The following is a 122008-nucleotide window of genomic DNA, read 5'->3' as shown; positions in this document are numbered from 1 at the left end:
TCATTCAAATAGTAATATATCATATTCTTGACCTTCAACAGATGCACGGCCTTTGGCAGGAAAAAAACTCAATTGGGAGAGTAAAAGCCTCCCAACTTGAAGTTGTGGGCACAAAGACATTTTATGCCACCAGGGGAAAGACAGACACACAAAAGCCAAAGATAAATATGCTGCTGAAATGAACATGAAGGCAGTAAGTTCAAAGACCTATCACTGTCATTTATACCATACACTAGTACCAACCAACAATGGAATGTACCTCAATAAAATGTAAGATGGGGCTTTAAATGGGTGTACTAACTCTGTAGCTCAGTTGGTAGAGCTGGCGCTTGCAACGCCAGGGTTGTGGGTTCGTTTCCCACGGGGGGCCAGTATGAAAATGTATGCACTCACTAACTGTAAAGTCGCTCTGGATAAGAGTGTCTGCTAAATGACTAAAATGTAAAATGTGGTCATTAAAGATCCCATGGCACTTATTGCAAGATTATGTAATGATGAGTAATGTGTATATAAAACTGTATTCCTATCATGTAATACTGTGTTTAAAATTACCATGTATGTAAAGTTTATGAATAATGTATATGGAAGAAAATATCTGTACAATTTAAATACAATTAGAAAAGGAAAACAAGGTTACTTTTGTCCTCCAAAGAGGGGGGTGGATGGGCCAATAAAATAAATACAAATAAAGAATATGTACAGTGCCTTTAGAAAGTATTCAATCCCTTTATTATGGCAAGCCTAAATAAGTTCAGGAGTAAAAATGTGCCTAAGAAGTCACATAATAAGTTGCATGGACTCATGCTGGATGCAATAATAGTGTTTAATATGATTTTTGAATGACTACCTCATCTCTGTACCCCACACATACAATTATATGTAAGGTCCCTCAGTCAAGCAGTGAATTTCAAACACAGATTCAACCACAAAGACCAGGGAGGTTTTCCAAAGCCTCGCAAAGGGCACCTGATAGTAGATGGGTAAAAATAATTTTAAAAAACACAACAAAATGTGGAATAAGTCAAGGGGTATTAATACTTTCTGAAGGCACTGTAAGTGGGGTTAGGGTGGTGAGTTTCCCCTTACACTGTAAAGAGCTTTGGGTGTCTAAAAAAGTGCCATGTAAGTCCAATTAATCATTGTTATTACATGTTTTGCCATCTTCCATAACTTGAAGACCATGCCTTTGTACAGAGATGGAAACTGGTACAAAATACAAAAAAGGTGTACTGTTAAGTTAAATAAATGACTATAGTAAGTTCCTAGGTGGCAAATAAAGTAACAGGGTTGAAGTTGGTCTTAAATCAACCGATTTAAAATAAAAACAATTCTGTGAACATTTCTTTGAAACTGTGTACGTTTTACTTGTGGATTACTTGTGGATGTTGAAAAAATAAAATCAAGATGTGTCAATTTGTTTGTCTACATGCCATTTAAAAACAATGCAGATATTGTAGTAAACCTATTTTGGGTTAAGACAAGTAACTGAGTAAGGGCAAACATGATGATAAGCTTTCAAGCTGAGTTTGAAAAATACATCCGATTAGCACTTTGCATTTAGAACGGTTGGTTTTATTATAGCTAATAAATAAACAAATCATTGATGGATAACTAGATAAAATGGTGCCGCGTTCACGTGCTAGTCGGAAATAGGAAACTCTGAAATTTCCGACTTGCAGATTCGTTGAACGTGGCACGTGTATAACTACAACCAGTTAGCATGTCGGAAATGGCAGTTTCCTAGTTCCGAATACTATTTGAACGCGGCATAAATGCATGTCTCGTCTTGCCCATGCAAACCGGTCAGCATACGTGAAATCACACTCCCTCATCTGATTGGTCTTTTCCCACGAACCGTAAACCGCCATACGCGTCATCACACTCCCTCATCTGATTGGTCAAGTAGGCGGACCTTCTGACTTTGGCTGTGGTAACTAGTGACGACTACAATATTCGTACCGCGCATACAAATATATTGTAGTAGTCCTCGCGTTCTTTTGTAAAAACAATTATAAATAGACCAGAGAGAATTGAAGAGAGGTTTCGCGGCCGTACTAGAATCTTGATGTGAGGGTTTCACGTAATTTTCTTCAGAAGACGCCATTTTTGAGAGCTGCTGTTTGGATCGCATGTTAGCACACTCCCTCCCTCTCCCCACTCACTCAATTTCTCTCCCTCTCCAGTGCGCACACTCAAACGCAGTCTGTCTGCTACTCCAACTCTTGCTAAAAGCCAATTTATGCTTGATCCGAAATGTGGTCGGAGGCTTCGTATGGAGGGTGTTACGCAATTGCAGATCCACCAGAGGAATGCAGAGGCCAAATCAAGCTCTGTACCACATCGCCGTGCGTGTATAGCTCCGCAGTGACATGATTGGTTGACGGTAGGTGGGGGCGGGAATTGCAGTATAAACACTAACTCACTTCCATGACAAATTCCTTCACAATAGCTCTGCTCGGCACAGGTATGAAAAGCCTGATGTCTGCGGAGGCTGCATCGCAGTAAATGCTATACGGCCACCTCAGATGCAGATTGACCATGTAAAGCCTGTAGTCATATACACAGAGGACATTCTCAGACAGAATATAGTGTAGCACAGGCCAATTCTCAACCAGGGAGAAAAAGGGTACATTTGGGAGCAATGCAAGATACACTTCGGTTGAAAGAGTGCAGATATATGCAGGGATGGGCAGATTACTTAAATGTAATCTGTTACTGATTATAGTTAAGAAAAATAAAGTAATCAGTAACGTAAACCTTTGGATTAGTCAAAATGAGTTACGTAATCCGATGACTTTCACTTCTAACACCCAGGCATATTTTAAGACGTTTTTGAAAACATGCAACTCTATGGAGTCTAGATGACTGTCTGATTGACCAGTGGGCTAGGTGTAATTTTTTAAAATTAAAATGTTTTGATTAAGGAATGTGTATAAATATAGACTTTGGTTCAGAGCGGTCTGTCATGCACCAATACAGATACAAACAACCGAGATAAAACAAACATTAGCCAACATGTTGACCTAAATACAGTACCAGCTGCTAGTTTATACATAATATCTTTCTCACAGGTAACCTCTTAACAAGTTTTCATCCCATTCCCTTAATTTCTCTATCTATAACATCCTTCAGCCTTGCCCCCCTATGAACTCCCCCCAAATAAAAAAAGTCCTAAAAACTAGAACTGGGTCAATTACATCCCAATTTCAATCAGTACAGGGATTGAAACGCTCTCCTATTATATGGACATTTACCATGTCTACTTCAACAACTCACAGGAATTGAAATGGAAATGTTCACAGCTGTGCTCACTTATAACAGTCCAGAACTCCAATTGAAGCTTGTAATACACACCCACACTTCCTTTTAAAAATGTCCTTCCCTTTTCACTCAGTGTCCTCAGTATTCGCAGTAATCTCAGTATTGTTAGCTGGGTCAGGAGGTTCTGATGGCGCCCCCCTGTGGAAAAATGAGAGAGAGAGGTTGTGACATGAATGAAAGATGCACAGACACACACACACACACACACAGTGGACAGACATGCATACTACACATAGTACACAAAGGTGGAATACATTCACGCACAGTACACATTCTTAAACTATGGTGGAACATACATACACACCAGTGGAGGCTGCTGAGGGGAGGATGGCTCATAATAATGTCTGGAACGGAGTAAATGGAATGGCATCAAACACATAGAAACCATGTGTTTGATACCATTCCACTAATTCTGCTCCAGCCATTACCATGAGCCCGTCCCCCCCAATTAAGGTGCCACCAACCTCCTGTGATACACACACACACACAGGCCTACCCAGAGTAAGGTGGCGGGGGCGCGTCATGCTGCCCACTGCGGGTCAGGGCTTCGCCGTAGGAGGGCAGTCCTGGGGCGATGATCCCAGCGAGAGGCACTGTCTCTGGAGCAGGCTGGCCATCCACATCCATCCTCACTGGAGCACTGAAACCGATTACATAAAAGTAATACTAGGTTAGGCTACACACAAGTAATGTTGGCCACACACAGACAAGACAAAATATGGGAAGATTCAGGGTCCATTGCTTATTTCTGAAATAGTGTTGCTGCTATATAGGGCTACCCGGGATTACATAGGTCTATTTTATCATATGAAATTTGCTGACAGATAGGGCAACCAGGCAATATATGCCTTAGGTTAGGTAGGCTATACAGTCCTGGTCAAAAGTTTTGAGAATGACACAAGTATTGGTCTTCACAAAGTTCGCTGCTTCAGTATTATGAGATATTTTTGTCAGATGTTACTATGGTATACTGAAGTATAATTACAAGCATTCCATAAGTGTCAAAGGCTTTTATTGACAATTACATTACGTTTATGCAAAGAGTCAATATTTGCAGTGTTGACCCTTCTTTTTCAAGACCTCTGCAATCCGCCTGGGATGCTGTCAATTAACTTCTGGGCCACATCCTGACGAATGGCAGCCCATTCTTGCATAATCAATGCTTGGAGTTTGTCAGAATTTGGGGGGTTTTGTTTGCCCACCCGCCTCTTGAGGATCGACCACAAATTCTCAATGGGATTAAGGTCTGGGGAGTTTCCTGTCCATGGACCCAACATTTTGATGTTTTGTTCCCCGAGCCACTTAGTTATCACTTTTGCCATATGGCAAGGTGCTCCATCATGCTGGAAAAGGCATTGGTCGTCACCAAACTGTTCTTGGATGGTTGGGAGAAGTTTCTCTCGGAGGATGTGTTGGTACCATTCTTTATTCATGGCTGTGTTCTTAGGCAAAATTGTGAGTGAGCCCACTCCCTTGGCTGAGAAGCAAACCCACACATGAATGGTCTCAGGATGCTTTACTGTTGGCATGACACAGGACTGATGGTAGCGCTCACCTTGTCTCAGGACAAGGTGTTTTCCGGATGCCCCAAACAATCGGAAAGGGGATTCATCAGAGAAAATGACTTTACCCCAGTCCTCAGCAGTCCAATCCCTGTACCTTTTGCAGAATATCAGTCTGTCCCTGATGTTTTTCCTGGAGGGAAGTGGCTTCTTTGCTGCCCTTCTTGACACCAGGCCATCCTCCAAAAGTATTCGCCTCACTGTGCGTGCAGATGCACTCACACCTGCCTGCTGCCATTCCTGAGCAAGCTCTGCACTGGTGGTGCCCCGATCCTGCAGCTGAATCAACTTTAGGAGACGGTCCTGGCGCTTGCTGGATTTCTTGGGCGCCCTGACGCCTTCTTCACAACAATTGAACCTCTCCCCTTGAAGTTCTTGATGATCCGATAAATGGTTGATTTAGGTGCAATCTTACTAGCAGCAATATCCTTGCCTGTGAAGGCCTTTTTGTGCAAAGCAATGATGACGGCATGTGTTTCCTTGCAGGTAACCATGGTTAAGAGGAAGAACAATTATTTCAAACACCACCCTCTTTTTAAAGCTTCCAGTCTGTTATTCTAACTCAATCAGCATGACAGAGTGATCTCCAGCCTTGTCCTCGTCAACACTCTCACCTGTGTTAATGAGAGAATCACTGACATGATGTCAGCTGGTCCTTTTGTGGCAGGGCTGAAATACAGTGGACATTTTTTGGGGTTAAGTTCATTTTCATGGCAAAGAGGGACTTTGCAATTAATTGCAATTCATCTGATCTCTCTTCATGACATTCTGGAGTATATGCAAATTGCCATCATAAAAACTGAGGCAGCAGACTTTGTGAAAATTAGTATTTGTGTCATTCTCAAAACTTTTGACCACGACTGTACTGTACATACTTACACTCTAAGATCGACACACTAACATACATAGACACAACACACACACTCAATCTTACCTGCCTGCCGTCCTACCAGCCTTGTTCTTGTAACAGTAGCAGTCCAGCGGCTATGACAGCAGACACTAGAGTAGCCAAGATCCCTGCCACTAGACCCGACACATCCACTCTGGGCACTGTGTCTAAAGAACCAACACAATGAATACATTTGCAATGTACATTATATTAATGCTAGCATTTTACATTTAAGTCATTTAGCAGATGCTCTTATCCAGAGCGACTTACAGTTAGTGAGTGCATACATACTTTTTTTATTTTTCATACTGGCCCCCCGTGGGAATCGAACCCACAACCCTGGCATTGCAAACGCCATGCTCTACCAACTGAGCTACATCCCTGCCGGCCATTCCCTCCCCTACCCTGGACCAATTGTGCGCCGCCCCATGGGTCTCCCGGTCGCGGCCAGCTACGACAGAGCCTGGATAGGAACCAGGATCTCTAGTGGCACAGCTAGCACTGCGTAGCAGTGCCTTAGACCACTGCGCCACTCAGGAGGTAATCATCATCCATAGAGAAACATGAGGACAGTAGTGAGAATGTAAATGTCAACATAGACTTAGTATAGTTTTACTAAAAGCCCCCCCAAAAAGGTCTTACAGTGACTGCTGGTATATGTGTCCCAAAATACATTCTGTGGAAAATATAAATGTAATTCCAAGTAAATTCCTAGTCAATTAATTGAACAAGGTTACAGTATTCTTAATGTGTGTAAATAATACATAATTTCCAACAGACTTTCATGAAAGGTACCACCACATTCACTGCCCCCTTCCCTCAAACACCTCCCTGGCCTCCTCGTAGGTGCACATCTCCTCCATGCACTCCCTCTCAAGGCTATCTGGCGTCACCAGCTCCAGGTCCCAGCTCTTCCAGAGCAGTGAGCGAGACAGGTATGAGGACGCAGACTGTTGTCCCAGGAACACTGGACCCAGAAAGAGAGAGAGAGGATATTCATGTGCATGATATTGAGGTTCATATAATCGCATTGGAGTCAGAGATAGAGACAGAGCCTCTTTCTCATACACACACTAGCAATCACTGATCACAAGTCTGACCTCGACAGACAAAAGAGAAAAGTCAGTGTTGAATGGATAACCTCACAATCAGATAGAAATAGAAACAGTTAAGCAAAATAACAATTGCCTAACACAGTGGTTCCCAAACCTTTTCACTCGGGCCCCCCTTCCATCATTGGGGAACACCCCTACACTGTCCATGACACAAACTGGTCACAACCCTCTTGTTGGAGGAGAGAATTTTGCAGGTTTCAAACATATTTCCTGCAATTCTATAAATGTTGCCATGGGGTGGTGATTTTTTTTTACATTTTAAAGCAACTTTTCTGCAATTCTACACATTTTGCCATGTGGTGGAGAAAACCTTTTGCCGTTTTAAAGCTAATTTCCTGCGATTCTACACATTTTGCCATGTCTTATATGTGTTTATGTGATAACTGAGTGTCTCAAACATTACAACAAAATCAATGGGCTAAAAAACATTTCTGACAAGTTATAAATAGCTCTCTAAAGGTCTGCAATGACTGACATGACAAGAGGACTGCTGATTCACTATCCAATCACGAAATTGCACATTGTGCATTCTACTATTACAACTTTCAAGAGTAAGTTGAAAGCCCAACTGAGTTTCTTAATGCCTCACAGTTTGGGAACCACTGGCCTAATATGACCCTACATGAAATAGGGTGAAAGAGGAGGGGGTAAACTTGCCTCCAAAACAGGTTGAACTGAATGCACATTTGGACAGACACATTCTCTCCCTCTCAGTGCTAGTGTGCACACTTGAGTGTTAAGGACAAACAGACGCAGTGGCATGTATTCATGGATGCCAAAGAAAGCAAGGCTTCCCCCCAAAAATTGACAAAATAAATAAATAACATTAAATAATTTATCTTTAGTCTTTCTGTGTTTCATAATTTTCCTTCAATTTGCAAGAAGAGGCTGAATGTATGTCATCGGAGAAAGCATCCGAGACAGTGCTCCTTTATCTCTGTATGTGATGCCCATCTAACTGATGCTGTCTGGTCAGAAAGGGTATGACATTATTGCCGCCCCTAGCATGCAAGGGAAGCCAGTGAACCTTTGGCCTCCCTTGAAAAAAAAAAAAGTATAAAATAATAGCAAATCAGCGTTGAGCTAAATTGAGTGAGCTCAACAGTGAATGGTCTAAATTGTTTTTGGTATCTTTTAGTTGTCACTGTATTAGACTAAGCATAAGTGATTTGATGATGTTGAAATGGTGCTGGAATAGTGGATGTAGCTCCTGTTTTCTTTGCGACTTGCGGTATCTGTCCGTGGTTCTAAATCAATAGTTGTTTAGTAGTCAAAAAATGTCGGAAACATTAACTTGCTTGATGATGCTGTAGGTCATGTAACTGTTTGTTACATGTAATATGCTTTGTGGACTTCATCAGACAGAGGTTGCTCTCTGGGTTTGTGATGAAACAAAGGAGTGGTTGAATTTATTCTCCCACTGTGTCTTCTTATTGTCTCGGCCTTAGGCCTATATATCACGGTGGCAAGGCATATGAACTAACAGGTTATAGAGCAAACAACACAAGTATCACAACACATAGGTTGTAATATGGCTTTTTTTTCTGGCTTGGCTTCCCCAGTGATTTTACCCACGCACTGCTACTGAACAGATGTATGTTTACCTTCATTGTGGTTGTAGACAACTCTGGCCCAAGCCAGGGGGAGCAGCAACAGCATGCCAATACATATCTCTCTCAAGCAGGAGAGACAACTGCAACAAAATGTATTTATTCATTATCGCTCTAAATAAATATGCCATACTCAACACATTATTCAGTGATTTTTTTTCATGTAAAAAGGGGCACCCACATACACACACACACACATAAACAAACAGAAAAAGGTGATCCTGAAAATCAGCCATTTTGTTTGACTATGTCGCCCTCTAGAGGCGGAGGTTAAAAAGAAACAAAAGCTACTTTAGAATGTTTCGACATGTAACAAAATTGAATCACATAGGAACAAATACCTACATTGTAACGTATCGTAGGCCTACTTATCGTAGGTAGGCCTACTCTCTTATAAATAATAAGGAAAATAAAGAAATACCATTTAATTTTTCTATCTAATCAAAATGTTTGTTCGGTTGTATTGGGCAAACAATTGCTATCAAGTTTACTTAGCCTAGTAACTGCCATGATAAAACTATAATTTTCTTTAAATTAAAACGTTACACATGTGTTATGTTTACTACTGTAACGACATTCAATACTATGCTATAGCCACAGGGAGGGGGGCTAAGGTGAGGAATGTGTGACCCCTGGGCTCTGTCATTGAAACAGGAGCCTTATCATCCATTCATAGGTATGATGGTAAACGAGATAACCCTTTGGGCAGTGGATTTGGTATTGTGCTGCCCTCGTGTGGCGGTCCCCCAACCCCATGTAGAATATTTTTTAAAGGTATTTTTTTATTGTATATATATATATATATATATATATATATTATTTTTTTTTTGCTTTTATTGAAGCGATACAGTGTTGGAAAGACGGGGAAGATAGGGGAGGGCGAATCAAGGGGAGTGGCTGTAACCACTGGACCACACAAGCTACCATAAATAATATTTATGAGATGAACACCAGATAAGCGCATGTTTGAGTACATTGAATTTTCACAATCCCAATTCAAACAGTCCTTTTTATTAATCTGTACATTTACATGCTTATTTTTTTCTCTCATTGCATTCATCAGGAGTTTTTAAAAATCATATTTGACCTCGGCCAAACTGCTTTCCTGTCACCAAGCGTTCACCAATGCTGTTGAAGAGAAATAGTAAAGTAGAAAAAAAAGTTGGGTGTGTCCAGACAAACTAGCTGCCCTATTCCATTCGGACACATTCTGAGCAAAAACTCCAAGATTTGAGAAATAATGTATAGAAAGTGTAACGTGTACAACAAGTATTTGGTTTATTTCAGTACAAAATACACTTGGCAAATACTGGCAGATTACAGGGTGCAAGATAGATATCGTTTGAGATTCATTGGTATAAGAAGACAAACAGCTTTTTGCTGTTAAAAATAATGACATATAACAGACTTAACTACAATTATTTTTCGTGGCTTATTACACTGCAGTAATAAGAAGCAATCCCCGGAGACGAGGCCATAGCCCAAACTATTTAATAAAATTCCACATTGCATTCTGTCTCTGTTGTTCATTCAGTTAAGCCTGTACTCTATTGATCTTTACATAACACCAAGATTATAAATATACTGCATTTGTTCTCATTGTTGGACCCACAATTATTTTGGTCGACAGGAATGATGCCTTGTCTTCAGCTTATCAACAGATCTTCATTAGCTTTGACTCATTCATTTAATACAAATACAGTCAATGCATTATTTTAGAATTTGGTGAAAAACAATGGGGGACAAATGTGGATCCTACATCATCAACCGGGTTCTATATCACAAAGAAAATAAAATAGGCAGCTTTGAGAACCAATCATCAATAACTCAAATTATTTATCAAAACATCTAAAATATTATTAGGGTCAAGGTTTCGAGTCCGATTCAACTCACAAATATGGAGCAGATTCAGAATCTTTCAGAAAGTTAGATGGCTATCCTGCTTTGTTTGAAATATCGCCTAGGGGATAAGTAGGCGAACTGTTAGTCATATGTTAATTACATCGATATGAAGGTTTACAGGACCAGTGCTACATATCCTCTCTAAACAAACAAGTTATTTCATGCCAGACAAATGTAGTTTACGGAAGTTCAATCAGGAATGCTTGTCTGAATGCTCGGTTAACTTCATTAAGTAAGCATAACATAATTTACTTAGCTTCCTATTATGCGGGCATAGTGGGAATGAATACAAACGTATTATCATCAGCATAGCGTCTTCTCGTCTTTCCTATTAGCCACGTGCGGATTGTCATTCCCCCATCTACCTATAAGCACCGCACAATAATGCACATTCCTCATACTTGCTGTTCAACCTATGGGCTCGCTCTTGCAATTATCACCATCATCTCTCTCAACCAATGGGCGTAAATCTTGGGATGTATTTATATGTCAACTTACCCATGTTCTCAAACTTCCTGTTTTACATCAACAGTTGTCGACAACCATCCACCTCCCCACAACCACCAGCTATAATAACCGGCAGGGGGTTTGTTTTCCGATGCCAGCTGCCCAGTAAAGGGCTACCCGTCATCAGCATCTGGCTCTGAGAAGCAATCCCCGGAGACGAGGCCATACCACAAACTATTTAATAAAATTCCACATTGCATTCTGTCTCTGTTGTTCATTCAGTTAAGCCTGTACTCTATTGATCTTTACATAACATCAAGATTATAAATATACTGCATTTGTTCGCATTGTTGGACCCACAATTATTTTGGTCGACAGGAATGATGCCTTGTCTTCAGCTTATCAACAGATCTTCATTAGCTTTGACTCATTCATTTAATACAATTCAAAAACGAACTCCTTGATGCACATGGTTGGTACAGGTGTGACATTAAAACAGTTGCAAACAGCATTACAATAAAAATGACTTAAAAAGCAGGCCTACACCTGTATGCATAGACAAAAGTACCTGGACACGCCTAAACATCCACCCCGTCATTTTAAAATAAACAATAGCACTTTAGTGTCAAACTACTTTTGCCTACCAGTCCATAAGATGAAGTTGTGCAAAAAATATGATATATTCTGTGGTCATGGACACTACACTGAAAAAGTACCAGTGTTTCAAATACATAGGGCGGCAGGTAGCTTAGTGGTTAAGAGCGTTGTGCCAGTAACCGAAAGGTCGCTGGTTCTAATCCCCGAGCCGACTAGGTGAAAAACCTGTCGATGTGCCCTTGAGCAAGGCACTTAACCCTAATTGCTCCTGTAAGTCGCTCTGGATAAGAGCGTCTGCTAAATGACCAATTTTTTATTTTTTTATTTATCCTTTCACTCTCATTCTGCTTCTTCTTTATCTCACTCTTTTCCATTCTGTCTTTCAAAAATGGAATTCATCTATTCCATTGAACTGGGCTCCCTTCCTTTTCTGTTGTAGGTATGAATGGCAGCGCCCTCTAGTTTCTAAATGATCCGTTCCTTTCAGCAATGTCAAACCAGTGACTTCCATCAGGTTGACCCAACGTAGGAAGCTAACCAAAACACAGTATCTGTGAGATCTCCCTCCTTACCATCCCTCTTCTTTCTCTCTTTAGTCTGTGGACTCATCTCTCGCTCTCTTCTCATCTAGCGCAACGCATCTCCCTATACATCCTAGCTCAATAATGAAATAACAAAACCGCAAATACAAAAAAAGTATATAAAAAAAAGTTTGAAGATGCTAATTTCTAAGTGTGAATGAAACCATAAAAAAAAAGTACACTCCACCACTTTGCCCACCATTGACGTAAGCAACCTCTCCCACACACACACATCCCTGCCCCATTCCCCAAACCTCACCATACATTTTTTTGCATTTCCAAGTATATATCTCTTCCCTCCCTTGCCCAATCTTCCCATTTCCCTCCAGGTAAGTCAGACAAGACTTGCATCAGTGGTGAGGTGAGGGGGTTTTGGTCTCTGTGACAACAGTGCTATGCCAGTGGAGGGAGCAGTTAAAGGAGGGTGCAGGGGCAGCCACCGCTCTTCCGTTTTCCTGTGTGGTTTGCAGGTAGAGGGGGACTCTCAGTCTCCTGAAACTTTCTGTGTTTTTTTAAAAAGAGAATGAAAGAGAGAGAGACAGAGAGGGAGTGGGAGAGAGTGAGGGAAAAAGCATTGGATACTTCGACTCAGCAGTAGGCTGTAATGGACACCACAATGTCTGTCCCTCAATAATAATAATAATAATAATAATGCCATTTAGCAGACGCTTTTATCCAAAGCGACTTACAGTCATGTGTGCATACATTTTTACGTATGGGTGGTCCCGGGGATCGAACCCACTACCCTGGCGTTACAAGCGCCATGCTCTCAACTCTGCCTCTGGTCACCAACTCTTCTAATCATCTAGCTATAAACATGATGACTTATTATAAAGTACCTTACAGCTTTCTGCAATATAATTATATATTTAAAACAGCCTACCTTGCAGCTAGCTGTTAATGTTATGACGTTACCTTATAGCTCGCACCACCTCCAGGAAGGCTTCGTCTACGTTGTAGCGGTTCTTAGCAGAGGCCTCCATGTAATGGATCCTGTTCTCTCTGGCAAAGCCCTGGGCCTCCTCTCTGGAGATCTACAGACAGGACAGAGAGAGGTACATACACTCAGGTTAAAAGCACCCGCCAGGCCAGCAGCGGTTTCATTTCCTTATTCCGGTAAACTGAGTAAGAATAAGAAGGTGGTATTAGATCTAGCCAAAAAAACACTTGTAGCCACTCGCCACCTGTTGGCAACTCAAACGTCTTTTCGAGGCCTGAGATTTTGAACCAGTAGGATCTAAATTGGCATTATTATAGCTAGCAGAATATCTCCTTTAACATGACAATGAGAGTGACAGTGAAGGCCAGTACCACTCTCGACTGGTCCAGGTCAGCCTTGTTGCCCACCAGCACCATGGGGAAGTCATCCCGGTCCTTCACTCTCAGTATCTGGGTGTGGAACTTGTGGATCTCATTGTAACTGAAAAAAGGAAAGGAAAGTGGCCGAAATGAGAACACATTAGGAACTGATCATAAGTCCTTTATGTCCTTAAAAAGGTGCAATCCATTAGTTACATTTACTGTTAAAAAAGCAGCTTTGTGGAGGATTGTCAGGAGAGGCTCTTTGCGAGTGTATATGCCCCCTAAAGCAAAGAAGAGTCATATTCATTGGCATAAATCCAACTACTTTTTTGTTGTTTCTTGTTTTATTGAATACTCTTATTTAAAATGTACAAAGACAACAACAGCACAGTGACAACCAACATTCAAACTTGACAACAAACAATAGAAGTGGGAGGGGTAGCCTGGGTCCTACCAGGACACAAAGGACACCCATCGAGCCCTGCCAAAGCAAGCCAGGCATCCTGTGTGACCTGGCAGGAGTCAAGTCTGCGGGGGAGGTACAGATCATAAATAAATACGGACAATTGTTATACTAGGCTATGCTCTATGGTTTACATATGTTCTTAGAATGTTGTGTTTATACTTAGACTCGTCGCCGCATGGGGACAGGACTTCTGCAGTGCACCTTTAAGATGCATTACACAGCGCATAAGAGGGCAAAGGTTTGTTGCAATTCATAGGAGCTTCACAACCAATCTAAACTAACATCACACTGTTTAGGTGCACTTGCACCCATCCACCTTTCAAGTCATAGAGAACTACTACAGCAGCTCTTTATGCTGCCTGTATTTGACACCATGTCATGAATGCGACTCTTATGAGAGGTGAACGCCTATAACAAGTCTCACTTCCCCTAGTTACTGTAGCATCACTCTGTGATTAGGGTTGCATAGCCTCAATCAGAAAACACTGTATAGACTAAGTGTAATACTGACCATGGCTTGAACGCCTCAACACTTGACCATGAGTGTACTGCGCTTGCGTCGCAAATAGCTGCTGAAACTTCATTTGACCAGTCCTGATTATCGGTCTATAGCAGGGATCATCAACTAGATTCAGCTGCGGGCCAATTTTTTATTGAGCGGATGGTCGGGGGGGCCGGAACATAATAATCAATAAAAAAAGTTAGACTGCAAATTGACCACAAGAAGCCTAAACAGATATAATGTTATACTAAAATAATCATTTCAAACCTTGATTACATTTGGGAACATTGCCCTGCGCAGGGTGCCGTCTTTCGGATGGGACGTTAAACGGGTGTCCTGACTCTGCGGTTATTCAAAATCCCATGCCGCTTATTGTAAGAGTAGTGGTGTTCACCCCTGTGTCCTGGCAAAATGTTCTACCTGGCCACATTCCATCATGTCCACCTAATCATCCCCCTCATTCCTAATTGGCAGATATCACTCCTCACCTCTCCACCTGATGTGTAGAGAGTTCTGGCACAAAAATGGTTGCCGTGCATCACTGAGGTGGTTGAGGTGAGTTTCCCCCTACTATATAAAGCGCATTGAGTACCTCAGTTGGTAGAAAAGTGCTTTATAAATCCAATCAATTATTATTTATTATTTGTTTACGGTCACGTCTCTCTATTATGCGTTGGAATACTTGGGAACAGATTTCCTAAATTAAATACACTTGGAGCTGATTTCATGGTATTTTTAGTCTTATGTCCAACAATGAAAATGCAAATGTATTTATTTAATTTTTGCTCAGAAAACTTGGGGGGGGGGGGGGCAAATAAAACCACCCACAGGCCAAATTCGGGACGCCAGTTGGGGAACCCTGGTCTATAGGTTACTTTGCATAATTTTGTTACATTAAATTGCAGCATGTGTATTCATTAGTCGTCAAACATTTTATTTATCACACATGCACAGCATACAGAGAGCCTAGTTTAAGGAGTGGAATAGCCTACCAGACAGCACAAGAGTAGCTCCTCAAAAAGCCTGCAGGCTACTGGAGTGAAACCTGCTTTTGTAAGCCCAGTCATTGCGCAACAAATAACAATTCTAAATGCAACTGCGTGTTAAAAAGGAGCTATTTTATTTCTCAATCTCAACTCGTAAAGCACGTCTCCCATTCGCCATAAGCTCTTAATGAAAAATGTCTGGTCCTTGTATGCATGCATAGTATCAGAGAGGAAGAGGCGAAGCGCCAAAATCTGTCAAATACTGTCCAATGCGTTTCTTTGGGCTTATTTTGGGCCTAGGCTTGTCACCTGCCCTCCCGCCTTGGGACGACTCCCATTGTTAGAGCAAAAACATAAGCGTCTCAACATTATATACAGATCTCTGATAGTATTTTCTGTTGGTCACGTAAATTGACTGTTTGGAATTTTTTTTACAGTTCGTTGACCGTTTAATGAGGGTCAGTTAGTCGGCAACAAAATTCACCGAAATGTGCATCCCTAATCACAAAACAGTGAAGTTGCCTTCCTGAAACCTTGAGTACTGTAGCCCTGACAAATGCTTTAGCTCTGAGGACTTCAGAGTATGTTGTGTAGTTGGGAACACTGGTTTGAATCTACAGTTTGCCTGTGACTCGAGTTCGACTGTGTACATGCATCCACCCAAACAGAGAGACAGACACACACACGATTCTTACCTGCCAGTGTCATTCAGAGCAAACACCAGCAAGAAGCCTTCTCCTGAGCGCATGTACTGCTCCCTCATTGCCCCAAACTCCTCTTGACCTGCTGTGTCCAAGACTGACACACACACACACACACACACACACACAGATTCAGATGTACGTCCACAGAGATAAATATATGGATACAGTGACATACAGTGCATTCGGAAAGTATTCAGACCCCTTGACTTTTTCCACATTTTGTTACATTACAGCCTTATTCAAAAATGTATTTAATTGTTTTTGCCCCCTCATCAATCTACACACAATACCCCATAATGACAAAGCAAAAACAGGTTTTTCGTTGTCCTGTTGGAAGGTGAACCTTCGCCCCAGTCTGAGGTCCTGAGCGCTCTGGAGCAGGTTTTCATCTAGGATCTCTCTGTACTTTGCTCCGTTCATCTTTCCCTCGATCCTGACTATTCTCCCAGTCCCTGCCGCTGAAAAACATCCTCACAGCATGATGCTGCCACAACCATGCTTCACCGTAGGGATGGTGCCAGGTTTCCTCCAGACGTGACGTTTGGTATTCAGGCCAAAGCGTTCATTCTTAGTTTCATCAGATCAGAGAATCTGGTTTCTCATGGTCTGAGAGTCCTTTAGGTGCCTTTTGGCAAACTCCAAGCGGGCTGTCATGTGCCTTTTACTGAGGAGTGGCTTCCGTCTGGCCACTCTACAATAAAGGCCTGATTGGTGGAGTGCTGCAGAGATGGTTGTCCTTCTGGAAGGGTCTCCCATCTCCACAGAGGAACTCTGGAGCTCTGTCAGAGTGACCATTGGGGTTCTTGGTCACCTCCCTGACCAAGGCCCTTCTCCCCCGATTGCTCAGTTTGGCCTGGCAGCCAGCTCTAGGAAGAGTCTTGGTGGTTCCAAACTTCTTCCATTTAAGAATGATGGAGGCCACTGTGTTCTTGGGGACCTTCAATGCTGCAGACATTTTTTGGTACCATTCACCAGATCTCTGCCTCGACACAGTCCCGTCTCGGAGTTCTACGTACAATTCCTTCGACCTCATGGCTTGATTTTTGCTCTGACATGCACTGTCAACTGTGGGACCTTATATAGACAGGTGTGTGCCTTACCAAATCATGCCCAATCAATTGAATTTAACACAGGTGGACTCCAATCAAGTTGAAGAAACCTCAAGGATGATCAATGGAAACAGGATGCACCTGAGCTCAATTTCGAGTTTCATAGCAAAGGGTCTGAATACTTATGTAAATAAGGCATTTCTGTTTTTTATTTTTAATACATTTGAAAAAAATCTCTAAAACCAGTTTTTGCTTTGTCACGTTTTCCAAAAACTGTTAAATATCTGCTCCAAATTAAGATTAAAAGATGTCTGCAGAAAGAATGGGGTGTCAGTTATGACATGACACCTTGAGTTTAAAATAAAGTATTTTGGTTATTGAACTACAGTAGGTGAAGTGGATTTACATCCCTGATCTGTACTATACAGAAATGCATAATTATGGATATGAATATCATTCGCTTCATGGTGATGTATCCTGAACCATCCAGAGGTATGGGGGCCAATGGGAGTCAGAAGGGCAGGGCAACTCCAGGAATCCCGCCGACATCACAGGATTCCCCTAACACACCCCTTATTACCAGCACAGGTGAAGGGAAGGGGGCAATTACGCACAAGAAAAAGAGGAGGGGGGGGGGGGGAGAAAGGAACGGACAAAGAAATAAGGAGAAATATAGAACGAAGAGAGGATAAAAATGACAGAAGAGGACATTGAGAGACAAAGAACGGCTTAAAAGAGGAAGATTGCGTGAGTGATTCCCGTAGCCGCGAGCCAAAGCCAGGTTTGGCCACAAAATAGACTATTTAATTAGGTGATTATCAAAAGGATCTTTGGTTTGTAAGTGAAGTGCTCTGAACCGGGCATGGATTTTGTTTCCCCTTTCTTGAACCGGCCGAGTTTCATTTGGTGAACATTAAATATATCATTTAGATTTTTGCAACTTAAAAAAGCCCACTCTTCCTCTGTTTACGCCACCCCTCGCTACCGTACACAGTACACAAAAGGTAGAAATATGCAATATCCTTATTTTGCATATTTGGGTATTATCGTACACACTGGCTATTATTCTAATGAGCTCTGCCCCCAAACAAGACCAGATTTGGTTGGTCCGGACCAGACCAAATCTGAACCAATCATAGACGTCTATGTTTCTCAAGTTTGGACATTACAGTACAGCACAGTAGAGTACAGTTCAGAACAGTAGATATGTTATGTACAGTATAATATACTGTACTCTAGTGTGCTCTGCTGTACTACATTTTCTTTACTGTACTGTCCAAACTTGTGAAACATAGACGTCTATGATTGGTTCAGATTTGGTCCGGCCAGGGCGAACTGACCAAATTACTATTACTTTTTAACATCCAAGGAGGTCCGGTGTCGGTTGGTGCTCAGTGGTTGAGGATGCTTGTTACAGTAAATGGAAAGAGGGTAGTAGGTGTCAGTAAGAGTTGGGTGAGGTGACATTAACTGGAGAGAGAAAGAAGAGAAAGAGAGAGAGGGGTTGTCCAGACTGCTTTGACCACCAGACGAAAGAAAGAGAAAGAAAACAGTTATGAGCTGAACATAACAGTATGCCAGTGGAAGGGAGGACAGTAGCAGGTGACCCAACTGTGGACCCAAATGTCCCATGTGGCTCAGTTGGTAGAGCATGGCGCTTGCAACGCCAGGGTTGTGGGTTTGATTCCCACGGGAGACCAGTATGGAGAAAAAGTACAAAAATGTATCCACTCACTACTGTAAGTCGCTCTGGATAAGAGCATCTGCTAAATGACACAATTGTAAAAATCTAAATGTTTTGTGACTACTGACTTCCCATTTTAGCCAATTCAATCGCAGTAATTCCTTTACTGATTGTTCAGTAATTCCATTACAGATTTGATAACAGAATGCCACGTTTTAATCACTTAATAATTCATAAACAAACTTGATATCAGTACGAACCCTATAACTAATTAGTAGGTCTACCTTTGCTTGTTACTTCTGTGAACTTTCATTAGAAAATATCTTAAAGATATGTGGGTTATTACAAGACAAGGCAATGTTTCTTAAACTTACAGAAGGCAAATCATTTCTCTAGAACTAAATATAAGTGTTGATATTAGTTGGCAGGGGTCTTTACTTCAACATTATTGTGTTTTGATGTATTTATAATACCTTTAAAAAATTGTCTAAGACAATTTTCTGTTCGAACAGAAATCAAAGCCTTTGATTGTTCCTCATTTTTAGGATGGAAAATGGTTGAAAATGTATTTATGTCTTTATTTTTTATATAGACTTAGCTTTCATTTGACATGCTCCTATGAACTTCATGTTGGTCCTCATGGGTCCTTTTAGATGTAAATGCCCAGGGTTAACAGACTCGACAAAGGCCAACAGGCCATAGTAAGTACACTTACATATTGTTATATCCCTTGAATATGAACACAGATGGACAGAAACAATTTTGTTACGGCATAGTGAAAAGACTACACCTTGGCTTAGAGTATCAACATCTGCCAACTGCAAGTCCCAACAGAGCAGATGTGGGTGAATCATACAGACTGGCTCAAGTAGTTTACGCTTTCCCTCTATGTTTGGAGCAAAGAATGTCAGTAAACCTACAGTATGACTTACTGTCTAATCGTGTCTCTTTCCCATCCACTGTGCATATTTTGGTGTAGGAGTCTTCAATGGTGGGGTCATAATCCGATACAAAGTATGACTGCGAAAGAGATGGGAGAGCATGGGTGAAGACTGTGTTTGTTGTCTGGTAAAAGTGGTGATTATTGCTTTGGTGGTTATGAGGAAAGCGATGTTTTTAACCAAATAGCCTACACTATTTAGCCTATATGGGTTAACATGCACATATTCAATTACCACTATAACATACTCGTCATATCAGAAGATGTGACAAATTCAAGACAAACAACACACAGTTGACAATGATCAAACAGTTGGGGGATTCTCTCACCTGAATGAATTGTATTGTCAAGGCGCTTTTCCCCACACCGCCCCCGCCCACGACGACCAGTTTGAATCTCTCCTCCTCAGCAGACATGATTAGTTCGGTAAAATACTTTCAACGGTTGTTGAAAAACGAAATGATAAAACTGATTAGCTGATAGGATCTATTGATGAAGTGCAATTTAGTAATCCGCAGGGTAGATGAGTGGAAAAAATGAAAGTCCACTTCTCCAACGATTGAGCAAACTACTTTTATCAAGGTAGCTCAAAGAAAAATCCTAGAAGGTAGCGGAGTTGGGTTTTTACCTCGGTATGACGCCAATATATTTAACTTGAATTACCTACGATAGGTTATCAATATCTCAAATATAAAAATGTATAGTTAGTTTTATGATAATATTTCATAACATTGAAAAGCTTACGGTTTTAGTCTGGCCCAGTGTTGTAAACTATCCACAAAAGTAGGCTCTAACACCAATAGAGTTTCGTATCACTGCTCCTAAAATTCATAGGTCGCTACATAACCTGGTAAAATAGAAATAAAGTATTATTGTTAAAATCTAACGGTTTATCGGCCTATCTCTCATAATTGTTGTCGGGTGAAAATCCTTCCGCACCCGCCTTAAGTAAATTAGGCTATCGATGACAACTTTGTGACTCCAGAAAAAAAAACAAATGAACTTGATTATCAACTACACCGTCAAACTTCAACGCGCTTGTCTAACTTTAATTATCACTAGATTGATCCATCTACATATCTCTGCAGACGCATTATATAATAACTTTTGTGATGTCTACTGGGTTTTTCTTGGCGATGTCTTCATTTTTTCCTGGTCTTCATTAACTTATTTTTTCATCGCTCCAAGGCAACTTTTTTTTTCTCAACCAAGAAGGGTTTCTCGAAATCTCATGCGTATGTAAAAATGGGCGTGTTTTAACGACACTGTTTCCTCATTGTATAAATTCTCACGCTTCAACCTTTCAATGGTATGTATGCGTCCCTATCTCCCTCTTTTCATGAATCAGCAAAGGCTCTTTTAGAATGAGATGCATTCTACAATGTTTCTTTAATCAACACTGCACGTTTATTCATGAAGCTGAAACAATATGGTTTAACCAGATTTTAAATGAGTGAACTATATATAGTATTCACACATTATGTGTACTACATTACGTGTACTACCTTATTTGGCTATTGAGCCCAGTTGTATTTAGGTCTAGTCATTCATTTGTTTAATGGGGAATTTTACTGCAGGGTGTACATATAGCTAGAGCAGCGGAGTAGACCTATACAGCTGCTTTTGCAACGTATTGGGGGGTGAATTGATCCTTGGCACATGGAATGTTTTATAACCCCTTTATTATTATTTTTGTTTCGCGTTTAGTACTTTAGCCTATGCATTTGAGAGTATTGTATGATTACCCTCAAACGACTTTAGCCTACCTGTTGAGAATATGAGGAGATATTGGAGGGAAAACTCCTAGCATAAAGTACTTTATACTAATAGTTCTTGCCAGGTAAAGCATTCTTGTCTTCCTTTCCCTCCCTGATTTGCCCATCCCCTCAACCGGATGTGACTCATTTACATGCGCATGTTGCTCATTTTTACCACACCCACATTCACCCTCAACCCCTCCATATTAACCCAAACAATTAGTTGATTTTCAAGGGCAGACTGTCGTCTAAAAGTGAAAATAATCAAAACTTTATTTTCAAGACTGCATTCTTGTAATATTTTATGAAATAAGTTAATAACCATATCAGTTTGAATTGTGAATCAGATTTTTTCCTCATAGGCCTAAATGATTGTACATTTATGGTGAAATACATGGGAGATGAGTAGAAGAGCCAGGAGAGAACAGGAGTAAAATATGTCATCTTTAATTAACACTGTGATCCCATTAGAAACAACAGTGCCAAAATACCATCCTCAAAATATTAATTGTATAAATAACAACAATAAACTGATCACTTGATTCATGTCAATCAATAAATAAAAATAAACATAATCAAGCCATAAACTTAATCTATGTGCATTGTGTTGGAGGCATAAACTGCTCCTATATGTAATATATATAGTGCTTTTGAAGGAAGTTAACAATAAATTGGCATTTATAGGACAAACATTCACTCAGAGCTCCGTGAACATGGTATGGGCAGACAAATATTATACATGCAGTTCAGTTCTCTGTTCTTTAGTTCCTCACACGCACACAAATCAATCTCCTGGCATTTATCAGTCCTCTCTCTGTCCTCGCCAGTGGTCTCTTACTGCATCAGCACCTATAGGGCAGAACAGCCTGTCCCACTTTGATCCGGGGGCCGAGCAGCACCCCCAGCAGCATCTTCTCACCCCAGCCCAGCAGCTTGTTGACAGTCAGGTTGAGAGGAGACAGGTGGCCCTGTTCAGCATCCACTCCTTCCTCAGCCTCCACTGCAGATGCAGACAGCGTAGCTGCTGGTGACACCTGCTGGTCAACTACGATACTGTGCTGGTTCAAAACAGAACTGCTGCTCAGGCTCCCTGTTAGTGTCTCCCTCTCTGCTCTTCCCTTGCTGTGGTCCTTCCCTGTCTTTGGAGTTAAGTTAGGCCTCCCCTTCTCCACACTCTGGCCGGGCTCTCTTTTACCCTGGCTTCTTCCCTCTTTCTCTCCCTTCGCCTGGGTTCGGGAGGAGCAGCGATTGGGCCAACCGCAGGATGTGCTCCTCTCTCTCTGTTGTACATCTGTCTGTGAGGAGGAAAGGGCCACCGTCGAAGGTCGACCGTGCCTTTTTGAACCACTGGTGCCTTCTACCCCCATCTTGTGGTTGGTGTTGGAAGCGCTGGAGCGCATTGGCTTGTGGCTAATGCTGTTGCTGCTTTCTGGCTGATTCTGGTGGGGAGTAGGGGGAATTGCACCAACGGGAGACAGGGAGAGGGTGAGGCTCTTGCGCTTCTCAGAGAGAGACACAATGCCTGTTGGGATTTGTAGTGTACTGGGCTTTGGTGTTGGTGTCGCTGGTTCGTTGGGGCTTGGAGTCATTGCTCCACACAGGCTCTGGGCCTCCCTCTGGTTCTGGTTCTGGTTCTGGTTCAGGTTGAGAGTGAGCGTTCTGAGTCTGCTGGAGAGAGACAGCGTCAGTTGTGACGATACGCTCCTCTGATCTTGCTGTGGCTTCTCTGATAGACTCTGAGTTTCTATGTTCTCTATGTTACAAGTGGAATTCTCATTGTACATATTATGCACTTTAGCAACCTCTAAAAAGTCCTTAGCAACATAGCCATTGTCCTGAATATTCATGATCTGATTGGCTGACAGGGGGACAGAGGAACCGCGGCTAATGTTTTCATTGCTTGACTGCAGGCATGTGTCCAGTGATCTGATTGGCTGGATAGTGGGGTTGCCATTAGAGGCCTTCTGAGCAAGGGTTCCCTGGAAGTGTTGTAGCTGACCCAGAAAATTGAAGTTTGGGGAGATTGAAGGCCTGCGCTCTTTCACAAACCTGAAAGTGAGGAACAGACAAGATTAGATGTGGATGCTTTATATGCGCACAAACCAATCATTAAAATGCATGAATACATACACACACACACACACACAGCACCGTCAAACACACCTGTAGGCATGGTCAAGGTCCATCCCCAGGTTGTACATAATGTAGGCCACAGCCAGGGCAGGGGAGCGAGAGATTCCTGCAGCACAATGAACTAACACAGATCCACCTGATGACATAGCCCCATCTGAGAGAGAGAGAAGAGATAGATAAGTCAATTGTTTATTTGAAATCATCCATACTGTATCGCATGACATCACATCAGCCAGACTGCAAACTGTGCAAAGGACACACAGCTTATATCAACTGTCATGAATGGGCTTCCTGCAACAGTAGGCTTGTATCAATTTCCGTGGTACTGAATGGGCTGTAACAGCATTCAATATTTCTGAAACCATAGGAGCATAACTGGCATGAAACCCTGATCAATAACTGCTCATCACTTGAACTGAGTCATCTGTGTTTCTTCCAGACAGACAGTCACCAGTGTGTAATGTATCCATGATGATGCAGACTATAGCATAATGATGACATGCAGAAGTGTTCTACTACCTAACCTGCAGGATTTGCCTTGGTCAAATCTCCAATGACATATTCCCCTTATAGTGCACTAGCTCTCTGTCTTGTCGAAAATAGTGCAGTTGCACTATATGGGGAATAGAGTGCCATCCATTTGACACATAACTAACACAATCTCATCATTATTCTCACCGATAAAACGCAGTGCCTCCGGGATATGGGGCAGCAGGTCGTCAAGGAGAGAGTCGTCAATGGGGATGCGATGGTACTGGGAACGGGAAAGGAAAGTAGGCTGCGGGCTGCAGCGGCTCACGCTTAGCACGTAGGAGATCCCGCGGGCGCCGAGGCAATCCTGCAGCCGAGCAGGAGAGCACGGAGAAACGAGAGACCGAGAACAGGCAATATTAATACATTCTGGTCTTCTGGAAGAGGTGCATTTCCGGTGCATTGTGAAAATACAATGCTTTGGCCAATGACGAGAGCTAGGCTATCAATTCTAGAGACTGACCTACTGAATGAAAACATTATTACCTGGGTAACGTCAGTCTCTGCACCTAGGTAAAGATGCGGTAGGATGAGAGACAGCGGTGGCCGCTCGCGTGTCCCGTTCTCTCTCTCCCCGTAGAACACCATCTCTGTCCTTTGTGTCTGGTACCGAAACATGAGAGAAAACTGTGTTCATTTCAATATGAAGGGATTACAATTATGTATTAGGCTACAATACATAGGAATCGAAGAAAATACTGCAACTTTGCCAATCATTTTAACAGTTGCGTAAAATATATTAGCAGTATTATTGGCATGAATGTTAATTAAGAAAACATTACTTCGGTCTATTGCTGCTGCAGAATGATGTTCTCTTTACATTACGTCATGGATTTTGCAAGTTCACATACATTAGATGATCATAAGATAATATAAGACCAGACATAAATGATGCAAGCAAAATGCAATAAATATTACATTGTACTTACAGTGACGATTTTCCAAACGAAGATACTGGAAATATCGCAGAAATCAACTTGCACACCATATAACTCGATATAATCAACCGAATGGTCTCAAAGCAAATTGATGAAGAATCCAAAAGGATATGTTATGCTTAATTAATCATCAGTAGAGTATAAACCTCTCTCCCTCTCTCTCTCTCTCTCTCTTTCTCTCTCTCTCTCTCTCGACTTCCACTCCCTTCCTCGTCCTCGTCCAGTCTGCGACTGTAACATTATTTGTTGTTGTACGTCTATACCTGCGCGAGGGGAAAAGGATGAGGTAATGCTGTTTCTACAAACTAAGAATAGTACAATTGTATGTGATGTCATTTTCAACCAATCAGCGCCCCTGCTGACGCGCGCGCGCACGCGCTCCATTTGTTCGTCATCATCAATTCGCCTGAAGACCTTTGCCTTTTATTGTGATGAATCGTACCTTTTCTGACGCTATTGTTGCAGAGGCGTTTTAAAAAAACATGCAGCTGCAATTCCCGTGGCGAAAAGCATTTATTTGTGCAAAACCATATCATCTCTTCTCTTGACACTATACGTTATCTAAAACATTCCTTTACAAAAAAATATTTTAGTTTAGAAACTGCAGTAAAAGTGCAGTAACTGCAGTCGATTGTGGTATTTTGGACACATTCACTGCACAATAACTGCAGTGTACTGCAGTTGAACTGCAGCTATACTGTACTGTAACTGCAGTTACACTGCAAAACTAGTGCAGTAAAAAAGAAATTGGGATGCAGTATTTGCAGCACCCTGCAGTTATACTGCACTCTAACTGCAATCTTTTTTTGTAAGGGTTGTCTTCATTGGTCTATATTTATATATAACATCTACAGAAAATACAGAAATGCGAATGGTGTTGTGGCCTATATACAGAGACGCATTCCTGTAAAGCTCAGAGAGGAGCTCATGTTAAATACTGTTGAAGTAATATGGCTACAGGTTCACCTGCCTCACCACCACCAAGTGCTAACAGTCAGTATCTGGATAAAACACTATATATACAAAAGTATGTGGACACCCCTTCAAATTAGTGGATTCGGCTATTTCAGCCACACCCGTTATTGACAGGTGTATAAAATCGAGCACACCACCATGCAATCTCCATAAACAAACATTGGCAGTGGAATGGCCTTACTGAAGAGCTCAGTGACTTTTAACGTGGCACCGTCATAGGATGCCACCTTCCGAACAAGTCAGTTCATCAAATTTCTACACTGCTAGAGCTGCCCCGGTCCACTGTAAGTGCTGTTATTGTGAAGTGGAAACGTCTAGTAGCAACAACGTCTCAGCCGTGAAGTGGTAGGCCACACAAGCTCAAGCTCACAGAACGGGCGGATGCCAGGAGAACGCTACCTGCCCGAATGCATAGTGTCAACTGTAAAGCTAGGTGGAGGAGGAATAATGGTCTGGGGCTGTTTTTCATGGTTTGGGCTAGGCCCCTTAGTTCCAGTGAAGGAAAATCTTAACGTTACAGCATGCAATGAAATTCTACACGATTCTGTGCTTCCAACTTTGTGGCAACAGTTTGGGGAAGGCCCTTTCCTGTTTCAGCATGACAATGCCCCCGTGCAAAAAAAGCGAGGTCCATACAGAAATTGTTTGTCGAGATCGGTGTGGAAGAACTTGACTGGCCTGCACAGAGCCCTGACCTCAACCCCATCAAACATCTTTTGGATGAATTGGAACGCCAACTGCGAACCAGGCCTAATCGCCCAACATCAGTGCCCGACCTCACTAATGCTCTTGTGGCTGAATGGAAGTAAGTCCCCACGGCAATGTTCCAACATCTAGTGGAAAGCCTTCCCAGAAGAGTGGAGGCTGTTATAGCAGCAAAGGGGGGGTGGCAACTCCATATTAATGCCCATGATTTTGGAATGAGATTATTGACAATACATGTAGTGTATGTGTGAAATGCTTGAAAATGTATGTGATATCAACAGAGAGGTATATTTTCTGGGTGACCTTAATATTGACTGGCTTTCATCAAGTTGCCCACTCAAGAAAAAGCTCCAAACTTTAACCAGTGCTTGCAACCTGGTTCAGGTTATCAGTCAACCTACCAGGGTATTTACTAACAGCACAGGAACGAAATCATCAACATGTATTGATCACCTCTTTACAAATGCTGCAGAAATCTGCTTTAGAGCTGTATTCAAATCCATTGGATGTATTGATCAAAATATAGTAGCCATATCTAGGAAAACCAAAGTTCCAAAGGCTGGGCCTAATATAGTGTATAAGAGGTCCGACAATAAGTTTCGTAGTGATTGCTATGTTGATGATGTAAATAATATTTGCTTGTCTGTGGTGTGTAATGAGGAGCAAGCGGATGCTGCACTTGACACATACAGTGCCTTCGGAAAGTATTCAGACCCCTTGACTTTTTCCACATTTTGTTAGGTTACAGCCTTATTCTAAAAATGTATTACATCTATTTTTTCCCCTCATCAATCTACACACAATACCCCATAACGACCAAGCAAAAACAGGTTTTTAGAAATGTTAAATGTTAAAATGGAAATATCACATTTATGTGAGTATTAAGACCCTTTACTCAATACTTTGTTAAAGCACCTTTGGCAGCGATTACAGCCTCAAATCTTCTTGGGTATGATGCTACAAGTTTGGCACACCTGTATTTGGGAGTTTCTCCCATTCTTCTCTGCAGATCCTCTCAAGCTCTGTCAGGTTGGATGCTGAGCGTTGCTGCACAGCTATCTCTCCACAGATGTTCGATCGATTGCAAGTCCATGCTCTGGATGGGCCACTCAAGGACATTCAGAGACTTGTCCCAAAGCCACTCCTGCGTTGTCTTGGCTGTGTGCTTAGGGTCATTGTCCTGTTAGAAGGTGAACCTTCGCCTCAGTCTGAGGTCTTGAGCGCTCTGGAGCAGGTTTTCATCAAGGATATCTCTGTACTTTGCTCTGTTCATCTTTCACTCAATCCTGACTAGTCTCAGTCCCTGCCGCTGAAAAACATCCCCACAATGCTTCACCGTAGGGATGGTGCCAAGTTTCCTCCAGAGTGACGCTTGCCATTCAGGCCAAAGAGTTCAATCTTGGTTTCATCAGACCAGAAAATCTTGTTTCTTGTGGTCTGAGAGTCTTTAGGTACCTTTGGCAAACTCCAAGCGGGTTGTCATGTGCCTTTTACTGAGGAGTGGCTTCCATCTGGTCACTCTACCATAAAGGTCTGATTGGTGGAGTGCTGCAGAGATGGTTGTCCATCTGGAAGGTTCTCCCATCTCCACAGAGGAACTAGAGCTCTGTCAGAGTGACCATCAGGTTCTTGGTCACCCCCCTGACAAAGGCCCTTCTCCCCCAATTGCTCAGTTTGGCCGGGCGGCCAGCTCTAGGAAGAGTCTTGGTGGTTCCACACTTCTTCCATTTAAGAATGATGGAGGCCACTGTGTTCTTGGGGACCTTCAATGCTGCTGAAATGTTTTGGTACCCTTCCCCAGATCTGTGCCTCGACACAATCCTATCTTGGAGCTGTACGGACAATTCCTTCAACCTCATGGCTTGGTTTTTACTCTAACATGCACTGTCAACTGTGGGACCTTGTATAGACAGGTGTGTGCGTTTCCAAATCATGTCCAATCAATTGAATTTACCACACGTGGACTCCAATCAAGTTGTAGAAACATCTCAAGGAGGATCAATGGAAACAGAATGCACCTGAGCTCAATTTCGAGTCTCATAGCAAAGGGTCTGAATACTTATGTAAATAAGGTATTTCTGTTTTTTATTTTTTAATACATTTCCCCAAAAAATTAAAATCTTTTTTCACTTTGTCATTATGGGGTATTGTGTGTAGATTGTTGAGGATTTTTATTTATTTAATCCATTTTAGAATAAGGCTATAATGTAACAAAATGTGGAGAAAGTCAAAAGGTGTGTCAGAATATTTTCCGAAGGCACTGTAAATGAAATTGCTTATTCCAGTTACTAATTAGCATGCACCCATTCAGAAAATGACTGAAAACTGCTAAATCCCCGTGGATTAATGAGGAATTGAAAAATGGTATGGTTGAGAGGGATGAGGCAAAAGGAATGGCAAATAAGTCTGGCTGCACGACCGATTGGCAAATGTACAGTCGTGGTCAAAAGTTTTGAGAATGACACAAATATTAATTTTCACAAAGCCTGCTGCCTCAGTTTTTATGATGGCAATTTGCATATACTCCAGAATATTATAAAGAGTGATCAGATGAATTGCAATTAATTGCAAAGTCCCTCTTTACCATGAAAATGAACTTAATCCCCAAAAAACATTTCCACTGCATTTCAGCCCTGCCACAAAAGGACCAGCTGACATCATGTCAGTGATTCTCTCATTAACACAGGTGAGAGTGTTGACGAGGACAAGGCTGGAGATCACTCTGTCATGCTGATTGAGTTAGAATAACAGACTGGAAGCTTTAAAAGGAGGGTGGTGCTTGAAATCATTGTTCTTCCTCTGTTAACCCTGGTTACCTGCAAGGAAACACGTGCCGTCATCATTGCTTTGCACAAAAAGGCCTTCACAGGCAAGGATATTGCTGTTAGTAAGATTGCACCTAAATCAACCATTTATCGGATCATCAAGACCTTCAAGGAGAGAGGTTCAATTGTTGTGAAGAAGGCTTCAGGGCGCCCAAGAAAGTCCAGCAACGCCAGGACCGTCTCCTAAAGATGATTCAGCTGCGGGATCGGGGCACCAACAGTGCAGAGCTTGCTCAGGAATGGCAGCAGGCAGGTGTGAGTGCATCTGCACGCACAGTGAGGCGAATACTTTTGGAGGATGGCCTGGTGTCAAGAAGGGCAGCGAGGAAGCCACTTCTCTCCAGGAAAAACATCAGGGACAGACTGATATTCTGCAAAAGGTACAGGGATTGGACTGCTGAGGACTGGGGTAAAGTCATTTTCTCTGATGAGCCCACTCCCCGGAAAAGACAAGGTGAGCGCTACCATCAGTCCTGTGTCATGCCAATAGTAAAGCATCCTGAGACCATTCATGTGTGGGGTTGCTTCTCAGCCAAGGGAGTGGGCTCACTCACAATTTTGCCTAAGAACACAGCCATGAATAAAGAATGGTACCAACACATCCTCCGAGAGCAACTTCTCCCAACCATCCAAGAACAGTTTGGTGACGAACAATGCCTTTTCCAGCATGATGGAGCACCTTGCCATAAGGCAAAAGTGATAACTAAGTGGCTCTGGGAATATAACATCGACATTTTGGGTCCATGGCCAGGAAACTCCCCAGACCTTAATCCCATTGAGAACTTGTGGTCAATCCTCAAGAGGCGGGTGGACAAACAAAAATCCACAAATTCTGACAAACTCCAAGCATTGATTATGCAAGAATGGGCTGCCATCCGTCAGGATGTGGCCCAGAAGTTAATTGACAGCATGCCAGGGCGGATGGCAGAGGTCTTGAAAAAGAAGGGTCAACACTGCAAATATTCACTCTTTGCATAAACGTAATGTAATTGTTAATACAAGCCTTTGACACTTATGGAATGCTTGTAATTATACTTCAGTATACCATAGTAACATTTGACAAAAATATCTAAAGACACTGAAGCAGCAAACTTTTGAAGACCAATACTTGTGTCATTCTCAAAACCTTTGACTACGGCTGTACTGCAAATTGAGAAATCATGTGACTAAACTGAATAAAAAGAAGAAGAAACTATACTATGATACAAAGATAAATTATATAAAGAATGATAGTAAAACGCTTTGGGAACACCTTAAATGAAATATTGGGCAAAAAGGAAAACCCAGCTCCATCATTCATTGAATCAGATGGCTCATTCATCACAAAACCCACTGATATTGCCAACTACTTTAATGATTGTTTCATCGGCAAGCTTAGCAAACTTTGGCATGGCATGCCAGTAACAAATGCCGACACTATACATCGAAGTATAACTGACCATATTATGATTTCCGAAAAGTGAGTGTGGAAGAGGCAAAAAAAGTATTGTTGTCTATCAACAATGACAGGCCACCTGGGTCTGACAACTTGGATGGAAAATTACTGAGGATATTAGTGGACGATATTGCCACTCCTATTTGACATATCTTCAATCTAATACACAAAAGTGTGTGCCTTCAGACCTGGAGGGAAGCAAATGTCATTCCACTACCCAAGGATAGTGAAGCCCCCTTTACTGGTTCAAATAGCAGACCAATCTGCCCGTTACCAACCCTTAGTAAACTTTTGGAAAAAATAGTGTTTGACCAGATACAATGCTATTTTACAGTAAACAAATTGACAACAGACTTTCAGCACGCTTATAGGGAAGGACATTCAACATGCATGGCACTTACACAAATGACTGATTGGCTGAGAGAAATTGATGATACAAATATTGTGGGATCTGTTTTGTTAGACTTCAGTGTGGCTTTTGACATTATTGGTCATAGTCTGCTGCTGGAAAAACTTGTGTTATGGCTTTACACCCCCTGCTAAATTGTGGATAAAGAGTTACATGTCTAACAGAACACAGAGGGTGTTCTTTAATGGAATCCTATTCAACATAATCCAGGTAGATTCTGAAATTCCCCAGGGCAGCTGTCTAGGCCCCTTACTTTTTTCAATCTTTACTAATGACCTGCCACTGGCTCTGAGTATCAATCAATCAAACGTTTACATCAGCAGATGTCACAAAGTACTATACAGAAACACAGCCTAAAACCCCAAACAGCAAGCAATGCAGATGTAGAAGCACGTACAGTGCATTCAGAAAGTATTCAGACCCCTTGACTTTTTCCACATTTTGTTATGTTACAGCCTTATTCTAAAATGGATTACATTATTTTATTTCCTCATCAATCTACACACAATACCCCATTATGACAAAGCAAAAACAGGTTTTAGAAATCTTTCCCTAGGAAGCTCTTTGCCACATTTTCCTCCCTGCTGAATCCTCCCCCCCCCCCCCCCCCCCCCCCCCCCCTCCTCTCTCTCTGTGGATGACTTCGTCAACCACTTTGAGAAGAAGGTTGACGACATCCGATCCTCGTTTGTTAAGTCTAATGACACTGCTGGTCCTACTCACACTGCCCTACCCTATGCTTTGACTTCTTTCTCCCCTCTCTCTCCAGATAAAATCCTGCGACTTGTGACTGCAGGCCGCCCAACAACCTGCCCGCTTGACCCCATCCCCTCCTCTCTTCTCCAGACCATCTCCGGTGACCTTCTCCCCTACCTCACCTCGCTGATCAACTCATCCTTGACCGCTGGCCATGTCCCTTCCGTCTTCAAGAGAGCGAGAGTTGCACCCCTTCTCAAAAAACCAACACTCGATCCCACTGATGTCAACAACTACAGACCAGTATCCCTTCTTTCTTTTCTTTCCAAAACTATTGAGCGTGCCGTCTTTAGCCAACTCTCTTGCTATCTCTCTCAGAATGACCTTCTTGATCCAAACCAGTCAGGTTTCAGGACTGGTCATTCAACTGAGACTGCTCTTCTCTGTGTCACGGAGGCTCTCCGCACTGCTAAAGCTAACTCTCTCTCCTCTGCTCTTGTCCTTCTAGACCTGTCTGCTGCCTTTGATACTGTGAACCATCAGATCCTCCTCTCCACCCTCTCCGAGCTGGGCATCTCCGGCGCGGCTCACTCCTGGATTGCGTCCTACCTGACCGGTCGCTCCTACCAAGTGGCGTGGCGAGAAGCTGTCTCCGCACCACGTGCTCTCACCACTGGTGTCCCCCAGGGCTCAGTTCTAGGCCCTCTCCTATTCTCCCTATACACCAAGTCACTTGGCTCTGTCATATCCTCACATGGCCTCTCCTATCATTGCTACGCTGACGATACACAACTAATCTTCTCCTTTCCCCCTTCTGATAACCAGGTGGCGAATAGCATCTCTGCATGTCTGGCAGACATATCAGTATGGATGACGGATCACCACCTCAAGCTGAACCCTGGCAAGACGGAGCTGCTCTTCCTCCCGGGGAAGGACTGCCCGTTCCATGATCTCGCCATCACGGTTGACAACTCCGTTGTGTCCTCCTCCCAGAGTGCGAAGAGCCTTGGCGTGACCCTGGACAACACCCTGTCGTTCTCCGCTAACATCAAGGTGGTGACCCGATCCTGCAGGTTCATGCTCTACAACATTCGGAGAGTACGACCCTGCCTTACACAGGAAGCGGCACAGGTCCTAATCCAGGCACTTGTCATCTCCCGTCTGGATTACTGCAACTCGCTGTTGGCTGGCCTCCCTGCCTGTGCCATTAAACCCCTACAACTCATCCAGAATGCCGCAGCCCGTCTGGTGTTCAACCTTCCCAAGTTCTCTCACGTCACCCCCCTCCTCCGCACACTCCACTGGCTTCCAGTTGAAGCTCGCATCCGTTACAAGACCATGGTGCTTGCCTATGGAGCAGTGAGGGGAACGGCACCTCCGTACCTTCGGGCTCTGATCAGTCCCTACACCCAAACGAGGGCATTGCGTTCATCCACCTCTGGCCTGCTGGCTCCCCTTCCTCTGCGGAAGCATAGTTCCCGCTCAGCCCAGTCAAAACTGTTCGCTGCTCTGGCACCCCAATGGTGGAACAAGCTCCCTCACGACGCCAGGACAGCGGAGTCACTCACCACCTTCCGGAGACATTTGAAACCCCACCTCTTTAAGGAATACCTGGGATAGGATAAAGTAATCCTTCTACCCCCCCCCCAAAAAAAAAATAAGTGTAAAGTGGTTTTCCCACTGGCTATAGGGTGAATGCACCAATTTGTAAGTCGCTCTGGATAAGAGCGTCTGCTAAATGACGTAAATGTGCCCTTGAGCAAGGCACTTAACCCTAATTGCTCCTGTAAGTCGCTCTGGATAAGAGCGTCTGCTAAATGACTAAAATGTAAATGTAAAATGTATAAAAAAATTTACAAAGGTATTCAGACTCTTTGCTATGAGACTCGAAATTGAGCTCAGGTGCATCCTGTTTCCATTGATAATCCTTGAGATGTTTCTTCAACTTGATTGGAGTCCACCTGTGGTAAATTAAATTGATTGGACATGATTTGGAAAGGCACACACCTGTTTATACAGTGGCTTGCGAAAGTATTCACCCCCCCCCCCCCCCCCTTTTGCAGCAATTACAGCTGCAAGTCTCTTGGGGCAAGTTTATAAGCTTGGCACATCTAGCTACTGGGATTTTTGGCCATTCTTCAATGCAAAACTCCTCCAGCTGCTTCAAGTTGGATGGATTCCGCTGGTGTACAGCAATCTTTAAGTCATACCACAGATTCTCAATTGGATTGAGGTCTGGGCTTTGACTAGGCCATTCCAAGACATTTAAATATTTCCCCTTAAACCACTCGAGTGTTGGTTTAGCAGTATGCTTAGGGTCATTGTCCTGCTGGAAGGTGAACCTCCGTCCCAGTCTCAAATCTCTGGAAGACTGAAACAGGTTTCCCTCAAGAATTTCCCTGTTAGCGCCATCCATCATTCCTTCAATTCTGACCAGTTTCCCAGTCCCTGCCGATGAAAAACATCCCCACATCATGATGCTGCCACCACCATGCTTCACTGTGGGGATTGTGTTCTCGGGGTGATGAGAGGTGTTGGGTTTGCGCCAGACATAGCGTTTTCCTTGATGGCCAAAAAGCTCAATTTTAGTCTCATCTGACCAGAGTATCTTCTTCCATATGTTTGGGGAGTCTCCCACAAGCAATGGCTTTTTTCTGGCCACTCTTCCGTAAAGCCCAGCTCTGTGGAATGTACGGCTTAAAGTGGTCCTATGGACAGATACTCCAATCTCCGCTGTGGAGCTTTGCAGCTCCTTCAAGGTTATCTTTGGTCTCCTTGTTGCCTCTCTGATTAATGCCCTCCTTGCCTGGTCCGTGAGTTTTGGTGGGCGGCCCTCTCTTGGCAGGTTTGTTGTGGTGCCATATTCTTTAAATTTTTTAATAATGGATTTAATGGTGATCCGTGGGATGTTCAAAGTTTCAGATATTTTTTTATAACCCAACCCTGATCTGTACTTCTCCACAACTTTGTCCCTGACCTGTTTGGAGAGCTCCTTGGTCTTCATGGTGCCACTTGCTTGGTGGTGCCCCTTGCTTAGTGGTGTTGCAGACTCTGGGGCCTTTCAGAACAGGTGACAGATCATGTGACACTTAGATTGCACACAGGTGGACTTTTAACTAATTATATGACTTCTGAAGGTAATTGGTTGCACCAGATCTTATTTAGGGGCTTCGTAGCAAAAGGGGGTGAATACATATGCACGCACCACTTTTCCGTTATTTATTTTTTAGATTTTTTTGAAACAAGTTATATTTTTCATTTCACTTCACCAATTTGGACTATTTTGTGTATGTCCATTACATGAATTCCAAATAAAAATCAATTTAAATTACAGGTTGTAATGCAACAAAATGCCAAGGGGGATGAATAATTTTGCAAGGCACTGTATAAGGTCCCACAGTTGACAGTGCATGTCAGAGCAAAAACCAAGCCATGAGGTCGAAGGAATTGTCTGTAGCACTCAGAGACAGAATTGTGTCAAGGCACAGATCTGGGGAAGGGTACCAAAACATTTCTGCAGCATTGAAGGTCCCCAAGAACACAGTGGCCTCCATCATTCTTAAATGGAAGAAGTTTGGAACCTCCAAGACTCTTCCTAGAGCTGGCCGCCCGGCCAAACTGAGTAATCGTGGCCAGACGGAAGCCACTCCTCAGTAAAAGGCACATGACAGCCGGCTTGGAGTTTGCCAAAAGGCACCTAAAGACTCTCAGACCATGAGAAACAAGATTCTCTGGTCTGATGAAACTAAGATTGAACTCTTTGGCCTGAATGCCAAGCGTCACGTCTGGAGGAAACCTGGCACCATCCCTACGTTGAAGCATGGTGGTGGCAGCGTCATGCTGTGGGGATGTTTTTCAGCGGCAGGGACTGGGAGACTAGTCAGGATTGAGGGAAAGATGAACGGAGCAAAGTACAGGGAGATCCTTGATGAAAACCTGCTCCAGAGCGCTCAGGACCTCAGACTGTGGCGACGGCACACAGCCAAGACAACGCAGGAGTGGCTTCGGGACAAGTCTCTGAATGTCCTTGAGTGGCTCAGCCAGAGCCCGGTCTTGAAACCGATCGAGCATCTCTGGAGAGACCTGAAAATAGCTGTGCAGCGACGCTCCCCATCCAACCTGACAAAGCTTGAGAGGATCTGCAGAGAAGAATGGGAGAAACTCCCCAAATACAGGTGTGCCAAGCTTGTAGCGTGATACCCAAGAAGACTCAAGGCTGTAATCTCTGCCAAAGGTGCTTCAACAAAGTGCTGAGTAAAGGGCTTGAATACTTATGTAAATGTCTTTTTTCGGTTTTCTATTTTTTATAAATTTGCAAAAAATCTGTTTTTGCTTTGTCATTATGGGGTATTGTGTGTAGATTGATTAGGGAATTATTTTTAAAATAAATCCATTTTAGAATAAGGCTGTAACGTAACAAAATGTGGAAAAAGTCAAGGGGTCTGAATACTTTCCGAATGCACTGTATGTCTATGTATGCGGATGACTCAACACTATACACGTCAGCTACTACAGTGAGTGGAATCACTGCAACACTTAACAAAGAGCTGCAGTCAGTTTCAGAATGGATGGCAAGAAATAAGTTAGTCCTCAATATTTCTAAAACTGAAAGCATTGTATTTGGGACAGATCATTCACTAAACCCTAAATCTCAACTAAATCTTATAATGAATAATGTGCAAATTGAGCAAGTTGGAGAGACTAAACTGCTTGGCCAAAACATGTTGATGCAAGAGTAGCTAAGATGGGGAGAAGTCTGTCCATAATAAAGCACTGCTCTGCCTTCTTAACAACACTGTCAATAAGGCAGGTCCTACCGGCCCTAGTTTTGTCGCACCTGGACTACTGTCCAGTTGTGTGGTCAGGTGCCACACAACTGGCTCAGAACGGGGAAGCATGGCTGGCCCTGAAATGTACACAGAGAGCTAACATTAATAATATGTATGTCAATCTCTCATGGCTCAAAGTAGAGGAGAGATTGACTTCATCACTACTTGTTTTTGTAAGAAGTATTGACATGCTTAATGCACTAAGCTGTCTGTTTAAACTACAAGCACACAGCTCGGACACCCATGCATACCCCACAAGACATGTCACCAGAGGTCTCTTCACAATCCCAAAGTCCAGAACATACTATGGGAGGCGCACAGTACTACATAGAGCCATGGCTACATGGAACTCTATTCCACATCAGGTAACTGATGCAAGCAGTAGAATCAGATAAAAAAACAAAACTGATAGAAATACACCTTATGGAACAGCGGGGACATGAAGAGACACACACACACAGGCACAGACAAACACTTACACTTACACGATAAGACATGCACTCTACACACACATAGATTTTGTATTGTAGATATGTGGTACAGTAGTTGCCTGATGGCACACACTTAAATGTATTGTGAAAAGTGTTATTAAATATAATGTCATGCAATATTTTAAATTGTATATAACTGCCTTAATGGTGCTGGACCCCAGGAAGAGTAGCTGCTGCCTTGGCAGCAGCTAATGGGGATCCTAATAAATACAAATACAAATAATGTAATCATTCAATCATAGCCTTTAAGTAGTGACCCACAGCTAAAATTCACATAACATTGCACAACTCAAGATAAATGGAAAGGACATGGATAATCTATATTTAGTTAATGTTTTATTTCTGCATCAAGGCTAATCTTTGCTTTCTACGGGGCACACGTTTGCATGTTCACTCTAGCCTAGGAGACGGCCTAGTTCGTCCCATTGGTGCATCATGAAGAGTTACTCCTCTCCCTGAAGCCCTATATTCGGGTCAAATTAAGAATAAGAAATAATTAATCTAATCTTATCTCATTCCAGTTCTGCGTTTACCCGTTAACAGTTCAGGTTTATGACTGGGGTAAGATTTGCTGACCCTAAACCTGTGATTGAGGGACATTCTAACCTGGTGTTGAATTAGGAAAATAGAAATATGACTCTAGAACATGTCTGCTGTCGTTTTGATCATTGAGTGATAAAAACGCATGCAGGCGCAGCTTTCTTCGGTGGAAGCTCGTAATAGATGTGATCAGCACAACAAAGGACATCGGGAACAGGTGAATAATGGGTTTGGGTGTGGGTCACTTAGCCTCCCCCTGTGACCTGTTCATAGAGGAGGATGTAATACCAAATCAGGAGTTCCTTTCTGATTAATCAGGTCAAATCACGTCATCTCACACCAGAAGACATAAATGTAATTTATCTGTGGATTGAGGGTCGGTTTCCAAACACATCTCCATTGATCATGCTTTTTAGTCAAGGATTAATCTGGGTCCAGGAAAAAGGCTCTATTATGTAATGATGACAGTGAGGATGGAATCTGTTATAATAATAATAATAATAACTATTTTGCACTATGGCGTATTTATTGCCTTACCTCCATAACTTACTACATTCGCACACACTGTATATATTTTCTGTTGTATTTTTGACTTTATGTTTTGTTTACCCCATATGTAACTCTGTGTTGTTGTTTTTATCGCACTGCTTTGCTTTATCTTGGCCAGGTCGCAGTTGTAAATGAGTACTTGTTCTCAACTGGCTTACCTGGTTAAATAAAGGTGAAATAAAAAAATATAAATAAAATAATAATATGCCATTTAGCAGACGCTTTTATCCAAAGCGACTTACAGTCATGTGTGCATACATTTTTACGTATGGGTGGTCCCGGGGATCGAACCCACTACCCTGGCGTTACAAGCGCCATGCTCTACCAATTGAGCTACAGAGGACCACCCATACGTAAAATCTTTGCACACTTGAGCTGCGTTTACACAGGCAGCCCAATTCTGAATTTGTCAAAAGATCTGATCTGATTGGTCAAAAGATCAGAATTGGGCTGCCTGTGTAAACGCTGCCTAAATCTGTAAAGGCCCACTCTGTGATCTGTTAAGGCCTCTGTGACATACTCCAGATCCTATCACCCCTTTCATCACTGCTTCAAAGTAATCCTCAGCCATTAGGTCAGAGCTACAGACAGTGGTGTAAAGTACTTAAGGAAAAATACTTGAAAGTACTACTTAAGTAGTGTTTTAGGGTGTCTGTACTTTACTTTACTATTTCTATTTCTGACTACTTTTACTTCACTACATTCCTAAAGAAAATTATGTACTTTTTACTCCATACATTTTCCCTGACATTCAAAAGTACTCGTTACATTTTGAATGGTTAGCAGGACAGAAAAATGTCTAATTCACACATTCATCAAGAGAACATCCCTGGTCATCCCTACTGCCTCTGATCTGGTGGACTCACTAAACACACGCTTCGTTTGTAAAGTGTTGGAGCATGCCCCTAGCTATCAGTAAATTTAAAAATCAAAGAAAATGGTGTTGCCTGGTTTGCTTTATATAAGGAATTTGAAAAGATTTATACTTTTACTTTTGATACTTAAGTATATTTAAAACCAAATACTTTTACTCAAGTAGTATTTTACTGGGTGACATTCACTTTTACTTAAGTCATTTTCTATTAAGGTATCTTTAATTTTAGGCAAGTATGACAATTGGGAACTTTTTCCACCACTGGTTACAGGTTGGTAACATGCAGTGTTTGGGAAGCTACTCTGAAAATATAGTTTACCAATTACTTCACACTGGAAGTTAAGCTACACTAATGCTACCCTCAAGAAAAATATAGTTTACTTGACTAAAGTTACTTTGAATAAGTATTTCACAACATCCAAACTACTTCATGAAAAAGCATCATATGTAAATCTGATATGTCAGACTACAAATCGCAAGAACAGATCACTTTGGGGTCATATGTTAACATAATGTGGAATTTAACATATTAAACACAAACAGTTTCAAGTGAGAGTTAGGCAAATCTGATGCCGAAAAAGGAACTTATTGCCTACCTCACCCATTTTATTTTATTTTTGCAAAAACAGTAGTGTCTAGTTCCAGTAGTTAGCTACACCGCTACATGGCAAAAAAGTTAAAACACTACCTAGATTTGAATTTAATTCAACTACCACCAAGCTACTGGAAAATATAACTAAATTACGAGTTGAACTACATGTAGTTCACTACTCCCCAACACTGGTAACATGCCACACTGCCTGCTTTAGCAGGATCTTTATTCAATGAGCAAAATCACTTAACATCTCTACTCCTTAGTCAATGTGATGAGTTCTTATTGATAGGACTATGTGATACATCCAACTATGGTTCTGGAGAGCTGCCGGGTGTACAGGCTTTTGTTCCAGCCCAGCACTAACACACAACATCCGTTTTTTGTTGCGGACGTGGAACTGTGGTGAGCTTTGGAAATAACTTCCTCTTGACGAACAATGATCATCATCACCATCACACACAGACACACACAATTTCCCACTAAGAAAGACAGAGCCAGAGTATATGGCATAGTTTTACTTTCACATTATTCAGTACAGAGTAAATCTTAAATCTAACACAGGTATCTGACAGGTTTAACACCGATACACAGGGCTGCATTAGCTAGCGGATACTGCATAGACGCGCACACACACACACACACACACAATTATTCTACAGTTTCCACTACAATGATCAGACTGTCCCACCAATGCTGCATGGGTTAGATGTATAAGTGACTCCTGTTGAAACTAATATGATCATGTCTCATAAACATAATTTAGGATATTTTTATCACGTGGTACACCGACACACACTCAAACACACACGCGATGCCCACCCCTGATGACTCGATCCCGGTAGTTGTGATTGACAGTTGGTCTTTGAGTTCTCTCCTCCCTCTCGTCTCTAAGAATGGACATGTGGGCACGCGTGTCTGAAATGTGAGTTTACAGATAAGTGCTGTCCAGTGTCTTTGTGGTTGGTTGTGTTTTCAAAGATAATAATCAATCTATCTGCAGATTGCAATCTTCTCCCAATTAATACCATAAGGTAAGTACTTGTGTCGTGTGTGTGCGTGCACAAGCCTCTGCGTGTTTAGAGATCAAGTTCTGAGGTACTCATATTTTTTCAGTCAATCACGGTGTCAAGCAGCACTCTACTCTCCAATCCCATCCCTCTTTTCAGCACAAAAATATAACAAATAAAAATAATGAATACTAGGCCTCTGCTCTGCCGCTTCACTCTTCATGTCAACACGGACTGGCCCACTGCCCTCTAACTCCTCCCAACTACCACCTGAAGTCCCCATCAATGGGGCCTGCTCAATGCTTACTTACGCACGACATAAACATGTCATAAGCTGTCATAAAACATCCCATGTCATCTCTCAACCAATGATCCCTGCTTCAAGTGTCAAAAAACATTGCTAATCTGAAATAAATGTACATCAGTTTTCACGACGTCTTATAATTCCTTATCTGTTATGTCATGCTTACGATGGTGGTAAGTAGGCTTTATGATAGGTTTAAGTCAAGTGTCAACCTCGCCTCTGTCTGATTAACACTGTAAACAAGACCAGCTACCCTGCTACTCTCTCCATATCTCTCTCCTTCTAGCTGACACCTCTACCCTATTCACAGGGTACACACTGCTGGCCCTACTCTCTCACACTACCTACACACACACACACACACACACACAACAGAAGCAACACAACATTACACCATTAAAGAAACATACAAACACTTCAATAACTCCACTACTAATAAAAGGAAAGAAATGGAAAGATGAGAAGATTTAAAAAAAAGATAAAAAGGGGTAATTAATTACATTATTTCTTTTATATATATATTCCATGAACAGGTACAGAATCATTTGAGTTTATATATAAAGTATGGTTACACGCCAGAAAGATGGGGGAAGTGGGAGTGGGGTTGTGTGTGTATGTGTTTGAGGGGTATTGATGGACTGAGGTCTCTTGGAACCACCTAAGTGCACTGGCCATTTCCACTGGAATTGAGCTAGAACTGTAGACTTGGGAATGTGCTGGAATTATTTTATGGAATATTATATATCAGCGATTATACTGATAGAGGCCCTTGGGATCTATGTATAACAGGTAGGGGTCTGGGACAGCAGAGGGTGGAGAAGAGATGGGGTTGGGGTGAAGGTGGGTGTTTAGAGTGTGTAGTTTTGGACCCTTACACAGAAGAGTCCCATTTCTTTAGTGTGATTTCGTTTTACCCCTCCCTCCCACTAAATGAGGACCATATACAGATACTTTAAACAGACACTTAAGCATGTACAAATATATGCATGTATGTGCCTACATGTGAGAGTTCTGGCTGTGTATTATACATGTATGTGTGTGTGTGTGTGTATGTAGAACTGGTCCTCCCATGCAACTCCCAGGAATAGTCTAAGGTTGAAATGTTGCGGAATCGACACACAGAATCTCCCACCCTCCCCCATGAATCACACATGCACGGATACACACACCAGCTGTCATCATAAGTACAGGAGCACTCAGGGCTTAAACAGACAGGACGGAGAATAACAGGACACACACACACCAGCATGATTCTGTAACACACACACACACACAGTCATACACTTACGTTCACAGGTAAACACCGAAAAAAAACAATTTTAGCGCAGATGATAATAAAACAGTAATAATAAGAAGAATCTGAATTATAATCGTGACAATAATAATAAATGACAATAATAATAGGGCAGTCGGGTAAGTGACAACAGCTGCTTTTTTTTCTCCCTTATGTAAGTATTTTTCCTTCTTCTCGTTGATTCTTTGTTCGGGGGGGGGGGGGGGGGGGGTTGAAATGCTGGTCTCGGTGTGTTGGGTGTCTAGAGCGTGATGATGATGGTGGCCTGGGGCGCGTTGGGTGGGTTCTAGACTCAGGGTTTTAGAACTGTTCTGCCAGGAGGTCACAGACGCGCTGGGAGACGGTGTCCTTGCTGCTGCGCAGAGTCAGCCGGTACATCTGACAGAGAGAGGGGACATAGGTTTAACATGGGTAAACACACACACATACACACTAACATGCGCGCACACACACACACACACACACGTGTGCTCAAGACTACACACATCTGTGCACTCAAGACCGCACACAGACAACACACACCCCCTTAAACATGAATTAACATACATGGTGGTCAGTAAAGTTCAAACACACATAATATATTTATATACAGTGCCTTCAGAAAGCATTCATACCCCTTCACTTACTCTACATTTTGTTGTGTTACAGCCTGAATTCAAAATGGATTAAATTGTGTTTTTCCTCACCAATCTACTCACAATAACCCATAATGACGAAGTGAAAACAAGGTTTTTAGAAATGTTTGCAAATTGATTGAAAATGAAATACAGGAATATCTCATTTACATACAGTACCAGTCAAAAGTTTGGACACACCTGTGTGTAGATGGGTAAAAAACATTTATTTAATCAATTTTGAATTCATGCTGTAACAATAAAATGTGGAATAAGTCAAGGGGTACGAATACTTTCTGAAGGCACTGTATATATTGGATCATCTAAAGGTTTAACACGAGACAAGGGTAGAATGGATATACACTGATGACACATTATCAACCTGGAGTCTAACACTGCACAGAGAGAGAGAGAGAGAGAGAGAGAGAGAGAGAGAGAGAGAGAGAGAGAGAGAGAGAGAGAGAGAGAGAGAGAGAGAGAGAGAGAGAGAGAGAGAGAGAGAGAGCGAAAGAATGCAGAGATTCAAGTGTTCCATTTTGGGGTGTCAGTGAGAAAATGTGGAAAAATCAAGGTGGAGGGAAAAGTGAATGAGAAAGTGAAAAAAGGATGTGAAAGACAGAAGAGGGGGATGAGGAGAAAGAAAGAGAGAGAACAGGGACAGATGTGTGTTACCTGCTCGCCAGGCTTGATTTGCAGCAGCACACAGAAAGACACAGACAGCCGTGAGTGATGCAATGAGAGCAGCACAAAGAAGGACAGACGGACTCTGTGTGTGTGTATATATATATATATTCATGTACATTAGGGTGTGTGTACACTACCGTTCAAAAGTTTGTGGTCACTTAGAAATGTCCTTGTTTTCGAAAGAAAAGCAAATGTTTTGTCCCTTAAACTAACATAAAATTGATCAGAAATACAGTGTAGACATTGTTAATGTTTTAAATGGCTATTGTAGCTGGAAACGGCTGATATTTTATGGAATATCTACATAGGCCCATTATCAGCATTTTGCAATTATGTTAGCACAGCTGAAAACTGTTGTGCTGATTAAAGATGCAATAAAACTGGCCTTCTTGAGACTAGTTGAGTATCTGAAGCATCAGAAATTGTCGGTTCGATTACAGGCTCAAAATGGCCAGAAACAAAGAACTTTCTTCTGAAACTCGTCAGTCTATTCTTGTTCTGAGAAATGAAGGCTATTCCATGCGAGAAATTGCCAAGAAACTGAAGATCTTGTACAACGCTGTGTACTACTCCCTACACAGAACAGCGCAAACTGGCTCTAACCAAAATAGAAAAAGGAGTGTGAGGCCCCGGTGCACAACTGAGCAAGAGGACAAATACATTAGAGTGTCTATTTTGAGAAACAGACGCCTCACAGGTCCTCAACTGGCAGCTTCATTAAATAGTACCCGCAAAACACCAGTCTCCGGGATGCTGACCTTCTAGGCAGAGTTACAAAGAAAAAGCCATATCTCAGACTGGCCAATAAAAATAAAAGATTAAGATGGGCAAAAGAACACAGACACTGGACTTTTTCTTTGCAGCACTTGATGGCTGCTTTTCCTTCACTCTGCGGACCAACTCATCCCAAACCATCTCAACTGGGTTGACGTCGGGGGATTGTGGAGGCCAGGTCATCTGATGCAGCACTCCATCACTCTCCTTCTTGGTCAAATAACCCTTACACAGCCTGGAGGTGTGTTGGGTCATTGTCCTGTTGAAAAACAAGTGATTGTCCCACTAAGCCCAAACCAGATGGGATGGCGTATCGCTGCAGAATGCTGTGGTAGCCACGCTGGTTAAGTGTGCCTTGGATTCTAAATAAATCACAGACAGTGTCACCAGCAAAGCACCACCACACCATCACACCTCCTCCTCAATGCTTCACGGTGGGAACTAAACATGCGGAGATCCATCCATTCACCTACACTGTGTCTCACAAAGACACGGCGGTTGGAACCAAAAATCTCCAATTTGGACTCCAGACCAAAGGACAGATTTCCACCGGTCTAATATCCATTGCTCGTGTTTCTTGGCCCAAGCAAGTCTCTTCTTCTTATTGGTGTCCGTTAGTAGTGGTTTCTTTGCAGCAATTCAACCGTGAAGGCCTGATTCACGCAGTCTCCTCTGAACAGTTGATGTTGAGATGTGTCTGTTACTTGAACTCTGTGAAGCACTTATTTCGGCTGCAATTTCTGAGGCTGGTAACTCTAATGAACTTATCCTCTGCAGCAGAAGTAACTCTGGATCTTCCTTTCCTGTGGCGGTCCTCATGAGAGCCAGTTTCATCATAGCGCTTCATGGTTTTTGTGACTGCACTTGAAGAAACTTTCAAAGTTCTTTAAATTTTCCGGATTGACTGACCTTCATGTCTTAAAGTAATGATAGACTGTCGTTTCTCTTTGATTATTTGAGCTGTTCTTGCCATAATATGGACTTTGTCTTTTACCAAATAGGGCTATCTTCTGTATACCCCCCCACCCCCACCCACCTTGTCACAAAAAAACTGATTGGCTCAAACGCCTTAAGGAGGAAAGAAATTCCACAAATTAACTTTTAAGAAGGCACACCTGTTAATTGAAATGCATTCCAGGTGACTACCTCATGAATCTGGTTGAGAGAATGCCAATAGTGTGCAAAGCTGTCATCAAGGCAAAGGGTGGCTACTTTGAAGAATCTCAAATATAAAATATATTTTTTGGTTACTACATGATTCCGTATGTGTTATTTCATAGTTTTGATGTCTTCAAACTTTTGACAGGTACTGTACATTTGTGTGTGTGTGTGTATATGCATGTACATGTGTGTGTGTATGTGTGTGCGTGTGTGTGTGTACCTGGGCCTGCGCATTGGGTTCCAGTCTCAGCAAGCAGCCGACCTGTTGGGCCTTGGTCTGGATGACTCCGGCACACACATAGTTCTCTGGGTTAGGATCCACATTCTCCAACAGGGCTGTCCCCAGGCCCAGCAACTAGAGACGAGGGAGGGGGGGGGAGAGAGAGAGACAAAATGGGAGGGAGTAAGATGTGGTAGACATACAGCAGGCAAGGGAATTATATGAATATGCGTACAGTGTGTGTGTGTGTACCTTGGCCTTGAGCACTTCTGTGTCCATGCCATGGCTGGCCTTGAAGATCTTTTGTGCTTCTTGCTGGGGCCTGAAAAGAGAAGAAAACAGTCATAAATACACACACGCACCCTCTTACATGCTCACCCTAGACACACTCTCACACACACACACACCCCTACACACACTCTCACTCACTGGCTGAGTTGTTTCCAGCGCTGGAAGAAGTCTGCGGCGGCCATCTCTGTGGGTTGGAAGAACTTGTTGATGGTGACAGGCAGCTTGAGAGAGATGTTCTGCAGGGCTCCCCCATACCTGAGAGGAACACACACACTTTATATACTGAAGACGACAAAACAAAATGTGTGTGTATGTTTGGGATACTACTGATCTTGCATGCGTGATTGCTAGGTGTTTGTATTGTATGTTCTGTGTAATATTCTGTGTGCGTACACGCGCGTGTACCTGAACTTGATGTTGAGCAGCGGAGCGTCAATGAAGTCGGTCAGACACTCAATGTTGATGACCTGCTGCACCTGTGCTCCTCCCTCCACTAGGGGTTCCACTGTTTTGGTCTGCACATTGAGCTGTGGGAAAGCCAGTCAAGGAGAGGAACAGAGCCGGGACAAGAGACCACACCGGGGGGACTGTATATTGAATATAGCTATGCATGTTAAATACATGCAAGTATAGCCTACAACCCAAGGGACACACACAGTAGTGTTGCACGGTATACCGAAACTTCGATACTAGAACATGAAAAACGGTTCAGTACTAGAATTTGTTACTTTACTGGTTAAAGAGACAGCTTATTTTATGGAAATGTGCGCTACTTCTACGCAAATGTTGTTGATCAGTACAATAAAATAATTAAGGGAAACATATTTTATATCAACTGTAGCCCCATGAAATCAACCAAAACAAGCTCAACAACTCAATGCATGCACACACTCATATTGAATATGCATTCACCTGTATTGTGGATAGGCCTAGGCTACATCATGATTTACCCAATTTATCAATAGAGATTTACCATTCAAAAAAATTATTACCATTATGTTGATATGTAGTTAGATTGGTAAAAGCAAAGTCAAATGTATTGTATGATTGTGTAATTGATTCATTAAAGGGGAATGAAAACACTTAGTAAAACGAATCAAAGAGATCCCCTAATATTAAACATCTGCATTTAACATAGAAACATCTCTATTTTTAGGATTTTGATCTTGAACAACGTTTATTAGAGGTATGGGTAGGCCTAGGGCTGTGGCGGTCATGACATTTTGTCAGCCGGTGATTGTCAAGAAAATAACAGCCGGTCTCATGGTAATTTACCGTTAATTAACAGAAAACACATTTAGCATCCACGCATAGCCTACAAGCCACTGATGCAGACCTTTGGAACATCTACATTTTAAAAAGTCTACAAAATCCATATAATATAGCCTACACCATCACAATAAATCCATTATTTATTTTAGACAGGTCTAAAGAAACATGATATGAAGAAAATGTAGTCTATTTCAGAAGAACAGAATAGCATACTCTGAGTTGTCCTTATGTTAGGTTCTGATATGGCTATGCCATATGGCTGTGGGTTACGCTAGTTCATTTGGCAGACAAGATTTGCTTAGAATTCCATGGCATTATTTTATAGTATGAAGAATACAACTGAACATACAGTGGGGAGAACAAGTATTTGATACACTGCCGATTTTGCAGGTTTTCCTACTTACAAAGCATGTAGAGGTCTGTCATTTTTATCATAGGTACACTTCAACTGTGAGAGACGAAATCTAAAACAAAAATCCAGAAAATCACATTGTATGATTTTTAAGTAATTCATTTGCATTTTATTGCATGACATAAGTTTTGATCACCTACCAACCAGTAAGAATTCCGGCTCTCACAGACCTGTTAGTTTTTCTTTAAGAAGCCCTCCTGTTCTCCACTCATTACCTGTATTAACTGCACCTGTTTGAACTCGTTACCTGTATAAAAGACACCTGTCCACACACTCAATCAAACAGACTCCAACCTCTCCACAATGGCCAATACCAGAGAGCTGTGTAAGGACATCAGGGATACAATTGTAGACCTGCACAAGGCTGGGATGGACTACAGGACAATAGGCAAGCAGCTTGGTGAGAAGGCAACAACTGTTGGCGCAATTATTAGAAAATGGAAGAAGTTCAAGATGACGGTCAATCACCCTCGGTCTGGGGCTCCATGCAAGATCTCACCTCGTGGGGCATCAATGATCATGAGGAAGGTGAGGGATCAGCCCAGAACTACACGGAAGGACCTGGTCAATGACCTGAAGAGAGCTGGGACCACAGTCTCAAAGAAAACCATTAGTAACACTACGCCGTCATGGATTAAAATCCTGCAGCGCACGCAAGGTCCCCCTGCTCAAGCCAGCGCATGTCCAGGCCCGTCTGAAGTTTGCCAATGACCATCTGGATGATCCAGAGGAGGAATGGGAGAAGGTCATGTGGTCTGATGAGACAAAAATAGAGCTTTTTGGTCTAAACTCCACTCGCCGTGTTTGGAGGAAGAAGGATGAGTACTGTAATTGCAAACAAAGGTTTCTGTACCAAATATTAAGTTCTGCTTTTCTGATGTATCAAATATTTATGTCATGCAATAAAATGCAAATGAATTACTTAAAAATCATACAATGTGATTTCCTGGATTTTTGTTTTAGATTCCGTCTCTCACAGTTGAAGTGTACCTATGATAAAAATTACAGACCTCTACATGCTTTGTAAGTAGGAAAACCTGCAAAATCGGCAGTGTATCAAATACTTGTTCTCCCCACTGTAGCTGAATAAAATAGAAAATATATTTTCTCCAAAGGATTTGAGGGAGTGCGCACATGCAGCTATTCTGTGTTGAGCGGTTAACAAAGAAACAGGTACTCCTATATGCTTAATTTTGAGTTATTTATGTAACTTTAGTTGTGATACAAATGTATGTTTTGATTTTTAATACATTCTAAGGCTACATGATGCGACTAATGATGATTTGAAAAAGGTTGCATGAAAGGCATGAGCTCTGCTTTGTTTTTTTGCGCAGGCTGTAGACACTTCATTAGTCTCTCATTCACAATTTGACAAGCACTTGATAATGCCTTGAATTTCCCGGCTGCATCTCATTTGTGTGGCTGTAATCCCCCCTAAACAAATCCATGCCTTTTGCGACCTGTGGCCGTTGTGCCCTTGGGCTGAATATAATAATTATAATTCCGTTCTCCTGGCTGCGTTCCCGAAGCACCTCTCACTCACATGGCTCTCCTTCACGTGATCGGGTCTTTCTCACAGGCTACAAGTGAAGACCGACACATCGGGGACGCAACTGCACGCCTCCTTATCCAATTCCGAGGTGCATATTGAAGATATTGGAAGAACTGTCCACATTTACTTTTCGTCAGCCAACAAGATGAGTAGGCCTAACGAACAGCAAAAGCACTAGCGTATGTCCATCTACTATCTCCCATAGTACAAAAGTTGACCTATTCTATTTTGTGCGAGAAATAAATATTCCAAACATAGTCTGGGACAGTTGTGGGATGCGATAGATCCCAAATTAATACAACCACGAGCATCAAAAAACCTGTTTTAAGCAATGACCCTGACGCAACAGATGAGAACATTTAGCTTAAAATGTTCATAAACTATTAGGCTATTTCTTCACATTATAAGCGCAGCAATGCGCACACAGCAGTAGGCTATAAGCGTGAATGTTCCATTAGCAGGAAAACACCATTCTCAAAAGTGACCACAAATGCAATTATGCATGTAATACTTTTATTATAAAGGTGCATTTTTATGGTGGAAATGATCTTCCCCAAACATGAAACTCACGCGCTGCGTATGTATGGCAGTTAGGCTCTACACCTGTTGTAATGCAGGATTAATGTGCTTCATTTTAAGAAGTTATTTGGCCACTTTAGTTGTGATACAAACCTTATCAAAACATATAGGCCTATGGGCTAGGCTACATGAGGTGTGCGACTATGATTTGGAAAAAGACGCCAAAACAAAGCATGCACAACAGCTGGGCATCATTCACAAGTGATAATATATAATTCACAAGTGATAGGCTAATATTGTCATCCCATCACACTATTCTTGATTTAATCTTGCCTTTACATATATTAAATAATATGTGTGAAATTTGTTTTGATTTAGAATGGACCATTATCATGCACCTGTCTCGAAACAGGTGCAGCGGGAAAAAATACTTGAATAGCGAATGGAGGACGCTTTTTCCGTGGTTCATTTTCATGCCAGCCAGGTAGGCTATACTCCTGTTGTAAAGAGAAGTAATGCGCTTAATATTAGGAAAATTGAGAAATAAATATAGGTATAGCCTATACAAAGCTGATGGGATCCTCCTCTTTTTAAGAGGCCATCACTCTGTTTTCTCACGCAATTGCATAGCCTTTAGAAATGTTGCACAACATGAGCTCATGGGCTCTAATGAATGTTTGATTACATTTTGGATCACATTTGCATTGATGTCAGAGTGATTAGAGGGACAATAGAGTGCTGAGTACCAGGCAGTTAGCAAGTTAGGTAGGCTACTAATGACCATCAGCAGCATCAGAGCTTGGAGAAGCCTAATTACCGTGACTTAACAGTAACATGGAATTTGACTGCCGTCATACTCATGACCACCGGTGTGGTGGTAATACGGTCAATTTAACAGCCCTAGGTAGGCCATCTTGAATTGCCATAGTAACGACTGAAGCCTATGCGTCATTGACAGGATTTAGCAAATTGTGAGTTTTGGCATGTGAAGGGAGGCGCCTCACTTCCACTGGACCACAAAGGTTTCTCACATTCAGTGGTGTAAAGTACTTAAGTAAAAATACTTTAAAGTACTTCTTAAGTAGTTTTTTTGGGGTATCTGTACTTTACTATTTCTGACAACTTTTACTTCACTACATTCTTAAAGACAATAATTTACATTTTACACCATACATTTTTCCTGACACCCAAAAGTACTCATTACATTTTGAATGCTTAGCAGGAAAGGAAAATTGTCCAATTCACATACTTATCAAGAGAATATCACTAGTCATCCCTACTGTCTCTGATCTGGCGGACTCACTAAAGACAAATGCTTCATTTGTAAATTATGTCTGATTGTTGGAATGTGCCCCTGGCTATTCGTAAATGAAAAACAAGAAAATGGAACCATTTGCTTAATATAAAGACATTTATAATGATTTATACTTTACTTTTGATACTTAAGTATATTTAAAACCAAATTATTTGACTTTTACTCAAGTAGTATTTCACTGGGTGACATTCACTTGAGTCATTTTCTATTAAGGGATCTTTACTTTTACTCAAGTATGACAATTGGGTACTTTATCCACTATTGCTCACATTAAGGTAAGAAACTGATTTAGCTATTCTCTTGTCTTTTAATGTTAATGTTTTATTTGATAGCTGTAAAAAATAAAATGTTAATATTGACAATTTGAAGAGCATTTGTCAATATAAGTATTTTGAGCTAAAACAAACTGGCTAGTGTCATTCAATATGTAGCTAGCTAGCTAGCCAGCCAGCCAGCCAGAGAGGGCTGCTGCAGGATTGTTTTTTCCAGTAAAAATGTAGCTAGCTAGCTAGGTATGAACCCCAATCCCCATAGCTATAATTATTAGCTAGCTAGCTAACTAACTAAATAGCCAGATTTAATTCCTAAAATTAGTAGCTAAGCCTGCTGGCTGTTGATTGCAAGAATTAATGTAGCCTAAGCCTGAAGCCTAACCCTTAAAAAAAATGTGTTTCAGGTTGTGGCACTCCAGTCAGTGTGATTAATTGCGGACATGGTCACTATTAAAGTCACTGGTCATTGCGCCTTTCTTGCATGCTTTTAATTTGTTCCTATTCTAACTCTTTGTGTATTAGGCTATAGGCCTAGTGCAATGTATGTAAGAAGAAATTGAAGTTATAAGAGCCAATTATTGTCATTATATACCTTATTCTTATCATATTTTGAAATATGTGTTTAATATACTATCCAGATAAGAAAGGGTCTGACCACATTGAATTCTAGAAAAATATCACTGTTCACTAAAACAGCTATAACTCATTCAAAGTAAAAGGTATGAATTACTATTCTGATTTTCAAAGCTTGCAAAATAAGGAAGACTCATACGTTTTTCTCCATCTTCATGAGGAAGTTGTGTAAATGGCAGTTGTTTGGGGGGGAAAAAAACAGATTTTCATCAATGTCACAGGTGTTTTTCCTTGACTTACCATTTGATTGGTGTGGTGCTATTGTATGTCATAAAATTTGAAAGGGCTGTTTCTCAGGTTTAAAATTGTGTATCATGTTTTCATATATGGTTTGACACCAGCAAATTATGCTTATTAATGCACGCATAGGTCATAGTCTCAGTAAATTCAAGGAATTCCTGCCAGTGATGCAACAAAATGCCAATATGCCGATTTACAGTTACAGTTAGCTGGTGTTCTAAAGCCTATTGTTTCCATTCCCCTTTAATACATACATTACTGTCCCAGAAAAATTGACGTAAAAAAAATAAATGTAATGATATTGAACATAAAAAATGCCCAAAGACTGAACAGAGCAGTAGCAGAGTTTATCTGTCTGGATCAACTGCCATTTTGTGACTTTGGCTAATATTCCTTCTTTTTTTGCTGTGGTATCATTTTGGCATCGTTTTGATATCGAGTATCGTGATGGTATTGCGTATTGTGATACTAAACCTGGTATAAATATAGAAGTCAAAACTCTGCTATCGTGACAACACTAACACATAGTGTGCAAGATAGGGGTGTGTGTGTGTGTGTGTGTGTGTGTGGGCGTGCGTGCGTGCGTAAACAGTAAGTGAATGCATTGAAGGATATGAGACTGCAGCTCCCCTGGGCAGCTGACTGTGGTGCTAAAGCTGACAAACTGCACCGAGGTCTTATTGCCATAGAACAGATACATCCTCCCTAGAAAAACAAACAAAAACACACACACACACACACGTTAGAAGATATGTCAAGTGGACACATTTAGGTGACATTTCCAAAAGAACACATACATGTTATAATACATTACGTATTGTTATGTATACTCCCTTATTTCAGGCTATAATGCAGCATTACACACCAACTCATTCCCGTTTATAATGCATTATAATTAATAATTCTTCATACATAGAGTACAATGTGTATGGATACGGATACAGTCGGTAACTTACCCATGCCATCAGTAAAAGCACAATAGGCTACAGTTGAAGTAGGTAGTTTACACAGACCTTAGCCAAATACATTTAAACTCAGTTTTTCACAATTCCTGACATTTAATCCTAGTAAGAATTCCCTGTCTTAGCTCAGTTAGGATCACCACTTTATTTTAAGAATGTGAAATGTCAGAATAATAGTAGAGAATGATTTCTTTCAGCTTTTATTTCTTTCATCACATTCCCAGTGGGTCAGAAGTTTACATACACTCAATTAGTATTTGGTAGCATTGCCTTTCAATTGTTTAACTTCGGTCAAATGTTTCAGGTAGCCTTCCACAAGCTTCCCACAATAAGTTGGGTGAATTTTTGCCCATTCCTCCTGACAGAGCTGGTGTAACTGAGTCAGGTTTGTAGGCCTCCCTTGCTCGCACACGCTTTTTCAGTTCTGCCCACACATTTTCTATAGGATTGAGGTCAGGGTTTTGTGATGGCCACTCCAATACATTGACTTTGTTGTCCTTAAGCCATTTTGCCACAACTTTGGAAGTATGCTTGGGGTCATTGTCCATTTGGAAGACCCATTTGCGACCAAGCTTTAACTTCCTGACTGATGTCTTGAGATGTTGCTTCAATATATCCACATAATTTTCCTTCCTCATGATGCCATCTATTTTGTGAAGTGCACCAGTCCCTACTGCAGCAAAGCACCCCGTGCTTCACGGTTGGGATGGTGTTCTTCGGCTTGCAAGCTACCCCCTTTTAGCCTATCAGAAGCTTCTAAAGCCATGACATCATTTTCTGGAATTTTCCAAGCTGTTTAAAGGCACAGTCAACTTAGTGTATGTCAACTTCTGACCCACTGGAATTGTGATACAGTGAATTATAAGTGAAATAATCTGTCTAAACAATTGTTGGAAAAATTACTTGTGTCATGCACAAAGTAGATGTCCTAACCGACTTGCCAAAACTATAGTTTGTTAACAAGACATTTGCGGAGTGGTTGAAAAACTAGTTTTAATGACTCCAACCTAAGTGGATGTAAACTTCCGACTTCAACTGTATATACAGTGGGGAGAACAAGTATTTGATACACTGCCGATTTTGCAGGTTTTCCTACTTACAAAGCATGTAGAGGTCTGTAATTTTTATCATAGGTAGTACACTTCAACTGTGAGAGACGGAATCTAAAACAAAAATCCAGAAAATCACATTGTATGATTTTAAAGTAATTAATTTGCATTTTATTGCATGACATAAGTATTTGATACATCAGAAAAGCAGAACTTAATATTTGGTACAGAAACCTTTGTTTGCAATTACAGAGATCATACGTTTCCTGTAGGTCTTGACCAGGTTTGCACACACTGCAGCAGGGATTTTGGGCCACTCCTCCATACAGACTTTCTCCAGATCCTTCAGGTTTCGGGGCTGTCGCTGGGCAATACAGACTTTCAGCTCCCTCCAAATATTTCTATTGGGTTCAGGTCTGGAGACTGGCTAGGCCACTCCAGGACCTTGAGATGCTTCTTACGGAGCCACTCCTTAGTTGCCCTGGCTGTGTGTTTTTCGGGTCTTTGTCATGCTGGAAGACCCAGCCACGACCCATCTTCAATGCTCTTACTGAGGGAAGGAGGTTGTTGGCCAAGATCTCGCGATACATGGCCCCATCCATCCTCCCCTCAATACGGTGCAGTCGTTCTGTCCCCTTTGCAGAAAAGCATCCCCAAAGAATGACGTTTCCACCTCCATGTTCTTGGGGTTGTACTCATCCTTCTTCTTCCTCCAAACACGGCGAGTGGAGTTTAGTCCAAAAAGCTCTATTTATGTCTCATCAGACCACATGACCTTCTCCCATTCCTCCTCTGGATCATCCAGATGGTCATTGGCAAACTTCAGACGGGCCTGGACATGCGCTGGCTTGAGCAGGGGGACCTTGCGTGCGCTGCAGGATTTTAATCCATGACGGCGTAGTGTGTTACTAATGGTTTTCTTTGAGACTGTGGTCCCAGCTCTCTTCAGGTCATTGACCAGGTCCTGCCATGTAGTTCTGGGCGGATCCCTCACCTTCCTCATGATCATAGATGCCCCACGAGGTGAGATCTTGCATGGAGCCCCAGACCGAGGGTGATTGACCGTCATCTTGAACTTCTTCCATTTTCTAATAATTGCGCCAACAGTTGTTGCCTTCTCACCAAGCTGCTTGCCTATTGTCCTGTAGCCCATCCCAGCCTTGTGCAGGTCTACAATTTTATCTCTGATGTCCTTACACAGCTCTCCGATCTTGGCCATTGTGGAGAGGTTGGAGTCTGTTTGAGTGTGTGGACAGGTGTCTTTTATACAGGTAACGAGTTCAAACAGGTGCAGTTAATACAGGTAATGAGTGGAGAACAGGAGGGCTTCTTAAAGAAAAACTAACAGGTCTGTGAGAGCCGGAATTCTTACTGGTTGGTAGGTGATCAAATACTTATGTCATGCAATAAAATGCAAATTAATTACTTTAAAATCATACAATGTGATTTTCTGGATTTTTGTTTTAGATTCCGTCTCTCACAGTTGAAGTGTACCTATGTTAAGAATTACAGACCTCTACATGCTTTGTAAGTAGGAAAACCTGCAAAATCGGCAGTGTATCAAATACTTGTTCTCCCCACTGTATACACACACACACACACGTGCAAATACACCCATTCAGCAGCCAAGTTATGCATTATGCTCACTCACCTAGCATCTAATGCATTATAGAAACTGAAGCATACCTAACCACTGAATAAAACATTCTGTATACTAAAATGGAGATGACAAAGCTAGGATGTGAACACAAATACTAAATGACGCCATCTATTAAATTCTGTGCACGCTCAGACGTACTTACCAAAGCTATAGAACAGTACAGACATCAGTTCAATAAGGTTACAGCATATAGGCTAATGTATTTCACATGGGACTTACCTGCAAGAAAATGTTTAATACTTCAAGAGAAGAATCCTAACTTGAGACCCACACAATCTCCCAGAACTCACATCAATGTGACAAATGTGACTTAGGATTCAAGCATCTCCCCGCATTGTCTAGTAGCCCAAACTCACCCAGGTTCTGGCGGTACTCAGACTTGATCCCGATCTGAAGCAGCTGGTTCTCAAACAACACACCGTTGTTCTTACACACAAATCTGACAGGAGAGAGAGAGGGAGAAAGTTAGTGCGGGAGGGAGGGAGAATGAAAGTGTTAGGATTTATCATAATTTATCATTAACTGTTTATAACATCTCAAAACATGCGGTGGTACATACATCACCTATAAGTTACTGTAACTCTTCAGTTATGCCATCCTATCCCAATATCAATTCACTTTGCAAGCAAACATATAGATGTATCTTACCACACGTGAATGACCTAACATAACAGATGTCATTGACATCTACACAGTTTATGTTTTGTGTCAATCCAGTAGGTTGTTAGATACCTTTGCTCAAGAGTGATAGCACCAAAAACAAGCTAGCCCCGCCGGAAAGAGAGAGATCGGGAGAGAGAAAGATGGAAAGGGAGAGAGGAGGAGGAGCGAGAGAAAGCTCTTACTTGTTGAGAAGCTCGTCTGACTCGGGCAGAGGAGGGGCAGGATCCTCAGAGGCCGCAGAAGGGGGAGCAGAGCTGAGAGAAGGAAGGAGGGATGAAGCAAGGATGGATAAGAAGAGGTGGATGACAGCACCAACAGAAAAGGCAGGGGGGGTGTGAGAGAATGTAAAATGTGTTTGAAGGGGACCAAATGAATTACAGATATTAAAAGGGAGAGAGAGAGAGGGAGGGAGAGAGAGAGGATGAGTGTGTTGAGGAAGACCCAAAGCAGTGATGCATGACAAACAAAATGGAGGAAGGAGAACAAGAGAAAAAGCAGAGGTGGGTTAGTATGAGCACTTAGATCCAATTCACCAAAACTGACAGCATTAACATTAACAAAAATAATGAGAAATATTTTGCTGGTAAAAAAAAAAAAAGTGTGGTACATGTACAGTGAGGGAAAAAAGTATTTGATCCCCTGCTGATTTTGTACGTATGCCCACTGACAAAGATATGATCAGTCTATAATTTCAATGGTAGGTTTATTTGAACAGTGAGAGACAGAAAAACAACAAAAAAATCCAGAAAAACACATGTAAAAAATGTTATAAATTGATTTGCATTTTAATGAGGGAAATAGGTATTTGACCCCCTCTCAATCAGAAAGATTTCTGGCTCCCAGGTGTCTTTTATACAGGTAACGAGCTGAGATTAGGAGCACACTCTTAAAGGGAGTGCTCATAATCTCAGCTTGTTACCTGTATAAAAGACACCTGTCCACAGAAGCAATCAATCAATCAGATTCCAAACTCTCCACCATGGCCAAGACCAAAGCGCTCTCCAAGGATGTCAGGGACAAGATTGTAGACCTACACAAGGCTGGAATGGGCTACAAGACCATCGCCAAGCAGCTTGGTGAGAAGGTGACAACAGTTGGTGCGATTATTCGCAAATGGAAGAAACACAAAAGAACTGTCAATCTCCCTCGGCCTGGGGCTCCATGCAAGATCTCACCTCGTGGAGTTGCAATGATCATGAGCACGGTGAGGAATCAGCCCAGAACTACACGGGAGGATCTTGTCAATTATCTGAAGGCAGCTGGGACCATAGTCACCCAGAAAACAATTGGTAACACACTACGCCGTGAAGGACTGAAATCCTGCAGCGCCCGCAAGGTCCGCACATATACATGCCCGTCTGAAGTTTGCCAATGAACATCTGAATGATTCAGAGGAGAACTGGGTGAAAGTGTTGTGGTCAGATGAGACCAAAATCTCTTTGGCATCAACTCAACTCGCCGTGTTTGGAGGAGGAGGAATGCTGCCTATGACCCCAAGAACACCATCCCCACCGTCAAACATGGAGGTGGAAACATTATGCTTTGGGGGTGTTTTTCTGCTAAGGGGACAGGATAACTTCACCGCATCAAAGGGACGCTGGACAGGGCCATGTACCGTCAAATCTTGGGTGAGAACCTCCTTCCCTCAGCCAGGGCATTGAAAATGGGTCGTGGATGGGTATTCCAGCATGACAATGACCCAAAACACACGGCCAAGGCAACAAAGGAGTGGCTCAAGAAGAAGCACATTAAGGTCCTGGAGTGGCCTATCCAGTCTCCAGACCTTAATCCCATAGAAAATCTGTGGAGGGAGCTGAAGGTTCGAGTTGCCAAACGTCAGCCTCGAAACCTTAATGACTTGGAGAAGATCTGCAAAGAGGAGTGGGACAAAATCCCTCCTGAGATGTGTGCAAACCTGGTGGCCAACTACAAGAAACGTCTGACCTCTGTGATTGCCAACAAGGGTTTTGCAGAGGGGTCAAATACTTATTTACCTCATTAAAATGCAAATCAATTTATAACATTTTTGACATGCGTTTTTTCTGGATTTTTTTTTTGTTATTCTGTCTCTCACTGTCCAAATAAACCTACCATTAAAATTATAGACTGATCATATCTTTGTCAGTGGGCAAACGTACAAAATCAGCAGGGGATCAAATACTTTTTTCCCTCACTGTATATATGAAGAAATATACAGCATAGGTAGGCTACAATTCCATATTCCAACAACCCACATGCAATAGAGGGTGTGTGTCCATGTGACTAGTCTAACGTTGAGATGTCCATGCAGCCTCCCTAAATGGCTTTAGTTTAGATAAGAACAACAGTGTTCGTGTGTGTTTGGGTGCAACATGACAGTCAGCCATCTTATTACTGGCCCCTTACTCCGAGTCACCAGGACCCTCCACCAATGGGGAGTCAGAGGCCTCGGGAGCGTGAAGAGCGCTGCCAATGTCCAATCACAATCAAGGACAAGAGACACACAAGCACGCACATTGCCAGACAAGCACGCACACACACACACCAAAAACACAGAGAAAGGGAAATAGAAAAGGGGAAGGAGAGAAAGTAAGAAAAGAGAAAGACAGTCACATAGACAGCAAGATAAAAAGAGAACAGACAAGATTACACATAGAAGACGCAGAGGAAACAAGAAGACTGACTGATAGAAAAACAGATGACCAGCACATATCACAGACAGCAAGCGTCATAAGAATTAAAACAACAACGCTAATTTTCAAGAGCTAGCTTCATATTCTACCACAGTGCATCTGGACAACTAAGACACAACAACCACACCACAAACAACATCAAGTTGCTACTAGACACTGATCTTAGGTCAGTTTTGAATTTCTAAGGGTAGGCTTGGAGGGCGGGGGGGTAATTTAGGCTGATCCCAGATCTGTGTCTATGGGAGTCTTCTAGTCACAGGGTCAACATTCACCTCAGGAAGCCGTCGTCGTTCACACCGGCAGAGGAGGCAGCAGGCCCCGCCTCTGAAAACACATCAACCAATAGGCTGCCTGCACTGGGAGCGGCCCCACTAACGGGAGCGGCCGAACGAAGGCCAAGCAGATCCGCTGAAGGGGAGGGGGTGGACTGGAAGACAGAGAAAGATGGACAGAGAACAGAGGGTGGGAGAGAACAGAGAGAGAGAGAACAGAGGGAGCGAGAGAGAAAACAATTGTATAATAATAGCAGCGTTTTGAGAATATTAAACTAAATCCAATACACAGACAGTGATTGTGTTTTTTCCAAAGCGTTCACCATCTCTTTCAACTGCCACCGGTTTTCGAATACAAGTGATTTATGTCATTGTGCTGTGTCTTGAAATTGTTACAAACTAATTTCCCCTTCGTAGAACAACAAAGATGACAAGGGCGGGAGGGTCTACTAAGCTATCTATTAAGATGGTCATACCAAGGATCATTTAGCTATTGGATTTTGAATTTTAGGTCCCCTTTAGGTATACATAAAAATAAAAAAACATTGAATTTGGCCTTACTGCTATTAGCCCATAGAAACGCATTGAATAACAGATTCATACATGGAAAAAAAAAATATCAAAAGGAAGTTTGTTTTAAAATGTCTGTCCTATATCTGAGAGATACACTACGCGACCAAAAGTATGTGGACACCTGCTTGTCGAATATCTCATTCCAAAATCATGGGCATTAATATGGAGTTGGCCCCCCCCTTTGCTGCTATAACAGCCTCCACTCTTCTGGGAAGGCTTTCCACTAGATGTTGGAACATTGCTGCGAGGACTTAGTGAGGTCGGGCACTGATGTTGGGCGATTAGGCCTGGCTCGCAGTCGGTGTTCCAATTCATCTCAAAGGTGTTCGATGGGGTTGAGCTCAGGGCTCTGTGCAGGCCAGTCAAGTTCTTCCACAACGATCTCGACAAACCATTACTGTATGGACCTCGCTTTGTGCACGGGGGCATTATCATGCTGAAACTGGAAAGGGCCTTCCCCAAACTATTTCCACCAAGTTGGAAGAATCATCTAGAATGTCATTGTATGCTGTAGCGTTAAGAATTCTCTTCACTGGAACTAAGGGGCCTAGCCCGAACCATGAAAAACAGCCCCAGACCATTATTCCTCCTCCACAAAACTTTACAGTTTCCACCGCTCCAGAGTCCAATGGAGCCGATCTTTACACCACTCCAGCCGACACTTGGCATTGCGCATGGTGATCTTAGGTTTGTTTGTGTGCGGCTGCTCGGCCATGGAAACCCATTTCATGAAGCTCCCGACGAACAGTTCTTGTGCTGATGTTGCTTCCAGAGGCAGTTTGGAACCTGGTAGTGAGTGTTGCAACCGAGGACAGACGCGTTACGTGCTTCAGCACTCAGCGGTCCCGTTCTGTGAGCTTGTGTGGCCTACCACTTCGCGGCTGAGCCATTGTTGCTCCTAGACTTCAGAATAACAGCAGCTACCGGGGCACCTCTAGCAGGGAAGAAATTGGACGAACTGACTTGTTGGAACGGTGGCATCTTATGACGGTGCCACGTTGAAAGTCACTGAGCACTTCTGTAAGGCCATTCTACTGCCAATGTTCGTCTATGGAGATTGCACGGCTGTGATTTTATACACGTCAGCAACGGGTGTGGCTGAAATAGCCGAATCCACTAATTTGAAGGGGTGTCCACATACTTTTGTATAAATAGTGTATAAGAAAGATCAGGAAATTATTTAACCAATTTATTTTGCCACTAAACTACTTCCATATTTACTTCCATTCATTTTTTAAACTGGTAACGGGCTACCTTCAGACGAGTCTTGTGAGGCTTGTGGGCATCCTAGAGCAAAACAACCAACATGTATGTGTTCGTGAGAGTCTCATATTAGTGTGCAGTCCCAAACTGTTTGGGCACTACAGACAGAAGTTGGCAGATCGGCAATACCGACATCAGAGCAAAACGGAGAACACCATCGTGTTCTTGAGTCTCATCTTTCCATAGAGTGGTTCAGACGCTACAGAGGTTTTCGTGAGAAGACCGATTTTCTGGATGTCTCATGGTCTGACAAACACCGCAGTAACTTGGCCACCTTTGACTGCAGAAGGCCGCCATTGACGGATGCAATGGATTGAGACACACCCCATGCAAAAACATTTGTTTATGCTAATTCGATTTCCACAGGTGTGCGGACATCGACTCTGGGGGTTAATGCACTTCTTTTGTAGGTAATAGGTGCCATTTGGTATGCAGATACAGTATATTGAATTGGATGCTCACAGCGTTAGAGGCTGCGATGGCAGCGTCGCCCCCCCTGTCCCCTCCACCATTGAGCTCTCCTCTCTCCTTGCCGTCCTCCAGCTCTACCGACACAGCACCTGGACCCTTCTTCTTCTTCAGCTTGGCCAAGATGGACGACTCCCTCTCTGGGAAGGGAGGCATCTCCTCCAGCACAGTGGCCTGAAGAGGCGGAAGGAGGGAGAGGAAGAGGGGAAGGAGGGAGAGAAAGGGAGAGAGAGGGGGAAGGAGAGCCAGAAAGACACCATTCTTTGACCAGGCAAGTCAATAAACAAGGCTCATGGTAGCTGTTGTTATGTGGTTACTGTTATGGCAATGTGACTAAACCAGTCACTGGGGTTACAGTTATGACTATTTACAAATCCTGTCAGGCCTGTGACCGTATAGCAACGTCCATGACAATGGTTTAGGTTCACATTTGAAACACTGAACCGCAGCTGAACACTGCAAGGTTATGTTGTTGCTGCTCTGTGGCCTGCAATCAAATCAAAATGTATTCTACAGTGCCTTCAGAAAAGTATTCATAACCCTTGACTTTTTCCACATTTTGTTGTGTTACAGCAACATTTTTACAAAATGTATTAGAAGTGAAAAGCTGAAATATCTTGAGTCAAGTATTCATACCCTTTGTTATGGCAAGCCTAAATAAGTTCAGGAGTAAAAATGTGCTTAACAAGTCACATAATATGTTGCATGGACAATAATTGTGTTTAACATGATTTTTGAATGACTACCTCATCTCTGTACCCCACACATGCAATTATCTGTAAGGTCCCTCTGTCAAGCAGTGAATTTCAAACACAAATTCAACCACAAAGACCAGGGAGGTTTTCCAATTCCTCGCAAAGAAGGGCAGCTATTGGTAGATGGGTAAAAAATAAAAAGCAGACATTAAATACATGCATTCTGTTTGCAACAAGGCACTAAAATAATACTGCAAAAAATGCACTTTTTACACTGAATACAAAGTGTTATGTTTGGGGCAAATCCAATACAACACATTACTGAGTTCCACTCTCCATATTTTCAAGCATAGTGGTGGCTGCATCATGTTATGGGTATGCTTGTAATCGTTAAGGACTGCAGAGTTTTTCAGGATAAAAATAATGGAATGGAGCTAAGCACAGGCAAAATTCAAGAGAAAAACTTGTTTCAGTCTGATTTCCACCAGACACTGGGGGAGATGAATTCACCTTTCAGCAGGACAATAACTTAAAACACAAGGCCAAATCTACTCTAGAGTTGCTTATCAAGAAGACAGTGAATGTTCCTGAGTGGCTGAGTTACAGTTTTGACTTAAATCGGCTTGAAAATCTATGACAATACTTTAAAATGGCTGTCTAGCAATGATCAACAACCAATTTGACAGAGCTTGAAGAATTTTGAAAAGAATAATGGGCAAATATTGTACAATCCAGGAGTGCAAATATCTTAGAGACATACCCAGAAAGGCTCACAGCTGTAATCGCTGCCAAAGGTGATTCTAACATGTATTGACTCAGGGGTGTGAATACTTATGTAAATGAGATATTTCTGTATTTCATTTTCAATACATTTGCAAAGATTTCTAAAAACATGTTTTTACTTTGTCATTATGGGGTATTGTGTGTAAATGGGTGAGATTATTATTTAATTCAGGCTGTAACAACAAAATGTGGAATAAGTGAAGGGGTATGAATACTTTACGAAGGCACTGTAAGTGCATTTAAAATGGCAACATACTTTGCAGTAAAAAAAAGAAGAAAAGAAAGAAAACAAGAGGCAATGAAAGATCAGTAAAATAACAAAAACAAGTGCAGAGCTGTGGTAGCCTGACGCCTCACACTAAATTCTTCCTCTGCTCTGTTGTTCGCCACAGAGAGTCTGAAACTGCTACCGTAGAAGTCGTTTGTATGGCTTTAAAATGAGGGGCGTTGTACAAAACAAATTCATCAGCGATTGGATAGTCTAAGAAATCTAACCAATCAGATTATCAAAGTTGATAACGTCATCTTGTAGACCGGCTCTGGCCCAACCCATCAGTTTCTGGGACCAATCAGAACGGTAAAAATGGGTTCACATTCTAGAAATTGTTGGGGAGAGGGGCAAATCCAGATTCATTGTGGAAAAGAAACGTCAGTTGGTCAGAGCGATGTGGAAGGGTAGCCAGGTAAGAGCTGTGTGTGTAGTGGTAACACCCCGTGGCACAGTCACATATACGACTCTCCACTGGAGACCAGGGTTCGATCCCTGTGCCCACCCTTCCAACCAGTCTCAATAAAGTGTCAGAACACCTACAAATATATGTATTTTTTTTTACAGATCAAAAACCCAAGTCCTCACCAGGACATCGGTGCTGGCGATGGAGGAGAGCTTGAGGTACTCCACGGCCCTCTGCTGCAGCTCCACGTCAGAGTTCCTGATCTGGCTGTCGGAGCGAAGCACCTCCTGGATGGTGGCCTTGGTCTCTGGGAACAGGTTGATGAACTTGATGTAGGCGGAGAGCAGCAGGGCACGTGTGGGCACCGAACACAGGTGGAACTTAGAGTGGAGCAGGTTGAACTGGACCAGAGGGCTGGAGACAGGGATGAGAAAGAGGAGAGAGAGGGAGGAGAGTGAGAGTGAGAGATGAGAGAGAATAGAGAGAGAGAAAGAGGAGCGGTATGGAGATAAAATAATAGCGGGAAGAGAGGAGAGAGGATGTGAATGGAGAAGAAGATGGAGAGAAGGATGACAAAAAGGTAGAACCATAAAAAGAAAAGAGAGAAAGAGGGGGAGGAAAAACCTGATTAATACATCCGAAAACAAGGAGCCGCATATTTGTGTGCGTCTCAGGTTGATGATGTCACTGGTGTGGGAGAGGCCACCACTCACCTGGAGCGGGGGTCCCCGGCGATGAGGTTTCCAAACTCTCCCAGGATGTACCCCCCCACCTTCACCATGTTCTCATGACAGGCTGGGGCCTGCAGCGCCTGGAGAGGGGGCGGAGGGGGACAGTTAAAAACATAAGTTATTTGAACAGATTTTATGATAGCCAAATGCTATGGGTCTTCAGGGACGTGTTCATTAGGCACCAAACAGAAACAAATTACTCAAACAGGGAGGACTTTATAAAAAAACACAGGTTTTTGATTCCCTTTGCAATAGTTTTAAAAACGTTTTCACCCTAATGTACTCAACCAGGGAATATGATTGAGGAATTTCCAAGCTGAGACAAAAAGAGCACCATTGGATCCAGACGTTTCCGGCTTGGGGAACCCCTACCTCAAAGACAGTCTTGGCGGCGTAGCCCTGCACGTCGTCGCGGTTGATGACAATCTGGATGACGCGGTACCACACCTCCTCGCTCACGTAGTCCCCAGCAATGCGGATGAGGTTAAGGATGGTGTCCACATACCATGAGTAGTCCACCGCATACTTCTCTGCCAGGATGGCCACCTTCAACACCTGGGAGAGAGGGAGCAGAGAGTTAACACCAGGGGTTCCCAAACTTTTTTGGCCCACGACCCTATTTTGATATCTGAAAATTCTTGCGACCACACCCATGCGATAAAAAAAACTAAATAACAGCCATGTTTACTTTTTTATTTGGGGCTATGGCAGTCAATTGAAAAACATTCTAACAGTATTTCTGATTGTCTTCTCAACTCACCAACACATACTTTTAATGTGGAGCAGTCTATTGCAAATTAGTCTGACAAAATGTATCTTATCTCACCACCACTAATGAGATGGATGTGCTTGTTGCATGTCACGTCGGAGCTTCTCAAAGTCAAGGGGCGTGATCGACAGTGCGCACCTCATCTCTGCTGTCACATCCAACCTGGATCGATATTTGGTTTTAATGCAGACGAGAGCACGGAATCCAGCTTCACACAGATATGAGCTGGCAAATGGTAGCCTACCATGAGTTTTATGGTGCTTTCAAGACAACTGGGAACTCGGATCACGATGTCAGTGATCTTTAAGTCGGAAAGTCAGAGCTCTAGAAAGAGTCCCGAATTCCCGAGTTGGATGACAGTTCAAAACAATTTTTTCCCAGTCAGTGCTGATTTCTTTTCGAATTCCCAGTTGTCTTGAACGCACAGAAGTCGGAAGTGTGAGATTTCCGAGTTCCCAGTTGTTTTGAACGCGGCATTAATGCTTAGAGGGAGACCGCAGGGTATTCCCTTTGAGTCAGGAACCAAAACCCCTCCGTAGTGACCCGTGAATGTGTTGTCTGCAGCACATGACAGCTCGATCAGCTGTTCAATTTCACTAACCAACTGAGCCAGGATCACAGTCAAACGGATTGGGATGTAGGTCCGTCTCAAAGTGCTCTTCCAAGCATTGGAGGTAAGCAGTCAGCACTTGTGTGAGACACTTACTGATGCTGTTTTCTGTTATTTTATTTTCATTACACAGAAAGTCAACCAAGTCTGTCTCTTTTTTACATCCATTGTGAATGACAACAATTCCTCTCTTAAAAAATTATCTCCAACACTCCCCCTCGATAACCACCAAGCCTCGGTGTGAAATAGAACATTGTCATGCTCTGATCACATATCTCCACATAGTTTTGCGAACAGGCGTGCGTGCATTGGATGTGGTTTGATGTAGTTTACAAATCGAAGTTACCTGCTGCAGTATATTTCAGAGTTCTGTGCTCAGCTCTTTTGCCACCAGCTGCTCTCTGTGTATCATACAATGTGTCCATATGGCAGAGGGAGACACATTCATAACTAGAGTGCAGAGGCCTGCCCGCTGTTCCCTGATAGATGGAGCCCCATCTGTGCAAAAGCCCACCATTCGATACCATATGGAATCTGTTTTTTGTCAATATAGCCACACAGCACACTGAACATCCCCTGTGCCGTTTCATGCTTGGGAAGTGTGAGACAGAAAAAGATGTCCTTGTGAATAGCATCCCACAACATGTATAGCGAACAAAGGTCAATGCATGGGCATCTCAGCCCTCACAGCTAAAGTCCATTTGGAGAGCATAAACTGGGGAGTTTGAGTCGTTCAGTCAGAGTTTCCACTTGATTGCTAGCAATAGCATACATTCTTCATTTAACAGTGTTATCTGACAAAGGTATTGATGTGAGTTTCTGTGCCTCCCCACACACTGTTTTTACTATATCAATTGCGGCCGGTATGTCAGTCTCTGCAATAGTGTGTGGTTTTATAACGTAGCGTGCCTAGCCATTCACAGTGGAAATGATTGAAGTGCAACGGTCAAGTGCTGCCTTTTCCCATGATCTAAGGTCGCTCTCTAGTTTAATCTTTTAGATTCAAAAAATGTTCATTTAGATTTGTAAGGTTAACCACATTACAATGATTTTGAGATACAAAGACGATACAATATACAGTGGGGGAAAAAAGTATTTAGTCAGCCACCAATTGTGCAAGTTCTCCCACTTAAAAAGATGAGAGAGGCCTGTGATTTTCATCATAGGTACACGTCAACTATGACAGACAAAATGAGAAAAAATTATCCAGAAAATCACATTGTAGTATTTTTTATGAATTTATTTGCAAATTATGGTGGAAAATAAGTATTTGGTCAATAACAAAAGTTTCTCAATACTTTGTTATATACCCTTTGTTGGGAATGACACAGGTCAAACGTTTTCTGTAAGTCTTCACAAGGTTTTCACACACTGTTGCTGGTATTTTGGCCCTTTCCTCCATGCAGATCTCCTCTAGAGCAGTAATGTTTTGGGGCTGTCGCTGGGCAATACAGACTTTCAACTCCCTCCAAAGATTTTCTATGGGGTTGAGATCTGGAGACTGGCTAGGCCACTCCAGGACCTTGAAATGCTTCTTACGAAGCCACTCCTTCGTTGCCCGGGCGGTGTGTTTGGGATCATTGTCATGCTGAAAGACCCAGCCACGTTTCATATTCAATGCCCTTGCTGATGGAAGGAGGTTTTCACTCAAAATCTCACGATACATGGCCCCATTCATTATTTCCTTTACACGGATCAGTCGTCCTGGTCCCTTTGCAGAAAAACAGCCCCAAAGCATGATGTTTCCACCCCCATGCTTCACAGTAGGTATGGTGTTCTTTGGATGCAACTCAGCATTCTTTGTCCTCCAAACACGACAAGTTGAGTTTTTACCAAAAAGTTCTATTTTGGTCATCTGACCATATGACATTCTCCCAATCCTCTTCTGGATCATCCAAATGCACTCTAGCAAACTTCAGACGGGCCTGGACATGTACTGGCTTAAGCAGGGGGACACGTCTGCCACTGCAGGATTTGAGTCCCTGGCGGCGTAGTGTGTTACTGATGGTAGGCTTTGTTACTTTTGTCCCAGCTCTCTGCAGGTCATTCACTAGGTCCCCCCGTGTGGTTCTGGGATTTTTGCTCACCGTTCTTGTGATCATTTTGACCCCACGGGGTGAGATATTGCGTGGAGCCCCAGATCGAGGGAGATTATCAGTGGTCTTGTATGTCTTCCATTTCCTAATAATTGCTCCCACAGTTGATTTCTTCAAACCTAGCTGCTTACCTATTGCAGATGCAGTCTTCCCAGCCTGGTGCAGGTCTACAATTTTGTTTCTGGTGTCCTTTGACAGCTCTTTGGTCTTGGCCATAGTGGAGTTTGGAGTGTGACTGTTTGAGGTTGTGGACAGGTGTCTTTTATACTGATAACAAGTTCAAACAGGTGCCATTAATACAGGTAACGAGTGGAGGACAGAGGAGCCTCTTAAAGAAGAAGTTACAGGTCTGTGAGAGCCAGAAATCTTGCTTGTTTGTAGGTGACCAAATACTTATTTTCCACCATAATTTGCAAATAAATTCATAAAAAATCCTACAATGTGATTTTCAGGATTTTTTTTTCTCAATTTGTCTGTCATAGTTGACGTGTACCTATGTTTAAAATTACAGGCCTCTCTCATCTTTTTAAGTGGGAGAACTTGCACAATTGGTGGCTGACTAAATACTTTTTTTCCCCACTGTATATATATATATTTTTAATGTAATTCTGTTCAATTTCTTTTCAAGATTTTGGAAATTCTCCCGCGACACCATTTTCATATCAGGCGACCCCTAGTTTGGTAACCGCTGGGTTACACACTCTTTGACACAGACACAAACGCAAAGACACACATGCAGGCATACACCCAGAGGCATTCAGAGGGGGAAAACATACAATATACACACACGCAGACGCGTACCATCTCCTCTCTGATGGAGTAGTCGGCTGTCTCCAGGTAGCTGAGCATCTCGGCAACGATCTGCTTGGCGTTGCTACGGTCACACATGGCGTAGAGCAGGTCAGCAGCCCTCTGGCGAACACTCACATCCCTCTCAGTCTGGAGAGAAAAAGATAAGGTATAAAATGTTACAAAATCCATCAAAGTGCATAAAACAAAAATGTTAATCAAAAAAGCAGTGTCCCGTCTGAGCAGGGTGAGTGTGTGTGTAGCGTGTGTTTGACAGAGACAGACCTTGAGTGCGTTGATGACGGTCTCAATGTGGGTCTTGACGGCCTCATGGGAGAACTCCGAGCTGGCCAGGGTACACATGCTCTCCAGAGCCAGGTAGCGCAGGTTGGTCTCTCTGTGCTGCAGAAACTGACCCAGCTGGTTACAAGCACGCACCAGCAGGTTGGGCTCACTGGAGAGGGGGAGGTAGGTGGAGGGATAGAGTGAGCCACACCACACCATAATTGCCATTCTTTAGGTTTAGGATGAGAAAGAGAGACAGAGAGAGAGATACACAGAGAGAGGGAGAGAGTAGAAAGAGGAATATACTGTGTGTGTGTGCGTAAAAAATAATACATACCCCTTGACTTATTCCACATTTTGTTGTGTTACAGGCTGAATTCAAAATTGATAAAATAGATTTCTCTCACCCATCTACACACAATACCCCATAATGACAAAGTGAAAACATGTTTTTAGAAATGTTAGCAAATTTATTGAAAATGAAATACAGTATTCAATAAAGTATTCAATATAGTATTCAATACATGTTAGAATCACCTTTGGCATCGATTGCAGCTGTGAGTCTTTCTGGCTAAGTCTCTAAGAGCTTTGCACACCTGGACACCTGGTGGTCCTCTGTAGCTCAATTGGTAGAGCATGGCGCTTGTAACGCCAGGGTAGTGGGTTCGATCCCCGGGACCACCCATACGTATAAATGTATGCACACATGACTGTAAGTCGCTTTGGATAAAAGGGTCTACTAAATGGCATATTATTATTATTATTATTACAATATTTGCACATTATTCATTTTAAATTCTTCAAGCTCTGTCAAGTTGGTTGTTGATCATTGCTAGACAGCCATTTTCAAGTCTTGCCATAGATTTTCAAGCCGATTTAAGGCAAAACTGTAACTAGGCCACTCAGGAACATTCAATGTCGTCTTGGTAAGCAACTCCAGTGTAGATTTGGCCTTGAGTTTTATTGTCCTGCTGAAAGGTGAATTTGTCTCCCAGTGTCTGTTGGAAAGCAGACTGAACCAGGTTTTCCTCTAGGATTTTGCCTGTGCTAATCTCTATTCCGTTTATTTTTATCCCCCCAAAATCTCCTAGTCCTTACAGATGACAAGCATACCCATAACAGGATGCAGCCACCAACATTCTTGAAAATATGAAGAGCGGTACTCAGTAATGTGTTGTGTTGGATTTGCTCCAAACATAACGCTTTGTATTCAGGATATAAAGTTAATTTCTTTGCTACATTTTTTACAGTTTTACTTTAGTGCCTTATTGCAAAAAGGATGCATGTTTTTGAATATTTTTATTCTGTAAAGGCTTCCTTCCTTTCACTCTGTCAATTAGGTTAATATTGTGGAGTAACTATCCTCAGTTTTCTCCTATCACAGCCATTAAACTCAGAAACTGTTTTAAAGTCACCATTGGCCTCATGGTGAAATCCCTGAGCGGTTTCCTTCCTCTCCGGCAACTGAGTTAGTAGGAAGCCTATATCTTTGTAGTGACGGGGTGTATTGATACACCATCCAAAGTGTAATTAATAACTTCACCATGCTCAAAGGGATATTCAATGTCTGCTTTTTAAAATTATTACCCATCTCCCAATAGGTGCCCTTTTTTTGCAAGGCATTGGAAAGCCTCCCTGGTCTTTGTGGTTGAATCTGTGTTTGAAATTCACTGCTCGACTGAGGGATCTTACAGATAATTGTATGTGTGGAGTACAGAGATAACGTAGTCATTAAAAAATCATGTTAAGGGCCTCCCGAGTGGCGCAGCGGTCTAAGGCACTGCATTGCGGTGGTTGAGGCGTCATTAGATCCGGGTTCGATCCCGGGCTGTGTCACAGCTGGCCGCGACCGGGAGACCCATGAGGCGGTGCACAATTGGCCCAGCATCGTCCGGGTTAGGGGAGGGTTTGGCCGGCCGAGATGTCCTTGTCCCATCGCGCTCTAGCAACTCTTGTGGCGGGCCGGGCGCATGCACGCTGACATGGTCAGCAGTTGTACGGTGTTTCCTCTGACACATTGGTGAGGCTGGCTTCTGGGTTAAGCGAGCAGTGTGTCAAGAAGCAGTGCGGCTTGGCAGGGTCGTGTTTCGGAGGACGCATGGCTCTCGACCTTCGCCTCTCCCGAGTCCGTACGGGAGTTGCAGAGATGGGACAAGACTGTAACTACCAATTGGATATCACGAAATTGGGGCGAAAAAGAAAATATATATATATAATGTTAAACACGTATTGCACACAGAGTGAGTCCATGCAACTTATTACGTGACTTGTTAAGCAAACGGAGTCGTGGCTGAACGACAACAATGATAACATTCAGCTAGCAGGCTATACGCTACATCGACAGGACAGAACGGCAGACTCTGGTAAGACAAGGGGCGGCGGTCTGTGTATATTTGTAAACAACAGCTGGTGCACACAATCAAATACTAAGGAAGTCTCGAGGTTTTGCTCGCCTGAGGTAGAGTATCTTATGATAAGCTGTAGACCACACTATTTACCAAGAGAGTTTTCATCTATATTTTTCATAGCTGTCTATTTACCACCACAAACCAATGCTGGTATTAAGATTGCACTGAATGAGTTGTACAAGGCCATTAATCAACAGGAAAACGCTCATCCAGATGCAGCGCTCCTAGTAGCCGGGGACTTTAATGCAGGGAAACTTAAATCCGTTCTACCTCATTTCTACCAGCATGTTAAATGTGCAACCAGAGGGGAAAAAACTCTAGACCACCTTTACTCCACACACAGAGACGCATACAAAGCTCTCCCTCGCCCTCCATTTGGCAAATCTGACCATAACTCTATCCTCCTGATTCCTGCTTATAAGCAAAAACTGAAGCAGGAAGCACCAGTGATTCGGCTAATAAAAAAGTGGTCAGATGACGCAGATGCTAAGCTACAGGACTGTTTTGCTAGCACAGACTGGAACATGTTCCGGGATTCTTCAGACAGCATTGAGGAGTACACCACATCAGTCACTGGCTTCATCAATAAGTGCATCGATGATGTCGTCCCCACAGTGACCGTACGTACATACCCCAACCAGAAGCCATGGATTATAGGAAACATCCGCACTGAGCTAAAGGGTAGAGCTGCCGCTTTCAAGGAACGGGACTCTAACCCGGACGCTTATAAGAAATCCCGCTATGACCTCCGACGAACCATCAAACAGGCAAAGAGTCAATACAGGTCTAAGATTGAATCATACTACACTGGCTCTGACACTCGTCGGATGTGGCAGGGCTTGAAAACTATTACAGACTACAAAGGGAAGCACAGCCGCGAGCTGCCCAGTGACACAAGCCTACCAGACGAGCTAAACCACTTCTATGCTCGCTTCGAGGCAAGCAACACTGAAGCATGCATGAGAGCACCAGCTGTTCCGGACGACTATGTGATCACGCTCTCCGTAGCCGATGTGAGTAAGACTTTTAAGCAGGTCAACATTCACAAGGCCGCAGGGCCAGACGGATTACCAGGACGTGTACTCCGAGCATGTGCTGACCAACTGGCAAGTGTCTTCACTGACATTTTCAACATGTCCCTGACTGAGTCTGTAATACCAACATGTTTCAAGCAGACCACCATAGTCCCCGTGCCCAAGAACTCTAAGATAACCTGCCTAAATGACTACCGACCCGTAGCACTGACGTCTGTAGCCATGAAGTGCTTTGAAAGACTGGTCATGGCTCACATCAACAGCATAATCCCAGAAACCCTAGACCCACTCCAATTTGCATACCGCCCCAACAGATCCACAGATGATGCAATCTCTATCGCACTCCACACTGCCCTTTCCCACCTGGACAAGAGGAACACCTACGTGAGAATGCTATTCATTGACTACAGCTCAGCATTCAACACCATAGTGCCCTCTAAGCTCATCACTAAGCTAAGGATCATGGGACTAAACACCTCCCTCTGCAACTGGATCCTGGACTTCCTGACGGGCCGCCCCCAGGTGGTAAGGGTAGGTAACAACACATCTGCCACACTGATCCTCAACACGGGGGCCCCTCAGGGGTGCGTGCTCAGTCCCCTCCTGTACTCTCTGTTCACCCATGACTGCATGGCCAGGCACGACTCCAACACCATCATTAAGTTTGCCGACGACACAACAGTGGTAGGCCTGATCACCGACAACGATGAGACAGCCTATAGGGAGGAGGTCAGAGATCTGGCCGTGTGGTGCCAGGACAACAACCTCTCCCTCAACGTGACCAAGACAAAGGAGATGATTGTGGACTACAGGAAAAAAAAGAGGACTGAGCACGCCCCCATTCTCATCGACGGGGCTGTAGTGGAACAGGTTGAGAGCTTCAAGTTCCTTGGTGTCCACATCACCAACGAACTATCATGGTCCAAACACACCAAGACAGTCGTGAAGAGGGCACGACAAAGCCTATTCCCCCTCAGGAGACTAAAAAGATTTGGCATGGGTCCTCAGATCCTCAAAAAATTCTACAGCTGCACCATCGAGAGCATCCTGACTGGTTGCATCACCGCCTGGTATGCAACTGCTTGGCCTCTGACCGCAAGGCACTACAGAGGGTAGTGCGTACGGCCCAGTACATCACTGGGGCAAAGCTCCCTGCCATCCAGGACCTCTATACCAGGCGGTGTCAGAGGAAGGCCCTCAAAATTGTCAAAGACTCCAGCCACCCTAGTCATAGACTGTTCTCTCTGCTACCGCACGGCAAGCGGTACCGGAGTGCCAAGTCTAGGTCCAAAAGACTTCTCAACAGCTTCTACCCCCAAGCCATAAGACTCCTGAACAGCTAATCGTGGCTACCCGGACTATTTGCACTGCCCCCCCACCCCATCCTTTTTACGCTGCTGCTACTCTGTTAAGTATTTATGCATAGTCACTTTAACTCTACCCACATGTACATATTACCTCAACTACCTCAACTAGCCGGTGCCCCCGCACATTGACTATGCAACGGTACCCCCCTGTATATATAGCCTCCCTACTGTCACTTTATTTTACTGTATATATAGCCTCCCTACTGTCACTTTATTTTACTTCTGCTCTTTTTTTCTCAACACTTTTTTGTTGTTGTTTTATTCTTACTTTTTTGTTTAAAATAAATGCACTGTTGGTTAAGGGCTGTAAGTAAGCATTTCACTGTAATGTCTGCACCTGTTGTATTCAGCGCATGTGACCAATAAAATTTGATTTGATTTGATTTGATTTTTGAAACGTTTACTCCTGAACTTATTTAGAGGTTGAATACTTACTGACTCAAGACATTTCAGCTTTTCATTTTTTATTAATTTGTAGAAATGTGTAAAAACATAATTCCACTTTGAGATTATGGAGTATTGTGTGTAGACCAGTGATACAATATCTACATTTAATCAATTTTAAATTCAGGCTGTAACAACAAATGTGGAAAAAGTCAAGGGGTGCGAATCCTTTCTAAAAGCACTGTATATAGACACTGAGTGTACAAAACATTAGGAACACCTTCCTAATATTGAGTTGCACCCCCTTTTGCCCTCAGAACAGCCTCAATTCGTTGGGGGAATGGACTCTATAAGGTGTACACTGAGTATACAAAACATTAGCTCTTTCCATGACATAGACTGATCAGGTGAATCCAGGTGAAAGCTATGATCCCTTATTGATGTCACCTGTTAAATCCACTTCGAATCAGTGTAAATGAAGGGGAGGAGACAGGTTAAAGAAGGATTTTTACGCCTTGAGACATGGATTGTGTATGTGTGCCATTCAGAGGGTGAACGGGCAAGACAAAATATTTAAGTGCATTTGAACTGGATATGGTAGTAGGTGCCAGGAGCACCAGTTTGTTTCAAGAACTGCAATGCTGCTGGGTTTTTCACGCTCAACAGTTTCCCATCGCTCGTCGTCCTCACCAGGGTCTTGACCTGACTGCAGTTTGGCGTCGTAACTTCAGTGGGAAAATGCTCCCCTTTGATGGCCACTAGCATGCTGGAGAAGTGTGCTCTTCACAGATGAATCCCGGTTTCAACTGTACCGAACAGATGGCACAGTGTGTATGGCGTCGTATGGGCTGATGTAAATGTTGTGATCAGAGTGCCTCATGGTGGCGGTGGGGTTATGGTATGGGCAGGCATAAGCTACCGACAACAAACACAATTGCATTTTATCAATGGCAATTTGAATACACAGAGATACCATGACAAGAATCTGAGGCCCATTGTCGTGCCATTCATCCGCTGCCATCACCTCATGTTTCAGCATGATAATGCACGGCCCCATGTCGCAAGGATCTGTACACAATTCCTGGAAGCTGAAAATGTCCCAGTTCTTCCATGGCCTGCATACTCAGACATGTCACCCTTTGAGCATGTTTGGGATGCTCTGGATCGACGTGTACGACAGCTTGTTCCAGTTCCCGCCAATATCCAACAACTTCGCACAGTCATTGAAGAGGAGTGGGACAACATTCCACAGGCCACAATCAACAGCCTGATCAACTCTATGCGAAGGAGATGAGGCAAATGGTGGTCACACCAGATACGGACTGGTTTTCTGATCTACGCCCTTACCTTTTTTTTAAGGTATCTGTGACCAAAAGATGCATATCTGTATTCCCAGTCATGTGAAATCCATAGATTAGGGCCTAATGAACTGTAACTCAGTAAAATCTTTGAAATTGTTGCATGTTGCGTTAATATTTTTGTTCAGTGTATATGTGAGAAAGAAAAATATACAGAGAAAGAGATACTGAAAGAAGGAGAGAAGAAGAAGAAATAGACGCCTAGACTGACAGACAGACAGCCCCCTCACCTGTCGTAGTGGATAATGAGCGAGATGGCCTCGAACAGGATGGCGTTCTTGGCGTTGGAGTGCTGCACCTTTTTGGACTTGGGTGGTTCCTGGGCCTTGTTCAGGATGGTCTCCAGACACTCCACCAGGCGGCCCTTCACGGCACCATCCTCCGGCGGGGGGTAGCACTGCAGCAGGCGCAACAGTTTACAGGACAGCCACGGGGCCGGGACAAAGTAGTAGGTGTAGTCCTGCAGGTCAGTGGAGGCTGACGACACAATCTGGAGAAGAATAAAGGGAGGAGGAGAAAGAGAGATTGGTTGAAATCCTGGTGATAGAGACATTGGGGCAAAGGGAGGATGGATCGCTGGACTGATATACATGATTTTATAGGTATACATGCACACATGCGCACACACACCCTGCTCAGACGAGACACAGCCAGGGACACACAGGTTTTGAACTCATCTGGGTTCTTCGAGCTGAGACAGGTGATGAGGGAGATGGCTGCCGTGACAACACCCTGCGAGAGAGAGACACGGTCATCATCAGAAACAACAGTAACACCTAAACGGCATAAACTTCAACCTTACAGTCTCAATGAAGTCGGTAGTTATGTTGCAACATCCATACCAGCGTACCACTTAGAATACATATCCATTCCTTCATACTAAGATAGCACCCTCGGCTGTGTTGTCAGCAACCGGATGCATACCATTTTCAGGGGAAATGGAAGAGAGAGCCTTACGCTTTTTGGACATTAACAAGGCGACACTCCATCTTAACTCATCCTCCACATTTAGATTTTTGAACAGTGCAGAAGATAACCTCCCATGACAGTTTTTTGTTGTTGTTGTCAAGACCAGTATCTGAGGCATCTATTTTCAGGCATTTATTTTATGCATGCTACGTTAGGTTACTCTGGCTGCATTTAGACAGGTAGCCCAATTCTGGGGGGTGTGTTACCGCCCCAACAGATCCACAGATGATGCAATCTCTATTGCACTCCACACTGCCCTCTCCCACCTGGACAAGAGGAACACCTACGTGAGAATGCTATTCATTGACTACAGCTCAGCATTCAACACCATAGTGCCCTCTAAGCTCATCACTAAGCTAAGGATCCTGGGACTAAACACCTCCCTCTGCAACTGGATCCTGGACTTCCTGACGGGCCGCCCCCAGGTGGTAAGGGTAGGTAACAACACATCTGCCACACTGATCCTCAACACGGGGGCCCCTCAGGGGTGCGTGCTCAGTCCCCTCCTGTACTCTCTGTTCACCCATGACTGCATGGCCAGGCACGACTCCAACACCATCATTAAGTTTGCCGACGACACAACAGTGGTAGGCCTGATCACCGACAACGATGAGACAGCCTATAGGGAGGAGGTCAGAGATCTGGCCGTGTGGTGCCAGGACAACAACCTCTCCCTCAACGTGACCAAGACAAAGGAGATGATTGTGGACTACAGGAAAAAAAAGAGGACTGAGCACGCCCCCATTCTCATCGACGGGGCTGTAGTGGAACAGGTTGAGAGCTTCAAGTTCCTTGGTGTCCACATCACCAACGAACTATCATGGTCCAAACACACCAAGACAGTCGTGAAGAGGGCACGACAAAGCCTATTCCCCCTCAGGAGACTAAAAAGATTTGGCATGGGTCCTCAGATCCTCAAAAAATTCTACAGCTGCACCATCGAGAGCATCCTGACTGGTTGCATCACCGCCTGGTATGGCAACTGCTTGGCCTCCGACCGCAAGGCACTACAGAGGGTAGTGCGTACGGCCCAGTACATCACTGGGGCAAAGCTTCCTGCCATCCAGGACCTCTATACCAGGCGGTGTCAGAGGAAGGCCCTCAAAATTGTCAAAGACTCCAGCCACCCTAGTCATAGACTGTTCTCTCTGCTACCGCACGGCAAGCGGTACCGGAGTGCCAAGTCTAGGTCCAAAAGACTTCTCAACAGCTTCTACCCCCAAGCCATAAGACTCCTGAACAGCTAATCATGGCTACCCGGACTATTTGCACTGCCCCCCCACCCCATCCTTTTTACGCTGCTGCTACTCTGTTAAGTATTTATGCATAGTCACTTTAACTCTACCCACATGTACATATTACCTCAACTACCTCAACTAGCCGGTGCCCCCGCACATTGACTCTGCAACGGTACCCCCCTGTATATATAGCCTCCCTACTGTCACTTTATTTTACTTCTGCACTTTTTTTCCTCAACACTTTTTTTGTTGTTGTTTTATTTTTACTTTTTTTTGTTTAAAATAAATGCACTGTTGGTTAAGGGCTGTAAGTAAGCATTTCACTGTAATGTCTGCACCTGTTGTATTCGGCGCATGTGACCAATAACATTTGATTTGATTTGATTTGTCCTTTTTTTTCACTAATTGGTCTTTTGACCAATCAGATCAGCTCTGAAAAATATCTGATGTGATTGGTAAAAAGACTAATTAATGTGGGAAAAAATCTGAATTGGGCTGCCTGTGTAAACACAGACTAAGAGTAGCATTCTAGACTAGTGTAGATATTGTAACAGAGCCAGCTTGCGCCACCTATTGGCCTGGAAGATAAATGCACTAGCACATCTGATTCAACCTGATAAATCAGGGGCGTATTCCTTAGTGTAGGAAACCGCTTTGCAACGAAAGCAAATGTTTCTAATTAGACAAGTTCAGTTTAGTTGCTCCCCGGTTTTCAGGTTTGATTCCTAGTGAATAAACCCCAGGTGTGCTAGTGTTGGGCTGGAGCAGACATGTATGGCCTGTCTCTCACCATGTGCTGGTCGTTGAGGAGGTGCACCACCCGGGAGGTCCACTCCCCCATCAGAACCAGGTCTGGGGAGGCCTTGTACAGACGCAGAAGACACAGGGCAGCAGACTGCTTCACACTGTCCATGGTGTCCCTGGCAATCGCATCACAAACAACACAATGTAAATGTAAACACAATGCTCACTATTAGTATTTGTATTTATTATGGATCCCCATTAGCTGCTGCCAAGGCAGCAGCTACTCTTCCTGGGGTCCGGCAAAATTAAGGCAGTTGTACAATTTTAAAAACATTACAATACATTCCTTACAGAATTCACAACACACTAAGTGTGTGCCCTCAGGCCCATACTCCACTACCACATACCTACAACACAAAATCCATGTGTACGTGTGTGTATAGTGCGTATGTTATCATGTGTGCAATTTTCCTAAGTCCCTCTTTGTGGCACCTGACCACACGACTGAACAGTAGTCCAGGTGCGACAAAACTAGAGCCTGTAGGACCTGCCTTGTTGATAGTGCTGTTAAGAAGGTAGAGCAGCATCTTAGCTACTGTTGTATCAATATGTTTTGACCATGACAGTTTACAATCCAGGGTTACTCCAAGCAGTTTAGTCACCTCAACTTGCTCAATTTCCACATTATTTATTACAAGATTTAGTTCAGGTTTAGTGAATGATTTGTCCCAAATACAATGCTATAAAGGAGTACCAGTCTCCAACAACTCTGGTCCTGGAAAGATATTGTCTGTACCGCAGATTTTGTCTAACCATGCTGTTATAGCATATTAATACAAAGAAAATCATGTCCTCTCCGTGTACACAGTCCCCCTCCCCCTTCCTCCATTTGCCTCTCCGGTCTCCTCACCCTCCCTTCCCTTCCTCCATCCCTCTCTTCCCAACCCCTCCCTCTGACAAATGTTGTTGTAAAAAGTAATATAAGAATACAATTTGACTGACTGATTGCTCTCTCCCTCTACCCCCCTCTCCCTCATTACTCCTCCCTCTCTCTCCATCCCCTCCATTCTTACCCGGCCACCAGAATGCGTGGGATCTCTCCAGCGAAGGCCTCGGCCATCTCGCGGCTGCCCACGTTGGCGATGCAGTGCAGAGCCAGGCACATGAAGGTGGGGTTGCGGCTAGACAGGTCGTTCTTGATGGCGTTATTGATGAGGCGGATCAGCTCACTGTTGCTGTTCACCAGCACCGAGATGAACAGGTAGCCCTGGGAGTGGAGAGAGGGAGGGAGGGAGGGAAGAGAGAGGGAGAGATCAGTCAATCATATTTTATTTGTATAGCCCTTTTTACAACAACATTTGACACAAAGTGGTTCACAGTAACCCGACAAGCAGCAGCCAAGTGGCAAGGAAAAATGTGTTAATTCCTAAAAGGAAGAAACCTTGAGAGGAACCAGCCTCAGATGGGGGAGGGAGGGAGGAGAGAGGGGGTGAGGCGATACATTGGAGGGATGGAGTGTAGGGGACAGAGGATGGAGGATGCAGGATGGAGGGAGAGGAGGGAGTTGCGTCATCGGAAGAGAGGTGAATATGATGAAAAGTGGGGCGGGCGGAGGAGTGAAAGAGGGAAGCAGAGACTGAGAAGGGAAGGAGGGGAAGGGTGTAGAAAAAAAAGAAGAGAGAAAGTGAGCTGTAGGGAGTGATGGCAGGACGCCTTGTGGAGGGTTCATCCATCCCTGCTGTATTTGTCTGCGTCCCAAATGGCACCCTATACCCTATGGGCCCTGGTCAAAAGTAGTACACTATATAGGGACGCATTTGAGACACACTTTCATGTGGCTGAGACTCAGAGAGACGGAGTGGGCCATCATAACCTCCAGAACCTGAACCGTGGCTGCCTGCCACTACCCCTCATATCATATTCCTTTCATAACACACTCATTCCCTTATAGTGCCTTCGGAAAGTATTCAGACCCTTTGACTTTTTGCACACTTTGTTACGTCACAGCCTTATTCTAAAATTGTTTTTTTTTTGTTTTTTTCCTCAGCAATCTACACATAATACACCATAATGACAAAGCAAAAACTGTTTTTTAGAAATTTTGGCAAATGTATTAAACATGAAAAACAGAAATACCATATTTACATAAGTATTCAGACCCTTTGCTATGAGACCCGAAATTGAGCTCAGGTGCATCCTGTTTCCATTGATCATCCTTGAGATGTTTCTACAACTTGAATGGAGTACACCTGTGATAAATTCATTTGATTGGACATGATTTGGAAAGGCACACACCTGTCTATATAAGGCTCCGAGACAGGATTGTGTCGAGGCACAGATCTGGGGAACGGTACCACAAACTGTCTGCAGCATTGAAAGTCCTCAAGAACACAGTGGCCTCCATCATTCTTAAATGGAAGAAGTTTTGAACCACCAAGACTCTTCCTAGAACTGGCCGCCCGGCCAAACTGAGCAATCGGGGGAGAAGGGCCTTGGTCAGGGAGGTGACCAAGTACCCGATGGTCACTCTGACAGAGCTCCAGAGTTCCTCTGTGGAGATGGGAGAACCTTCCAGAAGCACAACCATCTCTGCAGCCCTCCACCAATCAGGCCTTTACGGTAGTGTGGCCAGACGGAAGCCACTCCTCAGTAAAAAGCAGATTTAACTCTTTGGCCTGAATGGGAGAGGAACCTGGCACCATCCCTAAAGTGAAGCATGGTGATGGCAGCATCATGCTGTGGGGATGTTTTTCAGCTGCAGGGACTGGGAGACTAGTCAGGATCGAGGGAAAGATGAACGGAGCAAAGTACAGAGAGATCCTTGATGAAAACCAGCTCCAGAGTGCTCAGGACCTCAGACTGAGGCAAAGGTTCACCTTCCAACAGGACATCGACCCTAAGCACACAGCCAAGACAATGCAGGAGTGGCTTCGGGACAAGTCTCTGAATGTCCTTGAGTGGCCCAGCCAGAGCCCGGACTTGAACCGGATCGAACATCTCTGGAGAGACCTGAAAATAGCTGTGCAGCAACGCTCCCCATCCAACCTGACAGAGCTTGAGAGGTAATGCAGAGAAGAATGGTAGAAACTCCCCAAATACAGGTGTGCCAAGCTTGTAGCATCATACCCAAGAAGACTCAATGCTGTAATCGCTGCCAAAGGTGCTTCAACAAAGTACTGAGTGAAGGGTCTGAATATTTATGTAAATGTGATTTCTTTTTTTTCTTTTTTTAAATTAGCTTAAATTTCTAAAAACCTGTCTTTTGCTTTGACATTATGGGGTATTGTGTGTAGATTGATGAGGGGAAAAAACAATTTTATCAATTTTAGAATAAGGCTGTAACGTAACAAAAGTCAAATAATGTGGAAAAAGTCAAGGTGTCTGAATACTTTCCGAAGGCACTGTATCCTGCAGTTTTCAAGGGGAACAGCATTAAACTTAAACTAACTAGTTTTATAAAATATCATTTGTTCCCAAATGTGTTACTTGATTGTAATAGAATCAAGTATCTCTACCTACCTATTCACCTACCTATCCATTCACCCATCCCTCCCTTCATTAGCCAGTCACCCTCTCCTCAGACAGAAAACACTCGCAGCCATTACACAGCCGAATAAGCTGCAGAGAGGAGAGCAGAGATGAGGAGAGGCATTTCATTTTGTTGAGCGACAGCATAGAAAGATGGGACCCAGAATGTTTGAGTGTCCTGACTGAGTGCATTGCCTAATGCTCGTCTCCTGTGTCACTATGGCTACGTCCTGATTCTCCACTCTTTTCCAGAAATGTGCACTTGCACACTCCCGTCATTGATTTAAAAGCATGGAATTGGTGTAAGTACTGGCTGGAGTACTTACACCAATTGCACACTTCGGGAGAATGGTAGAGAATTGGGACTTAGCCCACGTATTGTTTCTAATGCTGTCAAGCTGGGCGATCCCAAAGCCATAACGGCTAGCAGAGCCATATATTTACAGAGTTAGAGAATTAGAATCCGAAATACTTGTCATGAATTGATCCATTTAATGTTCAAAGGCACAAACATGTCGTCCGTTATTAAAGTTGGCAGAACTCTCCATGGCTCTGTCGGCTAGTAGCCTCCCACTGGCTGCCACTTAATGTATGTTCTACTGTGATGAGGGAGAGAAAGATCAATAACACTTCATTTGTAGTGATCGCTATCACAGGCTTACATAATACTGTCATTCGAATGTGTTAGGGGCCTACGTATATCGTCACTGGATTGATATAGGCCCAACATGTGATGCATCTGAAGTCCTTATTACAAGGCTTCATTATGCCTCATAAGATAGTGGGGGAAAAAAGTATTTAGTCAGCCACCAATTGTGCAAGTTCTCCCACTTAAAAAGATGAGAGAGGCCTGTAATTTTCATCATAGGTACACGTCAACTATGACAGACAAATTGAGAATTTTTTTCTCCAGAAAATCACATTGTAGGATTTTTTATGAATTTATTTGCAAATTATGGTGGAAAATAAGTATTTGGTCACCTACAAACAAGCAAGATTTCTGGCTCTCACAGACCTGTAACTTCTTCTTTAAGAGGCTCCTCTTTCCTCCACTCGTTACCTGTATTAATGGCACCTGTTTGAACTTGTTATCAGTATAAAAGACACCTGTCCACAACCTCAAACAGTCACACTCCAAACTCCACTATGGCCAAGACCAAAGAGCTGTCAAAGGACACCAGAAACAAAATTGTAGACCTGCACCAGGCTGGGAAGACTGAATCTGCAATAGGTAAGCAGCTTGGTTTGAAGAAATCAACTGTAGGAGCAATTATTAGGAAATGGAAGACATACAAGACCACTGATAATCTCCCTCGATCTGGGGCTCCACGCAAGATCTCACCCCGTGGGGTCAAAATGATCACAAGAACGGTGAGCAAAAATCCCAGAACCACACGGGGGGACCTAGTGAATGACCTGCAGAGAGCTGGGACCAAAGTAACAAAGCCTACCATCAGTAACACACTACGCCGCCAGGGACTCAAATCCTGCAGTGCCAGACGTGTCCCCCTGCTTAAGCCAGTACATGTCCAGGCCCGTCTGAAGATTGCTAGAGTGCATTTGGATGATCCAGAAGAGGATTGGGAGAATGTCATATGGTCAGATGAAACCAAAATATAACTTTTTGGTAAAAACTCAACTCGTCGTGTTTGGAGGACAAAGAATGTTGAGTTGCATCCAAAGAACACCATACCTACTGTGAAGCATGGGGGTGGAAACATCATGCTTTGGGGCTGTTTTTCTGCAAAGGGACCAGGACGACTGATCCGTGTAAAGGAAAGAATGAATGGGGCCATGTATCGTGAGATTTTGAGTGAAAACCTCCTTCCATCAGCAAGGGCATTGAAGATGAAACGTGGCTGGGTCTTTCAGCATGACAATGATCCCAAACACACCGCCCGGGCAACGAAGGAGTGGCTTCGTAAGAAGCATTTCAAGGTCCTGGAGTGGCCTAGCCAGTCTCCAGATCTCAACCCCATAGAAAATCTTTGGAGGGAGTTGAAAGTCTGTGTTGCCCAGCAACAGCCCCAAAACATCACTGCTCTAGAGGAGATCTGCATGGAGGAATGGGCCAAAATACCAGCAACAGTGTGTGAAAACCTTGTGAAGACTTACAGAAAACGTTTGACCTGTGTCATTGCCAACAAAGGGTATATAACAAAGTATTGAGAAACTTTTGTTATTGACCAAATACTTATTTTCCACCATAATTTGCAAATAAATTCATTAAAAATCCTACAATGTGATTTTCTGGAGAAAAAAAATCTCATTTTGTCTGTCATAGTTGACGTGTACCTATGATGAAAATTACAGGCCTCTCTCATCTTTTTAAGTGGGAGAACTTGCACAATTGGTGGCTGACTAAATACTTTTTTCCCCCACTGTATGCTTTGTGAGTCTTTACATGCAACCACAAATCGTCATTAAGGCTATTCACTTAGATTGTTAATAATGGCGCCGGAGGGGATGGCTGCCGTTTTACGGGCTCCTAACCAACAGTGCTATTTTGTTAGTTTTTACCATCGGTCCCCATTGTTTGTCACTTATTTTGTACATAAAGTTGCTGCTACCGTCTCTTATGACCGAAAAGAGCTTCTGGACATCAGAACAGCGATTACTCACAAAATACTTGGATGAATTTTTTTATTTAATGAGTCCCACGCGAAGGATATAGGTCCAAATCCCCGTCATTGGCATGAAGAAAATATGAAAATACAGAGGGAGAAGGTCGGGGTGCCTTGTTTGGGTTCGTAGGCAAGTGAGTAAATTGCCATTACCATCGGTCCTATTGCAATCACTGGAAAACAAACTCGATGAGCTACGATCCAGACTATCCTACCAACGGGACATTAAAAACTGTAATATCTTATATTTCACAGAGTCGTGGCTGAACGACGACATGGATAATATACAGCTGGCTGGGTTTTCTGTGCATCGGCAGGATAGAGTAGCTACGTCTGGTAAGACGAGGGGCGATAGTGTGTGTCTATTTGTCAATAACTGCTGGTGCACAATGTCTAATATTAAAAGAAGTCTCGAGGTATTGCTCGCCTTAGGTAGAATACCTCATGATAAGCTGTAGACAAAACGATCTACCAACAGAGTTCTCATCTATATTTTTCATTGTCGTCTATTTACCACCACAAACCGATGTTGGCACTAAGACCATCCTCAGTTAGCCTTGAGCTAGCCTCGAGCCAGGCCCATCTCCCGGCTATCCACAACTCTATCAACAGGACGGGACCTCCTAGTGTCGACACGGAGCCGATCCATCACGACTGGTCTGCCGACGTAGTCGTCTGATGCGGTTTCAACAGGCTTCCCGTTGTGACGACCATGAAGATACACCTGCTAGCACCGGCCCGCTAGCACGCGCAATCAACAGCCGTGCCTCCTGCTCGCCTGTGCTGTAGCAGCCTACGAACTGCTCCCGGACTTACCTATTGCTGTTCAATGGACCTTATGATCACTCAGCTTAAGCTACTGTTCCTTTACACGGTACCCCATCCTGTTTATCTGTTTAGCCTCAGCCCAAACTTTCGTCGCCATTACCAGTTGTTGTCTTAGCCCTCTCGAATAACACCTGTGATTGCGTTATGCCTCTCCCCCATGTCAATATGCCTAGCCTATTGCTGTTTGGGTTAGTTGTTATTGTACTATTTCACTGTAAAGCCCCCTGTCCCGCTCAACCTGCCTCAGATAGCTTCTTTGTCCCACCCCCAATACACGCAGAGACCGGCTCAATCGGTACCTCCAGTGATGCTATCTCTTTCATCGTTACCCAATGCTTAGGTGTACCTCCACTGTACTCATATCCTTCCATATCCTTGTCTGTACATAATGCCCTGAATCTATTCTACAACGCCTGGAAATCAGTCCCGTTTATTCTCTGTACCCAACGCACTAGAATACATTTTTTACATTTTAGACATTTAGCAGACGCTCTTATCCAGAGCGACTTACATGAGCAATTAGGGTTAAGTGCCTTGCTCAAGGGCACATCAACAGATTTTTCACCTAGTCGGCTCGGGGATTAGAACCAGCGACCTCTCGGTTACTGGCACAACGCTCTTAACCACTAAGCTACCTGCCGCCCAGTTCTTAAAGCCTTTAGCCGTATACTTATTATATTCCTCCTCTGTTCCTCTGGTGATGTAGAGGTTAACCCAGGCCCTGTAGCCCCCAGTATCACTCCTACTCACCAGGCGCGATCATTTATTGATTTCTGTAACCGTAAAAGCCTTGGTTTCTTGCATGTTAACATCAGAAGCCTCCTCCCCAAGTTTGAGTTATTCACTGCGTTAGCACACTCTGCCAACCCTGATGTTCTAGCAGTGTCTGAATCCTGGCTTAGGAAGGCCACCAAAAATTCAGAAATGTCCATCCCGAACTACAACATTTTCCGTCTAGATAGAACTGCCAAAGGGGGCGGAGTTGCAATCTACTGTAGAGATAGCCTGCAGAGCTCTATCATACTATCTAGGTCTGTGCCCAAACAGTTTGAGCTTCTACTTCTAAAAATCCACCTCTCCAGAAGTAAGTCTCTCACTGTTGCCGCTTGCTACAGACCCCCCTCAGCCCCCAGCTGTGCCCTGGACACCATATGTGAATTGATTGCCCCCCATCTATCCTCAGAGTTCGTACTGCTTTGTGACCTAAACTGGGATATGCTTAACACAATCTAGCCATCCTACAATCTAAACTAGATGCCCTCAATTTCACACAAATTATCAAGGAACCTACCAGGTACAACCCTAAATCCGTAAACATGGGCACCCTCATAGATATCATCCTGACTAATTTACCCTCTAAATACACCTCCGCTGTCTTCAACCAAGATCTCAGCGATCACTGCCTCATTGTCTTAATGGGTCCGTGGTCAAACGACCACCCCTCATCACTGTCAAACGCTCCCTAAAACACTTCAGCGAGCAGGCCTTTCTAATTGACCTGGCCCAGGTATCCTGGATGGATATTGACCTCATTCTGTCAGTAGAGGATGCCTGGATGTTCTTCAAAATTGCTTTCCTCTCCATCTTAAATAAGCATGCCCCATTCAAAAAATGCAGAACTAAGAACAGATATAGCCCCTGGTTCACCCCAGACTTGACTGCCCTTGACCAGCACAAAAACATCCTGTGGCGTACTGCATTAGCATCGAACAGCCCCCGCGATATGCAACTTTTCAGGGAAGTCAGGAACCAATATACACAATCAGTTAGGAAAGCAAAGGCTAGCTTTTTCAAACAGAAATTTGCATCCTGTAGCACTAACTCCAAAAAGTTTTGGGACACTGTAAAGTCCATGGAGAATAAAAGCACCTCCTCCCAGCTACCCACTGCACTGAGGCTAGGAAACACTATCACCACCGATAAATCTACGATAAATCGAGAATTTCAATAAGCATTTTGCTACAGCTGGCCATGCTTTCCACCTGGCTACCCCTACCCCGGCCACCAGCTCTGCACCCTCCGCTGCAACTTGCCCATGCCCCCCCCCCCCCCCCCCCGAACTGGTCATGGGTGCACCTCAGCAACGCTCAAGGTCCTAAACTATATAATAACCGCGATTGATAAAAGACAGTACTGTGCAGCCGTCTTCATCGACCTGGCCAAGGCTTTTGACTCTGTCAATCTCCGCATTCTTATTGGCAGACTAAATAGCCTTGGTTTCTCAACTGACTGCCTCGCCTGGTTCACCAACTACTTTTCAGATAGAGTTCAAAGTGTCAAATCGGAGGGCCTGTTGTCTGGACCTCTGGCAGTCTCTATGGGTTCAATTCTCGGGCCGACTCAGATCCACCTCTACGGAGGCGACACCATTTTGTATACATCTGGCCCTTCATTGGACACTGTGTTAATAAACCTCCAAACGCGCTTCAATGCCATACAACACTCCTTCTGTGGCCTCCAACTGCTCTTAAACGCTAGTAAAACTAAATGCATCAATCGAACGCTGCTTGCACCCGCCCGCCCGACTAGAATCACTACTCTCGGCGGGTCTGACTTAGAATATGTGGACAACAACAAATACCTAGGTGTCTGGTTAGACCGTAAACTCTCCTTCCAGACTCACATTAAGCATCTCCAATCCAAAGTTAAATCTAGAATCGGCTTCCTGTTTCACAACAAAGCCTCCTTCACTCATGCTGCTAAACATGCCCTCGTAAAACGGACTATCCTACCGATCCTTGACTTCGGCGATGTCATTTACAAAATAGCTTCCAACACTCTACTCAGGATGTAGTCTATCACAGTGCCATCCGTTTTGTCACCAAAACCCCATATACTACCCACCACTGTGACCTGTACGCTCTCGTTGGCTGGCCCTCACTACATATTCGTCGCCAAACCCACTGGCTCCAGGTCATCTATAAATCACTTCTAGGCAAATCCCCGCCTTATCTTAGCTCATTGGTCACCATAGCAACACCCACCCGTAGTATGCGCTCCAGCAGGTATATCTCACTGGTCATCCCCAAAGCCAACACCTCCTTTGGCCGCCATTCCTTCCAGTTCTCTGCTGCAAATGACTGGAACGAACTACACAAATCTCTGAAGCTGGAGACTCTTATCTCCCTCACTAACTTTAAGCATCAGTTGTCAGAGCAGCTTACCGATCACTGTACCTGTACACAGCCCATCTAATTAGCCCACCCAACTACCTCATCCCCATATTGTTATTTACATTGCTCATTTGCACCCCAGTATCTCTATTTGCACATCATCTTCTGCACATCTATCACTCCAGTGTTAATACTAAATTGTATTTATTTTGCACTATGGCCTATTTATTGCCTTACCTCCATAATTTACTACATTTGCACACACTGTATATAGATTTTCTATTTTCTATTGTGTTATTGACTATGTTTTTGTTTATTCCATATGTAACTCTGTTGTTGTTGTTTTTAATCACACTGCTTTGCTTTATCTTGGCCAGGTCGCAGTTGTAAATGAGAACTTGTTCTCAACTGGCTTACCTGGTTAAATAAAGGTGAAATAAAAATAAAATAAAAAAGAAGAAGGATTCTCTGCCACTCTACTCTCTTCTCAAATTCTCCTCCTCTGTTCCTCTTGCTAATAGAAAGTCTTCTCAAATGCTTTCACATGGAAGGCCATTCTAGTTCAAGAGGCTTGTCGTCCTTTAGGGTTGGGTGCAGAAGAAAGAAGGAAACGGATACTGTAACAATGACCTGAGGAGAATGAGAGACCGGGAGGTAGCCTACACGTCACCACATCATGACAAAGTGTTGTGTAGCCATTGTCTGTGTCCCAAATGGCACCCTATTCCCTACACAGTGCACTACTCTTGACCAGGGCCTCGTTTCCCAGAGTCTTCGTGGCGTTAAGATCACCATTAGAACCTTCTTACGATGTATATTTAGTACCCGAGTTGTTTCCCAGAGCCTTCATTAGTAACGTAGCTCTTAAAAACCTTTGCAAATCAATGCGTGATCCAGACCACTCGTAGAGCAGCCAAAGTGCATTGCTACGCCTCGAACATACCTATAGTGTCATTGCGCAAAAGGGTACGCAGCATTATCTGGATATGTGTGCAACAAAAGTTCTACATTCACCTTCTGCTACCATTTCTGACACCCTAGACCCACTTCAATTTGCTTACCGCTCCAATAGATCCACAGACGATGCAATCGCCATCGCACTGCCCTATCCCATCTGGACAAGAGGAATACCTACGTCAGAATGCTGTTCATTGACTATGAACAAGCTAATCTCTAAGCTCGGGGCCCTGGGTCTGAACCCCACCCTGTGCAACTGGGTCCTGGACTTCCTGACGGGCCGCCCCCCAGGTGGTGAAGGTAGGAAACAACACCTCCACTTCGCTGATCCTCAACACAGGGGCACCACAAGGGTGCATGCTCAGCCCCCTCCTGTACTCCCTGTTCACCCATGACTGCGTAGCCACACACACCTCCAACTCAATCATCTAGTTTGCAGACGACACAACAGTAGTAGGCCTGATTACCAACAATGACAAGAACTCCTACAGGGAGGAGGTGAAGGCCCTGGCGGAGTGGTGCCAGGAAAATAACCTCTACGTCAACAAAACGAAGGAGCTGATCGTGGACTTCAGGAAACAGCAGAGGGAGCACGCCCCTATCCACATCGACGAGACCGCAGTGGAGAACGTGGAAAGCTTCAAGTTCCTCAGCAGACATCACTGAAAATGGTCCACCCACACAGACAGTATGGTGAAGAAGAAGCAACAGCGCCTCTTCAACCTCAGGAGGCTGAAGAAATGTGGCTTGTCCCCTAAGACCCTCACAAACTTTTACAGATGCACCATTGAGAGCATCCTGTCGGGTTGTATCACCGCCTGGTACGGCAACTGCACCTCCCGCAACCGCAGGGCTCTCCAGAGGGTGGTACGGTCTGCCCAACGCATCACCGGGGGCACACTGCCTGCCCTCCGGGACACCTACAGCACCCGATGTCACAGGAAGGCCAAAAAGATCATCAAGGACATGAACCACCCGAGCCACTGCCTGTTCACCCCACTATCATCCAGAAGGCGAGGTCAGTACAGGTGCATCAAAGCTGGGACCGAGAGACTGAAAAACATATTCTATCTCAAGGCCATCAGACTGTTAAATAGCCATCACTAGCCGGCTACCACCTGGTTACTCAACCAAAATTCTTATTGGATAAAGTCTTTCAAAAGCGAACAATGCCTCCTTCCCTCGGCTGTGCATGTTTCTAACAGAAAAAAGCATCAGTAGGTGTCCCACACGAGTCATGACTGCTCACCTCCAACGCTTGAAAGATCACTTTTGGACCTACTTCCCAATCTGTTTGACTGTGATCCTGGCTCAGTTGACATGCTGGTAAGTGAAATCATATGACCGAAGACTGCAGACAACGCATTCACAGAGAATAATACCATGCCGTCTCCCTCTGAGCATTAATGTAATTAACCTCTACGTCAACAAAACGAAGGAGCTGATCGTGGACAACTGGGAACTTGGGAAAAAACGAACTCTAAAGACTGGGAAAAATAGTTTTGAACGGTCATCCAACTCGGAATTCCAACTCAGGAACTCTTTCTAGAGCTCCGACTTTCCGACCTTAAGATCACTGACGTCATGATTTGACCTCCGAGTTCTCAGTTGTCTTGGAAGCACCATAGAGCTCATGGTAATAATATGCCATTTAGCAGACGCTTTTATCCAAAGCGACTTACAGTCATGCGTGCATACATTTATTTGTGTATGGGTGGTCCCGGGGATCGAACCCACTACCTTGGCGTTACAAGCGCCGTGCTCTACCAGCTGAGCTACAGAGGTACCCTTCACCAGCTCATATCTATTCAGTCTGCATTAAAACCAAATATTGATCAAGGTTGGATGTAACAGCAGAGATGAGATGCGCACTGTCGACCAAGTCCCTTGACTTTGGGAAGCTCCGACGTGACATGCATCAAGCACACCCATTTTATTAGTGGTGGTGAGATAAGATACATTTTGTCAGGCTAATTTGCAATAGACTGCTCCACATTAAAAGTATGTGATGGTGAGTTGAGAAGACAATCAGAAATACTGCTAGAATGTTTTTCAATTGACTGCCATAGCCTCAAATAAAAAAGTTAACATTGGCTGTTAATTACAGATTTATTTTCACATGGTTGGGGTCGAAAGAGTTTGGGAACCCCCTGCACTACTGTAAGTCGCTCTGGATAAGAGCGTCTGCTAAATGACAAATGTAAAATTTATTTAAAAAAAACTAGCAATAAGTTAGTCTACCAGTACCAGTCGACTTGGTTGCTATTGCTCTCCCCCTCTCGTCACGCACATTTGAGCTGCTGCTCTGCTTCGAGTCTCTTGCTCTCCCTCATGCATTACAGCTACGGTTAATAAAATATCATTTATTTCCTCCTACTAACGTTACAGCATTTGTTGCATTAGTTATTTGTTTGATTATGATGATGATCGGAACCTGTTAGTGGTAGTTTTGTGATAACTGCACTGTGATTTTAAAGAAAGAAAAATACATTGTTTTTCGGTTAAGGATTTTTCTTAACATTCAGGATCTACATTTTGTTTAAACGTTTTAACATTTAAACGTTCTAGGGCTGTCCCCGACTTTAAAAAATCTTGCTCGGCCAAAAGTCGTCTGTTCTTTCGACCAATCGATTAGTAGAAATTTGTTCCATATATAGTGTTTTCCATATATGTGTTTTAATCAAATCAATTACATATGAATTGAGCTTGTCTGATGCTTTAAGCGCACTGTTTGATGAAATAAGACACAAATGACTCAAGAGGGAGCCAGAGATCAAGAAGAGAACCAGCTTAACCTGACCATCCTCCTCCTGCTGACTTTTACAGATTCGGCCATTACTCTCCTGAAGTTGCCGGTAATAGGCTACACGAGAAGTCGGCAGCCTTTCTCATGTGGAATGCCAACTTATCTTACAATTTCTACTGATCTGCGTGCCAGTTATGGTTTTCATATGCACATTTTTGTGGAACATTTTAATTTAATTTATAATAACGTCTTAGTATCTCATAATCATTGTCATGTGGTTAATCAAAATTCTATCCAAATATAAATGAAAATTATACAAAACTAAAAAGTAACTTCTATTGCCATTGCCAACTAGGTAAAAATAGCCTAGATAAAGCCTACAAATAAAAACATTGCAGCCTGCAGGTAGAAAATATCCAGGTAGCCTATAGGCCTACATCTATGCATAATCAGTGCACGTCCTTACTTAACATTGACAGTAGTGCTCCAAACAAATAACTATGATTAAATTGACAAAAATCGTAAATGGAATGAAGTTACATTTACATTTTAGTCATTTAACAGACGCTCTTATCCAGAGCAACTTACAGTTAGTGAGTGCATAAAAAAAAAATTCATACTGGCCCCCCGTGGGAATTGAACCCACAACCCTGGCGTTGCAAGCGCCATGCTCTACCAATTGAGCTACAGGAGGCCAGAAGTTGTTTCTCACAAGTGTAGCATAGGTTGTGCGCTCTGCAAACAACGTGTCCACTCTTACAATGAGAATGGTAAAAGACTGGAATAATAATACATTGAAAGCATTAACAGAAATGACTGTAACCAAACAAACATTGTAGATTAGAAATTATAGGAATTAACGGTAAATGTAGGCTACTACTGGTGATATATGTAATGGGGAATTGATAGACACTAACAATCAAGGCAAACAACTCACACAAAGTTATGAAACAATGAATGTGCACAAATTGGCAGGAGAGAGCGCATTCTGAAGAGAGACGTGCATTGTGCATTTTAGCCACACTGACCTTCTTCTTGGACTGCGCCATCCATGTGGCCTCCGCAATGGATTAGTTCACTGAGATGGGCGTGAATCAGACAGGTGTGTCGTATGCCTTAAAAATCAAAACAATTTGCTACTGCTCGACTAAAAAAAAATATTGGTCGACCAACAGCCTATCAACCAAACAATCGACCAGTCGACTAATTGGGGTCAGCCCTAAAACGTTCACAACCCTAATTTGAGACGTAACCATTGTTTTGTCTTAAGGTGCATTGGAGCGTTCCTCCACCAAACGGTGAAGAGGCATGACATCATCATTTCAATTCAAACCCTCTGAACCTGGGTTGTGTTAGAGTGAATAGATGACATGATTTCTTACTGTGAACATCAGAGGCATGTCTTCACAGTATTTTTATATGTGAATATTCCACAATGATGTACCCTACTGAATGTGCAATGTGGCCTTGTAAAAATACTTTGTAACGTATTGCCTTCCTTTTTCCTCAATGAAACCACTAATCTGACATGACTAGAGTGAATGTGTGGTTTCCACAACATTATCAAAGGAAGGAAAGGAAGGCAAAACATTTTCAAAGTATTCAAACCAGACCAAAGGCTACCATTGTGAAAGAGTTAGTACTGAAACACGCCCTGTCAGGTCAAACTTCAACGTAAATCTTTTTATATACATATCGTATAACCCAATAGTCATACATACCGTGACATATATAGGACTACTTATAAGTCTTTGCACTGGCAATTGAATGTTCCGGTCAGAATATCTGAACACCAAAGCAGAGCTTGACATTCGAATGAATGACACTAAGTTCAATGATCTGTTGTACTGCAAATATAAACAGACAAGACTAGGACCCCAGAATGGGTTATGTTAATGTACCAGTGTATGTTTACTATAAGCATTGAAAGAACAGTTTAAGAGAAAAAGTAATACAGTGGCAGAGGGTATTTACAAACAGCACAGGAATTAAATAAACATGTATTGATCACATCTTTACTAATGCTGCAGAAATTTGCTTTAAAGCAGTATCCAAATCCATAGGATGTATATAGTAGCCATATCTAGGAAAACCAAAGTTCCAAAGGCTGGGCCTAATATAGTGTATAAGAGGTCATACAATACGTTTTGTTGTGATTCATATGTTGATGATGTAAATAATATTTTCTGGTCTGTGGTGTGTAATGAGGAGCAACCAGACGCTGCACTTGACACGTGTGAAACTGGTTATTCCAGTTACTAATAAGCACGCACACATTAAGAAAATGACTGTAAAACTGTTAAATCCCCTTGGATTGATGAGGAATTGAAAAATTGTATGGTTGAGAGGGAGGAGGCAAAAGGTATTGCAAATAAGTCTGGCAGCCCAACTGATTGGCAAACGTACTGCAAATTAAGAAATCATGTGACTAAACTAAAGAAAAATAAACTATACTATGAAACAAAAATAAATGATATAAAGAATGATAGTAAAAAAGCTTTGGAGCACCTTAAATGACATTTTGGGGAAAAAAGTAAACTCGGCTCCATCATTCATTGAATCAGATGGCTCATTCATCACAAAACCCACTGATATTGCCAACTACTTTAATGACTTCTTCATTGGCAAGATAAGCAAACTTAGGTATGACATTCCAGCAACAAATGCTGACACTACACATCCAAGTATATCTGACCAAATTATGAAAGACAAGCATTGTAATTTTGAATTCCGTAAAGTCCGTTTGGAAGAGGTGATAAAATTATTGTTGTCTATCAACAATGACAAGCCACCCGGGTCTGACAATCTGGATGGAAAATTACTGAGGATAATAGCGGGACAATATTGCCACTCCTATTTGCCACATCTTCAATTTAAGCCTACTAGAAAGATTGTGCCCTCAGGCCTGGAGGGAAGCTAAAGTCATTCCACTGCCCAAGGATAGTGAAGCCCTCTTTACTGGTTCAAATAGCCGACCAATCAGCCTGTTACCAACCCTTAGTAAACTTCTGGGGAAAATGGTGTTTGACCAGATACAATGCTATTTTACAGTAAACAAATTGACAACAGACTTTCAGCACGCTTATAGGGAAGGACATTAAACATGCATGGCACTTACGCAAATGACTGATTGACTGAGAGAAATTGATGATAAAATGATTGTGGGGGCTGTCTTGTTAGACTTCAGTGCAGCAATTGACATTATCGATCATAGTCTGCTGCTGGAAAAACTTGTTTTATGGCTTTACACCCCCTGCTATAATGTGGATGAAGAGTTACTTGTCTAACAGAACACAGAGGGTGTTCTTTAATGGAAGCCTCACTAACATAATCCAGGTAGAATCAGGAATTCCCCAGGGTAGCTGTTTAGGCCCCTTACTTTCTTTCCATCTTTACTAACAACATGCCACTGGCTTTGAGTAAAGCCAGTGTGTCTATGTATGCGGATGACTCAACACTATACATGTCAACTACTACAGCAACTGAAATAACTGCAACACTTAAAGAGCTGCAGTTAGTTTCGGAATGGGTAGCAAGGAATAAATTAGTCCTAAATATTTCCAAAACTAAAAGCATTCTATTTGGGACAAATCATTCACTAAACCCTAAACCTCAACTACATCTCGTAATGAATAATGTGGAAATTGAGCAAGTTGAGGTGACTAAACTGCTTGGAGTAACCCTGGATTGTAAACTGTCATGGTCAAAACATATCGATACAACAGTAGCTAAGATGGGGAGAAGTCTGTCCATAATAAAGCGCTGCTCTGCCTTCTTAACAGGGCCTAGTTTTGTCGCACCTAGACTACTGTTCAGTAGTGTGGTCAGGTGCCACAAAGAGGGACTTGAGAAAATTGCAGTTGGCTCAGAACAGGGCAGCACGGCTGGCCCTTAAAAGTACACGGAGAGCTAACATTAATGATATGCATGTCAATCTCTCATGGCTCAAAGTGGAAGAGAGATTGACTTTATCACTACTTGTTTTTGTAAGAGGTGTTGACAAGCTGAATGTACTGAGCTGTCTGTTTAAAATACTAGCACACAGCTCGGACACCCATGCATACCCCACAAGACATGCCACCAGAGGTCTCTTCACAGTCCCAAGTCCAGAACAGACCATGGGAGGCGCACAGTACTAAATAGAGCAATGACTACATGGAACTCTATTCCACATCAGGTAACTGATGCAAGCAGTAGAATCAGATTTTTTTTAAACAGATAAAAATACACCTTACGGAACAACGGGGACTGTGAAGAGACACACACAAAAGGTACAGACATATGCATACGCACACATTGTGATATTGTTGTATAGTGGTATTAAACATTTTGTATTGTAGATATGTAGTGGTGTAATGTTATATGATGTAATGTTTTATATTTTGTTTTATATGTAATGTAAGTGCTTTAATATGTTTGGACCCCAGGAAGAGTAGCTGCTGCCTTGCCACAAACTGAAAATATACAGACAACCCACACAGACAGACATAGCCGCAAGGACACAGCACACATACATGTTTTATTCATACAAGTTGGGTGCTCTCACACACGCACGCGCACACACACACACGCGCACACTACACTTACGATCTGTTTCTCTGTGTACTTGTTGGAGCTGAGCAGGTTGACAGCCTCCATGTGTCCAAAGTCGATGTCATGTCCCAGCAGGAAGATGAAGAGCAGCTTGCAGACATACTTCTTTTTACTATAGCCATCCAGGGCCTTGTCCCCCTTGAACTTGGAGCGGATGTTGGCCAGCTCCTTATTGATCCGCTTGATCTCCGCCTCCTTGCTCTTACCTGGGGAGGAAGTGGGGCAGCCATTTTAGTTTGGATTCAAGTTTTAATACTTTATTGCAATACCAACCGAAGTTGTAAGTAATTAGATTTTATGCAGCTCTTTAAAAAAAGGGGCAAAACGATACACATGTGCCTTCGGAAAGTATTCAGACACCTTGACTTTTTCCACATTTTGTTACGTTACAGTCTTATTCTAAAAGTGATTTTTTTTTAAAGGTTTTCCTCATCAATCTACACACAATATCCAATAATGACAAAGCAAAAACTGTTTTTTAGAAATGTGTGCTAATTTATTAAAAATAAAAAACTGAAATATTACATTTACATAGGTATTCAGACCCTTTACTCAGTACTTTGTTGAAGCAACTTGGGAAGCGAGTACAGACTTGAGTCTTCTTTGGTATGACTAAGCTTGGCACACCTGTATTTGGGGAGTTTCTCCCATTCTTCTCTGCAGATCCTCTCAAGCTCTGTCAGGTTGGATGGGGAGCGTCGATGCACAGCTATTTTCAGGTCTCTCCAGAGATGTTCGATCGGGTTCAAGTCCGGGCTCTGGCTGGGCCACTCAAGGACATTCAGAGACTTTTCCCCAAGCCACTCCTGCGTTGTCTTGGCTGTGTGCTTAGGGTCGTTGTCCTGTTGGAAGGTGAACCTTCGCCCCAGTCTGAGGTCCTGAGCGCTCTGGAGCAGGTTTTCATCAAGGATCTCTCTGTACTTTGCTCCGTTCATCTTTGCCTCAATCCTGACTAGTCTCACAGTCCCTGCCGCTGAAAAACATTGCCACAGCATGATGCTGCCACCACCATGCTTCACCGTAGGGATGGTGCCAGGTTTCCTTCAGACGTGACGCTTGGCATTCAGGCAAAAGAGTTCAATCTTGGTTTCATCAGACCAGAGAATCTTGTTTCTCATGGTCAGAGTCCTTTAGGTGTCTTTTGGCAAACTCCAAGCGGGCTGTCATGTGCCTTTTACTGAGGAGTGGCTTCCGTCTGGCCACTCCACCATAAAGGCCTGATTGGTGGAGTGCTGCAAAGATGGTTGTCCTTCTGGAAGGTTCTCCCATCTCCACAGAGGAACTCTAGAGCTCTGTCAGAGTGACCATCGGGTTCTTGGTCACCTCCCTGACCAAGGCCCTTCTCCCCCGATTGCTCAGTTTGGCCGGGCGGCCAGCTCGGCACTTATTAAAGATAATAATGGTATGGAGTAAATCCATTTGAATTCATTCACTTTTTGACATCTCCCCTTTTGATTTGAACAAAACCTTCCATACATATTTGCCCATTGTATCAATTAATGAATTACACAAGTTCCTATTTTACCATTATGAGTTCTTAAATAACCTAAGTTAATTATTTATTCAGGCAGCCATTGGCTGCAGATGGAATAGGAAGCTTATCATTGTGTAATTATAAGTAGCCGCAATCATTATTATAATTGAAATTATACTTAAAATCATGTAATACGTAGCCTACCGATTGCAAGGTGCAGCCTGTGTCCAAAACATTGGAGTCTGGTCCAGTCATTCAACGCAACATGTTCCACCTTCTCCCTTAATTTGTTATAGTGTTGGGATGGCGACTTGGGAGAAATATGTGCGAGATGGAATCTTGTATCTCCTGGCCAGCTTGTTTATCATCTTCTTGAAGCAGTCTTTGCTGACTGTGTAAATAGGAACCATGTCTTTGGCTATGTGATAGCCTCTGTGATTTCCATGTGTCTGCAGGATGTTTTTCGTAGGGCATTATACTTGAAAACGTATGAGTAATCAATGCCTGTTTAAAAGGGCAACTCCACCACTTTTCAAACTCATTTCATTATCTCCAGCACAATACCCGTGTCAACATATGTGAAAATGGCACATTTCTACGTTTTGTAGAAAAATATATATATAAAGATAAAACAGGTACTCCCGAGTGGTGCAGTGGTCTAAGCAGTGCTAGCTGTGCCACTAGAGATCCTGGTTTGAGTCCAGGCTCTGTCGCAGCTGGCCGCGACCAGGAGACCCATGGGGCAGCACACAATTGGCCCAGCGTCGTCCAGGTTAGGGGAGGGTTTGGCCGGCAGGGGTATTCTTGTCCCATCACGCACTAGCGACTCCCGTGGCGGGCCGGGTGCAGTGCACGCTGACATGGTCGCCAGGTGTGCAGTGTTTCCTCTGACACATTGGTGCGGCTGGCTTCCGGGTTAAGCGGGCATTGTGTCAAGAAGCAGTGCGGCTCGGCTGGGTTGTGTTTCGGAGGACGCACGGCTCCTGACCTTCGCCTCTCCCGAGTCCGTACGGGAGTTGCAGCGATGAGACAAGACTGTAACTACTACCAATTGGATACCACGAAATTAAGGAGAAAAAGGGGGTAAAAATATAAAATAAAAATAACGTTACATTTTCAAAACAGTGAATTTCAAACAGTATGAGAGCCGCAGTGACTTGGGGAGCAGGAAAATACCCCCCTTGGTCTAGAAACTCGTTGCAAGTTTTGAAAATTCTACCCGGTGATGTCACAGAAGCATTTTTTTAGGACCTTTCTACTTATATTTTTAACAACAGATCATAGAAACGTTTTCACATACAGTATGTAGACACTTGTTTGGTGCTGGAGGTGATGAATATGAGGTTGAAAAGTGGTGGAATTGCCCTTTAATGTAGGTGGCTGGTTGTGGCTGAAGGGCTTTGCTGCTGTCGGGCGCTTTTTCATACCATGCAATCGTCGTAAAGTAGGGGATGGTTATTCTTCAAATGATGTAATACATTTGTTGTGTTGCCTCTTGTTGTCGCGTCTTGATGTCACCACTACACTGAGGCACTTTTTGCACAACACTTGCATTTGGTTGACATCGGTTTGCCTGTAGCCGAAATACTGCCATACCACTGAAGATGCACCCTTTTTTGGCACCAAATCGACGTTCTTGTTAGCACTAGCGGCACTCATGTTTCCGACACACACTGATGTAAAGCCACAGTTTCTAAACCTCATACTGTACTGTCTTTGGTAAAGCCCTTTCTCTCCTCACCAGCATGTGCTTTAAGCGGGGACGCTTGTGATTGGCTAGCATGTGTATGCCATGCAGAGAGTCCGCTAGTGATTGGTCAGCATCCTCTGTGCATGTAGAGAGTGAATGAACGGAGTCTAGCGGATCTCATTGGAGGAGGTACTGTAGTCTAGTTTTTGTTGTATTAACGGAGTGTCAAAGAAAATAGAAAATCGCAGACTCTTGCAAATCTGAATTTGATTAATCGTGCAGCCCTATAATCTAAGGTTATTGTGTTGTGCCCGCCATCGGTTGAGACAACATGCTCTTGAATACAGGGTGAGTGTCATGTTTTGGCTGATAAATGTACTAAAATGGGAATAAAATTTACATTTTAACTGGTACCACAAAGATGGTTGGAGATCAACACAGAGAATGTTGACTTGAATTGGAATATCTGTTGTTTTAAATTATACTGTCAATCCTCCATAGGAAACCTACTGAAATCAAAGAAATATAGATACAGTGGGGGAAAAAAAGTATTTAGTCAGCCACCAATTGTGCAAGTTCTCCCACTTAAAAAGATGAGAGAGGCCTGTAATTTTCATCATAGGTACACGTCAACTATGACAGACAAATTGAGAGAAAAAAAATCCAGAAAATCACATTGTAGGATTTTTTATGAATTTATTTGCAAATTATGGTGGAAAATAAGTATTTGGTCACCTACAAACAAGCAAGATTTCTGGCTCTCACAGACCTGTAACTTCTTCTTTAATAGGCTCCTCTGTCCTCCACTCGTTACCTGTATTAATGGCACCTGTTTGAACTTGTTATCAGTATAAAAGACACCTGTCCACAACCTCAAACAGTCACACTCCAAACTCCACTATGGCCAAGACCAAAGAGCTGTCAAAGGACACCAGAAACAAAATTGTAGACCTGCACCAGGCTGGGAAGACTGAATCTGCAATAGGTAAGCAGCTTGGTTTGAAGAAATCAACTGCGGGAGCAATTATTAGGAAATGGAAGACATACAAGACCACTGATAATCTCCCTCGATCTGGGGCTCCACGCAAGATCTCACCCCGTGGGGTCAAAATGATTACAAGAACGGTGAGCAAAAATCCTAGAACCACACGGGGGGACCTAGTGAATGACCTGCAGAGAGCTGGGACCAAAGTAACAAAGCCTACCATCAGTAACACACTACGCCGCCAGGGACTCAAATCCTGCAGTGCCAGACGTGTCCCCCTGCTTAAGCCAGTACATGTACAGGCCCGTCTGAAGTTTGCTAGAGTGCATTTGGATGATCCAGAAGAGGATTGGGAGAATGTCATATGGTCAGATGAAACCAAAATATAACTTTTTGGTAAAAACTCAACTCGTCGTGTTTGGAGGACAAAGAATGCTGAGTTGCATCCAAAGAACACCATACCTACTGTGAAGCATGGGGGTGGAAACATCATGCTTTGGGGCTGTTTTTCTGCAAAGGGACCAGGACGACTGATCCGTGTAAAGGAAATAATGAATGGGGCCATGTATCGTGAGATTTTGAGTGAAAACCTCCTTCCATCAGCAAGGGCATTGAAGATGAAACGTGGCTGGGTCTTTCAGCATGACAATGATCCCAAACACACCGCCCGGGCAACGAAGGAGTGGCTTCGTAAGAAGCATTTCAAGGTCCTGGAGTGGCCTAGCCAGTCTCCAGATCTCAACCCCATAGAAAATCTTTGGAGGGAGTTGAAAGTCTGTGTTGCCCAGCAACAGCCCCAAAACATCACTGCTCTAGAGGAGATCTGCATGGAGGAATGGGCCAAAATACCAGCAACAGTGTGTGAAAACCTTGTGAAGACTTACAGAAAACGTTTGACCCGTGTCATTGCCAACAAAGGGTATATAACAAAGTATTGAGAAACTTTTGTTATTGACCAAATACTTATTTTCTACCATAACTTGCAAATAAATTCATTAAAAATCCTACAATGTGATTTTCTGGATTTTTTTTCTCCTCATTTTGTCTGTCATAGTTGACGTGTACCTATGATGAAAATTACATGCCTCTCTCATCTTTTTAAGTGGGAGAACTTGCACAATTGGTGGCTGACTAAATACTTTTTTCCCCCACTGTAATTGAATAGATATGACAATTTATTTGTATTTTACCCCCTTTTTCTCCCCAATTTCGATCTTGTCTCATCGCTGCAACTCCCCAACGAGCTCGGGATGCGAAGGTCGAGTCATGCGTCCTCCAAACATGACCCGCCAAACCACGCTTCTTAACACCCGCCCGCTTAACCCGGAAGCCAGACGCACCAATGTGTCGGCGGAAACACTGTTCACCTGATGACCAAGGTCAGCCTGCAGTTGCCCGGTCCCCCCCACCCCCCGCCAAACCCTTCCCTAACCCGTGCGACGCTGGGCCAATTGTGCGGTGCCCTATGGGACTCCCGATCATGGCCGGTTGTGATACAGCCCGGGATCTAACTAGGGTCTGTAGTGACGCCTCTAGCACTGCGATGCAGTGCCTTAGACCGCTGCGCCACTCGGGAGCCCCCAGATATGACAATTTAAGTTGACATTCGACGGTGGGTGGACCGACAGTTTGGGGTAATAATTAGAAGTTAAAATGTAAATTAAATTAAAATGGTGTACCAGCTGAATTGCAGTGGTCTGATCTATAAATTATATTATGAATTCTAATTTTATTGTGTTGCGGTCACAACACAAAATCCTATGAGTTTACGCGTTTTTAGATCATTGTTGTTAAAGGTTTAAAAATGCTAACTTGTTTTTATTTATTATTGGGATTATATCAAACTCAACCGTTTATCTTTTCAAGTTTGAAGACATGGATGTCTCATGGTATGGTGGGGTATGCAAAATGGGTCAACTTTGAGTACCTTTATCTGCTGAATGTTTTGGCATTCAGGTTCAAAAAGTCACTTTGAGCAAACATGTATGGAAAGTTTTGTTTAAATCACAAGGGATGCTGTTAAAAAATTATTGAATTCAAATGGATTTACCCTATGGTTTCATGGATTCATTTTAATATTCTCCTGATCTGTGGCTAAATTTTGGCTAACAGATCCAAGTCACAGAATCTGCAGTTTAAGAAGTAGGCCTATATAATCAAAGGTTAAGCTTACATTCTTTGACTAAAACTGAAAGGAAAAAAAGCCTACTCTCTGGATTGGTCTAATCTGAGTCTGAAACCTGCCCTCAATAGAATAGCTTTACACTTACTTATTTCAGATAATCTGTTCAGTTTGCATAAAATGTCTGGAAATAATAATATGCTGCATAGAACATAAGCAAGCGGACACAATCATGCATGTTCGATGCATGACCCATGAGCTTATGAGGAAATCACACCTTTCATAATCTGAGACATACATTTAAGGAATGGTTATAACAAGAGAAAAGTTGTGTGAAGGGTGTGGTCAAGAGGAGACGGTTTTCAAGAGTGAGGGGTGGGGGAGGGGTGAAGGGCTCTTGGAGTAAAAACACCATCGCCTACACATTTTACTCAATGTACTTGCACTGCCCCCCCACCCCCAACCCCACCCCACCCCTTCTTTTTACGCTGCTGCTCTGTTAATTATTTATGCATAGTCACTTTAACTCTACCCACATGTACATATTACCTCAACTAGCCGGTGCCCCCTCACATTGACTCTGCACCGGTACCCCCCTGTATATAGCCTCCCTACTGTTATTTTATTTTACTTCTGCTCTTTGTTTCTCAACACTTTTTTGTTGTTGTTGTTTTATTTTACTTTTTTTTATAAAAAATAAATGCATTGTTGGTTAACTCTTCCGAGTCGGCGAACGCTTCGGCGCGTTCAAATCGCGGGCCGGCTTTAGGACCGCGCAGCATCCAAACCAAGTGACGCAGAGGGCTGCCGTCGATTTCATGCAGAAATGGAGACCCGAAGCTACGTTTTGAGTGTTTGTTTCATGTAAATACACCAACTAAAACCAAAGTTATGATAATTTCAATTCCATGAAAAAAGTGCGTCAAAATATGCGCTCTTTTATGAGCGCTTTGCATTTATTATAATAACTTTGTCGTCTTTTGTGATAAAAAGGAACGGAAAAAAACGTGTGCTTGTGCTAACCCGGTTCTTCAGGATGCACACGAGTATATAAACATTCATTCCCATGACAACTAGCCATTGCGAAAGAACGAACGAGAGGAATTAGTTCAGTTCATGAGTAGTTTTGGAGAGTTTTTCACGAGTTAGTATTTCAATTGTTAGTATTTCAAGAGTTTTATTGTCAGCAGTATCGTTTTTGTGAAGCAATATGAGGCGCACACTTCACGTTGAACAAGCCGTCGACTTGTTATTCCAAATGAGCGATGAAGAAACTTTGGAAAGTTCGTCGTCAGACAATGAGAGTGGCCAGGATGACTTCGAGGACCCTGATTTTGTTGCTGAAAACGTGAGGTAAGAAGACAAACATTTTTCTAAAATGAATTTGTTTTATTGCTTTCGTTTATCTTACTATAGTATTCTATTCTACTTCACTGTAGTGCAAATGCCAATGAACATCTTGAACTTTGAATAATCTTGAATCCGTTTACCTGTTTTGTATAGTGACGACGACGACGACGAGCAGCCTGGGCCATCAACAGCCCCCACCCCCACAACAAGCCGACGGAGGCCATCACAGAGGGGGCGTGGAAGGAAGGATCAGGCCAAGACCAGGTCAAGATCTCCAGCCCAGTCAGCAGCACAGCCAGAACAGAGCTCTGAGCCATGGAAAACAGAGACTGATCCTGACACTGCCCCACAAGCCAGTAGGTTCATGCCCCGCAGACCACCAGGAGCCCAGGTGGATTTGCATTCAGGGCACACACCAAAGGACCTCTTCCTGCTCTACTTCGCCGCAGATACAATGAGGACAATCTGCAGAAACACCAACAAACAGGCAGCAAGAAATCAGCAGAAGGGGAGCAAATATCAGTGGACTGACGTTGATGTGGAGGAACTGCACAGATTTCTGGGTCTCCTCATCTACACCTCATTGGTGACTCTGCCTAGTATCCAGGACTACTGGAAACAAAGCCACATATTGTCTGTTTCATTGCCAGCGAAGGTCATGCCAAGAGACAGATTCCGGTCCATCTCATGGAACATCCACCTAAGTGATCCAGAGGAGGATGTCATAAATGACCAGCGCAAAGGTACACCCCAGCATGACAAACTGTTCAGGGTCAAACCTCTGATGGACGACATTCGCACTGCCTGCCAGGCTCATTACCATCCTAAGAAGGAACTGTCAGTCGACGAGAGGATGGTGGCTACAAAAGCCAAAACTGGCATGACCCAGTACATGAAGGACAAGCCTAACAAATGGGGGATCAAGCTCTTTGTGTTGGCAGAGTCTAACAATGGCTACACTCTAAACTTCAACGTGTATGTTGGGAAAGCACACACACCCAGCGTGCATGGACTTTCATATGATGCTGTTATGGACCTCATTCAGCCATCACATCTTGGTACAGGATACCATATTTATATGGACAATTTCTACACCAGCCCAAAACTGTTCCTGAGTTTGGGAAGTATGAAGTTTGGAGCCTGTGGGACCTACAGAAGCAACAGAAAAGGGTGTCCTAGTGGCAGAGAAAATGCCCTCACCAGCAAATCGAAGAGGGGGTCTGTGAGATGGATCAGAGAGGATCGCCTGGTCTTTGTGAAGTGGATGGATACGCGGGAGGTGTCGGTGTGCTCCACAATCCACCCAGCGTTTTCGGGCGAGACAATCAAGAGGAAGGTGAAGGAAGGACCTGGACGCTGGGTAGCAAAAGACATTCCCTGCCCTACCCCCATCATGGCCTACAATAAGTACATGGGAGGGGTTGACCTGTCAGACCAGCTTCTCCAGTATTACTCAACCCATCGCAGAACTGCTCGCTGGTACCGTACCCTCTTCCTGCATTTTTTGGACATGGGAACAACAAATGCATACATCCTGCACTGTGACATCAGTGCGACCCAACAGGTCACACCCATGACGCACAAGAACTTTGTGGCAGAACTTGTGGCCCAGCTGTGCGGAGTGACCCAGACAGGGGTTCCACTTCAAAAAAGCACCAGCCATGTTTCTGTGGCCATTGCCAATGTTGCAGAGGCCAAAGACAAAGCCACAGCAGGCCGCAGGGTTTGTCAACGCTGTAAACAAGTTGACAAGAAGAGGTTTGTCACACCATGGAAGTGCAAGGCCTGTGATGTGGCTCTCTGTGTCATTGTGGACAGGAACTGTTTTGAAGAGTGGCACAAATAGGGTAAAGGCCAGTGGCTATACCTACTTTTTTTGTAAATAGTTGTGTATTGCTTGTATATATCTCAAGAATACTTTTATATGTTCATATTTGCACTTTGTGGTTCAATTTGAAGCTTTTTTTTTCATTTTGGACAGAAACTGTTTTGAGGAGTGGCACAAAAAGGTTTAGGGTTAGAATAGAAGAAAAACGCCAGTGGTTATACCTACTTTTTATTGTAAATAGTTATTTATTGCTTGTATATATCACCAAAATACTTTTATATGTTCATATTTGCACCTTGTGGTTCAATTTGAAGCTTTTTAAATGCTTGGTTCACCATGTTTGAGGGTTTTACAATAAAAAAACCATCTTTTTTCTAAACGGACTTTGTGTTTTCTGTGTGTGTTTGGGTCCAGTGTGTTGAAATAGTATGTCAAAGTGAAAAACTTACTAACAGATCATATAGGTGAGGTTGTGCTGAAAAAAAAGATACCCAACATTGGTCTGGTAAACATTTCTTTATGTAGTATATCAGGGCAAAATTGAAGGTACCCAAAAACGGCCAAAAAAGCTCCAGACTCCGAAGAGTTAAGGGCTGTAAGTAAGCATTTCACGGTACTGTCTACACCTGTTGTATTCGGCGCATGTGGCAAATACAATTTGATTTGATACTTGCTACATCTCACCCGCTAGCGCCCGACAGTTGCCCCCTTGAAGCAGGGCAGTGTAAACAGTATAAATGGTAATAGCAGAGCAATATTTTTGAAACAGCTGAAATGTATAGACCTTTTCCTAATATGAGACATGTTTTATTGAGTTTTACCTGAAATTGCAGTAACAGCCTGTTACATTTTGAAATTGTCGCAGCAGCCGACAGCTGCATTGAGCCACATAAAACTATTGAAGCCCATCCCGACATTTTAAAAAAAATGTAGATCATACAAATAGGATATGTTTTTTCATTTGTAACATTGTGTGATGATTTCAGAGGTGGTACCACTAGTCCCAGAGTGGTGGGGGGAATTTGTTTTCCTGGGGCCCAGTTTTTACTGATGCGGTAGTAGGCTAACCAACCAACTCCGGACACTAGTTGTAGCGTATGTCATAGTAATAAATCAGCTGTAAAAAGTGGTTTTGTATGAGCTATGATGGGACCAGATTTGCTCTAATTAGGTCATATGGTTTATAAAACAATTAAAACTGGACAAACTCCTGGCCCTAGGAGGATGAAAACATTAAAACCCTTTACACAGACAACAACTGCAATTGGACAATAAAACTAACAGGGCCGAGCTAGCTTTATGCAGGGTTGCATCATGTAGGCCTTTGCATCTGTAATTAAAAAGATACTCATACAGTATGTCATCACTATTGTGTCTAATTAATTCCAGGCAATAATGTTTTATTCAAAGGGCCTAGGTAGCCTAGCCACCCAAAGTTTGAATATAAACCAAATTTATTCACAATCACATTTTCTAAGAACACAAATAAAATGGGCCTATTTTAGGCTATAAATACATAGCTTAGACTATAAAAACATGTTACATTTCCCCTGGCCAGGCCCAGATGGGATCAGAGTACATAGGCTTCTCTAGGCTACATGTAGCTGTGGTTGTTATCAGTAGGCTACAGTTGATCAAACTGAAGCACAGACGAATTGTGCATCTTGACAAATCATATAGTGTAATATGTTTTAGAAGAAAAGTTTGTCATTGTTGAATAGTTAGTGCTTTACTGGGTACTGGCTTACTGTGATAATACCGGTCAATTTGAGCTGCGGACCAAGAATGTCACATTGCCAGCCACAACGAAAGGTAAGGAAAGGAAGGAATGTGAATTGAAAAGTAGAAATCTTTCGCCACTCCGCTCCTCAGACTCTCCTTCAAATCTCGTAGTGGGAATAGGGCCATGTGGGGGAAAGAGAGAAGGGGTGAAAGAGTAGCCTAACGGGGAAACTTGAAAGAGGTAAGGCCTAGCCTGTGTAAAGTGCTTAGCTAGCCTAATTCTCCCTCATTCACCCTATGTAGTTATGAGGAATAGATAAATAAGCAAAGGGAGTGAGAGTTTACTAAAAGAATAACAGGAACAGCGACTAAATTGGGGAACAGTAAGGAAGGAGAGATCAAGGAGGGAGAAGAGAGAAAAAGCCATACAAATCATCAGAGGGATGGATGGGAAGATGACAAGAGGTGGAGGTGGGACAGAGGAGGGACGGGCAGGTGTGAATAAGGGTGAAAGTCAAGATATTAGTGTGTGACTGTGTCTATTTCAAATAGAGGCAGTCCTTGCCATTGCAGTTTATATGCTGGACTAAGGTAAGGTGTGTGCTGTTTGAGTTTTCCAACTTTTCGATCTAGACTACTATATGTCATATTGTGATCTCAGACAGCAGTCTATTCCAAATTAATCTTGTGCTAACCCCACAACAACACTAGCCGTCTTGCAACCTTTTCAAGTCCTGTTTTTGTTATTCTGTTGTTTATGTTTGAAAGAGGGGCATGGTACCCTAAATGCCATGCGGTGCCCCCTTACGAAAAAAGATTGCAGTCAGAGCACAGTATAACTGAAGTACACTGCAGTTAGAGTGCAGTATGCTGCAAATACTGCATCCAAAATAACCATTTTATTTACTGCAATAATTTTGCAGTGTAACTGCAGTTATTCTGCGTCCAAAATATCAGAGTCGACTGCTGTTACTGAACTTTTTTTGTAAGGGCCAGCTTTACATGAAACAGTTGGAGGCTGAAATCGAGACACTGTCTAGTATTCTAAACGCATGCATTTTCCCTTACAATATTTTTTCGTAAGGGTTATGTGCACGAGGTGTGTGTGTGTGCTGTGTGTGTGTATTTTGTGAGAAAGAGTATTCTGCTCTATCATGACAGTGGTTATGAAAAATGGCAGTGTCATGCATTTGGATACTCTTATAGACTAACAACAATCTGTATTTTTTTTTAAACCTTTATTTAACGAGGCAAGTCAATTCTTATTTACAATGACGGCCTACACCGGCAAAACCCGGACGACGCTGGGCCAATTGTGCGCCGCCCTATGGGACTATTATGATACAGCCTGGAATCGAACCAGGGGGTCTGTAGTGACGCCTCAAGCGCTGAGCTGCAGTTCCTTAGACCACTCGGGTATAATGTATGGTTCGTGTGTATATATGTGCACTATGACAGACAATGCAATATAGACCAGGACTCTAATTAGAAAAACTGGATTAGCAATATATGTATATTATTCCAACTATTAACAATACATTCAAATGTCACTAAACTAGGTAGGCGCAAACACATGATCGCCTACTATGTTGCGAGTGGCGACCAATTCCAATCGACCCAGTCGTTCAACTGGCTGGTTTAGCTACTGTATATCTGAACAGCGATACAACGTAACTGTCCATCCAGCCCTGCTTAATTTGCCTGATAAATGTATTATCACAAAAAAACAGAGCAAAATTGACCCTGGTGGCCCGTCGCGATATCAACAGTCAGCTACCCTACTTCTGTTCTGGTGCAGGTGATGTGAACAGCAGTGACAACATCTGATGGGTAGCGGCCTAGTAGTACGCTACGAGTCTGTCACACAACACATAATCACGGTCGACCGTGTATCATCACAAACACGGTCGACCGTGTATCATCACAAACACAGTAGGCAGCGCAAATGGAAAAGGGATGCGGTGCAGCAGTAACTGTGCCCGCGATGACCTCTCCATAGCTATAACCCTCTCCTCAACATCTGAGATCTAGCTAGCTAGCTAGCTAGCAGTTTCACTTTACACCACTACATTTCAGGGCACACTTGCAAACAAATGTATGTTGATCAAATGTCGTCCTCCATGCAAATGTTTATAATAACATGGCACGTTGAAAAGCTAATCAATGATGGAAAAAGACACTCACAATTACGTATGTCCGAAATGAACACCGCTAATCCCCGCATCCCATCTCCCTTCGACACAGCCGGCATTTTTGCTGGTTTCTGTCCTCACTCCGGCCTTTCCCGTCAAAAATGAATCGTCGACGGCCAGCTATCAAACGTCAGCTCGCGTTTAGGTGTTACAGTACAGGGTGTGTTAGCTTGTTTCCTATCTAATTAGCCAGCTAACCAACTTTTAACAGTTTATGTTCCTTGGCGTTTTACCAAAGATAGTACGTTTAATAGCTTCCTAACACATTTGCTAGTTTGGATGGCCGTGCCGTGGTTCAATTCAGCAAGCTAGCGGTATGGTTACTAAAGTGTATCCGCGTTAACTAGCCGACGTTTCCGCTGGCTAGCAAATTCATTCAAACCTTCCCTTCGCCCACGACCAGATGACGGTGAAAGTACACGCAGTTGTAACTAACTATATCTACCCGATGAATATATGATATATCCAGATATCAGAGAAAAAGCAGAATGCCAAAAAATATCCACTCGGTCTGATATTTGACTCTGTCAGTGAGTCACGCACGGCAAGCTAGCTAAACAGCTAGCTAGCTATATCAAATGTTTGGAAACATCACCAGTTGACCGTGATCAGTCAGCATACAATCGTATCTCCACAATGTATTTATTCCAATAATGTATATCCGATGGCTAAACGAAGACAATTCGATGTCATCAATAATTTATGTCAATTCGCTACTCGGTAGCCTTGGACAAGGCTCGTGACAGCACAAGCAGCGCGACCACTAGACGCGTTCGTTTTGCGCAGACTCCGGCACTTCTATTTCCCTGGTCTTGTCCTCTCCAGTGTGTTGTGAGCAACATTAGCGTGAGCAACAATAGTGGAATCAGAGGTTCGACTTCAAAATAAAAGTCCCCCATTGAAACTGACGCAAACAGATAAAAATTGTGAAATCATGCCACAATTGGACTAGATAATCCTAAACAAGGTTGGAATGTTGTTATATAAATTAAACAAAAGACAACGTCTTAGCTCTTATTGCGGGACTCTGAAACCACTGAAATGAGCAACATTAAGCTCACCAGTCAGCCTGTATATTGAAAATTCATTTTGCACTGTGCAGCCTAAAATATGGATTGTACACCCATGAAATGGGGTATCACCATAGTGCCCTCTAAGCTCACCACAAAGCTCACGGCCCTGGGACTGAACTCCTCCCAATGCAACTGGGTCCTGGACTTCCTGACGGGCTGTCCCCAGGTGGTGAAGGTAGGCAACATTACCTCCACCACACTGATCCTTAACACGGGGACCCCACAAGGGTGCGTCCTCAGTCCCCTCCAGTACTCCCTGTATACCCACGACTGCGTAGCCTCACACAGTTCCAACTCCATCATCAAGTTCACTGATGACACGACAGTAGTAGGCCTGAATACTACCAGCGACAAGGTGGCCTACAGAGAGGAGGTAGGCGCTCTGACGGCGTGGTGCCAGGCAAACAACCTCTCCCTCAACGTCAGCAAAACAAAGGAGCTGATTGTGGTCTTCAGAAGGAACCAGGCTGGGCACGCCTCCATCCTCATCAATGAGGCCGCCTGGAGATGATCAAAAACGTCAAGTTCCTCGATGTACAAATCTCAGAGGAGCTGAAATGGTCAAACCAGACAGACACGTGGTTAAGAAGGCGCGACAGCGACTCTTCAACCTCAGGAGGCTGAAGAAGTTTGGCCTGTCCCAAAGGGCCCTCACGGTGTTCTACAGGAGCACCATCGAGAGCATATTGTCGAGCTGCATCACAGCCTGGTGCGGCAACTCCACCGCTGCTGACCGCAAGGCTGTACAGAGTGTGGTACGCTCAGCCGAATGCACCATTGGGTGCACATTGCCTGCCCTCCAAGACACCTACAACACCAGGTGTCACAGGAAGGCAAAGAAGATCATCAAGGACCTCAGACACCCGAGCCACGGCCTGTTCCATCCCTCAGACGTGGGCATTATGGGAGCATCATGGCAAAAACTGTGAGACTGGCCAATAGCTTCTACCCCCAGACCATCAGGCTGCTGAATAGTCACCCCTAGGCAGCTACCTGCTCCCCATGTCCCCCTCCTGCCCCCCAGACTTCCTAGCACTGCGACCCTTTGCATCTGACTAATAAACTCATGTAATCTAATCTATCAGCCTATTCAGTGACACTCACAGAACACAACTGTGTAGAGTTTATACAAATATTAGCATCTTAGCTCTTATTGCAGGACTTTGAATGTGGGAAGTCACCTTTCCAGTCAGTCTATTGTGTGTATTGGACATTCATATTGCACTGTACAGCCTAACCCAATGGTCACCAACCGGTCAATCGTGATTCAGAAGCCCTACACACCGGGTAGGCAAAGTGTTCCCATTATTTAAACATTTAATTTGTCTGAAAAGACTAACTCTGCCTGCCTGGAGGACCGGGAGATCTGTGGCTAATCACAGTGCCTACAGCTTCCACGACCCCACGGCCACAGCAAAGTTTGATACTAGCCTACATGAGATTTCATAACTTTTAAAACAATGACCAGAGGGAGACTGTCAAAGAATACAGCAAGAGCTGCTGTTTTTATAAGTGAGTTCATGTTTAAGTTTTTATTCAGCACTATTTTTATTCAACACTATTACAAAACATAAAACGCGCATCTCCCTACTTCCACTCGCACTGCAGCTGCATTGAATGAGTAGCCAAGTGTATCGATAGCCCTGCATTTGTATTATTATTAGCAGCTCGTCATGTCCATTTTAATATTGAAGAATATTTAACTTTCTTTGGTTGTAGGAACAACATGAATTTATTCATGAGGCAGATGCAGAGCCAGAGTGACTCGAGTTTCGCCATCAGGTGAAAAACGGTGTCCCCTCTCTCTGGTCAGTCTAACCTGAGGAAAGGAAGGAGAGAGCAGGGACCATGTCTCTCTCCCTCCGCTGAGATTTATGGTTCAACTGGGAAATTGGAAACAAACAAGGTCGAATCATGATGTCAGTGATCTTCAGGTCGGAAAGTCGGAGCTCTAGAAAAAGGCCAGAGTTCCCGATTTGGAATTCGGAGATGGATGATGATCGGAGATCATTTTTTCCCTGAGTTCCCCAGTTGTCTTGAACACTCGGAAGTCTGATATTTCCCAGTTCCGAGTTGCCAGCCGTGTTCAAAACAACTGGGAACTCGGAAATCTCAGACTTCCGAGCGATCAAGACAACTGGGAACTCAGAAAAAAATGAGATCCGACTGGGAAAAATTGTTTTAAACGGTAATCTAAGACACAAATATTTGTGTAAACTCTACATAGTTGTGTTCTGTGGGTGTCACCGAGTAGACTGATACCCCATTTCATGGGTGCGCAATCCATATGTTAGGCTGTATAGTGCAATATGAATGTTCAACAGACATAGGTTGACTGGTGAGCTTAATGTTGCTAATTTTAGTGGTTTCAGAGTCCTGCAATAAGAGCTAAGACGCTAATATTTGTGTAAACTCTTCACAGTTGTGTTCTGTAAGTGTCACTGAGTAGGCTGATACCCCATTTCATAGGTGCACAATACATAGGTTAGGCTGTACATTGTATATAAGTATGCCCCCAATGCAATTCTGAATTGCAATTATTTATATTATTTATATAACAACATTTAACCTTTTTTTTTTTTCATTATCTAGTCCAATTGTGCCATGATTACACTATTTTTATCCGTTTTAATCAGTTCCAATGGGGGACTTTTATTTTGATGGCGAACCGCAGATTTCACTATTGTTTCTCACATGAATGTTGTTCACGACACACACATCTCGGCCTCAGCTCAAAATTCAATAACTGATTGGTGAAATGTTGACTATTTGCTCGTCTTAAAGTTGGACGCTGGGTGGCACAAAATATGCCGTATTTAAATCAGTTGAAGTGCATTTATTACATGGTATATTATTTTTATTACAAAGATTTGAGAGAGATAATACAATTGTTTAATAAAAGGAGTCTGGCTTTTGAACTCAAGTAAATTGGTTTCTTGCCCCCCCCCCCCACCTCCCTCCATACAAATGTGGCCATCCTTTGCCTTTCACCTTTTCTCTAGTCATAGCAGTAAGCTCAATGTTTCTAGCTAGTACTACTGCCAAGCCTCATCAATGATGTCTGCTCTGCACTTTCTGCAAATACTAAACAAATGAAGCGCTTAACCAAATTGAAAGTAAAGCCTAATATTGAGCATACCAATGAAACCTTTATTTATTTTTTTACCTCTTTATGACCAATTGTAAAGTGAAAGACATTGATTTGATGATGCATCATGGTCAGGTTAATTATCTATTTTTGTGAGTGGTATCGTCCTCTGGGAAAGGTGGTGGTCAATATTTCCATCTTTCAGATGAGACCTCCAACTGAAGTTCTGTTCTGACTCTTTTAGGGCCAGTTTTCCAGAGCATTGCTGGACTTAAAAGCCCTTGACACCATTGATACCATATTTGCTTCAGTGTCCCTAGCTTGTTGGCTCCACTGCAACGCTTCCCTGTTCAAATAAAGGTGCATAAGAACATCTGCAATTGCATGTTCTCTAATTGCAGGACTGTCATGCTACAACCTTTTTATTGAGCTTTTCCTTCTGCAGGACAGGAAACAGTGATAAACAGGACTGACATGGGCCCAAATGTTTAAGATATAGCCTGCAAATTGTAATAAATATTTTGTACTATGTAGAAAAACACAATTGGAAATCAAAAACAGCAAGAGCTTGTGGGATATACCAACGCTGTCGGCTTTATCCCAGCAGTTAATATTACAATGACAATTGGTCATTTACTTAGATATAGATGAGCACTACTTAAATGTTGTTTGTTTGATAGATAGCGCAAAGATCTTAATCCAATAACCTTTCTTCAGTCAGAAGTGCAACAGTTTTAGCCAACCACAATCATAGCTGGACTTTAGGTGTAAGTGTGAACCAATGAGGACTCTTTATGCAAAACTGGGGGCTTTCGTTTGGGAGGTGCCTGCAACACGTATCCAATCACGAACCGTTTTTTGCGTCAAAGGGTGGGGGCTCAAATTTGTGCATTTTAATACCACTGTGCGTCTGCGTCAATGCCCACACGGAATTGAAATGGCGGAGACTGCGGACGGGATGGAGGTAAGCGCAGTGGTGTGATCGAGTCGTGGTTTAAGACATTTTAAACCACATATAATTTCTTTCTGTAGCTTAAAATGTAAGTATTTTCACATAGCTAAAGTAACTATATTTCTAATGTCATTGTAGGCCGCGGAGCCTGCTAGTTGGCTAGTTCAGAGAGTACACGCACTTCACTAGCAAAGCATCCATTTTAGCCAGGCACAATCTAACGTACACTGCAAGGCTCATTCATTTGTTGAATGAGCACAGCAAACTCTTACTGTGTATATGCGGTTGTCATGTAATTCTAGTTAGTGAATTATGAATGGATTTGGGAAATTGATTAGTAATGACAAGTATATGTTGTGTGATATAATCTTTATGAAAGCCATCGTTAGCTCGCGCTTCGGGGAGAGACCGCATGGGTGGTAGGTTAACAATGCTAACTAGTATTTCACAAGGCACATCTGGCACACTTTTCCGGCATTTGATTTAAATAGCCCAAGGTCCGTTTGAATCCATCAAATGCGTTTCAATAACTAAATACATTTAATATTTGTTAGCCATTGGTGTTAACTATAATATGTATTGCTAACGTTACCTAGTCGGCAGCCCGGCAGGAGCTATTCACCACTTTCTTAGCTACATAATTTAGGTATTTGTGGCCAGCCAATTCCTTTAATAAAGTTCTCATTTTAATTAGGGAAGCTCGCTAGTAACGTTATGTAGAGCGCGCCATTCGAGTAACTACTGGTTTCTACGTTTGTTTTCTGTCCCAAGTCAGTCAGTGAAGGCCTAAATCACCATGTGCTTTCGCTCTCACCCTTTGTGCTCGGAGAAAATAATGCTTCATGCACTGAACTTGGGGCTTAGCTACAACTACGTGAATTTAATACCACACACCCGTACTCGCAAATGTAAATAAGTCGTTGGCAGTATTGTCCTATGAACATAAACGTTTATACGTTTTGAGCAACTTAAAGTCATTAAGATTATATCTTCACACAAATGTCACATCTATTCAAGAAACTTTTTTTTAATCAGCACGTTCTGCCTGGCTGCAACTGGTTTGGATAGAGGACTATCATAGATGTCAAATGGTCATTGTTGCCAGTCTGGGGCTGGTTGTGACTGGTATCTCTTTTGGTGAGATTTCTCAGGGGGAGAGCTCGGCCAAGCCTGCAGCAGAAGACATGACTTCTAAGGACTATTACTTTGACTCATATGCCCACTTCGGTATCCACGAGGTAGGTATCTTCATTAAAATGTTTATTTGGTGAAAAAATTGATGCTACAACCAAAATGTTTAAAGACCCATGCCACACTGATATAAACAGAATTTTGGTCAGCACATCTGTGCCAAAATACAATGGGGCTAGTAATATAGGCTGTCGAGATGAGTGGTACATTGTCAAATGGTCAAGCATGTATACATCCCATTTGGAGTGACTCACCTCGGTCAGTGTTGCCTTGACACTAATCTTTCTCTTGGGTCCTGCTCTGTAGGAGATGCTGAAAGATGAGGTGCGCACCCTGACCTACCGGAACTCCATGTTCCACAACAAGCACCTGTTCAAGGACAAGGTAGTGTTGGATGTGGGCAGTGGGACTGGCATCCTCTGCATGTTCGCAGCTAAAGCTGGGGCCAAGAAAGTCATAGGAGTAAGTACCCCCACCTTGTTTGCAAACGGGGAAGAGACTCATACATGCACACCTCATTTACTGCCATGCACTGTCAATAGTCTGTAGTACTTTTAGAACTTGTGATGCAGCATCACCATTTTCTATGCTATGTGTGATATGTCCCCATTGTCATACCATATTGTGTAAGGCATACATGTTCCTAATCTGGCACAGATGTGAATGTTTTGCATCAAGACCTGTTTTACTTGCTTTATCATAATGAACAGAACACATAGAATGGCCATGAGTTCCCAGTAGACTTCAGTTGCCTTGATGGGAGCTCAAAAGGATACCATGGTTCTGGTTAGTTGTCATTACTTGAGACCCCCAAAGGCCTGCTCTCTAACCCCCGCATTTGTGTTTTCAGATTGAGTGCAGCAGTATCTCTGACTACGCTGTGAAGATTGTCAAGGCCAACAAAATGGACCACAGTAAGTCAGTCCTTTCCCCCTGCCACTTCAGTTTTCAGTCACCCCTATCCTTCACAATGGTTCAACCTGGCTTGAAGGAATGTTGTGGCTATTTAGTTGTAACTCATCCCTCTTTTCTCCCCATTCAGTTGTGACCATCATCAAGGGGAAGGTGGAGGAGGTGGACCTCCCTGTAGAGGGAGTGGACATCATCATCTCAGAGTGGATGGGCTACTGCCTCTTCTACGAGTCCATGCTGAACACTGTCATCTACGCCAGGGACAAGTGGCTGGTATGTTCCTGCCTGTATATTTAATTAGTACATTATGGAATAGACTTAAATGCTTGTTTGAATGTCTTAATTGCTGTCTTTCCCTATACTGAAATCTTCGGGGACAAGTGTCAGGTGTTAAACTCTGTTTGGCCATATACCAAGGCTTTTAGGAGGTTCAGTTCCTGACTTGCTGTGGAATTGACCATAAAATAAACCTCATTCCAGTGGGTCTTGCCAGTGCCAGGCTGGAGTGACTTATTGGGAACATTTCAGCTATAGCACTGGTGTGAACTCTAAGAAAATGTTTTTGCCTCACCTGTTGTCCTTACATAGTTAACTGCGTGTGCCGTAACAATATTCAGTCCGATCAAATTATGTATCTGTGAAGTGTATTGGATTAGTGTAAGACTTTTTGTCTGGAGTTGGCTTCCCTCTTTGGAGGCGCAGCACCCCGCGCAGACTGGCGCACACACCACCAGCAGTCATTGTGCCATGATTCCACACAGCTGCTACTAAACGTCAGGCCTTTGGATAGCCTGCTAATGTCATTCCCAAGTGTATTAACCCGCCATGCTCTTTTTCCCTCTCCCTTTCTGTCTCCTAGAAACCAGAGGGCCTGATTTTCCCAGACAGGGCTACCCTGTACGTCACAGCCATTGAGGACAGGCAGTACAAGGACTATAAAATCCACTGTGAGAATTCCTCTAAATTTTGGGGTAATGTAGTTGATGTAATTTGGCCAGCGTTGTACCCATGTTTTTGGTTGGAGAGGAGTTAGTCAGGGGACTTTTGTGTCAGGTTGGATTCTGTGATCAGATTCAGCTAACTCTCACGGTTGAGTCGGTCAAAGGAGCCAAAAGCATATTGTACTGTGCTTGTATTAAGATCACTTTATTGGTCAATTGCACACAAGGTCCAACTAAAATGTCGTTAAAATCGCTTTTAACCTAACCGCTCCGAAAAATACATGCATAGGTTTTGGAGAGGTGCGGGGGAATGCCACACTAGGTGCCCGGGGAGTTAAGTGCCTTGCTCAAGAGTGCAATGGCATCTAGGATTTGATACCAGCGACCCTCCGGGAATCGAACTGGCAACCCTCCAGTTGCTGGCTTGCCTCTAACCGCTAAGCTACCTGCCACCTCTAATAGTTAGCCATATCAACTCTGCTCTAGCTAACTAGTCTGGACTTTGAAGTGTGCACTTCTAGACCTAGCAAAGCGAACTACGTTCTTTGAAGGAAAATGAAAGACTAATGCCAACAATTTAATAGTTACTTTTTAAACTTGGCGTCTACCTATTTGTGGTGGTAACCCCCTATATCTTCTCTGTAACAGGGTGGGAGAACGTGTACGGCTTTGATATGTCCTGCATCAAGGAGGTGGCCATCAAGGAGCCCCTGGTGGACGTGGTGGACCCCAAACAGCTGGTCAGCAGCGCCTGCCTCATCAAAGTGAGTCAATCACACTCCGCAGCCACCCCCAATGCACACAGTTCCGTGACCCCCACTTGGAATGTGACCTTTTCTTGTTGGCACCACATCTCCAGTTCAAACAGAGGATTTTGCATTTCTTGTCATCTGTCTCACGTTGTCCACCCCCCCTCTACATTGTCCCCAGGAGGTGGACATCTACACGGTGAAGATCGACGACCTGTCCTTCACCTCGCCCTTCTGCCTGCAGGTGAAGAGGAATGACTACATCCACGCCCTCGTCACCTACTTCAACATCGAGTTCACGCGCTGTCACAAGAGGACAGGCTTCTCCACCAGTAAGTCTTTATGCTCCACCCGTAAACCTTCTGCACTACAATAATAGATATGTTCAAATAAATATGTTCACTGAATCCTTATAAATTAAGTCTATGGTAAATGACAGCACAAGTAATCTTCAATAATTGAGAGAATACATTTTCTATCTAGAATTTAAGGGATTTTTAAAAAAATCTGTTACGAGAAGTCATATTAAACCTGCCCCGTTTCTCCTCTCCCCAGGTCCAGAGTCCCCCTACACCCACTGGAAGCAGACGGTATTCTACCTGGACGACTATCTGACTGTGAAGACTGGAGAGGAGATTTTTGGGAACATCAACATGAAGCCCAATGTCAAAAACAACGTAAGAAAGAGGGAAAAACCTCCCAGTCTGATAAGTTTATTGGGATACCTTTTTAAGTGTCCAAGCCCACCCTTTTTTACCTTCTGTTGGTTTGAGTGTCTTGTAAGTCTGGTTGTTTACCCCTCCTTTTTTGAACTAGAAATGATTACTGCCATCTGTTCTGTCCCATGGTGTTCTGTGGTTTTTAAAGCTGTGTTTATCCAATGTCCACTCTTTTAATCTGTTTCTGTGTCTGTTTTGCTTTCAGAGAGACCTGGACTTCACCGTTGACATAGACTTCAAGGGTCAGCTCTGTGAGGTGTCCAAGACCTCAGAGTACAGAATGCGTTAGGTGCCCCCTTCTCCCATACCCCATTGTGTGTTTGTGAAAGGGGGAGTGCTGAAGGAAGATCAGGGGTCAGTGTGTCTGTATGATCACTTAATTATCATCCTCCAGAACTTGACTGGTACTCCTAAGCAATGTTTGAAATATTCTGTCTTGCTTTCTTGTAACGTTTGATCAGATGTTCTGAGGTTTAAAACAACCAAAGGAACAATGGAAAGGCATGGCGACTCATTGTGCAATAGTCACTGAAATAGTGTTTGTTTTTACATGTGCTTATGTCTTTACGTTCAGCTCATTATCTTAGCCTGTGCTTAAACTCAACGCGTGCGCGCACACTGACCCCCTCACCTGCCTGTACATAGTGTTATTGTTCAGTCACTTTGGCCTCTGTTGTACATTCACGGATCTTGTTGACATGTCAGAACCCCCCCCCCCCCCCCCCCTTCCCGTTTTCATAAGAGGCGCCTCCTGTGACGGGTTTCTGTCCCCCCCCCCCCCCCCCCCCAGCCAATTACTGGGGGGGGGGGGGGGGATGCAAGTCAGCCATTGGTGTATTTACAAATTCCGAATGAGAGTAATTGGAGGAAATCCTCTCCAGGCTATAAAAAGCAGTTGCAGCTGTGATGAAATCTGACTACCATTACGTGGAGCTTGCCTCAAGACGAGCTGAATGGTCCCATGGATCATCATGTCTGATTTGGATGGATATCTCTGTACTGATGACCTCCCCTTGCACGAGACTGACCGTAAGCAGTTTGTTCTCATCCAGCAGGTGGGGGTGATGTAGTCTAACCATGGATCAGTTATCATTTCCCCATTCAGATCGGTCTTTGCTGAACCTGTTCCCTGTTCTAGCAATCAGAATTCATAAGAGCCCCCTACTAAGAAAAGCAAATGTGTTTTTAGAGGTTTTGATTGGAGGAGTTTAGCCCAGTGTACCTTAGGGCTAGACCTGGTGATGGATGGTTTATTGGGACCACATCAAAGCGTCCACTCTTCCCAGTGTTGGACTAAAGGAGATCCCTCTACCCTGTTGTCGTCACCGCCTGGATTCAGTAGCATTGGTTTAGCTGATCCCAGGGCCCCTTGTTTGCTGGATTATCTGTCTGGTTTGCCCTCTAGCGCAAAGTGCAGCACTTAAATCTGAAACAAATGTGTGCTGGTTTGGCCAGACCGCCAGCCAGAAGGGGCAGATGTCGACCTGATTGGTTATCACACGTGTGGGCTATGCAGGGTGGAGATTGGTCAGACTGGATTGATTCATGTTATGCTTTTTTTTGTCCTTGCTGGTTTATGCATCACACATTTTTTTTATTTATCTTTTTAAAA

General features: G+C 43.2%; 4 protein-coding genes and 1 pseudogene across 8 annotated transcripts in view; 1 reads left to right on the top strand and 4 right to left on the bottom strand.

Moving 5' to 3' along the window:
• Nucleotides 1-3386: 3386 nt before the first annotated feature.
• On the bottom strand, nt 3387-10901 carry LOC311138656 (transmembrane gamma-carboxyglutamic acid protein 2-like; annotated as a pseudogene). Its single transcript has 7 exons — nt 10898-10901; nt 8492-8560; nt 6574-6739; nt 6415-6448; nt 5818-5939; nt 3818-3961; nt 3387-3459 (listed from the first exon to the last, which is right to left on the bottom strand). The product of its transcript is annotated as a transmembrane gamma-carboxyglutamic acid protein 2-like (transcript).
• A 361-nt stretch (nt 10902-11262) lies between these two features.
• LOC311105846 (ras-related protein R-Ras-like) lies at nt 11263-20842 on the bottom strand. Its single transcript, XM_084148059.1, has 7 exons — nt 20402-20842; nt 19987-20091; nt 19650-19737; nt 15976-16078; nt 13336-13444; nt 12940-13058; nt 11263-12526 (listed from the first exon to the last, which is right to left on the bottom strand). Exons 2-7 carry the CDS (start codon nt 20071-20073, stop codon nt 12439-12441), a joined length of 594 nt encoding a protein of 197 aa, XP_084004185.1. The 5' UTR covers nt 20074-20091; nt 20402-20842; the 3' UTR covers nt 11263-12438.
• Nucleotides 20843-21664: 822 nt separating this feature from the next.
• On the bottom strand, nt 21665-25277 carry LOC311147252 (uncharacterized protein). Its single transcript, XM_084183923.1, has 5 exons — nt 25008-25277; nt 24565-24681; nt 24226-24385; nt 23578-23701; nt 21665-23463 (listed from the first exon to the last, which is right to left on the bottom strand). Exons 2-5 carry the CDS (start codon nt 24664-24666, stop codon nt 22257-22259), a joined length of 1593 nt encoding a protein of 530 aa, XP_084040049.1. The 5' UTR covers nt 24667-24681; nt 25008-25277; the 3' UTR covers nt 21665-22256.
• Nucleotides 25278-40439: 15162 nt separating this feature from the next.
• Nucleotides 40440-111537, bottom strand: LOC311147654 (AP-2 complex subunit alpha-1-like). Its single transcript, XM_084184392.1, has 21 exons — nt 110764-111537; nt 97403-97614; nt 80093-80286; nt 79066-79195; nt 76699-76800; nt 76299-76558; nt 69518-69686; nt 69245-69382; nt 65341-65523; nt 64951-65048; nt 64420-64651; nt 62080-62259; nt 59782-59936; nt 57020-57091; nt 56531-56613; nt 53117-53208; nt 46694-46815; nt 46427-46543; nt 46250-46319; nt 45998-46132; nt 40440-42922 (listed from the first exon to the last, which is right to left on the bottom strand). Exons 1-21 carry the CDS (start codon nt 110828-110830, stop codon nt 42845-42847), a joined length of 2889 nt encoding a protein of 962 aa, XP_084040518.1. The 5' UTR covers nt 110831-111537; the 3' UTR covers nt 40440-42844.
• Nucleotides 111538-115851: 4314 nt separating this feature from the next.
• The window catches only part of LOC311149169 (protein arginine N-methyltransferase 1), a 6357-nt gene continuing 200 nt past the window's right edge, over nt 115852-122008 (top strand). Inside the window, exons 1-10 of one of the 4 annotated variants that reach the window (XM_084186252.1) lie at nt 115852-115896; nt 117036-117122; nt 117382-117537; nt 117926-117989; nt 118118-118260; nt 118847-118934; nt 119577-119692; nt 119859-120009; nt 120233-120354; nt 120602-122008. The exon at nt 120602-122008 is cut by the window's right edge and continues 200 nt beyond it. In XM_084186252.1, coding sequence (XP_084042378.1) covers nt 115870-115896; nt 117036-117122; nt 117382-117537; nt 117926-117989; nt 118118-118260; nt 118847-118934; nt 119577-119692; nt 119859-120009; nt 120233-120354; nt 120602-120685 — 1038 coding nt within the window. In that variant the 5' untranslated portion in view covers nt 115852-115869 and the 3' untranslated portion in view covers nt 120686-122008. Of the gene's footprint in view, nt 115897-117026; nt 117123-117381; nt 117538-117925; nt 117990-118117; nt 118261-118846; nt 118959-119576; nt 119693-119858; nt 120010-120232; nt 120355-120601 lie in introns of all 4 variants that reach the window. The other 3 variants (XM_084186250.1, XM_084186251.1, XM_084186249.1) reach the window with 3 other exon arrangements.

This window comes from Coregonus lavaretus, assembly GCF_964263955.1.
Source record: "Coregonus lavaretus genome assembly, chromosome: 2".
Lineage (NCBI taxonomy): Eukaryota > Metazoa > Chordata > Actinopteri > Salmoniformes > Salmonidae > Coregonus > Coregonus lavaretus.
The sequence above is the reverse complement of the archived record's forward strand: the minus strand, read 5'-3'. Positions and strand labels throughout refer to the sequence as shown.

What these genes read in the sequence shown, in the direction of transcription:
- LOC311147252 (XM_084183923.1), bottom strand. Translation starts at nt 24,666, where the DNA reads ATGGTGTTCTACGGGGAGAGAGAGAACGGGACACGCGAGCGGCCACCG. An exon ending in CAGAGACTGACGTTACCCAG is followed by an intron (nt 24,386 to 24,564) that starts GTAATAATGTTT and finishes GCTCGGCTGCAG; the next exon opens with GATTGCCTCGGCGCCCGCGG. An exon ending in GACCTTGACCATGCCTACAG is followed by an intron (nt 23,464 to 23,577) that starts GTGTGTTTGACG and finishes CCTCACTTTCAG; the next exon opens with GTTTGTGAAAGAGCGCAGGC.
- LOC311147654 (XM_084184392.1), bottom strand. Translation starts at nt 110,830, where the DNA reads ATGCCGGCTGTGTCGAAGGGAGATGGGATGCGGGGATTAGCGGTGTTC. An exon ending in AGTACACAGAGAAACAGATC is followed by an intron (nt 80,287 to 97,402) that starts GTAAGTGTAGTG and finishes CTCCACTCCCAG; the next exon opens with GGCTACCTGTTCATCTCGGT. An exon ending in CCATCGCAGCCTCTAACGCT is followed by an intron (nt 59,937 to 62,079) that starts GTGAGCATCCAA and finishes TCTGTCTTCCAG; the next exon opens with TCCACCCCCTCCCCTTCAGC.
- LOC311105846 (XM_084148059.1), bottom strand. Translation starts at nt 20,073, where the DNA reads ATGTCTGCTGAGGAGGAGAGATTCAAACTGGTCGTCGTGGGCGGGGGC. An exon ending in TGACAATACAATTCATTCAG is followed by an intron (nt 19,738 to 19,986) that starts GTGAGAGAATCC and finishes TCTCTTTCGCAG; the next exon opens with TCATACTTTGTATCGGATTA. An exon ending in ACCTGGACCAGTCGAGAGTG is followed by an intron (nt 13,059 to 13,335) that starts GTACTGGCCTTC and finishes TCCTGTCTGTAG; the next exon opens with ATCTCCAGAGAGGAGGCCCA.